The sequence below is a fragment of the Lissotriton helveticus genome, chromosome 9 (assembly GCF_964261635.1).
Source record: "Lissotriton helveticus chromosome 9, aLisHel1.1, whole genome shotgun sequence".
Lineage (NCBI taxonomy): Eukaryota > Metazoa > Chordata > Amphibia > Caudata > Salamandridae > Lissotriton > Lissotriton helveticus.
In genome coordinates this window covers 2,696,750-2,840,928 of record NC_136070.1, presented here as the reverse complement: position 1 = coordinate 2,840,928, position 144,179 = coordinate 2,696,750, and the positions used below count along the sequence as shown (strand labels likewise).

General features: G+C 48.6%; 1 pseudogene across 1 annotated transcript; it reads left to right on the top strand.

The window, feature by feature from the left end:
• The first annotated feature begins 24,879 nt into the window (after window positions 1–24,879).
• On the top strand, window positions 24,880–108,345 carry LOC144780838 (uncharacterized; annotated as a pseudogene). The gene is made up of 2 exons (XR_013600787.1): window positions 24,880–25,014; window positions 104,844–108,345. The product of XR_013600787.1 is annotated as an uncharacterized LOC144780838 (transcript).
• Window positions 108,346–144,179: the final 35,834 nt, after the last annotated feature.

Below are 144,179 nucleotides of genomic sequence, written 5' to 3'. Positions count from 1 at the left end.
CCAAGGACAATTCTGAAAGAGGACCAACAAAATCAAGACAAATAGTAGGCCAAGGTTTGCCAGGATCGTCGATGCGACCCAAACAACTCTGTGGACCAACTTTTAATCTCTTCTCCCTTTCTTTACAAAGAGTACAATTAACCACCCATTCTCTGATCTGATCATGCATAGCAGGCCACCAAAATTCTTGTTTGATGCGTCTAATGGTCATGCCTTGGCGACCCTCGTGGGCAAGCTTGAAAATGTGTAGTCTTTTGGGGGGAACACATCTGTCGCCTCTCATGATAACATCATTCACGCTGAGAGAAAGTTCATCTAACAACTTCCAAGAGGGCCTAAGCGGTGCTGAAACCATACTCTCACGAGGTGAACCTTTCTTCATGAGAATTAAACTTTCTGCAAAACAGAATCTTCAATCATTGCTTGAGACCACTGTACATTCGAAAGAGATCCTAAATTGCATTCACAAACATCAAAAACAAAAGAAACTGCCTCTTCACTTTCCAGCTTTTTAACAATCTCTTCGTCTACTGGTTCCCAATCCAGAGACAAACGTGATAAGCAGTCAGCTCCAACCTTGAATGAACTCAACATCATACAAATATTCCTGTAATCTAGCTGCAAACCTAGCTAGACGTGCTGATCCCTTTCCAGCACCTCCTGCAGACAACATTTTAATTTAGGGTTTGTGATTGGTTCCTAACACAAACCGTGATCCCCACAAATATACTCTGAAGTATTCTACTCCCCAAGCTGCAGCAAGAGCTTCGCGCTCTATCACCGAATAATTTCTTTCTGCTTGGGTGAGTGTTCTTGAGGCGAATGCAATGGTTCTCTCACTACCTCTCTAAAACTGAGAAAGTACCACACCAATGCCAGTAAGACTGGTGTCAACAGTCAGGAACGATTTACATGAGGTATTAAAAGGTGAAAGAATTCCTGCATTACAGATCTGCACCTTAATCTTGGCAAAAGCTTCAGACTGCTCACTAGCCCACACAAATTTGCAACCCTTGCGAAGAAGTTTCCTGAGAGGTACAGCAATATCCGCAAAACCACAGACAAATTTGGAATAGTACTCGACTAGACCCAGAAAATACCTGAGTTGGTCCTTGTCCTGCGGGCAAGAGCATTTTTTCCAAAAGATTTTACTTTGGAGAAATGCCGCCACTTGAAATTGAATACCCCAAATAGTCAACCTGCTCAGTAAGAAAGCTGCATTTATGTTTGTTGACTGTAAGACCCTGTTGTTCCAGCTTCCACAAAACTTGCCTCTAAGTGGCATTATGTTCCTGAATAGTTTTTCCTGAAACCAATACGTCGTCCTGGAAGTACATTACTCCAGATAAACCTTTGAACATATCAGACATCATTCTTTGAAAAACGCTCGCAGTGGAAGCTAGCCCAAAGGGCATGCGAGTAAATTGAAAAAAATACCTTCCGCTGTGATAAATGCTGTGAGAGACTTTGAATCAGGATGGAATCTAATCTGGGGGTAGGACTTCTCAAAACAATTTTAGAAAAATGCCTACCACCGCCCACAGACTGCAACAACTCATTGATATTAGGAAGTGGAAAGGTATCAGTAATGATATCTCTATTCAGGGACCTGAGGTCAATGCAAAAACGAAGTCGACCGTCTGACTTAAGCGTCAAAACTCCTGGAGAAATCCAAGGGGAAACCTCCACTGGTTCAATAACCCCAGACTTCAATAAGTCATCCAGCAAATCTTTAAGGCCCTGTCTGACAGAAAGGGGAACTCTTCTAAGCTTGTGTTGTATTGGTCATGCATTGGACTTGAGGATGATCTCATGCTGTTACCCTTTGACACAACCAAACCTGTCCTCGAACACCTTATGAGCATCTCGAAGAATATCTTCCACTTGTATGTCATCTTCCACTTGATGACAATATGTAAGTCATGTTGGTGCATCCATCCCAGAATTGGGGGACCATCCCTGGCAACATACATCTTGCCATGAGTGGTACATGATTTGAAAGTAATCTGACCAGACATGTACCCCAACACGTCTATGGGTTTCCCCTGATAACCTACTGGGTTGATATCCTTTTCAAATAGAGAAACTTGAAGTAATCAAAGGAAGCTGGAACTGTAGGTTCTTTATGTTACTTTATATGTTGTATTCTCTGCACTTATCGCCAAATGAAGTAATCAAAGGAAGCTGGAACTGTAGGTTCTTTATGTTACTTTATTAAGATATTATGTTATGATGATAACCCCATCAGGAGCAGCTGTCCTGCTGCTCAGCCCTCACTCAACTGACATTCACAGCACACCAACATTCCAATCATCTAACATTCCACACATCATGCATACAAGCTGAGCAGCAGGGAAACACAAGTTACAACAAAACTCCTTTCCATGTGGTTCAAAAAAGAGATTCAGGAATAATCGTGTACATGGAACCCGAATCAACCATTAAAGTGACATCTTTATCACAAACATGAAATACAGCTGTAGGTCTGTTTAACCTAGGAGAATCTTGAGTTGCACCAACCATGGTTGGATCATGCTCCTCTCCCACTACTAGGACCTTTTTAGGAAAAGTGTTATAATCATTACTCTCATTTACTACATTAACTTTGGGTTTAGACCTATCAACAGAATTGGATTGCTTGCACATTCTAGCATAGGGCCCTTTCCGCCCACACTGTCGACGAGTCTGATCAATAGCAAAACATTTTTTAAAGTCAGCAAATGATACTGACTGACTGTGTGTCACATGGCACACAAGCCAGAATCAGGGGTGCAAACAGTGTGTCAAAGTGACACCCTGTCCCCCTTGACAATTCGGTAATTTTAACGAATCGGTATTTACCGATTCGGTAATTGACATTAATTCCTATGGGCCTCAAGTCCCATAGGAATCAATGGCAATTACCGAATCGGTAAATACCGATTCGGTAATTACCGAATAATACCGATTCGGTAAAAAATACCGAATTTTTACCTACATCTGATTTACCGAATCTAGAATACCGAATCGGTAAAATTCGGTATTCTAGAGTCGATAAATCAGATTTACCTACATCGGGCCCCAAGTGGTGAAAGTGCTAAATATAAACACTAATAAATGCTGTAAAATCTGGTATGGCTGTACAAAAATAGTCCACTAGATGTCAACAAAGTTCTATTAATAATGAATGTTGCTACACAAATATCTCTTGCGCTGGCGTAAATGGCACTGAAATGCTGCCGATAACTTTAAACAATTTGCACACACTGTGCCGATAGTTTTCTTAAAGATACAGGTGACTCTCACAGCTGTGTGCTCTGTTCGTTGGGGAAATTGGCTCTACAAAGCAGACGCCATCATCGCACCCCACTTCCGGAATGTCATAAACAACTCCTTCGCATCAGCCACCTTCCCAGAGAGCTGGAAGCACGCAGAGATCAACGCCCTTCTGAAAAAACTCACAGCAGACCCTAAGGACCTCAAGAACTTCCGTCCCATCTCTCTTCTTCCCTTCCCGGCCAAAGTCACAGAGAAGACCGTCAATAAACAGCTGACTGCATTCCTTGAGGCAAACAACTCTCTCGACCCATCCCAGTCTGGATCTAGAGCCAACCACAGCACCGAGACAGCCCTCATCGCAGCCACTGACGACATCAGGACCCTGATGGACAACGGGGAGACAACCGCCCTCATCCTCCTAGACCTCTCAGCCGCCTTTGATACCGTCTGCCACCGCACCCTAACAACCCGCCTCTACAACACTGGGATCCAAGGCAAAAGCGCTGGACTGGATCACCTCGTTCCTCTCCAACAGAACCCAGAGAGTCCGCCTCCCGCCGTTCCGCTCCACGGCCACCAAGATCATCTGCGGCGTACCCCAAGACTCCTCGCTCAGCCCAACCCTCTTCAATATCTACATGAGCCCCCTCGCCGCCATCGCACGCAAACACAACCTCTACATCATCTCCTACGCCGACGACACCCAGCTGATACTCTCCCTCACCAAAGACCCAACCACCACCAAAACCAACCTCCAGGAAGGAATGAAAGACGTAGCGGAATGGATGAAGCTCAGTCGGCTGAAACTGAACTCAGACAAAACAGAGGTCCTCATCCTCGGACAATCCCCATTCGCCTGGGACGACTCCTGGTGGCCCACCGCGCTGGGCACCGCACCGTCACCCATGGACCACGCACGTAAACTGGGATTCATCCTGGACTCCTCGCTCACGATGACCAAACAAGTCAACGCCATCTCATCCTCCTGCTTCAACACCCAACGCATGCTCCGAAAGATCTTCCGGTGGATCCCCACAGAAACCAGAAAGACGGTCATGCAGGCCCTCGTCACCAGCCGACTGGACTACGGGAACGCCCTCTACGCAGGAACCACTGCCAAACTTCAGAAACGACTTCAGCGCATACAGAACGCCTCCGCACGACTCATCCTCGACATCCCTCGCCACAGCCACATATCGGCCCACATGAGAAACCTGCACTGGCTCCCCGTCAGCAAGAGGATCACGTTCAGGCTCCTCACCCATGCACACAAAGCGCTCCACGACATGGGCCCCGAATACCTCAACAACCGCCTCTCGTTCTACTCTCCTACCCGCCAGCTCCGCTCCGCCAGCCTCGCCCTCGCAACTATCCCACGGATCCGCCGAGCCACCACCGGAGGAAGATCGTTCTCCTACCTGGCCGACAAGACATGGAACTCCCTCCCCGCACACCTACGACTAACCCAGGAATATCTCACCTTCAGGAAACACCTCAAGGCCTGGCTATTCGAGCAGTAGCGGGCTGCCCCCCTCTCCCTTCAGCGCCTTGAGACCCTCACGGGTGAGTAGCGCGCTCTATAAATGGACTGATTGATTGATTGATTGATTGAGTATAGATAACTGTAAACTTCTCACCTGACGATGTATGTCATGCAGCAAAAAAAATGACAGGAGGCCGATGATGGACTCTGTGAGAAGCAAACGATATTCCGTAAACAGAAACAGACAAGATGGCGGCCCGTCACGCTACGTTACTTGCGTTGAGGGAGACACGTCTGGACGTGAGGCGTGCGTTCCTGTGATGTAGAGGGTGACGTCAGATGATTAGAGCAAGGCGCGCGCTCTAAACGGCTGCACAGGACAAAATCCAAAAATGGGCAAAAGTACCTTAAAATGTAGCAAGACCACGAAGGAGATACTGTGGGAGTAAGACACCGCTTCCCAAATCCTCACGAAAGTAGAAGCCAAGACGAACGGAAGAGAAGGAATTACGCCAAAATGGTACTAGGTTGTGCTGAAGGGAACCAAAGTAAACCAGGATCGTTGCCAAATATGTTGCGATGGTGAAGTGACCAGGTACACAAAAGTTGGTGGATGAAACAGTCTTTAATACCGTTCAACTCCTCAGCTTCCAGGGAATAAGATAACAGCCCCAGAAGCTTGAACATACACATTCTATCACCAAGGCAATGACCAACCTGGTGATAACAGAACATTGAATACATCATAGTAACGTGGCTGACATTACTACAATATCTCCCTTTCTTACAATAAACAATAAAAGAGATAAAGAAAAGAACAAATTATAATGATGAAAATAAGCATTAGCATAATGTAAATAAGAATATAAAAAAAATAGAATTAACATAAAAACTTTGTTTTTTTAAAAATTACAAATCCATATGCTTGGGTGAATATCTCATGCGACTACTCCTCCTCAACAGTGGAGTAGATAAATCTGCTGATGTCCTGTGACTACTAGGACTTCTTCTCCTCCCATCAGATTCTGAGCCATTGATCATAGGTTTACTAGCATGAAAAACTGTATTTGACTTAAGACCCATTTGAAGTACAACTTTGACAGGAATTCTATAAATTCTGGATACATTCCACCAATTTTTCCCATTGACTCTGATAGCATGACGTGACACAGAATCAACACATACAGGTTGACTAAATTTTGCTAAACCTTTGGGTACATTATGAGGGATCTGTGATCCGCCTGATGGTCTCAGGGTCGGGGGAGAGCCTAGACTGTAAGACAATAACACAGCTCCACCACTTCTTACATCCAATAGGTTATTTATTGGTTGTTTTGAGCAAAGCAAAATTATGAACAATGTAGTCCCGCTGAAACGCGGTGTAACCACGACCAGAGATAATGTCAATGGAACAAGAAACAATAAAGCTTAATGCAACGATACCCGCACCAGCCCTGGTCCACTCGTATGGCTAATAATCCAACCGTCCTCCGCATGAATACCGGTCCTGGTATTCCCCAACGGAGGGCACTGTGCTCAGTAACGGCCGACAATGCCGTGCGAATCGTTGCTGAGGCCGATATGCAGCGCCTGGTAAGGTTCAAGGAGCTCCTAGCGTTAGGGCAACAAACTCAGAAATGCCTGGTCTGGCACTCAACCGAGGTTACCTGATGGTGTCTAAGGGAGCAGCCGCTCGACCTGCAACGCATAACTCCAAGTAAACAGAACGCCTGTAATCACCTCCGTGGTGTGCGTATCTGTTCTTCACAGCACACACACAAGGTTCAAAGATCCCAAAACAGAGGACGCGGCAAACACCTCCGTGGTGTGCGTCTCTGCCCGCTCCTCTCACGGGAATGCCTAGCCAGACACTCAACCGCGAGGAGCCGAACTAGCGGGGGTGTAAGAGAGCAGCCGCTCAATCTTACCTCAGGACTTGCCAAAGAAGCTCTAATCAGGTCCGCTGCAGCTTCTAGGGAGACACAGGTCCGCGGTCTCCAGTTCCAAGTAAGGCCGGCACGGATCTCAATATCCGACGCCTTTCCTCTACTGCGTACGTCTTTTATGGGCGTTTTCAGCCTGCACTTTGGCCCGCGCTAGGCATGCTGGTACCTGTAGTTTGTCCGCCTGCCGATTTCACCGTTCCCGTGATAGCTCGCGCTGTGGGTAGCGGGCATCAGGGGGGAGGGAATTCCTGACAGTACATCCGCCTCCCAATAACCCCCCCCTCACGGGCCTGCACAGGCAGGATGCTTCTTGTTGAAGGATGACACCAGCCGGGGCGCATGCACTCCCGATGCCGGTTCCCACGACCGTTCCTCCGGGCCATACCCCTTCCAGGCCACAAGGTACCACAACCTGCCCCCTCTCCACTTCGAATTCCTTATGCCGGCCACCTCGTACTCCACATCGGCATCCACCGACACCGGCAAGGGTGGCGTACGTTTCCGTGCTGTTGAGGGTTTAAGCAGCGAAACGTGGAAAACAGGATGGATTTGCATGTGTTTGGGCAAACACAGCCTCATGTTCACAGGGCTGACACACTTGGTGATGCGATAAGGGCCTATGTATTTCGGATGAAACACACAGTGCTTGCGAAACCGTAGGTTTCTGGTTGACACCCAAACGTAATCGCCCACCCCATACAATGGTCCTGGTCTCCTTTTCTTGTCAGCCGAGGCTTTGTACGTTGCCTTGGCAGCCTCCAAGCACTTCCGAGAGAGCAGGAGTGTTTCCTTGATGTGAGCAACCCTCCTGGAGGTTTCAGGCATTCTACGGTCCAGGACAGGATGCAACAACGGGAGAAACCTGGGGTGGTGTCCATAATTGCAGTAGAAAGGGGAAGCCTTGGTGGAGCTATGTGTGGCGTTGTTGTAGGCTACTTCCGCTAGCCACAGGAGATCCACCCATTCCTCTTTTCACTGGTCTACAAAACAACACAGATACTGCTTGAGAGACTGGTTCAAGCGTTCCGTCTGGCCGTCCGTCTGATGGTGGTAGCTCGTCGACATGGCCGACGTGACGTGCAGCGCAGAACACCAAGTCCTCCAGAACTGGGCCGTGAACTGGGACCCCCTGTCGGACACGATAAGGCTGGGCAATCCATGCAATCTCACCACGCTTTTCAGTAACAGTAACGCCAGTTGACCAGCGGAGGGCACTTGCTTACATGCTATAAAGTGTCCCATCTTTGTGAGGTAATCGACTACCACCAGGATCGCCGTACATCCTTGGTCCACGGGCAGCCCACCACAAAATCCAAGGATATGTTCTCCCACGGCCGGCAGGGCGTAGGAAGGGGCTGTAGCAACCCTTGCAGGCGGCTATGGTCCGTTTTCATGGCGGCACAGGTTGTGCAGGCAGCGCCCCATCTCCTGACATACGATCTCATGGACGGCCACAAGAAATGCCATCCCAGACAGGCCACCGTCTTTTCAGCCCCGAGATGCCATGCACAAGGCGATACGTGACACCAACTGAAAGCTTGCTTCCGTAGTCGTGGCGATGGCAGCACCTTACGGTGGCCGTTCACCGGTATTCCGTCCTTGACTTGACTTCACCCACTTAAGAGAACTACGCTTGTGTTCTGAAATTGGCAAACAAACAAATATCCATTTATTGACGGCACAATTCTCCTTCGGTATTCAACCATATCTGTCTTTTTATTTATCAAACTACGATAGATATGTTTTAACCAGATTTCGGTTTGACTGTTTTTATCGTCTTGTCTCGTTCCCTGAGCCCTTAGATTGGTCCCGCGAACTAAGCAGATGCCCCTGTGACGATTGTTCTATCCAGTCCACTTTGCACGTAACATTATTCTGTAGCTTGTACGAGACCCCGCGTAAACGCTGGTTGGTCCCACTACTTCGACAATTTGGGCTGAGAAGATGCAGACCTGCTCTTTTGGCATTACAGTTCTTAGATACTCCATATGTTGCCAAATCTATAGCTTGCTTTTTAAAGGCTTGCTTGAAAATTCGTTCTCAATTTGCTGTTTCTGCATCTTAAAATATTCTGTTTATTGTGTGTATAACTTTCATTCTTTCGCCACTTAGGATATAATTGTACAGTTGACTTTTTTAGAAATATTCAATTTATGTTACTGTATATATCAATCTATATTGTCTTTTCAACCGTTGCAAAACTTTTTATAATGAACTTTTATGATTGTAAATTCAATCGAAATAAAGTTTGATTTGACTTGACTTGACTTGCCATTCCTTGTGACACTGAAGCCAGCTTTTCCAGGAAAAGGAGCGTATCCCACTCTGGACACCCCTGAGGAACGCATCCGGCTGTATTACCCCTACTACTGAGTTCGGACGGATGATGGAGTGTACCGGTCCAGGTACCTGCGCCGAAAAAGACGTCTGACGGGAAAGGGCGTCTGCTTTCCTGTTTTCAGTGCCCGGCCTGTAGGTGATGTGGAAGTGAAAACCGGAGAAGAAGAGCATCCACCGCAGTAGCCGCCGTCATGAATTGCAGGTTCTGGTGGTCCGTGAACACAGTAACCACATGCCTGGCTCCCATAAGCAGATGCCTCCACTCCGTGAATGCGTCCTTAATCGCCAACAGCTCCTTCTCCGCTATATGGCAATTCCTTTCCGCGTCGTCCAGTTTACTGGACATGAAGGCCACCGGATGCAGCACGCCCGTGTGCTGATGACGCTGCGACAGGATGGCCCCCAGAGCCACTTCGGAAGCATCCGCCTCCACCACGTACGGTTGTTCCGGATTGGGGTGAGCTAGTACAGGAGCCGTAACGAACGCCCTCTTCAGGGCCACAAACGCATCTTGCGCTTCTGGACTCCACACAAACGCCTACGACTTCCGCAATAGTTGAGTAATCGGGGCCACGAGTCCGGAGAATCCATCGATAAACCGCCGATAAAAATTGGCGAGCCTGATGAAACACTGTACATCCTTTACTCCTTGCGGGGTCGGCCACGCCTCAACGGCCTTGATCTTGCGCTCTGCCATCTCCTGTCCGTTTGGGCTCAGCATCACCCCGAGGAACTCCACGGACGTGACATGGAAGTCACACTTGTTGAGTGTACAGAACAGCATGTTTCATCTGAGCTTCCGTAGCACCGTTGCGACGTGCTGCACATGTTCCTCCTCCGTGTCGGAATAGATGAGGATATCATCTATGTATACTACTACGTATACATCTAATAAGTCACGAAACACCTCATTCAGGAAGAACTGGAAGGCCGCTGGGGATTTGCAGAGTCCAAACGGCATAACCAGGTATTCGAAGAGACCGAATCTGGTCTTGAAGGCCGTTTTCCACTCGTCGCCGCTCCGCATGCGCACGAGGTGGTATGCCCCTTTGAGATCAAGTTTCGTGTAGATCCGGGCCTTCTACACCTGTTCCAGCAGGACACTAATGAGCGGTAAGGGGTACCGGTTTTTGACGGTGATTGCATTCAGAGCCCTGAAGTCCACACAAGCCCTCAATTCCCCGTTGGCTTTAGGGATGAAGAATAGGGGCGAAGCCGCCGGGGATTTGGATGGTCTGATGAACCCAAGACCAAGGAGCTTGTCGAGGTAGGAGCGCAAATGGAGATTCTCAGGTTCTGTTAAGGCGTAGAGTCTGCCACTGGGCACACAAGCTCCCGGAACCAGGTCGATTTGGCAGTCATAGACCCTATGCGGAGGGAGCACCTCGGCTCGTACCTCATCGAAGACATCCGTGTAGCTTTGATACACCCCGGGAAGAGTAACCGCTTCCTCCGCCGCCGTGGCTACCACGTGAGCTACACCCTGGTCGCCGACAACGGAAGCCTGTTTCACACTACAATTCTGGAGACAGTACTGGGACGTCATGTGTAGTCCGTGGGTCATCCAATCGATTGAGGGATTGTGTTTTTGTAGCCATGGCAGACCCAAAATGATTCCGTACTGTGGTGCTCGTATTAAGCTGAAATCGATCACCTCCGTGTGTTGTTCCCCATAATGTATGGGAACACCCCCTGTGTGGTGCCCGACAGGGCCCGTAACCAGTTTTCTTCCGTCCACAGCATACACGTCCTCCGGGAACTCCTTGGGTATCAGGGTAATGCCAAGTCTTTGCGCCTCTTTCTGGTCCATGAAGAGGCCTGTGGCCCCTGAATCGACCATGGCCACCACAGGAATCCATTGTGTCTGGACCCCCACGTGAATGGTAATGAACAGATGCTGTTGTTGCACCTGATCTAGGCGTGACAAGGAAGGGATGCATGTGTGACTCCGAGAGGCCCCTTCATTGGTCTGGGAGTCTATAAGTTTTCTGCCTGAACGTCCACTGCTGCCGTCACAGTCCGGTTGGTCCGGAATCGACTGTTCTTTGGCTTGGCCGGGCATTCACGTACATAATGCCCCTTCTTTCCACAATACAAACAGAGGCCTTGTTTGCGGCGTGATTCTTTCTCTGTTGCGGTTAGGCTGGCTCTGATGGCTCCGATGTCCATTGGTTCTGCTTTGGCTGTGGTGTTGGTCTCGGGGGTTCCCTGTGACACGTAAGAAGGCAGAGGCTTTCCTTTTCTCTTTTGGTCTCCTTTGCGTTCGCTCAATCGGTGATCCAGGTGCAGAACCAAGTTGATGAGTCCCTCGCAAGTCTTGGGCTGCGGGTCGATCTGAGCTACGACGTCCTTGAGTTCGTCGCTCAACCCTTGATGGAAGAGCGCCGTTTGCTTTGAGACTGGCCATTTGGTTTCGGCCACAAGACGTCTGAAAGCGTTCAGATACTGTAAAAGATCGTTGCTGCCCTGACGGAGTTCTAGCATTTCCCTGTCGGCGGTATAGGAATCAGCCCGTCTATCGAACACCTTCAGGAACTCTTCACGGAAAGCTCCCCAATCGCATAGGAGCGGGTCGTCACGGCTTACCAATGGAACAGCCCATTGTGCTGCATTCCCTGCCAGGTACGAAATGAGAAAAGCCACCCTTGCCTGGCTGACGGGGATGCCTTGGGTTTGCACGACAGGTGTAAGGCCACTTGAGTTAGAAAGACCTGCACTGTGTTGGGGTCTCCGCTGTACCTCTCGGGTGTGGCCAAGGGAATGGAGACGGGCATCTCCACCACCACCGCAGGAAAAGGGGTTACAGTTGGTGTTCCTGCATCAAAGTGGTTCCTTTGCATGGTGTCGAGTCTGGTTCTTAAATCCGCCGTTTCCTGTCTGGAGGCTGCGAGTTCGATTTGTACAGCTGCCAAGGCTGTCAGTACATCATCCAAGGTGGCCATAGCGCTTTCCACCCGACCAGGAGAAAGATATAATGTTGAAGGTCGGATATTGTGTGATCTGCCTGATGGTCTCAGGGTCGGGGGAGAGCCTAGACTGTAAGACAATAACACAGCTCCACCACTTCTTACATCCAATAGGTTATTTATTGGTTGTTTTGAACAAAGCAAAGCAACATTATGAACAATGTAGTCCCGCTGAAACGCGGTGTAACCACGACCAGAGATAATGTCAATGGAACAAGAAACAATAAAGCTTAATACAATGACACCCGCACCAGCCCTGGTCCACTCGTATGGCTAATAATCCAACCGTCCTCCGCATGAATACCGGTCCTGGTATTCCCCAACGGAGGGCACTGTGCTCAGTAACGGCCGACAATGCCGTGCGAATCGTTGCTAGGATGACTTATCGGTGAGACCGATATGCAGCGCCTGATAAGGTTCAAGGAGCTCCTAGCGTTAGGGCAACGAACTCAGAAATGCCTGGTCTGGCACTCAACCGAGGTTACCGGATGGTGTCTAAGGGAGCAGCCGCTCGACCTGCAACGCATAACTCCAAGTAAACAGAACGCCTGTAATCACCTCCGTGGTGTGCGTATCTGTTCTTCGCAGCACACACACAAGGTTCAAAGATCCCAACACAGAGGACGCAGCAAAAACCTCCGTGGTGTGCGTCTCTGCCCGCTCCTCTCACGGGAATGCGTAGCCAGACACTCGACCGCGAGGAGCCGAACTAGCGGGGGTGTAAGAGAGCAGCCACTCAATCTTACCTCAGGACTTGCCAAAGAAGCTCTAATCAGGTCTGCAGCAGCTTCTAGGGAGCCACGGGTCCGCGGTCTCCAGTTCCAAGTAAGACCGGCGCGGATCTCAATATCCGACGCCTTTCCTCTACTGCGTACGTCTTTTATGGGCGTTTTCAACCTGCGCTTTGGCCCGCGCTAGGCATGCTGGTACCTGTATTTTGTCCGCCTGCGGATTTCACCGTTCCTGCGATAGCTTGCGCTGTGGGTAGCGGGCATCAGGGGGGAGGGAATTCCTGACAGGATCTTTATTTTTACCCAATCTCCCACATTGATTTTATGGGCCCACTGTTCCTTGTGAGAATTCACTTCAGGATTGCATCCATCCCTTTCTTTGGTATTCGGTTTATCATGTATAGAAAAGTTCACCTCATCATTAGTTTCCATTTCCGAACGTCCCATTGAACTTCTAGAAGACAAACCCCACTGTCTCATCCAAGCTGGGCACATGCTAAACGTAGCAATTCTTCCCCTCAATAACTCAAATGGACTTTTACCAAATTCAGTACCCGGTGTGGTTCGATGGGCCCAAAGCATACTTTGCACAGCTTCTTTGACATCCACATTCCCAGAAACAGCCCATTGTATACAATCAACCAGAATACGATTCATGCGCTCAATAAAACCATTTCCTTGAGGGTGATAAAGTGCCACACAACGATGACTAATGCCAGATTGACTCAGGAAAGTAGACATTTCGTTTGAAAGAAACTGTACTCCGTTGTCCGACACCAATTCTTTGGGAAAACCCTCTCTCGCAAAAAGACTCTCCAGAAACCTGATGACTTCGTGTGTATTGGGATAAACCATGAAACACACTTCCCAACATTTGCTGTAATAATCAGGAACCACCAACGCAAATTTGTATTAACTGGATAGAGCATTAAACGGTCCAATGAAATCTAATGCTAATTTCATCCATGAACCAGAAGGCAAATCAACTTTTACTTTGGGGGGATACAGTTTCGATTACTTTGTCACAAGAACAACAAGTGAAACAATTTTCTACAGTATTCTCAATATGACGATCCATTGAAGGCCACCAATAAATAGATCGAATACGACGTTTGGTGCAGGTTTGTCCAAGATGTCCTTCATGACCAGCCATAATTATACGATCTCTCAGGCTTTCAGGGGGTATAAATTTGTCACCACGTAAAATCATCTCACCACCTTCTGAAGACAACTCATCAGCAACTTTAGAAAACGGTTGTAGATCATTGTTTCAATGTTTTTCCTTAGGCCAACCTTGAATATTGTATTTTTTTCTAACTTCTTTGAGAACAACATCAGAATGTAATGCCTCCTGGCATTTAGGAAGTCCCTGAAAACGTGGTTATTTAAGCAGTCCTACGCTTAAGGTTTGCACTTCGTTCCCCTCACAAATAGCGCCATGAAACCCATGGATGTACGAGCGCTCTATAAATAGTTATTAACATAACATAATGCATCAAACCATTCCTCTTCATTGAAACATCCTCCATTACACACGTCAATACTGGCAATCAAACACTCCTCGTCATCAGCACCTACGCAGTCACTGTGTACAATAGGTAACGGCAATCTGGAAAGTAAATCAGGTCTAATGTTTTTTTCCTCCAGGAATATGTTCAACAGAGAAATTGTATTGAAGAAGCTTAGAACTCAATCTGGCTATTCTAGGAGTATGATCTTTTACTATAATGCCATGGAGAATAGGGGTGAGAGGTTTATGATCAGTCAATAATTTAAAAGTTCTACCCCAGAGAAAACTTTTAAACCTTTCTACTGCCCAACGCGCAAAAAAGGAATTTGGAAAAAGGAGGTACAAATAACAGAGTATTTAACCAATAGGGGACTGTTGATTCTCCTATTTAAGTGGCCTTAGTCCACTATTACTACTGTTCATTTAAAAAAACCATCACTATACATCAAGGAAGTGACTACATATTTCATTTACTGTAATCACCAACCGGTTATTTTTCCGTAAGTTCTTTGTTTTTCTTTATCAAATTTTTCACACTATACACAATTATACATACCTATATACAACAATATAGATACAAAACCACACCACAATTTATACACAAAACAATACACAAAGTTTGTCTTTTTAACCCAACAAATAATGCTGTTTCAGTGTCCTCCTATTCAGTCTAGAAGATACACCTGGAGGTAGTCTGACACAAGTGGTCCTAAGAAAAAATTGTACAGAACCTACAATAAGATTGTGTCAAATGGATACAAATTCCATTTCTACTGCCCAACAACACGCTAGAAGTTCTCTCTCAATGACAGAGTAATTCTTCTCACTGGGACGTAATGATCTCAAAATAAAACCTACAGTATATTCAATTCCAAATTTCATTTGGGTCAACATACCACCGAGACCATCGAGACCAGCACCAACTGAAACAACAGATTCCAAAGAAGGATCAAAAGGAGTCAAAATATTGCAAGAACCAAGTTCACTCTTGATATTTTCAAAATCTGTCTGACATCTCTGATCCCACAGAAAAACAGTTCCTCTTTTCAAAAGTTCACGCAAATGAACAGTTTTGGAAGCAAAATTAGAAATGAATTTGGAATAAAACTCGCACATTCCTAAGAAAGAAGAAAGTTGTTCCTTGGTCTTAGGAGAATGAACCATGGTAATCGCCTCAATAAGACCATCTCTAGGTAGGATTCCTTTCCCTGATATATGGTGTCCTAAGTGTTCAATAGATTCAACACCAAAAACACACTTGCTCACATTAGCAACAATCCCCTTCTCTTGTGGCCTGTTTAAAACTTCAATTACATTTTTATCATGAGAAAGCCTACATTCCCCTGCCACAAGGATGCATCTTCAAAGACCACAGTATTTTGAACTCCCACCAGGACCTTTTCCATCACATGTTGAAAAACGGATGCCGCAGAGGCCAGGCGGTGTGTCCATTTTACTTTGGGCGTTTGTAAAACGGAGGCCCCCTCCAGGGGCACTTATTGTCCTTACCCCTCTGGTCCTTACCCCTCTGGCACGAGCCGTATTATCTCTATTTTGCATTCACAGTATTTGCGAAGGTTTGAACCCGAGCCCAATGCCAGCCTGCGGTGCTGCCCTGAAGGTGGTGTAGCGCCTCGTCTCCTCCTGCTCTAGATGCTGGCACTAGGCTGCCTCCTCCCCGCGCGCTAGACGTTGCCAGGCCTGCTGATGGCAGAGCCAAGGTGGCGCTGACATGATGTCACGGCCATGCTCCTCTTATCTGTGTTTTGAATCCGATTCGTCTGCTTATGAATAAAGCGCTCATTCTGAAAAGACTAAGAAAAGCGTAAATATAGCGCCCATAAATCACTGGCATGCCCTGCACGGCGCTATTATTCTAAGGTTGTCACAAGTAAAGCTCATTGGCTGGTCAGTCTCCGCGAGGGGGCATCGCGGGCAGTTATTCATTGCTGAATACTTTGTTTTCTGAGGCTGTAAATTGAATTTCTGCCGCAGTGTGGGGTGACAGCTTCAAGGAACACCCACCTATCTGATGCCCAGGCGACCCCGCCGGTGCCCGGGCTGCACATGAATCATTCCCCGCGGAGCCTCTGCCGTCTCCTGCCCCGTGCACGGTGCGGCGCTCTGTTTGTGGAGCGGGCAGCGTGACCGGCTGTGAAAGACGGTCTCTTGGACACACTTGAGCGTGCGCCTTGATGGTGCCCTGGGCCCCTTCAGAAGCGCTACACACCCGCGGTGCCTATGCACGCCGCAGCTGCTTTAAAAATCTCAGCAGGCACGCGCCTCTCGGGGGCAGAGAGAACTGGCGGGCAGGAAGAGGTGCCAACCAAAGACATGGGACCCGCCATTTCGTGTAGGTCAGCATCACTGACATTCATAATATGGGTGCCATCCCAGAATGCATCTGTACATGTATGTTAAAATGGTAGCAATGACGTCAGCATTTCTGATTAAGACTCTACTGGGTGCGATAGCTCGGTTAGAGGGCCTTTAACAACCCATGTAGAGGAGGACGCGCGCCCGACAAACGCACTGCTCGATGGTGAACGCGCACACACCATCTGGAATGCATTACACGGCCACCCTGACAGCTCCTAATTGATATTTATGGACGGCCGTGCGCGAAACCGCCGAGAATATGCCAACATGGACGCCTAATGCCCTATGGCATCAAGACTACTAGAAAAACAGCACCGCGACGACCAATCAACATTCAGATAAGAAAAAACTAAGGAATGTGTCTTTCCCGAGGCCCTAAAGACTCTTTTTTTTTTTCTTTTCTCTTACATTAGGATCTCGGAGCTCCGCCCCGAGCCCTAAAAACGGATGCCGCTGAGGCCAGCCCAAACGACATCCTCTTGAATTGAAATGTTCCAACTGGGGAGACAAAAGCAGTTCAATGTTTTGATGACATATCCAGTTCAACTTGATGGTATGCTGAAGATAAATCTATCTTCGAAAACCATTTGGATCCTTGAAATTTAGCAACTATATCATCAATGCGGGGCAATGGGTGTGAATCCACCCATATATCTTTATTAAGACTGCGTAAATCAATGCATACTCTGAGATTTCCATTTTGTTTCCGTGCGACGACCAAAGGACTTAACCAAAGGGAAGATTCAATGGGCTCAATCATACCAGATTCACACATTTTCTCCAATTCTTTAGTTAAATCATCCCTGACACTCAAAGGTACATTTCTTAATTTGTGTTTTACAAGGATAGCTCCATCCTTAACTTTGATGAGATGTTTAAAGGCTTTGATTAATCCAAAAGTGTCACAAAAAACCTTGGGAAATCTCTCAGCCCACTCTGAAACATGTTTGTTGTGTGTTAACTCATCTACAATAGATACAGGTTCCTTTGTCCCAGGTCTAAGAGTCATCCCGAATAATCCTTGGTAATACCACCCTAGGATATTCAGGCCTTTAATTGCTACATACACTTTCCCTGTTATGGATCTTTCTTTGAAAACTAAAGTACTTTCAAAGAACCCCTTCAATTCAATCTTCCTTCCCTCATAGGATACCGGGCTTCTATCAGGAGGTTCAAGATGTCTATCACCCCAAACAGATCCAAACAATTCTTCGGTGATCATCGTCATACGCGCTCCTGAATCTGCAAGTAATTGTAAGGTTTCCCATCAACTATAATGTCAACAATAGGATCCACGCACTCTTCACAATCATTCTTAACAACTAGCATTAGATCACTCATCAAACTTACGACTTCTGTATTTCTCTCCAATCTATCATTGTCTTCCCAGACAACATTGACATTCCTCCTGGAGATACAAACTTAAGCGAAATGACCTTGTTTTCCACAATTTCTACATGAAGCATTCCTAGAAGGACAAATGCGTGAATTAGAGAAATGGTTAGGAAAACCACATTTGGAACACACATTTGTCCTTTGAGGAAATAACCGTTTCTTATCTTGTCTAACAAAAGAAGGTTTTCCTTTACTCTCATTGCTGTTCTTTTAAGATCCAGTATTTTCCTCTATTCCATCTTTTGCTTCATTCACAGCTCCTACAGTAGCTTTATCTGATTTCTAATTCATTCGATGATGTTTGAGATAGCTCTATACTTTTAACAATAGAAATTGTCTCTTCAAGAGAAGGGTTTTTTAAAGTTAAAAGTGTGTGTTGAACTTTTTTATCTCTACAGTGGACTACAATCTGATCCCTAATGAGCTGTCAGGTGAAACCCTCAAACTCACAATCAGAAGCTAAAATGCGCAATGAAGCGACATATGACACAATACTTTCAGCCATTTGTTGTTCTGAGGTGCCGGGTTTTTAAGAACCCGGTGGTGCCAGGGAATAACACCCGAAGACCTCTGAGTTCTCCCTTGTTCCGGACCACAGAAACACGGAGTCTTCTAGTCGCAGTCAGAGATCAAGTTTTATTGGCAGCTACCAAGTAACATGTGTCCTAGAAGCACGACAACGCGGATCGTGTGTTCTCAGGAGACTGTTCGTTTTTACAGAACAAGCCTTCTCCTTATATACAGAAATAATAGCTGCAAGCAAGAATTCTTGAGTTTATGATATGGCTGTACACATATTTCTACAATAATACAAAGAGCGAAGTCATGTAGGCAAGCCCATATTTTGGACGTCCCGTTCGTGATAGATTACCCAGCCAGTCCCGGAACTCCCATCAGATATCGATGAAACCCCAATAAAGAAGGGCACCTCTTAGTCATAAAACTGGCCATAAACAAGGAACGCGGACAGGTGTGTGTGTGTGTAGAAAACATGATCTGTACGCGGTGAATGGTTTGTGGTATGTTATGCATTGATGCTATCGTATTCGGCCACTGGGCGAGGAGCTGCCCAACCAGGTTTGGCTGGAGGCAAGGGAGTCAGTTGGGACAGGTCAGGGGGGAGTCAGGGAGAGGTGGACGTGTCCTTTTAGATCAAGCTCGACCTTACTCAATTGACTTATCATGAGGGCAAGACACAAGATGGATGCCGTTTACAAAATGGAGTCTGAGGGGTCGGAACGGAAACTACGATTTAGGGGTGTTGGCATTCCTCGATCATGACGCAAATATACAGGGATGATGTCATAATCATTACCGGTCCGTTGACACCAAATTCGTCATGGGATGTTGATATTTTGTGGCACGGGCATTGGATCTCGATACTGGGATGACAGTAGGGTCCAGAATTTCAGAACCACAGTTCTCTTGTAAAAAATTTGTGTCTGGCTAGAACTAAACTTTTTTCTACATCAAATTGTTTCTCTAACATTTGAACAGCTTGAAAAAAATCCTTAAGTGGTTCACCCCCTTCAGCTACCTGTGGCAGGGGCAAATGTTCCAAAACAGATTGACCTTCATGGCCTAAATTGTGTTCCAAAATGAATCTCTTTCGCTCAGCACTAAATCCGATACCACGTATGGCTCCTAAATACTTAGTGAAAGCCCTGTACCATACCTTCCACTCAACAGGTGGGTCTCCTGGAAGCTGTAGGAAAGGGGAAGGTGCTTGTACATTCTGCATATTGATGTTTAAAAATAAGTGTACTCTCTTATTAAAAGAAAAATGCTCCTTTCCTAATGTACTAACAAAATTATATATATTTTAAAGTATATATGCAAATATATCTCGTTATAAAACAACTCTTACACAATTTGAGTGCATATTCTTGACTTAAAGCAATGTTAATATGTAGAGAAAATCAGGCACATGCATCAAGGGTTTTTGCATTCGCAAACGGTGCGAATCGCAAAATTCGGCCGTTTGCGAATGCAAATCCCTTTTTTGGGATGCAGTAAGGTTTTTGCTATTTTAGCAATTTAAGAAATCACAATTTATTTGCGATTTCTGAAATTCCGATTGCATTTAAGAAATCGCAATTTTGGAATTTCTTAAATGCAATGCATGATTTTTTAGGTCTCGCCTGTCAATGCGCATGCGCATTGAGCAGAGCGAGACTATGGGGGCTTAAACAAAGCTTACCTACACTGGCGATTCACTGGCGATTTGATGAAGTGCATGTGCACTTTTAACTCAATGCGCAAGCGCAATTAGTTAAAATGCGCGTGCACAGCATCAAATCGTCAGCTTAGTGCCGCCAGCAGCTCTTCCCGCTCCGCCCCCTGCTGCATCAAAGGCTTGGCGCTGTGCCTCAGCCCAGCCATTCTCCTCCCCTAATTACCCCCTGCGGCATCAAAGGCTTTTTCACGGCCGGCCGGCCGTGCTTTCAGTTCACGGCCGGCCGGCCGTGTCTCCTTTTCTTTTTTTTTTTTCATTAATTGAATGTCTTCCAGCAAGCTCTCCTCATCCGTAGCTTTAGGTGTGATGACAGCATTTCCTTATAAGATTACTGCTCTCTTGGGAATATATGAGGGCAGGAAGCCTTCTGAATTCGGCTGATCATTATCAGAGTGTTTTGGTGAAAATACGGGACTTTTCTTATGCGTGCTGCTACAAAAAGAGCTCAGCTCTCCTTAGCTACGGGAAAGCTGTTTGGCTTACTTCTGCTCGCTCAGCCAGCAATTGTGCCATGTGGTGTGTTTTTAGCTTTACTAGCTCATTGGCGTGTACTGGCTTGCCACTTTGCTGGAATAAAGTACCGGCCATAACGCTGAATACGACTTTCTTTTAATTAGTTCACCAGTTTGCTGCCAAGTGAATTTGAGAGTAATAGTGGCAATCATGTTTGAAACTGCATAACGTGAGCGGAATAAGCTTGCAAGCCGCAATCACCCCACATCCACCACATCCACCATCACATCCACCACCACCTCCACATCCACCACCACCGCATCCACCACCACATCCACCCTCACCCTCACTCACCCTCAACCCCTCACCCTCACCCTCACTCACCCTCACCCTCACTCACCCTCACCCTCACTCACCCTCACTCACCCTCACCCTCACTCACCCTCAACCCCTCACCCTCACTCACCCTCAATCCCTTACCCTCACCCACCCTCACCCTAACTCACCCTCAACCCCTCACCCTCACTCACCCTCAACCCCTCACCCTCACCCTCACCCTAACTCACCCTCAACCCCTCACCCTCACTCACCCTCACTCACCCTCACCCTCACTCACCCTCACCCTCACTCACCCTCAACCCCTCACCCTCACTCACCCTCACCCACCCTCACCCCCTCACCCTCACTCACCCTCAACCCCTCACCCTCACTCACCCTCAACCCCTCACCCTCACTCTCACCCTCACTCACCCTCAACCCCTCACCCTCACCCTCACTCACCCTCACCCTCAATCACCCTCAACCCCTCACCCTCACCCTCACTCACCCTCACCCTAACTCACCCTCAACCCCTCACCCTCACTCACCCTCACTCACCCTCACTCACCCTCACTCACCCTCACCCTCACTCACCCTCACTCACCCTCAACCCCTCACTCACCCTCAACCCCTCACCCTCACTCACCCTCACCCACCCTCACCCCCTCACCCTCACTCACCCTCAACCCCTCACCCTCACTCACCCTCAACCCCTCACCCTCACTCTCACCCTCACTCACCCTCAACCCCTCTCCCTCACTCACCCTCAACCCCTCACCCACCCTCAACCCCTCACCCTCACTCACCCTCAACCCCTCACCCTCACTCACCCTCAACCCCTCACCCTCACTCACCCTCACCCTCACTCACCCTCAACCCCTCACCCTCACTCACCCTCACTCACCCTCACTCACCCTCACTCACACTCACCCTCACTCACCCTCACCCTCACTCACCCTCACCCACCCTCACCCTCACTCACCCTCACTCACCCTCACTCACCCTCACCCTCACTCACCCTCAACCCCTCACCCTCGCTCACCCTCAACCCCTCACCCTCAACCCCTCACTCACCCTCACTCTCACTCACCCTCACTCACCCTCAACCCCTCACCCTCACCCTCACCCTCACCCCCTCACCCTCACCCTCACTCACCCTCAACCCCTCACCCTCACCCTCACTCACCCTCAACCCCTCACTCACCCTCAACCCCTCACCCTCACTCACCCTCACCCACCCTCACTCACCCTCAACCCCTCACTCACCCTCAACCCCTCACCCTCACTCACCCTCAACCTCAACCCCTCACTCACCCTCACTCTCACTCACCCTCACTCACCCTCAACCCCTCACCCTCACTCACCCTCACTCACCCTCAACCCCTCACCCTCAATCACCCTCACCCTCACTCACCCTCAACCCTCACCCTCACCCTCACTCACCCTCACTCACCCTCAACCCCTCACTCACACTCACTCACCCTCACTCACCCTCACTCACCCTCACTCACCCTCACCCTCACTCACCCTCACCCACACTCACCCTCACTCACCCTCAACGCCTCGCCCTCACTCACCCTCAACCCCTCACCCTCACCCACCCTCAACCCTTCACCCTCAACCCCTCACTCCCCCTCACTCTCACTCACCCTCAACCCCTCAGCCTCACCCTCACTCACCCTCACTCACCCTCAACCCCTCACCCTCACTCACCCTCACTCACCCTCAACCCCTCACACTCACTCACCCTCATCCTCACTCACCCTCAACCCCTCACCCTCATTCACCCTCAACACCTCACCCTCAACCCCTCACCCTCACTCACCCTCACTCACCCTCAACCCCTCACCCTCAACCCCTCACCATCACTCACCCTCACAACACATATTGTGTTACAATAGGTGTCACATTTGCGAAAGATAAAACTATCTAGAGATGTAGCATAACGACCAGAGCTGCCATATAAGTCACGTAAATACAAAACATGTTGCATTCCAAATGCTATAGGTGTCACATTCGCGAAAGTTATAACTATTGGCATTGTAAATGACAAAGCCATCAATTTAGCAATTTTAACAACGAAAAAATAAATAAATTATGTCATTTACAAGACCAATAACTACAACTTTTCTAATGCGAGACCTATTGCATTCCAACCCCACTCATCCACGCAACGCCACTCACACACGCAACGCCACTCACACACGCAACGCCACTCACACACGCAACGCCACTCACACACGCAACGCCACTCACACACGCAACGCCACTCACACACGCAACACCACTCACACACGCAACGCCACTCACACACGCAACGCCACTCACACACGCCACTCATCCACGCAACGCCACTCATCCACGCAACGCCACTCATCCACGCAACGCCACTCATCCACGCAACGCCACTCATCCATTTGCAAAACGAAAAATGTCAAACTCTTCTATTGCGAGACCTATTGCATTTTCAATGCTTGTTTAAAATTGCGAAATCGAAAATAGGAAGTGGTAAATTACCATGAAGTTAACCTTCATGGTAATTTGCGAAAACTTTCAAAAGTGCACAGAAGTGCATTTTTGAAAGTTTCATTTTACACACACATGCCCTTGGGGCATGTGTGTGTGAAAAATGTACTTAAAGGTACATTTTAGGGCTGATGGCCCCCCCTGCACCCTTGAAATTGCCCCCCACATGCATCAAGCATTTTTGGAGTCGCAAACGGTGCGATTCCTTAAAATCGGCCGTTTGCGATTCCAAAAGTGCTTTTTGGAATGCATGAAGCAATTTTAGAATTTGTAGCATTTTTGCGAGTTCTAAAATTGCAGTTGCTTTTAAGAAGTCGCAGATGTGCGATTTCTTAAAAGCAATGCATCATTAATTTCAAAAGTGCAAAATCGCAATTAGGGTGTCAAATTTACCGAGTGGTTGAACCACTCGGTAAATTGGGAAAAAGTGTTTTAAATGCTGAAAATGTTTTTTTTCAACATTCATGTTTCACACACACATGTCCTTAGGACAAGTGTGTGTGAAACATGATGCGAAAAATACATTTCAGGGGTGCATGGGGGGGTCCTTTGGACCCCCCCCCTGCACCCATGAAATATTCAAAGTGCCACTCGCAATTTGCTACTGCCTTCCCATTGACTCCTATGGGCCTTTTGGCCCATAGGAATCAATGGGAATTGCGAAAATGTACTTAAGAATTTGGTATTTATTTGGGATTCGGTAAAAATTGCGATTTTTACCGAATCACAAATGAATACCGAAAATAATGATGCATAGCATTTTGCACTTTTTAATTTGCGATTCCTTATTTTTCGCAAATTAAGAAGTGCAAAATGTCACAATGATGCATGTGGGGGTGCATTCTCATTTTGCGATTTCTTAATTGCGAATCGTAAAATGAGAATGCCTTCACATTCATTCCTATGGGTCTCTAGGCTCATAGGAATCAATGGAAAGGGATTCCTTAATTGCGATTTGCAAATTGTGAATCGCAATTAAGGAAAATTTGCGATTTCTTGATGCATTGCCGTTTGTGAATCCTTAATTGCGATTCCTTAATTTTCGCAATTAACACCTTAGGAGCGTTGTAAATAGACCTCCCCAGTGCTGCGCTGTCCATTGGAACTAGTGCTGAATGGACGTCCAACGGTCGCACGCAGCACTGGGGAGGTAGTGCCCGTGATGACCGTTGGCAGCACTTAAGGGGTTAAGGATTCGCAAACGGGAAGATTGATGCATGTGGCCAATAGTTCTCTATGCTAAGGACAATTTTACATAAAACCACAAGATGGCGCTGAAGTACTGTGAACCTTAATAGACTTGCACTGGTAAAGAAGGATTCCCCAAATATTGAGAAGGACGCGTCGAGTGAAGAAGAGAAGTTCATCCTTCTGCCTCCAGAACCCGCTGCAGCTGCCAGCTGTGGAGTGACGCCACCCTTGCATTCTAGGCGCGAGCAGAGAGAACACGAAGGGCTGGAAACCCTCAACAAGGTGAGAGACGTGGAAGACTCAACCAGGGGAGTATGAACTAGAACAGATCATACAGACAAGTATGGATCACAAGAAGGACCTGGGCTGCTGATATATACATGTAGTACTGAGGATATCCCATGATCCCTTTCCTCTCCTCCTGCAGTGTCCTCTACGGGGGGGGGGTCTCCACGCCTGGGCATGGACTCCTCATAGCACAGGTCTGCTTTGAACACACAGGATTCCACAAACACCCCCAGGAGGTGCGGCCCCCTCCTACCTGAGCAGGGACCCGTGTGGACATGTCCGGGCTCCCTCTCCTCCTCTGGGGGGGGGGGGGGTAGATGTGGAGCCTGAGGGTGGGGGCGGGTCTGTGAGTGTCTGTAATAGCACACCTTACAGACAGACCGACGCCCCTCCTCTGGACAGACAGAGCCGGGCCCGGCTTCCGCTGCTGCTCACATTCGCCGCTGGTGCTGTCGCTGCCGCTTCTGACCCGGAAGTGACCTCCCTCCTCGGACTCTAGCTCTTGCCTCGGGAGCGCCGCGAGCCCCCGGCACGAGGCGGAAGCGCTTCATTGGAATGAACCGCGGCGGAAGTGACGCAAGAGGTAAAAGTGTCCACGTTCAACCGACGGCCTCGAAACCAGCCCCCCCCCTCTGCGACCCGAGGCGCGGGGGGGGGGGGGGGGCTGTACATCCCTACACCCCAGGGCCCCCCCGGGGAAGAGCTGCCGGCTTTGGATGAGAGGGGGGGGTCGGGTCCCCCCCCCCGCCTCGGCTCATCCTCTCCTCTCTCCACCACATACACGGCCAACGGCATCGCTGGCATCTCATACTCAGGGGTGTTTTCAAAATTGAAAAATACCAGCAGCAGCTCGCTGACATTTCTGTAAATAATATCGGTGACCCCTCCCATTTCCCTTACCTAACGCCCTGTTCTGCTCTAAAAGAAACTTTTTTATGGATGTCATATAAAACAAACACTACATTTCTCTGCAAAATGTATGTAATCGACTCCCACACATCTCCCACATTGGAAATAAATAAAAAAAAACAAACACTATATATAAATCAATGTATTGAATAAATATTCAAGGTCATCAGGGCAAACACTCTCAGCAGGACACACTTGGCTCTTCCAAGGGGCCCATGAAAGGCTGGTGCCCGGGGCCAGCGCTCACTTTGCCCATGATTGAAAACGTCTCTGCAAGGATGGAGGGAGATGGATTTCCAATGTCTCGTTTTCACCAATCTTCTGGTGGCCCTTAGTTTCCCCATTCCTCCATTAATTTCAGCAAGGACCTCCTTCCTTCTCCCCACCCTTCTTAGCACTTAATGCATTTGGAACAAGTAGCTCTTTAAGAAATCCCAAATGCATCCATTTTATTTAGAGAGCTTTGTATAGTGCTGGCAGGACCCGTGGGTATCGAAGCGCTTTACAATATGTACACAGTCAAGAAAAAATAAAAAAACGACTAAAAGAAACTGACACCCGTACATAAGGCAGATAATAAAGTCGAGAGTTACTTGATTGCTGGCTACTAAAAAGAGCTGTATCATCCAGAGGGTTAAAGGTGTCGGGTGAGGAGCAGATACTTTAGTTTTTTCTTAAAGGTCATGAAGGAGGGGTTGGTTCTGAGATCTGCTGGTAGGGAGTTCCAGATTTGGGGGGCATTGCCTGAGAAGGAGCGAGCCAGGGCTTTTTGTTAATGTCTCTTTGGGGTATGAGAAGTAGGTTGTTGGTGCTTTTCAGGTTTCTTACCTGGCCTGCTTTGGTGAGTTTGGCTGCCAGGTAGACTGGTTTAGTGTGAATGACTTTGTGGGCGAAACAGACCGTTTTGAAGTGGCAGCAAGATTCAATTGGGAGCCACTTGAGATCTTTCAGGGAGGCGGAGATGTGATCATGCCTTTTGGCTTGCTGCTGCATTTGGAGTTGATCTCTGGGGGGGCTAGGTGGGATTTTGCTCTGCCTGTGAAGGTAGCATTCTCGTAGTCCAGTCCTGACAGAACCATGGCTTGCATTGCGGTTTTAAGATCTTTAGGAGGGAGGAAGGGTTTGATTTTGTTTAGTAGTTTTAATTTGTAGAAGGCACTCCTTGCGGTAGTCTTAATGTGTGAGCTCATGTTCAGGTTAGGGTCCAGGATGATTCCCAGCGATTTGGTGGAGTCGGCCAGGTATAGGTTGTAATTTTGGGAGTTCATAAGCTTTATCCATTCTTGGACCTGGTGGGTTTTTCCATAATTTGAGAGAAGAATTTCTGTCTTTTCTTGGTTGAGTTCTAAGTGGTTGTGTGATGGCCAGTTTTGGATTTTTGTTAGAATATCATTTAGACGCCGTATGTCTTCTGGGGGAGGACATTTCCAGGTACAGCTGGATGTCGTCTGCATAAAGGTGGAAGGGGATGTTAGATTGCTTGATTATGGTATGAGGGCCCCCATTTAGATATTGAAGAGAGTACATGAGAGGACTGAGCCCTCGGGAACCCCTCTGGTTATAGAAGAGGTATATGAAGTTGCGTTGTTTATTTTTATTTGTTGAGAGCAGATGTGAACCATTTCAGCACCCGGCCGTCCGCTCCAATCCATTGTTTGAGGGTGTTAAGGAGAAGCTTATGGTCCACCGTGTCGAAGGCGGCAGAGAGGTCTAGGAGGATGAGCAGGCAGCAACGGCCGGCATCCATACATTTGTGGTTGTCATATGCTATATTTTGTATAGCTGTTTCTGTGCTACAGCCCTTTTTGAAGAAGCCTGATTGGTGAGAATCCAGGAGGTTGTTAGTGTTGAAGTGCTGGTTGAGTTGGAGTAGGACACATCTCTCGAGAATTTTGGTCAGGTTTGAGATTGGCCTGAAGTTGTTGAGGTTCTCAGGGTCTGATCCCGTTTTCTTTTAGTAGTGGAGTGATTTGACCTCTTGCACACTCACAGCTGGGACACCCTGCTCCCTGGCTATCCTGCATCTGTCTTAACCTCTCTGTTGTGAATTATACTCTGCGTAAGTACCAGAACCACACCAGCCTCAAACATGTTAAAATTGTCAATGCTTTTGGTGCCGTCCCTTCTTGAACCCATTGTGCCTTCTCAAGCTGCCTCAAGTCTCTTTCCTAGTGTTCTGTCAAGACCTGACTTTCAAGGGATTTGAGGTGTTTATCACTAGGGATCTGTAAATCTGAATGATACCTTCACCCCCGTAGGCTCAATCACCAGCTTTGCTTCTAATGGGTTCAATTCTGTCACGTCTGCGAATTCATTCTTGCAAAGGTTTAAGGCACGTCTCACCTCCAAGTATTGTCAGGAGAAATTTTCTTTCAGGGCCTCAAACAGTTTAGTATTTTCCCCTCACAAATGTCACCTAATTTAGAGATACCTATCAGGTTCTGTAGGAAAATGCGTTACTGGTTGAGGAGGGTGGAGCCATACTCAAACGGGAAGCACAATCCTTGTCAAGGTGAAGTGACAAGCAAACCCCAAATTAATAAGTGTTCAACCCTCTGGTAGCTTGGCACAGATCAGTGAGCAGGGCTCGAGAAATCTGAAAAATGGTACTAGTCCTGCAGGTCTAGTACTTTAAAAAAAACTCCTCGACCTAACAGTAACCAACTTGACCTCTGTCTCTGAAAGCAGAGCAAATGTGACAAGATAACAAGATTTAAAGGCATCTTTATTGCTCATTTGCTTTGTGAGCAATAAAAAGGCCTTTAAATCTTGTTATCTTGTCACTTTTGCTCCGATTTCAAAGACGGAGGACAAAAGTTAGTATGTTTTCCTACTCGCCAGAAAGGGGAGTAGGACCTAAAAATAGCTCGACCTCATAAAAATTTACCTCGAAAATGCGAACGGTCGAGTAGATTTGTCGAGCCCTGGTCAGGCTTGACTTAGAGGGAATGGGTAGAGCATTGATGCAGCAATTCAAACAGTAACAAAGTGAAAAGACACAAGGAAATTCCAACATGAGATTAGAACAATAGAGTAAGTTTTAATAAATAAAACAAGACCAAAATAACAATAATTCAGTCAGTAGAACTGGAGTTACGTAATTTTAAAGAGTTCAGCGAATATGGTGCCAAAAAGCACAAAGTGCCAACTGTGGTTATCTTGTCGCGACGGACCAAGTTTAGGCCAACCACGATGGAGCGCAGGCCATCTGCAGGGACTCATTTAGGCCTGCTGAACAGAGTACCTTAAATCTTGGTTGCGGAGCGTTGCAAGGTCACATGTCAAAAATGCGTCACGCAGCAGAGGCGATGCAATGTCCTGGACGGAGATACATCACACAGAATCGGTTCCATGGAGCTGCAAGGCCGTGATGCGTGGTTCTGCGTCGTCTTTGGGGAGGCCGTCGACGAGGGGGCTTGTGATGACAAGTTTTGTGTCGAGGATGCGTCGCGTACTGGCTAGCTCTGAAGAAGCCTCGGGGCTTGCGATGCAAAGTCGATGAGGGGCTTGTGATGTGAAGGCCTGATTTGAGGATGTGTTGAGCTTCAAGGGCGACGTAAAGTCCTTGCACTGGGAAAGTCCTCACAGCAGCTGTGATGTGTAGGTTCTGCTCAGGGTAGCTCCCCGCAGCAAAAGAGATCCACAGATGGGCTGGCAGATCACCTTCAGGCTCACTGTGAAGGTCCAAGACTGGGTTGGCACCACTTTGCAAGGTAGGATTCGCAGTTGCAGAGTCAATGTGCTGGTTACAAGAGACTAGTCCTTGGAGTCACTCTGGGGTGGTGGTCCTGGGTACAGGTCACAGTTCCAGTCTTTCTCCCCCAGGCAAAAGGGCAGCAGGTCAGCACGGCAAGGCAGCTGTCCAGCAGAGTTGCAGTTCTTTCAGCAACACAGCAATCCTTCCTGGCTGAGCCTTCCCCAGGTCTAGAAGTGTACAGAAGAGGTGGTGTCTGAGGTCCACTATTTATACCTGATGTCTTCTTTAAAATGGGAGAAACTTATAGAGGATTACCTTTGAAGTGCTCAGGTTTCCTGCCTCCCCTGGTCCCAGACTAACTACAAGTGGCATTTTCAAAATTGTAATTCAAAAATCTGACTTTACCATCAAAGATAATTTAAATTACAATTCCAAAGACACCAAACAGGAACTGTTTACTTGTTCCCATTTGGAAGATATTCGTATTAAATGAATGTAATAAAATTAACTTCAGTGTTGTCCTGTGAGAGGGGTAGGCCTTGCTATAGTGTAAAACTAATTAAGAGTTTTTTCGCTATCAGGACATATCAAACTTAAAAGTACATGTCCTACTTATTTAAATAACTTGTGCCCTGCCCTGAGGGAGCGAGGTCCAGTGGGTGATCCTGGTGAGTGGATCCCAAAAACTATTTGCACAGCACTTTGGAGGAGCAGAGTGCATCTCCCGCTAGTCAACACGGTCTGGGTGACAACATCACTGCGCCAGATAAAATGAAATGAAATAGCAGCATTTGTAAAGTACACAGCTACCTCCGGAGAGGTGTCCCGGTGCTGGGGGCCGTCGGGAAGATTAAGCAAGCTAATGCCCAGAGTCACATGGTGCTGGGCTAACCTGTCGCCGGAGCCGGGTATTGAACGGTGAACCCTGTGGTCCGGAGTCAGGCACTCTGGCTGCTGCGCCACACCTCGTGCACTTTGGAGGAGGAGAGCAGCTCAGGGGACTGCATCTCCCGCTAGGCAACGCAGCCTTGGTGACAACACCACAGCGCTAGGAGGTGCACTTAAGTCCGCCAAATCTCCCGCAGCGTGGGATGTGCTCGGGCGTGCCCGAGCCAAGGGCAGGCCCATCTGCGACCGGAGGAGGAAGGGCAGGGTCACCCCCATTAGTTGTTCACAAAGGGGCCCGAGAAACATCAAAGAAATAGGCCGTTACTGGTTGGAAGTGAGGGCTCTGAAGAGGTGAACTCCAAAGCAGCTAAGTAAAGCAGTCACCTGGCGAAGTAAACAGCAGATTGCAGGTACATTATTCGATCTTCACTCCCATAAGCCATCCTGCGCCAACCAGTTGGGAACTGAGGCTGCCTGTTCAATATTGAGGTGAAGACCTTGATTAGAACCCTACTATATATCCCTGGTAGCTAAAAAAGTATTGAATAAGACTATTGTACATCTGCATTGGTATTCTAGCTCTGGGGTTGAATAGATAATGTGGTAGTCACACAACCAGATTAGCGTACTTTTTGTGCCTGTGCCCGGCCCTGGTTTAAGATAAACAGATTGACTCTATTTGCTGTCACTAGGACTGACAGGAAGCCTGAACAGGACTAAAGGGACAGACAGTATCTTCATTGTGTTATTCTTTATTTAAACTTAAATAACTGTGATAGATTGTATTGCACATGGTTGTAAAACGATCTCACTGTCCTGTATATATATGTGTGTTTGTACTAAGGGTTACTAAAAACTAAGCATGGGGAAAAGGAAATTACCACCAGATCAAGGAAAGCTGAGCTCCCCGGACCAGACACAGATCTCACTATTGAAGTTTATAACAGGTGTCATGGGTGCAATAGAAAAACAGATTACTAATGTCGAAGAGTCTCTTTTAATATGTGGGGAACGGTACCGGACATCCCCAGCTGTATCACAATGTTTAGGCAGCGGTGTGGTTAGACAGACTGAGAAAGAAGCAAATGGGAACCTTGGCGTACCCCATGCCGAATAGTTATTTTAGTAGTTAGTTTCCCCTGTCTCCGCCACCTGACCTGTGCATAATTACCCTCATACAACCGTACAAGCAGATTAACCAAAATGGCAGGAGCTCCCATCCCTAATAAAACTCTCCATAGCAGGCCCCGGGGCACAATATCGAATGCAGCTCGGAGAGCGACAAAAGCTACATACAAGTTATGTTTATTGAATAATGCGTATTTCCAGGTGTGTAATATAAATCTAAATACCTGGTCTTATATGCTGGTTTTAATATGGAACCCAGCTTGATAGGGTGACAGAATGTTGTTATCCTCTATCCATGTTAACAATGTATCCAAAACTTGCTTAGCAAACATGTTTTGAAAGTTGTCTAGGAGGCTAATCGGTCTGTAGTTCGATGGGACTGAGGCATCTCCTTTCTTCTGTATGTTGAATATTTCTACCCCTCTCTAGATTTCAGTTTTTTTCCCCCATCGGCGACAGCATTGGACAGGAGGTTTATATAAGTGGCCCATACAGGCGGCTCTGACTTGTACAGGTCGCCAGGGATCCGATCAGGCCCTAGGGCTTTGGCTGATTTTAATTTATCTATAGCCTTACGAGTATCAACCAAGCTAAAAAGAGGGCCTCCACTGTTGTCATCACATGCGGTCTCAGCGAGTTGGCAATGGGTTTGGCTGTCTACACCGTCCACAGGAAAGACAACTTCTCCTTTATCGTAGAGCACAGTGAAGTGGTCAACCCCCTTCTCAGGCTGAATAAAATGATCAGGTGTGGCATTTGTTTATTTCAGACACAGCCCATAAAACACACCGTACTATTACAACACATCTTAAAAACAATAAAACACTAGACAATTAAAAATGTAAAAACATGATTGTACAAATAGCCAGGTATAGAACACGGTGAAGTCCATAGTTGTTGATAATGAATGTAAGGGGACTATACCTTGGAAAATGCATTTGACCGAGTGGCAAAAAGGTCAAAGTTAAAATAGAAAATTCATATATTTACACTGGAGAAAGATATATATATATATATATATATATATATATATATATATATATATATATATATATAGTACAAGAACAATACAAATATTTGTCAGACTCTTTCATACAGTAGTGTTGAGAATAACCTATATCCTTAAAGCCCAGTGGATGTACGTCATTACAACGCATGCTTTAACAACGCATGCCTTTACGACGCAACTTTTACAACGCAAGTCGTTACAACGACTTGCGTTGGGGGGCGCTGGATAGTGAATAGTTTAATTTACTATTCCAACTCCAGTCCCCGTGGATAGTAGGGAAGGTGTTGGATAGTAAATTAAAACTATTCCCTATCCTAGAGCGCCCCCCAGCGCAAGTCGCTGTAATGACTTGCGTTGTAATGGTTGCGTCGTAAAGGTACTGCGTTATTAAAGTTGCCTTGTAAACACTGTTCCCCAAGCCCAGGCAATGTACAAATATTGGGAAACCGCAAAAGCTAAAAGTTCTCTTGTGTCGCTTTTGAAAAGTCTCTTGGCTTCCTAATAATGCCTAATGCCCATGCTTTTGCATACTGCAACAACCATTTTTTCCGAGCTGTTCTATAATAAGGGCAAAAAAACCATAAAATGGGATTCTGTTTCCGCTATGTTTGGGCAATTTGGCCAAAAATGTGACTTAGAGGATACATTTGTCCATTTAGTAGTGTTTGATCTTAGCGGCAGAATCCCACATCTGTATTGAACATACACATTTTGTAATTGTTGCGGGTGCATCCTGTTCACATAGGGTTCAAAGCATGGTAGGCTTTTATGATTAAGAAACTGTCCATTGACAGTGCTTGAGTCGTACGCTTCCCACGTTTGATGTGTAACTGCCTCCCAGTAGCACTGTTTGACTCTTACAGTTTCCCCTTTAACTATTGAGTCTGGTGCCGTCCATAAATTACTCATACCAATTCTGTATGTTAGTTCTTGTATATGTTTAAAAGCCAGGGTGTTTTTACTTTGGTGTCGAGGGCTAGTAGGTCTTTCATGCACTCTCTATATGATATCAGTTCTCGAGTGGACCACAATCTAACCCAATACAGCAAAGGTTTTAGGGCGGCTATTAGGTGGATGGGATTAAGGGCCAGATCTAAGCGTATTAGTGTTGCAGGGGTACTTTGTGAAAGTTTAAAAAGTGTTTTTAAAAACCTGTTTTCAGACTTGGATAGCCTATCTACATACCCCCAAATCTCAGCTCCAAATAAAGCTGACGCAACAGCTGTGGCTTTGTACACATCCATAACGGGAGCAATCGGGCCTCCAGAAGTGGAGGTGGCCCTGACCTGCCTCTGTCTGGCACTGACTGGCGCAGACTGGCCCGTCCTTGGCCCGGGCTACGCCCACGCATGCCCGCGCGCGTCCCACGCTGCGGGAGCCCTGGGCCAGTTTTATGCGCTTCTTGGCACGGTGGAAACACGCAGGCGCCTCCAGGTGCGAGGTCCACTGGGGCATGCAGTCACCGGTCTGCGGTGCGGCGTGGTGAACAGGCTCCGGCGCTACGGAAACCCTGGGCCTGTTTTATGCGACTCCGGGCATGGTGGAAACAATAATCAGGTGTAGTACCACCATCCAGACTCCCATGTGCTATGAAATGCCAGAATGAACGATTGTCGTTACACCTGGCTGCAACCAGTAAGCCCTGCCAGCTCTTATCCACCAAGTCATGCTTGGCCTTGGCAAGGGCTGATTTATAACTAGGCTTTCCTGTTTTCAGTTTCTATTTTTGGTAAATTCTGGTGGTGTTTTTTCAGTGCTTTCCAGTGATTTCCATACCTCAAAAAAACAGTGCTTTTCAGTGTTTACTCATTTTCGCGTCATAAAAAACAACTGAAACGGTGTTTTGCCGGTGTTTATGGAACGCTTTGCTTTTATGTTTGCTTTTTCAATTTTTCTTCAGCATATTATATGGTAGTGTAAGTGGTCATGAGCCACTCATGAGGAAAAGCTAAGCAAGGGATGTACACAAGAGTATGAAATACAGGTATATTGAAATACAGGTATATCGCTGTTAGAGTACTCCTTAGAAAAATCTAAGGATGGTACTGCAAAAGTTCAACCTACTCACAAGTAATACTGGTGCAACAGTTTCACAGTACTCACAATAAAACGCTACGCAAGGCATGCAGTTGCAAACAAAACACCTGTGAGTTAGTAGCACCTTCTAAGAAGCATAAGAGCAAGCAATATATGTGTGTAGACCAGTGTTTCATTTGTGAAAGAGAGTGTCAGGGCCTGAAACTCTGCTCAGAAGCCCGCGGCCGGTGCAGTGAAACATGGGCGCAAGGAATACCAAGGCTGGTAGTTTTAATGCTGTTGGACTTTGGCCCTTAGGGCAGGTTCACCCCTAGACTTTTTGCTTGAAATGGTGACCTGGAGATGGTGATTTTTGGGTTCTGCGCACTTTCACTGTGTCCCAATGGAAAGTGCGTGCGCACTCTGAGTGCATGTGCTGAGCTAGGCCTGCCCGCCCATAGGAATGCATGGGGAATGTATGTGTCCCTGGTAGTTCCTGATGCGTGGGGTGTACAGGCTTGAGTCTGGTATGTGTGAACTCGTGAGAGTGAATGCTGTGAGATGGTGTATGCAGCATGTATGTGTCTAGTAGGGAAGCGTCATTTCTAGACATGGCTGTACGTGTGCTGTGAGGGTGCTGGCGTGTGATTGGCTGGAGCTGGCTGGCATGCCAGGCTCCAGGAAGTCTGGATGGGTCTGCCCGGTGGTGAGTGGGAGATCTGCATGAGTAATGTGTGGGAGGAGTGTACCTGTGTCCTGGATGGGCTGGGTTTTCCCCACACAATGCTGGCTCCGCCCCCCTGTGGTGTGTCTAATGACCCAAGCCCTGCCAGTGAATAGAGAGGGTGGTTGAGGTAAACAGAGTACTCAAGAACCAGCTGCGACTGGTTCCGCCCCCACCCTGCACCTTCAGACAAAGGGAAATGGTGTATAAAAATGGGGCTGTGTCCCCACAGATGTTGTTCTTTTCCAGGATCCTGAGGGGGCTGTTGCTGCTGTCGCTGGGCCAGAGGACCGCCACTTGGGGTGTCTCCCTACCTGGAGACCCAGTGTGCTGGCTCTGGGCCCAGCCTTGTCCCCCCTGCCTGCCCAAGGACTGCTGGGACTCTGCCCTGCTTGCTGAGGGCACCTGGGAGCGCTTTATTTTACTTATAGCGCTTAAGAGCGCTTTATTTGAATTGTAGCGCTTGGGAGCGCTGTGATTGCCTTTTGGCGCTTGAGAGCGCTTTGTTTTGCTTCAGCGCTTAAGAGCACTTTATTTTACTTGCAGTGCCCGGGGAGCGCTTTGTCTGCCTAGAGCGCCTGGGAGCGCTTTGTTTTCCTGGCACGGCTGCCCACGCCGTGTTCTGCCGTGTGCCAGCCTCGTACTTTTGCTGAGGAGCACCGTGCCGCCATTCCAGAGCACGACCCGGAGTCAGGGGGCCTGTCCCCAGGACCGCGCTGCCATTGGCGGCCCCAGGGAAGAATAGCCGCGCTGTGATTGGTCCCCGGCGCAGGGATTCCCTTGCATCATTCTTGGGCCGCGCTGGGATTGGCCAAGCCCTGAGGGCTTCCCCGCGCTCACCCAGGAAACCGGCCGGCCCCGCAGAGAGTGAGGGAGGCGTGCGCAGAGCCCCGCGGCCCCGGAGAAGAGCTGCAGACCCGAGGAGCCTCACCGGGGGCAAAGAGGAGTGCTGCGGAGAGAGCCCCGAGGAGCGGGAGCTCTCGTGTAGCCCCCGCCAGCCAAGCCCGGTGAGTGTTGCCAGGTGGGGGGAGAGAGAGCTCCGGACCTTGCCACAGTGTCACCGAGCGCCCCCCCCCCCTGGTCAGCAGGGCCGCTCCAAAGAAGGGGGCATTGTTTGTTTTGAGCCCTGAAGGCTCCACCAGTGGCCGCATTCTTACAGAGAGCCTAGCGAGGCTCAGAGGGGCCAGTGTGTATCAGAGCCACGAGGGCTCCAGGCGGCATTCCTCTGTTTTGTGAGCCTGAAAGGCTCGTGGGGGCATCAGTTGTTTTGAAGAGCCCAGAGAGGCTCTTGAGTCCCACATTGTTGTATTAAGGAGCCCAGAGAGGCTCAGGGGCAGCCCATTTGTTCTTAGAGCCCAGTGAGGCTCTGGAGGGCCACAGTCATTTCTTAGGGCCCGGAGAGAGGCTCCAGGCGCAAAAGTTGTGTTGACGAGCCCAGAGAGGCTCCCCCATTGGCCCACTGTTGTTTTTGAGCCCTGGCAGGCTCAAACATTGTTGCACCAGTTGCCCAGCACTTTGTGGGCAACTGCTCCGTTTAGGCCCCCCTGACATTGGACACGGGCGTCCTAGCCCCAACAAGGCCAGAGGGCCTAGGGACAGTCACAGGTGGTGACTTACGTGAGTTTGGCGCAATTGTACTTTCTATGCACCTCTGAATGTATTGTTTATGCGTCATGTGCCTTTACACCTCTGAATGAATGTTATGCATTGCATCATGTGTTTTCCTCTTACACCCCTACAGGTATTGTAATACATAGGTGGTTGTTTTCTCCCTAGTACAGGTGGTGCTAGTGAGGTCCTGGTTACCAGTGATTACTGGTTGTGTGCTATTTTGTGCTATATCTATGTACTAAGTGCTATTTCTGAAAGTGCTACTTCTGATTCCTGACAGTGGTCCAGGTGGCCCTGTCTTGTAAATATCCCCCTGTAAATTCTGCCCGTGCCTCTGGCACATTGTAAAGTGTGTGTTGTATCTAATGTGTTTTGGGTGTAATACAAAGGCTATTTTTATATAACCTTGTGTGGAGTTTCCTTTGTGGTGGGCCTTTGGTTGTTGTTGCTGGGGTGCGTGCGCAAATACTTAGCCTACATCGCCTCCAAGTTTAGCCTTGCTGCTCGCGCCACGTTACCTAGAGGGTGAGTAGGGGTTATCTTGGCGTGTAACTCCCTTGCCCTGACTTGGGTGTGGTGGTCTCTGACTGACTTTGGCGAAAGCCCTGGCCAGCCAGGGATCCCATTTCCAACAAATGCCACCTCATACCTCTTTAATCCACTACTAGACACTCCCCTCCCCTTTATCTCACTCCTTGAGGTTCCTGAATTTTCATTTTGTGACGGTTTTGCCGTCTTCCACCTTCTATCTGCTTTGTGTAATAGGTACATAAATGATGTGGAAAAATAAGTGTGGGTTCCCCAAGAGTAAGTGTCCCCACTGGCAACCACCAGCTATTTCTCCCTCTGTCTCACTCCCTCTCACTCACTCCCTCTCTCTCCCTCTATCGCACTCTCTCTCTCCCTGACTCCCTCTGTCTCACTCACTCTGACTGTCTCACTCCCTCTCTCGCTCTCTGTCTCCCTCCCTCTCCGTCTCCCTCTCTCTCCTTCCCTCTCCCTCTGTCTCCCTCCTCACTCGGTCTCCCTCCTCACCCTGTCTCCCTCCTCACCCTGTCTCCCTCCTCACCCTGTCTCCCTCCTCACCCTGTCTCCCTCCTCACCCTGTCTCCCTCCTCACCCTGTCTCCCTCCTCACCCTGTCTCCCTCCTCACCCTGTCTCCCTCCTCACCCGGTCTCCCTCCTCACTCGGTCTCCCTCCTCACTCGGTCTCCCTCCTCACTCGGTCTCCCTCCTCACTCGGTCTCCCTCCTCACTCGGTCACCCTCCTCACTCGGTCACCCTCCTCACTCGGTCACCCTCCTCACTCGGTCACCCTCCTCACTCGGTCACCCTCCTCACTCGGTCACCCTCCTCACTCGGTCACCCTCCTCACTCGGTCACCCTCCTCACTCTGTCACCCTCCTCACTCTGTCACCCTCCTCACTCTGTCACCCTCCTCACTCTGTCACCCTCCTCACTCTGTCACCCTCCTCACTCTGTCACCCTCCTCACTCTGTCACCCTCCTCACTCTGTCACCCTCCTCACTCTGTCACCCTCCTCACTCTGTCACCCTCCTCACTCTGTCACCCTCCTCACTCTGTCACCCTCCTCACTCTGTCACCCTCCTCACTCTGTCACCCTCCTCACTCTGTCTGTCACCCTCTGTCTCCCTCCCTGTCTCCTTCCCTCGCTCTCCCTCTGTCTGCCTCCCTTTCCCTCCCTCCCTCTCCCTCCCCTCCCTCCCTGTCTCCCTCCCTCCACCTCCCTACCTCGCTCTCACTCTGTCTGCCTCCCTTTCCCTCCCTCGCTCTCCCTCCCTATCCCTCCCTCCCTCGCTCTCCCTCCCTTTCCCTCCCTCGCTCTCCCTCTGTCTGTTGTTCTATCCATCTCTTTAATACATGTGGACAGACAGAAGGGCAACACCTAGTGAGAACTCCCACTGAAGGTAAACACCTTGCCATGTAGTGAGAACTCAACAAGAAGATGACCACACACTGCCTCAGGAATATTAACAAGCATTTACAATGCAATAGGTCTCGCAGCATTAAAGTTTGAGCTATTGGCATTGTATATTACAATGTGTTGCATTAATTTGTTATCAAACTCTGAATAGTTTTATAAAGATTGATTGCAAACTGTCAAATGTTGCTGAATAGTAAGCAACGTTGTGAATAATATTGTTTGCTAGTCATCCTTGGGTACCAGAGTACTTCACTCGAGGCAGAGGTATTATCTTTAGACTACAGGTGCCGGTGCCGCTTGAGCTAGAAACAGGGCCAGCCACTCTCTACTCAGCACTCTCTACTCACTACTCTGCACTCACTACTCACTACTCTGCACTCTCTACTCACTACTCTGCACTCACTACTCACTACTCTGCACTCACTACTCAGCACTCACTACTCACTACTCTGCACTCACTACTCTACTCACTACTCTACTCACTACTCACTACTCTGCACTCACTACTCTACTCACTACTTACTACTCTGCACTCACTACTCTACTCACTACTCACTACTCTACTCACTACTCTACTCACTACTCTACTCACTACTCTACTCACTGTATACTCACTACTCTGCACTCACTACTCGGCACTCACTACTCACTACTCTGCACTCACTACTCTGCACTCTGCACTCACTACTCTGCACTCACTACTCTGCACTCACTACTCTGCACTCACTACTCTGCACTCTGCACTCACTAAGCCATTGTTCATGCACAGAATCCTGGCAGCACTTCCTTAGGCTGCAACATTTTGTAGCAAAGATTGTTCATGAAGTGCACGAAAATGCCGCGACTCACATTCCTGGCCTTGAGCCTGTCCGTTCTGAGCTTCCCATGGCACATTAGCAAACCTCTCCACAGAGTGCCTTTTGCAGTTCTTTTCAAAAACTTTTCACAATAAAAGTTCATAGGCTACTCATCCTTTTCAAAATAAGTTCTCATGTGGCTTTACATCAGTAGGCCTCTTTCAGAAAGCGTACATTTTTCTGCGCCACTTTTGCTTGCGTCACTGCGCCACTTTCAGCTTGCGTCACTTTTTCAGAATGCATTATTTTTTCTGCAGCCAACTCTATGCTTCTTTCAGTAAACTATTATTTAAACAAACACAAAAGAATAATTAATTCAGGTAAAATAAACCCTTCTGTTACCCACCCTTCCCTGCTAGTATTTAACCCATTAATAAATGACAACTAGCAGAAGCAAACAAATAAAGCAGCACATAAAATATCTACCATTCTTCATATAGTCCAGCTTTATGTTTCTGAAAGAGTAAAAGATGATTAAATGATTCACAGACAGACAATCACAACATAGGATAAACATGTAAGCACATATAATGAAGCACATGCCATGAATGATCAGCCGCATATTAATAGTGACAAAGACAAAAGGACAAACATGACAAACAAAACAATATTAATCATGTGTTACAAAACAGACTTGCAAATGCAACAAGAGCACATGTTATTAGTTCCCGCGTGTTCATGTGTGGTGCAAACTTAATCTAGGTTGGATTAATCAAACAAATCATGCAACAATTCATTAATTGATTAGTTCATGTTATAGGGAATCGAATCCACAAGTCAGAATAAAATATTTTCTGAAGCTCGCTTCATCAGAAGGAAACATGACAAGAAAAAAACAAAGGCTTGAGTAATGTGCATTGCTGGTTACTCATCTGCCCACACGCGGTCTCAAAATTCTCTCCTGTTGATTTTCACAGTAGAAAGAGAAACAGTTCAGGAACTTCCATCGGAGCAGCACTGGGAGACGCCATCCTCAATGCAGAGTACACGGTAGATAGACGTGCACTGCACAGCTTGTTCTCCTCTATGAGGATGAAATGCGCCAGCAATTGCCTACGTGCCCAGCCTTCTACAGAGTACAGATGAAACACCCTCCTCCCCTTTACAAGGAGAGACATAAACACCCTTCCCTGGTCGGTGAGGGGAAACTAGGGGCCCGTGGAGTCGGAAGCGTTCTCACAACAGACACGCTGGTAGAGGAACGGTGAAGATAGTCCTGAACAGGGTAAGATCAGGAATGGATTGTCGAGCACTGAACCCCCCTATGGGTTTCAAGCACTGAACCCCCCCCCTATGGGTGTTCAAGCACTGAACCCCCCCCCTATGGGTGTTCAAGCACTGAGGGTGTTCAAGCACTGAACCCCCCCCCCCTATGGGTGTTCAAGCACTGAACCCCCCCTATGGGTGTTCAAGCACTGAACCCCCCCATGGGTGTTCAAGCACTGAACCCCCCCCTATGGGTGTTCAAGCACTGAACCCCCCCTATGGGTGTTCAAGCACTGAACCCCCCCCCCCCCTATGGGTGTTCAAGCACTGAACCCCCCCTATGGGTGTTCAAGCACTGAACCCCCCTATGGGTTTCAAGCAGTGGCGACCGGCAAGTTTTGGAGGGAGGGGGGCGGACGTGACACACACACATGCTCACATGCACATAACACTCACAACCAGGCGCGCGCACACACACACACAAACACATTCATTCACAACACTCTCAGGGCTGGGCCTGTTCTAATTCCCAGAGATCATGATGTTAACCTCCACTCCACATTACTACTACAGTGCAGGCCCACGAGTGTGAAAAAGCGCCAGGGCATATTCACTACAAATGATGGTGCAAGCACAATGGGCACTCGACTCTCAACAGTGAGCTGCAAGAGGAGAAAAGATTCTCATGACCACTCTTACACCCTCCCCGTCTCTGAAGACTTCTTCAGATGCTTGGTCACACCCAGGCTGTCCCTGAATCACAGTGCCTTAGGCTTAGCCCTCACCGCATCTGGTGGGCGAGCCGAGCCAGAGCGAGCCAAGCCCGAGCCGAGGGCCTGGATTGGCTCCTGCGAGCTAAGCAAAACACATGTTTGGCAAATAAATATAAAAAACTCACCTTGGCTTCCCGCGCTGACTCCCGACTCGAGTCCCAAGACTGCAGACTCCCGCCGTCCTGGATTTTGAATGCCGCCGCTGCGTCTGACGTGGTGTGGGTTCTCGTCACTCAAGGCTGCAGGCAGCCTCCCTCCCCTCCATGGCAGCCGACGCTGATTGGTTTGGCCGGCTGCCCTAACCGCGTCATTTCTCCTAGTCTGCACCCTGCAGAACGGAGAGTGGGAGGTGGCTTGGGGGAGCGGCTTGCCCACTGTTGCTAATAGTGTCTGTTTGGATAGCCTCTCAGGCTGTCCAAACAGTCAGTATTAACAACAGTGGGCAAGCCACTCCCCCAAGACACTCCCCCCTGCCCTGAGGCTTGAGTAACCAGGAGGTTCTGCTGACTGCTTTCTCGCCGTGCGAGAAGGACAGGCAGAAACAAATGGTAGTTATAAATAAATAACTACCATTTGTTTCTGCCTTCTTCTCGCACGGCGAGAAAGCAGGGGGGGGCGGTGCCCAAACGCCCCATGGAAGAACCGCCACTGGTTTCAAGCACTGAACCCCCCCTATAGGTGTTCAAGCACTGAACCCCCCCTATGGGTTTCAAGCACTGAACCCCCCCTATGGGTGTTCAAGCACTGAACCCCCCCTATGGGTGTTCAAGCACTGAACCCCCCCTATGGGTTTTAAGCACTGAACCCCCCCCCCCCTATGGGTGTTCAAGCACTGTACCCCCCCTATGGGTTTCAAGCACTGAACCCCCCCTATGGGTTTCAAGCACTGAACCCCCCCCCCCCCCTATGGGTGTTCAAGCACTGTACCCCCCCCTATGGGTTTCAAGCACTGAACCCCCCCCCCCCCTATGGGTGTTCAAGCACTGTACCCCCCCCCTATGGGTGTTCAAGCACTGAACCCCCCTATGGGTTTCAAGCACTGAACCCCCCCCCCCCCTATGGGTGTTCAAGCACTGTACCCCCCCTATGGGTTTCAAGCACTGAACCCCCCCTATGGGTGTTCAAGCACTGAACCCCCCCTATGGGTTTCAAGCACTGAACCCCCCCCTATGGGTGTTCAAGCACTGTACCCCCCCTAGGGGTTTCAAGCACTAAACCCCCCCCCCCCTATGGGTGTTCAAGCACTGTACCCCCCTATGGGTGTTCAAGCACTGAACCCCCTATGGGTTTCAAGCACTGAACCCCCCCCCCTATGGGTGTTCAAGCACTGTACCCCCCCTATGGGTGTTCAAGCACTGAACCCCCCTATGGGTTTCAAGCACTGAACCCCCCCCCTATGGGTGTTCAAGCACTGTACCCCCCCTATGGGTTTCAAGCACTGAACCCCCCTATGGGTGTTCAAGCACTGAACCTCCCCTATGGGTTTCAAGCACTGAACCCCCCCCCCTATGGGTGTTCAAGCACTGTACCCCTCCTATGGGTTTCAAGCACTGAACCCCCCCCCCCCTATGGGTGTTCAAGCACTGTACCCCCCCTATGGGTGTTCAAGCACTGAACCCCCCCCTATGGGTTTCAAGCACTGAACCCCCCCCTATGGGTGTTCAAGCACTGTACCCCCCCTATGGGTGTTCAAGCACTGAACCCCCCTATGGGTTTCAAGCACTGAACCCCCCCCCCCTATGGGTGTTCAAGCACTGTACCCCCCCCTATGGGTTTCAAGCACTGAACCCCCCCTATGGGTGTTCAAGCACTGAACCCCCCCTATGGGTTTCAAGCACTGAACCCCCCCTATGGGTTTCAAGCACTGAACCCCCCCCCTATGGGTGTTCAAGCACTGAACCCCCCCCTATGGGTTTCAAGCACTGAACCCCCCCTATGGGTTTCAAGCACTGAACCCCCCCTATGGGTTTCAAGCACTGAACCCCCCCTATGGGTTTCAAGCACTGAACCCCCCCTATGGGTTTCAAGCACTGAACCCCCCCTATGGGTTTCAAGCACTGAACTCATGGATGGATATTAAAATTGAGAGGTATGTTTGAGACTGCGTTACATATAAAAATGCGGACAAGTTCTTGGTGACATTGATAACCCCTATGAGCACATTTTTTATAACTAAGTCACTTTGACATTCGGTTGCAATTGATATAATGGATCCGATGGGGGGGGGGCAGAAATTTTCTCAATGGAGGGAAATCCTATGAACTTATTATTAAAACCAAAAGGGCAACAGAATATTTTGACAGACTAGGAATGAAACCCAGAACGTCAATATTATATAACCCAAACAGTGATGGTTTTGTGGAGCGTTTCAACAGAGCAATTGAGAACATTATTCAATGGTCTGATTCTGGGAAAAATAAGTGGAAGTGACCTGTGTAGGCCTAGAGAGTGTACATGTGAAATCACCGCCTCCTCTCCATGTGTCCTGAGGCCTGGGAGAGACCCCAGAACCAGGGGCAGTGTGGGTGGAGGAGTCCAGGGGGCAGTGCTCGGAGGAGGGGGTCCATGGAGGAGTGAAAGAGAGAGGGTGGGTATGAGGATAGTGGGGAGGGCCGGGTCATGGGGGGGGGCTGGGGGTGTGAGCCTGGAGAGAGGGCCCCTGGAGTATGGAACATTACTGGGGCCCGTCCTTCACCCCTCTGCCGAGGGAGCTCTCCCCTCTCATGCCCCCCCCCGGGACCCCCTCCACAGCGGCGACTGAGCCGCGTCCCTGCGTCTCTTCCGGGCCAGAGGCGGCAGAGTCAGCACCAGCAGGGAATACGTCCGAGCCCCGCCTCTTCCTCTGCGTGCCGCCCGCCGCGGAGGTGTTTCCGTATCCGGGTCACCGGCGGCAGAGCCAGCACCAGCAGAGAGCACTGACGGGCGCCCGCCCGCTGCAGAGGGCCCCGTCTGTCTGTCTGTCTGTCTGTCTGTCTGTCCCCCTCACGTCCAGATCTGGAGGGGAGGAGCCTGGAAATGTCTTCTCGCCCCTGCTCAGGTAGGAGAGGACCCGTCCTCCTGCGGTGCTTAGTGGGGGAGGACATTGTTTGTTTACTCCGAAGCTGAGCCGCTTCTGCTGAGTGAATGTGCGCAGCGCAGGTTTTTTACTGACGAGTCCTCGAGCTATGGTTGAGCCAGGAACTGTGCTCGCACGGCCCCGCTCTCTTCTCACTTTGAGGGGGTCATTTATGGCTAAAAGATGAGCCCCCCCCCCCCCCACCACCACCACCCCCTCTCCCTCGCGCCTTGAGACCCTCACGAGTATGAAGCGCGCGTGGCCTGATTGTGCAACTGCACTCTCACACTATGGGAGGGGGGGGGGGGGGTTACTGAAACTCCACACACCTCTGCTTCAATGGGGGATATTTACAAAAAGGGGAAATCAGTGCTCACTGCTCTGCTTTTGACTCATACGAGTGGTATCTGCAGAGGAAATCTGTGACCGTTTATTCCTCCAGAGTAAGGAGGGTTTGCAAAGACTAAGCCTGTTTACAGCACCACAAGGAATCATTTACAGCTTAGAGAAAATCTAGACACTGCACCGCATTTTACTTACATCATGAGGAGTCTTTGTAGCCAAGAGTACATTTGAAGATTCTGCCAATTTTTACACTCCCAGCGTGAGTATAATCTTTACAGAGGAGGCAAGGTACACACACTGCCGGAGGCTTCCCTACACCTGTCTGGGTCAAAATCCATACCTCAAAGGGCAGACCCAGCCAAGGGACAGTGGGGCACCTACCTCAAAGAGCAGACCCAGCCAAGGGACAGTAGAGCGCCTAACTTACTCAAGTGATTGTTATGGAATCTCTGCCTGTCTCAAGACAATGAAGTTTTTGGCTTTTACCCAAACACTTTCAACTTTTCAGGAGTGAGGTTCCGCCAAAGCCTAAATGAGGCTCTCGGTGTAACCTTTCACCAACAGGCAGGTGACTCCTGGTTATAACTAACACTGAACAGTCCAAACAGCATATTAGCCCTATCCCCTTCCACATCAGCAATTCATACAGAGGGAACAAAAAGAAACAGAAGCTCAACACCTTTAAAAGAGAGTTCCTTATTCTTTAACCTAAATAAAACAGAGATTTGGCAACTGACTGATCTGTGTAAATTGGGCGTGGCACCTAAATCTATCACCAAGATTCCTGTCATCATTGATTCCAGATCAAACCTTGACACCAATAGAGCGCGCAAGGTCACCCAGCCAATGATTCCGCCGTTTCCGGCTTCAGGGCCCATATACTTTCAATTCAGGGTAAATACTCAGATACTCAGCGCCGAGACGCCTACGGGCCTTTGCATGCGCTCTATAAATATCAAAAAAATAAAAATAAATAAATAAAATAAATAAATTCACACTATTCATTGACAGGGCGACTTCACGGGCTGCTACCAATTTGTGTGTGTTCCCTACCGTTATTACTCAGTGTACCCGACTTACCATCCACCGACACGGGTACCTATGACCTCAACGGATCAGGGGCCTAGCTGTAAAAGGAAAGGCAGCCAATGCAAATTCAAATGATATTCAATACTGTTGTAAAATGACCACGGACAACTGGAAGTTTCAAAATGTTTATCTAAAGTTCGTTTCATCAAGCATCAAACTTACAAGAATAAGGCAATCAATAACCAAGATAATGAAAAGTACATAACTATAGAGAAATAAAGTCAGGGTAATCATTTAAATGCAAATATGAAATGCAAAGGAAATATGCCATGCATTCAAGGCAAGAACTCTTTAGAAAATTTAAGTAAGGCCGTTCTAGACCATATCAGGAAATGACCAACTGCAATGCAAAATATGATTTCTAAAAGGTAGGGTAACATGGGAACATATCAAGAAATATGCAAATGACTTTTCGTTTCAATAGTTGCGGCAAAAGCATGGAAAAAATCAACATATGCAAAGGTGTGTCTTTATTAAAGCAAAAGACAGAAATATAGAAAGGTGCAAGTTTAAAGAATTTAGAGCAGTATTTACCTAGACTGGTGTGGAAACCAAACCCTGGCCACGGGTCAGTTAAGGACAGGAAACCCTCAAGGAAGGATACCCCTCAAAGGACAGCAGGTGCAGGATGGACACCCAGGACAGGACAGGATACCCTCAGATTAGGAATCAGGACAGGACCTCAGGACAGGACAGCAAACCCTCAGGACAGGACCGCTCAGGACAGGACCACACCCGCAGTTTGGAAGCAACGCCCGCGCTCCACCCTCTCTGCAGCTATCGATCAAGACCCCGATTGGGTCAGCGAACTCCCAGCAAAGTGCTTCGCCAGCACTTTAAGGTTCAGTAGAACCTTAGTCTATGGTCAATTTCGGACAGAGTGCTCCGCAGCGCTCTGTATCTTCAGTCACCTATTGAGTACGATGGGTCAGTGACAGGTCAGCTAAACCAGACAAGTCGGACAAATTCCCTAGGTGAACCCAGGGTAGATATACTGTTTTGGGACAGGGTACCACCCCCCAAATGTTGCAAAGTGTCAGACTCCCCAATTTCGATTGGTCCAAAGGTAGGATTTGGGTAACACACCAATCATAACACACTATTTGGATGCTTCATTTACATATCTGGGTACCGCCTAGCGAGATTGGGGTTCCCATGAGAAACTGCAGAGAAATACAATGACAATTGTACAATGTATCGGAGCAGGGACACATGATTTCGTCCAGCCGAGTTCGCAGGTCAGTTTCTCAGGAGCATCTTGCCTATCACTGCCAACTGGCGGTGTTCCATCAGCCAAGGTTGTCGGTGCCCCAGAAAGTCGCACATGCGTAGAAGGGACCTCCAAGATGGCTTTTAGTGCCGTCAGACCCCCATTCCCCGCGGTACATGAAAAGTAAGCGAAAACAAATTAATACATAGAAATAACATTATGAAAACACATCACAGGGTTTATACTTTCAACTTATCACTAGGAAATATACTTATGCAGTCTAAATGTTAGCTACATATCAACAGACAAGAGCGGTGGCACGAGCAGTACCACATGATTGGCAAAGCTATGTATTACGCATGCGCACAAATTTCCCTCCAACTCTGCAGACACGTCAGGACACGTGAGTGTGTCTGACGCATGCGCAGTAACTAAATACAAGCGGTGGCCATGTTTTAAGGACACGGATTAAATGCATTAGAAATACACATAGGCAAGCTTCATAAACTTTGCTTAAACTTAATATAAACGTTAGTAAGACGTACAATTTATTACCTTGTTACGCACAGACGAGGTTCATGAATACAGCAAGTCGCAAAATATGCGAAGCTTTGCTTCATCAATCCCCTCTTTGATGATATTTACTATCATCAACAAATAAATGGAACCAGATGCCAACTTTCTCTCACACTTTATACAGCTCTATCTCTTCCAGCAATCGCTCCAGCTTTTCTCTTTCAGTTTTGGTAGGGTGAGAATTCTTCACCTTTTTATAGATCTGATTATTCATGTAGTAAGACGTACAATTTATTACCTTGTTACGCACAGACGAGGTTCATGAATACAGCAAGTCGCAAAATATGCGAAGCTTTGCTTCATCACTGTCATCATTGATTCCAGATCAAACCTTGACACCAATGGGAGATTCAGCAGAAAGAGCTTCCTCTGAGCCTGACGTCCACTGTATTAACCTAAAAATAAAGTGTGAAGCCCCAAATGTGCTACCAAAAACCACACCACAAACAGGATTTAATTAAAAAAGTGTATGGATTTGGAAGAAGTCCACACAATGTGGAAACAAGTGGTACTATTTCAATTTCACAGTGTTTGAATGTTTACATTAGTCTGAAATGAGTTCTCCTTTTACTTCCCACCGTGACTTTTATTTTTCAGCAGATTTCTGGGGTTTGCTCATCATCCCTTGTGCCCCTCAGGCCTGGCCTAACCCCGTGTGGTCCTCAACGTGAGCATACCTCAAAAATGTTGTCTGCTTTTTCCCTGCCCATCGCTGGACAGCAGGCTTATGTTCATTTATTTTTAGAATGTTTTATATTGTGCATACTTGACCCTAGTGTATCTGCGACCTGTAACTTACAAGACCGTGATAATTTGTACCAATGTGATCACAAATATTCTGTTACTGGTATTCCTAAATCATTTTATAGGCCTTTGTCAAATCTGCTATTTTGTGTCACCTGTGCTTGTTACCCTTAATCACTGAGAGTTATATGGTATGGCAGATTTTTGAGTAGTATATGGTTTGCGGTAAATGTATCAGTCTGTGTGTAGCATTTATGCTGTCTTTGGGTAAAAAGTTTCCAGGAGGTTCCTAGCAGTTGCCATTTTGGTTGTGGGGCTTCTTGGTTCGCAGGTGCTATTTTTGTTTCTCCTTCTTGTCAAGTTTCTGGTCTGAGATACTGTTTGTTGAGATAGTTGCACGATCAGTGGCTAGTGTTGGTTATATTCTTATTTCTTCATGTGTCTTCTCTTCCTCATCGTCTGCAAGCTGGCCAGACTTCCTGTAGGCCCCAAATTTGAGCTCTTTTTCAGCCTGTCAATCTTTACATTGCTGAGAAGCCATTCAGTGTGTTACCTTTGAAACTCTGCGTATTGTTCATTGTTCACTCTACGTAAAGATTCCTGACTTAAATTCTAAGCGTCTTTTGAATTTAAATCGAAACTAGCGAGCTTCTGAGCTTCTTCTTATCCAAGTCCCAAGTTATCAGAAAGCCTTTCTTTGTCTGTGCTTCTAAGATGTAAAACTTGGTCCCATTGAACTCCAGTTGTACTTCAACCATTTCACCTTTAAAAAAAGCTAAGAAGATACTGCTTCTTTGTTAAACTTTTGGGATTACTGCAACCAAACGCTAGTTTTGATACTGAAGTTACTATATAGTGCGAGGAGACCCTCAGGTGACTGAGCACTTTAGATATTTCATTAGCACTACAATTTCTCCACAGAGTGTGTCCAGCCCAGGCCTGCAGCTGAAGGATGTAGAGGTTGAGGATGATTTCCTTGATTTAGCCGGGGAAAAGCCTAGAGCCAGAGACCCTTCCATTTCTGCTTTTTCACATCTTCTTACTTGGTTTACCTTCTTTGGCACATTCTCCACTGCTGCGTTGTCTTCTTATTTCCATGTCTCATCCTTCCCTCACGTCTAGGTAAGCCTCAAGATTCTACTGAGGTATTGCCTTATTTTCTTGAGCCATGCTCGCAGTGCTGCGTGGTAGACCCCGTACATCTTCTACTGCTATATTTGTTAATTTCCTTAGGTGGTGCCCCAGCAGCTTCTGGGTGAACCTAATACACCTTCTAGCTATGTCTTCTTAATTCCTTGGGTCATGCCTCCACTGGACCAAAGAGCACCCCATACTCTGTGCTGAGGTGACTGCAAATATACAAGAGTAGCACCTTCTCCTGGGTGGACATCGTAGGCCCTTTTATTAAGGTTTCTTTTTTTAGAATACGTTCAGCAGGGCACACAGCATCATTCCGGGGTACCAGTATCACTTTGTCTAGACTCTAGGTATAGCCCTCACAGACCCACTACTGTCTACAAATACTTGATTTTCTTCTGCATACACCAACACAACATTCCTGCTCGACCTACAGGAACTCATTTCTTACCTTGGCACCCGGGCTTAGCCTTTCAAATCATCATGTAACATAATAAGCATTGGCACATAGAACGATGAAGACAAGTTTGCTGTCTTTGATGATCCCAGACTAGATCACATGAGAAAAATATTACACAACAGCTACATTCAGAATCAGCTCGGAAACCTGCACCTGGGAGACCAAAAGTAATATCAGGCCTACTCAAACCTAGCCCACTGTCCAGCCCCTAGCCGTCTCTCATCTACAAAACCTCGCGGAGTATCCAGCACTCCTGTGCACCCCTCATGTGGCCTTTCTCTCTACACATTTCCCCTTTCCTCCAATGACATTGCATCCTAATTTAGCTCTGCCAGCTTCAACTAGCGATAGAGACCCAACCATCTGGCCCAACATCCCCCCTCTCTCTTCCCTCCCTATCAGGCTGTACACTTAACCCTGTCAAATCACTCGTACCTTTTTTTATTCTCTTAGGAAATCTACCCACTTTTTTCACTCAAACCAACTAGATCACTGTTCGTGACACTGTACTTTCCAACTCCCCTCTCTTTTTATTTGTCTCCCATAGTCGCCTCTTAACCTCCCTCACATGATCTTAACGTCCCTCTCTCCACTATAATCTGTCAGTCACTCCTCTTCCTGGGCCTCTGTAAAGCGAGCATGTGCATTTGTGTGTAAAACTAAGACTGTGTGTCTGAAGGAACAGAGGCTGGCTGTCCGCGTGAGAGATAGATTGTGAGAGAAACAGAAAAAGAGCCAGCAAGAATGTGAGAGTGACCGGCAGTCTATTCTTGATGGAGAGAGTGGAAGAAGCGATGTGTCTGTCTGTGTGACAGAAAAACAAAGTTAGAACTGCGTGTGTAAGGGAGGGACTTACTGTGTGGAATAGTTTGTAAAATGTAAAGTGTGTGTGAAACCGGTAGTTTCTTTGAGAGAGAAATAGTGGCTTGGGAGAGCATGTGTGTGTTAAACAGGTGTCTGCTCGTGAAAGTGTCCATATGTCAGAATGGAAGTGTGTGGTGAAGAGAGGTCATGAGAGTGGGTGACAGACAGCTGTGGATTGTCTGTGGAAAAGAGACGGAGAGCGAGTTGCCCAGTAAGTGCTCATTCTACACATGAATAATCTACATAACACGGCCATGTCCTGTGTAGGCGTCCAGATCTCCCCTACGTTCTGTCTGTTTACCTCACCCTCAACCCAGTGTGAGTGTAGCCCTGTCCCACTCCCGCCTCTGAGTGGTCGCCTCGACCCCTCCTCTCCCAGAAGTTCTATGTCGACTTGTCTACACGATTTTACAGCTGTCCAACAAGGAGGTCTCGCTGTTCTGCAAGCCGTCCAGTGTCCTAACATCTGGGGACTAACATCTGCTTCCCTCCTTCGCCCCTCTCGTCCAGCAGCGGCAGGGACTCCACCCTGGCCAAGAAGAGGCCCCAGCGCCTCGCCGCCTGCACGGGCCCCTCAAGTGAAGGAAGGGCACGCTTCTCTGTTGGGTTCGGATGGAGATCCGAGGAGCTCCGGTTCCTCAGCCTGTTATTAGCGTCCATCTCTTCATTAATGCCGCCATCAGTAGCACTAACGCATGCGTCAAGGAACACGGCGACCCCTGCCTGAGAGAGCGTGTTTGAATGGCCGCATTTGCATATGGGCGAGTTCAACATGGTTTGTCTCCAACCACACAAACGGGGGGTGCATGAGTTTTTAATTACAATTGTGTATTTTCTTTTTTTCTACATTTTATTTCGGTATTAATGCAGATACGATACTTAGGAAACAAGCATTTGCAATGCAATAGGTCTCGCATTAATGAAGGTTTGAGCTATTGGCTTTGCAAATAATAATGCAACATCAATAATTCAAACTTCTAGTAATGGGAGACCTGTTGCAAAGCAGATGCTTATTTTAAATGAGTTGCACCCGCGTCCTGTCCAGGCTGCTCAATACACTGTTGCCCCCTTCGAACCACCGACAACAAGCACTGGCAAAGCCATCCGGTTACGCCTTTACAAAATCTATTGGCTCTGTATATATATATATATATAGAGCCGCTGCGCATGATAGCTTATGGTAAAAAAAGCACTATGGCGCAGACAATGGTGCGCGCATCATAGCACTTTTTTTTTTACATTAAGCCATGTTTCACAGAAGTTCAACTGCTATGCAAAAAATTGCCAAACTCAATAGATTTCATATAGGTGAAACCTATTGCCTTTTGCAGATGCAGGTTGTTCATGTTGGCAGGTATGATGGTGTTAGAATGGGGGGTCTCTGGTTGGCACAGGTGAGTACTTGTGACTAGCAGGGACCCTCTCCTCTAGTCAGGGCAAGGGACTTTCTCTTAAAAAATAACCCCTGCTCACCCTCTAGGCAGTGTGGCGCGAGCAGACAAGGCTAAACTTCAGAGCGTTATTGGTTAAGCATTTGTGACCACATACAGTAATTAGATGACACACTACAAATGGACACCAGTCTAGTTTTATCACAAAGTAGTATCTTTTATATAAGGTTTATCACTAGATCCAATGACATCCAAAAATGTACACAATACTATTGGAAATAGTCAGTTCTTCAAAAATGCATGATTTAAACAGGCTGTGCGAGTCGTATTCCTTCAGTGTGACTCGTGCGGTGATAAAATGCTCAACAGAGTCTCCCGCACGCAGCGGACACTTCAGTCCGAGGCGCTGCACACGCGGTGGGAATCGTACACAGTGCCTTGCTTGGGGGGGGGGGGGACGTTTGTTGCGAAAGGTGCGGAGAAGATCCAGACGTCCCACGCGGTGGTGTCCTCCTCTTGTGTTGCGAGCTTTGGCTCTTATGGGCTCGAAGTCACGGTACTTCAAGGGGACGATGCTTTATGAATCCGGGGCACTTAGTTGCGGCGTATGCCCCGAACCTGAGCGCGGTGCGTGACATATCCAGCTGCTCTATGCGCCCCAGCGGATTGTCCACAACGGCAGGGTGCGCATCAATCAGGACGATGCGAAGGGGGGGGGGGAAGCGGAGCCCAAAAGCGAAGTCAGTTCCTTGCGGTGCTAGCTACGGCTCGTAGGGGGCAGAAGTCGCGTTGCTCGGGACAGACAGGTCAGTTTCTTACGTTGCAAGCTACGGCTCGAAGGGCAGAAGTCACGGTGCTCGGGCCAGGCGGGGCTGGTCCTTACGTTGCGAGCTACGGCTCGAAGAGACAGAAGTCGCGTTGCTCGGCCCGGACAGTGGGCTCCGGGCTCTCAGAGTGTGCGGTGAGCTTTCACGAGGCGCACTCAGCTTTCTCCTTCAGCGCTGTTGGGCAGGCGGCACTCTCAGTAGCTTTTCACCAGGTGGGGGGATTCCAATGTTCCTGGGACTCCGTTCAGGGGGCAAGCTCACTGTGAGACGGTGTCCCGGGGGCCCCCTCACGGAAGCCGACCTCCTGACCACGTACCTCTTTCCTTTCCGCCGGGACTGACACCCCGCAAACACTTCCCCGTGTCGGAAACCGGACTAGGAGCAGCAGCCATAACCAACGGAACCCCGCCCTTCTCTCTCCCACAGGAACCAACCAGAGCGACGGATCCGGAGGAAGTACATCCCTCTGACCCCGGAAGTCCCGCCCCCGTGGCAGCGTCAGAACAGGTAAAAACCGAGACCAGGGAGCAGAACGCCGTCGGAGCTTCGTGGCAGGACTCTCGGACTGGAGCTGACGGAAAGTAGCTGGCGTACGTAGAAGACGTTTGGACGGAAGAGTGGTGGAGTCCTCAGGAGGTGGCTGAAGAGCGGCCGTAACTCACTGGAGAGTTACGGCGGACCGCGTGAGTACCTGACTCATTTCCTTTCTCCTGCTCATTAGGAGCTCGCTGCAAAGACCCTGTAAATATTCCCCCTCTTAGTAGGCCTACGTACCCTGCACTGTACCATACTTGTAAAGCACCTGCACAGAGCGAATCCACCCGTCCCCCTCACATCCCGAGTCGACACTCTGCCTGTCTACCGACCCTGTGTTCCTGCCCTGCGAATACCTCTCTTCCTCACGATCTCTTTTCTTCCCCCCCCCCTTCACTTCCCAGGTGACGGTGATCTGTATATTGTATCTTGAAGATCAGGAGAAGACTAACGGTCCCTTATTTCTTTTCTTCTCTTACTGCCCTCCGTGGATCCTCCCCTATACCGGAGCCGTCGTCGGACGTCCTGAAGACCCGGACTCGACCCTCAAGACCCGGAGCGGAGCACCTCCCCCTGGAGCCTTCTTTGTTTTGTTGGGACTTTCTTCCTGCCTGTTTTGCACAATAAAAGAACAGCATAGCCCACTACATACGGCCTCCTTGCCTGCTTTTCCGGCCTGCCGCACACCCACCCCCACATCTGGTGTCAGAAGTGGGATCCGCCGGAAGCATGGAGGCCGTAGTAAAAAAAATGGCGGAATCCCAGGAACAGTTCGGGAAGCTGATGGAGCAGTTCCTGAAGACCGCTGAAGACGATCGAGGACAGCTACACGACGTGCTTAAGGGTCAGGGAGTAGTCCACAAACAAGCAATGGGAAAACTAACAGACGCCCTCGGACACCAAAGGCCGGGGACCTCTTTCCCCTCCGTGGTCCTGCAGAAGTACGTGCCGGGGGAAGACCCGGACTACTTCTTTACAAACTTTGAACGACTAGCCCAAGCCGCCAACTGGCCGCCGGACCGTTGGGGCCACTACTTGGGTCCCCTGTTAACCGTGGACTTGCAGGCCGCTTATCAACAGGCCAATACAGGGCAACACCCCTTATGCGGACATAAAACGGTGCATATTGGAACGCCTTGGTATAGACGATGATACCTATAGGGTGAAACTCAGACAAGCAAAAGAGACCCCAAGAGAATCCCCGGGCTCTCTCTTTCCGGATCAGGGATCTCGCTAACCGATGGCTCCGACCCGAGGCCTCTACAAAGGAAAACATCCTTGAAAAGATCTCGAACAATTTCTGAATTCCTTGTACCCGGCCACTCAGCGCTGGGTGAGACAACACTCCCGCCTCACCTTGGAGACCGCCATTGAGATAGCCAGCGCTTATTCCCGTGCACAAGAGCTCCAGCGGGGCAAGGAGGAACCTCCACACCGGGCCCCGAACCCGGCGGCCACCTGTCCACTCCGGCCCCTACCGCCCCGAAGGCCAGAACCCTCTCCCCTCTTTCCCTCTCCAGTCATGTTCCGACCCCCTAACCCCGGACCCCAGTGTTATGCGTGTGGAGGATTTGGAAACATCACCCGGATGTGCCCACAGAAGGAGGAACCGATGGAGATCGGCCTTGTGAGGAACTTTGTCTGTACCACTCCGGGGACCGCACCACCCCCGTTTCACTGCCCTGTGTCTATCGACGGACAGCGTCTCCTGGCTCTTGCCGACACTGGTTGCCGGCAGAGCGTTCTCAGACCACAAGACCTGGCTCACCCGGTCAATAATCCTACGGGGGTAGTAGCCATACAATGCGTCCATGGTGACACCAAACAGTACCCCACTACCCAGGTGCAAGTCCAACATCCCAAGGACCCCGGAACATACCTCACAGTAGGGCTTGTGCCCGCTCTCCCAGAGCAAGCCATTTTAGGAAGCGACTATCCCGGATTACCAACGCTCCTCCAGGACACCACTGACTCCTTGGCCCAGTGGTGGAAGGACGCTCCTTATCCTCACGAACAGACCTCCCGGGATACGGTACCAAAACAACACAAACCAAAAAGCCAGAAGAGAAAAGAAAAAAAAGGCTACACCAGTGCTTATCCCGCGCAAACGGAAGACCACCCCTGGCAGACCGACAGGGAGTTCAGGGCAGCACAACAAGAGGATCCCCTCCTCCAGGAAGCATGGGGAAGGGCCCTTGAAAACGAAGATCCCTTGCAAGTAGGTCCCTACTTCTACAAGAAAAACGGGTTACTATACCGAAAAGGGGGAGCACAACAGAACGCCCAGTTATTAATCCCCGGTCCTTTCCAAGACAAAGTCCTCTTCCTCGCTCACAGCCACCTGTTGGGGGGTCATTTTGGGGATGAGAAGACCAGTCAGGCAGTCCTAGAGAAGTTCTATTGGCCAGGGGTACACCAGAGAATCAAACACTACTGCAGTGAATGCGCGATCTGCCAGAAAAACAGCCGATACAAACCCCCCGAGTCCCATTACAACCCCTCCCTCTCATTGACATCCCGTTCAGTAGGATAGGGATGGATATCATAGGACCCCTCCTGCCCTCACGCAGTGGGTGTCGCTATGCATTGGTCATAGTCTACTATGCCACTCGCTTTCCGGAGGCTACCCCCTTACGTCAACCCACCGCTCAGACCATAGCCAAGGCCCTCATCTCTGTATTTTCCCGGGTGGGGTTTCCCCGGGAAATCTTAACCGATCAGGGTACCCCTTTTGTTTCGGCTCTCATGAAACAAGTCTGTTCCCAACTAGGGATAAAGCAAATCAGGACGTCCGCCTATCATCCGCAAACGGACGGATTGGTGGAGCGCTAGAACGCCACGTTAAAACAGACATTGAAGAAGCTCTTGGGCCTAGAGGCAAAGCGGTGGGAAGACATGCTGCCGCTGGCCCTATTCGCCATCCGCTGCAAGACACAGAGCAGCACAGGTTATTCCCTGTATGAGCTGCTGTATGGGCGTCCCCCTCGTACCCTGCTGGACATGGCACAGGAGGCCTGGGAAGCAGAGCCGGGCCGCACGCGTCCGCTCCCAGAATACCTGGAAAACCTGAAAAATCACCTGTCGGTGATTCGGGACATAGTCAGACATAACCTAGGGAGTGCCCAGGACAGACAAAAAAGACAGTACGACAAGGGCACACGAGCCCGTGTCTTTGCTGTCGGTGATCTAGTCCTCCTTATGATGCCCTCCTCCGATCAGAAGCTCCTGGGGCAGTGGCAAGGACCCTACGCCATCCGCCTGCAGGTGACCCCGGTTACCTATGAGGTAGAGTTAGACCCCACTCGAGGATCCTCACAGATTTACCACGTGAACCTGCTTAAAAAGTGGGAAGGACCACGTCCGGTCCTGTCCGGAACCGGTAACCCCCTTTCTTTTCCTTTTGACCCCTGTCTTGACCCCGAGTTGAACCCCGTACAAGTCAGGGAACTCCAAAAAACTCTATGTTCGGTGAAAGGGGTCTTTTCCACTTCTCCTGGTCGAACCACTATCACGGATCATGCAATAGAAACAGAGCCAGGAAAAGTCGTACGCCTGAGACCCTACAGAGTTCCAGAGGCCCGCCGGGCTGTTATCCGAAAAGAGGTAGAAGAGATGCAAAAGATGGGGATTATAGAGCCCTCAGTCAGTGACTGGAATTCCCCTATCGTCCTTGTGCCAAAACCGGACGGGTCTGTCCGCTTCTGCATCGACTTTCGGGAGGTCAACAAGGTGTCCAGCTTTGACACCTATCCCTTGCCCAGGGTTGACGAGATGATTGAGAGGATAGGAAAGGCAAAATACATTTCCACCCTGGATCTCTGCAAAGGGTATTGGCAGATACCCCTCAGGGAACAGGACGAAAAGAAAACTGCCTTCTCCACCCCTGAGGGGTTATACCAATTTCTAGTCATGCCCTTTTGGCCTTCATGGTGCCCCCGCCACCTTCCAGCGTGCTATGAACCACGTCTTACGACCCCACTCACAGTACGCTGGAGCCTATTTAGACGACATTGTCATCTATAGTGATAGCTGGGCCCAACACTTGACACATCTTTCCAACGTTGTCTCTTCCCTAGGCTCCTTTGGGTTTGCCATCAACCCCGCCAAAACCACTCTGGCAGCCAAGACCGTAAAATACCTGGGTTACCTTCTGGGAGACGGCCAGATAAGACCCCAAGAAAGTAAAACTATGGCCATCCTCTCCCTTCCCTTCCCACAGACAAAAAAAGACCTTCAAGCCTTTTTAGGGCTTCTAGGTTACTATCGGCGATTTGTACCCAATTTCTCACAAAGAGCAGCCGCCCTCACCGATCTGCTGAAGAAATCGAACCGAGGAGACACTACGAAATCCCACTCCCGAAGCCTGGCAGGCATTCACAGACTTAAAAAACGCCCTGACCTCAAGTCCTGTCTTAGTGCCCCCTGACTATGCACTGCCCTTCATACTGCAAACGGATGCTTCCGATCAAGGATTAGGGGCAGTGCTATCCCAAAAAGATGCCCTAGGGAACGAAAAACCCATTCTCTATGTAAGCCGCAAGTTGTTCCCCAGAGAAAAACACTATGCTGTAGTGGAAAAGGAAGCCCTGGCAATTAAGTGGGCAGTTGAAAACCTACGATACTACCTAGAAGGCAGAGACTTTGTCCTCTACACCGATCACGCCCCCTTGGAGTGGATGGCCCGGAATAAAGGGCAGAACGACCGGGTCCTCCGCTGGTTTCTGTCACCACAGCCCTTCCATTTCCAGACAAAACATCGAAAAGGGACGGACCAGGGCAACACCGACTACCTTTCCCGCTACCCACATTCTCCCTCCAGTACAGGAAAGACAGCTAGGGGAAGGGGATGTGAGACGGTGTCCCGGGGGCCCCCTCACGGAAGCCGACCTCCTGACCACGTACCTCTTTCCTTTCCGCCGGGACTGACACACCGCAAACACTTCCCCGTGTCGGAAACCGGACTAGGAGCAGCAGCCATAACCAACGGAACCCCGCCCTTCTCTCTCCCACAGGAACCAACCAGAGCGACAGATCCGGAGGAAGTACATCCCTCTGACCCCGGAAGTCCCGCCCCCGTGGCAGCGTCAGAACAGGTAAAAAACGAGACCAGGGAGCAGGACGCCGTCGGAGCTTCGTGGCAGGACTCTCGGACTGGAGCTGACGGAAAGGAGCTGGCGTACGAAGAAGACGTTTGGACGGAAGAGTGGTGGAGTCCTCAGGAGGTGGCTGAAGAGCGGCCGTAACTCACTGGAGAGTTACGGCGGACCGCGTGAGTACCTGACTCATTTCCTTTCTCCTGCTCATTAGGAGCTCGCTGCAAAGACCTTGTAAATATTCCCCCTCTTAGTAGGCCTACGTACCCTGCACTGTACCATACTTGTAAAGCACCTGCACAGAGCGAATCCACCCGTCCCCCTCACATCCCGAGTCGACACTCTGCCTGTCTACCGACCCTGTGTTCCTGCCCTGCGAATACCTCTCTTCCTCACGATCTCTTTTCTCCTCCCCCCCCCCTTCACTTCCCGGGTGACGGTGATCTGTATATTGTATCTTGAAGATCAGGAGAAGACTAACGGTCCCTTATTTATTTTCTTCTCTTACTGCCCTCCGTGGATCCTCCCCTATACCGGAGCCGTCGTCGGACGTCCTGAAGACCCGGACTCGACCCTCAAGACCCGGAGCGGAGCACCTCCCCCTGGAGCCTACTTTGTTTTGTTGGGACTTTCTTCCTGCCTGTTTTGCACAATAAAAGAACAGCATAGCCCACTACATATGGCCTCCTTGCCTGCTTTTCCGGCCTGCCGCACACCCACCCCCACATCCACACACAAGCCCTTGGAGATCTTTTAAAAAGGCACAAGTAGATAAAAGTTCCTTCAATCTTTTCCTCTCCTCTCGCAGCAAGGCACCCACCACAGGCCAGTCTCCCAGGTCAGAGACAGTACTCCTCCTTGTAGCTTTTCCAGGTCCTTCTCGTCAGGCAGAGGTTCTTCTTGGTTCAAACATGATCTGATTTGTTAGGAGCAGGGCTCCTATCTTTATACTGAAAATCCTTTGTTCTCTCAGGCCAGGGGGCCTGTGCCTTGTTCAGTCTAGTTCCTGTGCACTTTGTTGACATGCTGCAGGCTTCTTCTTTCAGGGTGCAGGGCAGAAACATCAGACGCTTCGCAGGAGGTGGAGCCAGCATTGTGGTGGCAGAGCACAGCCCTATTCAGAGTCAAGGGGCACTCCTCCCAACCATCCTGGTGTAATCTTCCTATTCACCACCTGGCTGCCCAGCCTGTCTCCTGGAATTTCCCAGCCCTGTCACTCACAGAAACCAGACAGCAGAGCAGCGGCGGGATGAAATGGTTAGGCAAGCAAATACCAGCTTTCTAAAAGTGATATTTGCAAGCACAGAACATTAAAATAAACTTTGCTAAACAATGTATTTTATTATTCTGAGTTCAGGCATACCAAACTCGACTTTCTACCATGTTCCCTGTGCCTGCGAGGATTATAGAGTGTAATAATTCCAGCAGCCCATTCTGGCCTATGAGAACAGGTAGCCTTACAATAGTGAAAAACGAAAATGGCTGTAATTCACTATTAGGACATGCCACACACATCAGGGCTTGTCCTACCTTATGCTTACAATGCACTCTGCCCTTGGGCCTACCATGGGGGTGACTAATCAGACCCTCCTGGATTTCGCGATTTTGCAATTTCGCGATTTGCCGCGAAATCGGCACTTTTGTCAAAATGCCGTGATTTTTACAAAAGTGACCGCAAAATCGGCACTTTTGTAGAAATCGCAGCATTTTTACAAAAGCTAATGCATGCCGCTATATCCTGGGGGGTTGTTGGTTATTTATTTAAAATATGCACATGATATGAGCGTGATTGTTGGAAAATCTGAAGTTTGACCCCTCCCCCATCTTACTGACGCCCCTGAGCCCAGGCCATGACCCAAAGTGCTTACATTAGAGACGGAGTTTCAAAGCCGGCCGCAGGGGCTGTGACTGTGACAGACACCACAGGGGGCGCCATTGTTGCAAGTGAACACCCAAGTAAAGACACTTTCAGATCACGGTTTTTATTTATTTCCCAAACGTCATTTTTCCCCCTCGCGCTGTTGTAAATGTGGTAAACACACTTTTCGTAATTGTTTGGAAAGAGTAGAGGCAGGTTGTAGAATGCGAGAGGTTGCACAAGCGTGGGCTTCGTGAGCGGGTGTCTGCTGTGTTAAGCTAAGAGTAAGCCCACAAAGGCTTGTGTGCTCACAGGATGAGTCAATGCCCCCCAGCAGCCCCCACCCCCACCCCCTCCAGAAATGGGCCTCTTCTCCTCCCGGGGACGAAGTGTGCGAAGGAAACCCCCAGCCCAGTTTTATCTCCCAGGGTGGAAGGTGGGATGAGCGGTTGTAATGTCAGGACTCAGCAAAACCATCTCAGGCTTACAGTCTAGTCCCTTGTCGGCAGAGTAAACTCCACAGGTTATTTCATACAGCAATTGTTTGAAATCAAGGATGCCCAACACGAGCCCAGGAGGGCAGGATCCATATCAGATTATTGGCAAGATCGTCACACAAGATGGATTCACATACTTCAAATCAAAACGGAATTTATTTAACAGGTTAGTCGATAGCCTGCCACAGATTTTTTTTTTTTGTAATGCAGATGTATATACATGCCTTTTAAGGCTTTGAGCACAAACAGCTTTTCCATAGAGCAGTCACAGGTCTCCCATGCAGGGGAGGTGCATACAAATGAATGCCCACATTACACACATTACAAAAAATTCCCTGTCAACGATGATTTTCACACCTAAATGACAGCAGAATAAGTATTTCAAATACTTTCCCTTTTTTTCCTTCACCTCCGTGGCACTAGGTCAAGACGTGGCAAAGTAATAGCGTTGAGGCATTGATTTTACTGAAATGGAAAACTAAAGGATCGCGGGCAAAAATTGTGCCCGAGGTTTGCACTGAATGTAGATTCGACGGGCCTTATTTATGAAGGCCTTGTGCCGCCGGTGCGTCACTTTTTCCCATTTTAAAAGTGGCGCGGCGCAAGGCCTTCATAAATAAGGCCCTACGAGTTTTGACTTCTACAGACAGCACAACGATTTCTACATCTTAAAAGGACATTCAAGACATCAAACCGGTCGTTTAGCTATACAGTCCTCTTGGCCAGCATTTAAATAATTTTAACTATGTAAAAGGTGCTATAAATGCTTTACTGAAAATACATAGAGGTGCTTTTAGAATTCATGTCTCCTCTTGTTTACGTACTGCTCTGTTCAACTATGTTGAAACTGGTTACTGGTACTAAAACTACACTGTGGCTGTCAACAGGTCATCCACTGCATTCAAGAGGCTAAACACACATGAACATTTTGTCATCTGCTCGGAGTCTTCACTTAGGACCTCTGGCAGCGACCTCTTGGTTCTTCTCTCTCTTGCCATACATATCGCGCTGACACCGCGCTATAAAGCGCCGCCTTGCCCCACGCAACGCGGGACGCCTGTAACGCTGTTTTGCTGCCCTGGGTTGCTGACGGGCAGTCTTTTGCTTTTCGAGGGAAACAAAGTGTCCACATTGTAAATTAACCAAATATATATAGCTTCATGTTGTTTAATAACAAAAAACCCGAACATATCTGTGTTTGTTGTAGGAAAAATGGCCAAATAAAATGCCGCAAAATTTCCATTTCTGTGCCGCTAAATTTCCATTTTTGTGCCGCTAAATTTGCCAATCCATGCCGCTATATCCTGGGGGGTCTGACTAATATGAAGTTAAGGAAAGGTTTAGGGGCTGGCAAGTGTGTGCACTTGCCCAGCCAGAGTGACAGTACCAGACTGCACGCAGGTTCTGCAATGCTAGACCTTAGACACATTTTACAGGGCTGCTTCTGTGGGTGGCACAATCAGTCCTGCGGGCCCACTAGCAGCATTTGGATTTACAATCCCCGGCACTCCGGGTGCACTTTACTGGGGTCTGACAGTAAACCAAATAAGGCAATCATGGAAACCAATCACATATACACTTTATACAGGAAGCACTTGCACTGTGGCACTGGCACAGTGCTCTGAGCAGCTAACACCAGCAAAACATATGAGGCACAGCAGCAAAAAGTGGAAGGGAGACTCACGCCAAGGTACCAGGTCTAACAGATGGCCTCAGGGAACTTGTTCTCCCTGTTCAGCAAGAAGTCACTATACGGGAGGAAGGGCTTTAAGTGGAATGAAAAAAGTTGTGGGGGCTCCCAGAGGGGCGTGGTCGATGTAATGAGGACGTGGCTTAAAACCCCAAACTGAAAATCCATGATCGGCATAGTGTGTCGCTCCACTGGTATTTTGCTGCTTCGTTATTCCACCCATATACAACAAGTAACATTACTTCTACTACAAGACAGGACTATTGGCTTTGTCAATGGTTATTAGTTGCATAAGATAAATATGCAACAGTGATGGCTTCTATGTACATAATTTTGAAAATGCAAGCATCATACTGCCCCATCAGGTTTGCATTATTCGTCACTGGCCATGCGCCAAGATAACCATACTGACAGATATTGTCCCATCAGGTTTGTCCATTCAGCAAATGCCAACAGCCCAAGAGTTGGGCCCGCAGCATGCGTAGGATACCACGATAATCCCAGAGAGCAGCATTGGCGGCTCCCATTAAAGCTAATTCCAGTCTAATGATTAACCGCGTTGAGCCGTTGAGCACACATAACAATATATCATACTTTACATATGGTATTTTTACAACGTGCTTTTGTGGCAAGCAGTAATCTAGCATTTTATATTTGAGAACAACTTGGTTCACATCAAAAAACACCAGCGCAAAGAAAACTAGTGTGCTATGTAGTGACATTGTGCAAAAGAGGAGTTAGGTCCTTAGTGGGGCTGAGGGAGGGCTGGACCGTTATACAACATGCAAACTAAAGGATGCCCCCTTCTCACACTACTTCCAATATTACTTATTCTATAGCCAAATACACACATTCATTGAATCCGGTTTGGTATGTTTATTTATACCTTCTATTCATTTTGTTTTTTTGAAAAAAAATTTTTGGGGGGGCAGAGGAGAATACACATATCAGGAGTTATTTACATTCATAATCAATTAACACAATACATATAAATCTGACATTACCATATACAAAACATATATTTACAATTGACGCAAAAAACTCAAAAACATCCAACTGAACAACACTTAATTATTTTGGAATTTACACAAATCAATAAATCAATTATTTAATTCCAAGTCCTAAACAGAAACTGATTTCATAACAAGAGCTACAATGTCCATTTCATTCAATCAACATGGGCATAGAATGCGATGCTTGGCTCTTGGTAGATATGCCGACGCGTTTCAAGTTCGGGTCTAAAGTCCCCAAACCATCATCAGGGCTCTGTTAATTATCTGTTGAAGATGCAAAAAAAACAAAGTTTTAATGACCCTTCAATTTCTTCAGTCCTCTACTATATCGTTTGGACAAGTTGTCTGTTTACCTGTAATGTTCTGAGGGTGAATGCTGGTGGCTGCTGTTACTTCCTGCACTCCTATCTTCAATTATGGGGGAGTGTCTAGGGATCAATAACATATTTTCCTTATTTATATTCTGTGCAAATCAATTGATAGAACATCTTTTGCCATTCTATCTGATCAATATTAAGAATTAAAAAGGTTCATACCTCCGTCCGCGCAGACTGGCGCTGCCGGAGGAGTGGACGAATTTTCTGTCTCAGCTAGTCTTTTTCTTCCTAATTATAAAAGCGCATTTATGTTATAACTACATTCTAGTTTATGTTTAGTGTACTGCGTCGGTATATACTTGCTAAGCAACCCCTACCTTAAATATCTTCCGCTATCGCGCTGCAGCCAGACTGTTTTCTCTATTTTCGCCAAACCGGTCCTTTACACCTGGTTAGAACAAACGACAATTAAGTCTACTATTTTCTTCCTATGAGATGTTTACAAACGCCAGTGCGTTGTATATGCCCCCATGTCGAGGTCAGCTGTGCCTACCTTTCTCTTCTTCTGTCAACGGTAACAGCGGTCAAGCCCTTTGCTTCAAGCTCCCCGCCAGGACTCGGTAAAAGACCAACTAATCTGGGAACAAAAAAACCAAAGGTACGCGGTGAGTTATAAACCGCGTTCCCTGCTTAATGCGCCTGCAACAAAGGCTAATGCTTTCTCGTTAGCAACATACCTGATTATTTCTGTTTGGCTCTGCTTGGTGGGACCAGTGTAGCTTGCTTCCTCGCTAGGCGTTACTGACTATGAACGCCATTTTGAATTCATCAAAACAAACCTAATCACGCGTGGTGCATTGTGGGAATCGTAGTTATAGAGTGACCAAACTGCATGGTGATAATATTCTCGCTCATTTCAATGTTTCTTCAGGTCGGAGAAGTTCTTTTCCGACATATTACTTGGAGCTAGAACATCTACGATATAGCCTTACAACAGTAAATTAAAAAAAAAAAACTTTTAAAGCGTACATCGTTCCACACAATGCATCATCCGCGCATCAGTTGTATGATGGTTGAAATAAATAATCCTGAATTACCAGCGATAGTTCCAATGTCAGGACATTTTGTTATGGTAGAGCTCACTATGTAGTTGGGTTGATTTTCTCCACAACGCCATTCTATGTACAACATAATTCCATATTTTCTCCACAACGCCATTCTATGTACAACATAATTCCATAAACCAAAGCATCTACGATGGAGCAGTATGACACCAAGTCTCAGATCCTTGACAGCTCTGACATGCTATTCAAGCCTGTCAGTATACAGTTGAATTTTAGAATCAAATATGCTTCCTTTTCAAGGAGCATCTTTTCAATATCGGCAGAGTGCTGCACATTATTCATAGTGTGAAGTACTGACCATTTAAAGTCATTCTCGTTGTGGGACATTTCCACAAAGTGCTCGACCATAGGGGCAGTGAGTACCTTCTTTTTAATTCTGGACCTATGCTGACCTATGCGGAGGTTGACCTGTTGGTTTGTCTTGCCGATGTAGATCCTACTACAAGGGCAAATGACTACGTAGATTACGTTCCTTGTTTTGCAATTAGAAAAACCCAGGTGCTTCCATTTCACTCCCTGGTGTTGGAATTCAATTCCTTCAATGGTATTTGCACATGCGACGCAATTGCCGCATTTATGATGTCCCTCAATCGGTTTCAAATCCCACAGGGCGAGGAGGTCGTGCTTAGGTTGGGGCTTGGGGAGATCTGCTCTCACAATTTGTTGTCCCACACTCCGATTCTTTTTGTACGCGAAAATAGGGCGTGGAAAAGGACACTCTAAATTTTCCAAGAGGTGCCAATTTTTTTAGCACTGTTTGTCTCAATTTGTGCGTGTCTGGCCCGAAGGTAGTCACGCACACCAATCGATCCAACTCTCTCTTTTCCTGAATCTGCAATAATGATTCACGTGGAGTGAATCGGGCTCTTTTATATGAGTGCTTTAATAGTTTCCTTGGATACCCTCGGTGGAGCATTTCGTTACAAAATGACTGGGCATGATGGTCATAATCCCCTATATCGGAGCAATTTCTCCGAATGCGTAGCATCTGGCCATATGGTAGGTTTGCCTTCAGGCTCCTCGGGTGATAGCTATTGTGGTGCAAGATTGTGTTCTTGTCCGTTGACTTTTTGTACAACGTTGTTTTTAGTACACCATCCGCACAGGACAATTCTACGTCCAGAAATGTCATTTTGATGGTACTTGTCTCGATAGAGAACTGGATGTCCCTATGCCTGGAATTAATCCACTCGTGAAACGCCAATAGTTCGGTGTGGCTCCCCTGCCACAGGAGCCACACGTCATCTATATAGCGCCACCATTGTATGATGTTTGCAATATATGGATTATTATTTTCCACAAACATGGTCTCATATTGTGCCATATAGAGCACTGCCATTTCTGGGGCATAAGGACACCCCATGGCAGTGCCCTTCACTTGCATATAGAACCGGTCGTTAAACACAAAATAGTTTTTTTTCAATGCTATTGCTGCAAGTTGTAATATGAATGAAGTTGGCAGTCTGTGCGGCCTGTCCCTTTTATCTAGATACAATTCAATGACCTCAAGCACCTCTTCTTGAGGAATTTGCGTGTAAAGGGACGTAACGTCCATAGTGGCCATTATTTGGTTAGATGGATCAAATTGAGTACCTTCAACCTTGGATAAAAAATCCATAGTATCCCTTAGATGTGATTTCACTTCTTTCAGAAAGGGCTTCAAGAAAAAGTCCACGTACTTAGATATGGGCTCCAAACAGGAGTCGCATCCCGACACAATCGGGCGACCTGGTGGTTCGGCTAGGTTTTTGTGAATTTTTGGTAAAAGGTAGAGAACTGGTGTCCGGGGGCATTTTTTATTTAAAAAATCGAACTCTTTACTCCCCAAAAACCCGTCCTCTTTGCCTTGAACCAACACTTGATTAATTAGTCCCTGAATCTCACTCGTTGGGTCCCCATTGAGTGCTCGGTATCATGTGGTATCGCTTACTTGTTTTATCCCCTCAGCGACATATTTGTCGCGAGGCCAAATCACAACTGCACCTCCTTTGTCAGCCTGTTTCACGACCAAGGAGGAATCTTCCTTGAGACTTTGTATCGCCTGTAACTGTCCCTTGCTCATATTAGAGGGGACATATTTTTTAGTTCTCTCCATCTTGTTGATGGAAGATAACAGGATTTGCTCAAAGGCCTGTATTTGTTTCGGGATATTCTTATATGGGACAAATTTCGATTTGTTCCCTAGCCCTGTCACCTCAGTGTTCACAGGTGCCGGTTGGTTAAAAAAGAAAGATTTTAGTCTCAATTTCCTACAAAAGTATAATATTTCAATTTTCAACTTCGTGAAATCAGTGTATTTGCATGGGACAAATTTCAAACCCAAGTTTAATAGGGATTCTTCGTTGTCTGTGAGAACCCGGTCGGATAGGTTAACGACCACGTTTGGTTTCTCTATGTTCTGTAGAACCGTTTGCGTGTTCGCATTTCCCACGGGACTTTTTGCCGGTTTCTTCCCTGTTGGCCCCTCTCTAAAAAAGCCACCTGTTTACGTGAGTGGTTTCCTCTTGAGTCAGGATCTGATGATTCCGATGATGAAGTTTCGGAGAAAGTAGTAAAACGATTTTGTGATCTACCTTGATAATCGTACAGGGCTCTGCGCGACTCTGCCTGGGTGTAATAATCCTCTTTTAAAAAAGGATACACTTGTTCAATTTTGAAGGACTTAATGTCCCTCTCGTATTTTAGGCTTTTGTTGTTAATTGTTATGTCTTTAAAGACCTGTATATTTTTTTCGATCTTGTCAAGAAGAGTCTTGGCGTCAGTGACTGCTGAATCGTTAGCTATGGCCTTAGTTAGTTCGTCTATTTCTTCCAACTCCTTCGCACATAGCCTTTGTGCCGTCTCGATGGTATGGACCATGAGGTCCCGGCTACACTTCGTATTGATAAAACTGAATCCCTTTTTGTATTCAGCGTCCTCCACAAAGATGACAGGTGTATTCTTCACCTGAAGCCCCCAGGGAATAGTTCCACCCTTCAAATGTCCTTTTCCACGTCCTATTTTCGCGTACAAAAAGAATCGGAGTGTGGGACAACAAATTGTGAGAGCAGATCTCCCCAAGCCCCAACCTAAGCACGACCTCCTCGCCCTGTGGGATTTGAAACCGATTGAGGGACATCATAAATGCGGCAATTGCGTCGCATGTGCAAATACCATTGAAGGAATTGAATTCCAACACCAGGGAGTGAAATGGAAGCACCTGGGTTTTTCTAATTGCAAAACAAGGAACGTAATCTACGTAGTCATTTGCCCTTGTAGTAGGATCTACATCGGCAAGACAAACCAACAGGTCAACCTCCGCATAGGTCAGCATAGGTCCAGAATTAAAAAGAAGGTACTCACTGCCCCTATGGTCGAGCACTTTGTGGAAATGTCCCACAATGAGAACGACTTTAAATGGTCAGTACTTCACACTATGAATAATGTGCAGCGCTCTGCCGATATTGAAAAGATGCTCCTTGAAAAGGAAGCATATTTGATTCTAAAATTCAACTGTATACTGACGGGCTTGAATAGCATGTCAGAGCTGTCAAGGATCTGAGACTTGGTGTCATACTGCTCCATCGTAGATGCTTTGGTTTATGGAATTATGTTGTACATAGAATGGCGTTGTGGAGAAAATATGGAATTATGTTGTACATAGAATGGCGTTGTGGAGAAAATCAACCCAACTACATGGTGAGCTCTACCATAACAAAATGTCCTGATATTGGAACTATCGCTGGTAATTCAGGATTATTTATTTCAACCATCATACAACTGATGCGCGGATGATGCATTGTGTGGAACGATGTACGCTTTAAAAGTTTTTTTTTTTTAATTTACTGTTGTAAGGCTATATCGTAGATGTTCTAGCTCCAAGTAATATGTCGGAAAAGAACTTCTCCGACCTGAAGAAACATTGAAATGAGCGAGAATATTATCACCATGCAGTTTGGTCACTCTATAACTACGATTCCCACAATGCACCACGCGTGATTAGGTTTGTTTTGATGAATTCAAAATGGCGTTCATAGTCAGTAACGCCTAGCGAGGAAGCAAGCTACACTGGTCCCACCAAGCAGAGCCAAACAGAAATAATCAGGTATGTTGCTAACGAGAAAGCATTAGCCTTTGTTGCAGGCGCATTAAGCAGGGAACGCGGTTTATAACTCACCGCGCACCTTTGTTTTTTTTTGTTCCCAGATCAGTTGGTCTTTTACCGAGTCCCGGCGGGGAGCTTGAAGCAAAGGGCTCGACCGCTGTTACCGTTGACAGAAGAAGAGAAAGGTAGGCACAGCTGACCTCGACATGGGGGCATATACAACGCACTGGCGTTTGTAAACATCTCATAGGAAGAAAATAGTAGACTTAATTGTCGTTTTTTCTAACCAGGTGTAAAGGACCGGTTTGGCGAAAATAGAGAAAACAGTCTGGCTGCAGCGCGATAGCGGAAGATCTTTAAGGTAGGGGTTGCTTAGCAAGTATATACCGACGCAGTACACTAAACATAAACTAGAATGTAGTTATAACAAATGCGCTTTTATAATTAGGAAGAAAAAGACTAGCTGAGACAGAAAATTCTTCCACTCCTCCGGCAGCGCCAGCCCGCGCGGACGGAGGTATGAACCTTTTTAATTCTTAATATTGATCAGATAGAATAGTGGAAGAGGTGTGGCGCCGCGGCCAGGGCGACTGACGCTGGAATCTGGGGACCACGGTTCGATCCCCGGCTCCGGCGGCAGGTCAGCCCAGCACCATGTGACTCTGGGCAATAGCTCGCTTAATCTTCCCGACGGCCCCCCAGCGCCTAGAGACCCTTACGGGTGATTGTGCGCTTTACAAATGTGGACTTTACTAGAATGGCAAAAGATGTTCTATCAGTTGATTTGCACAGAATATAAATAAGGAAAATATGTTATTGATCCCTAGACACTCCCCCATAATTGAAATAAGGAGTGCAGGAAGTAACAGCAGCCACCAGCATTCACCCTCAGAACATTACAGGTAAACAGACAACTTGTCCAAACGATATAGTAGAGGACTGAAGCAATTGAAGGGTCATTAAAACTTTGTTTTTCTGCATCCTCAACAGATAATTAACAGAGCCCTGATGATGGTTTGGGGACTTTAGACCCGAACTTGAAACGCGTCGGCATATCTACCAAGAGCCAAGCATCGCATTCTATGCCCATGTTGATTGAATGAAATGGACATTGTAGCTCTTGTTATGAAATCAGTTTCTGTTTAGGACTTGGAATTAAATAATTGATTTATTGATTTGTGTAAATTCCAAAATAATTAAGTGTTGTTCAGTTGGATGTTTTTGAGTTTTTTGCGTCAATTGTAAATATATGTTTTGTATATGGTAATGTCAGATTTATATGTATTGTGTTAATTGAATATGAATGTAAATAACTCCTGATATGTGTATTCTCCTCTGTCCCCCCTTTTTTTTTTCTTCAAAAAAATAAAATGAATAGAAGGTATAAATAAACATACCAAACCGGATTCAATGAATGTGTGTATTCGGCTATAGAATAAGTAATATTGGAAGTAGTGTGAGAACGGGGCATCCTTTAGTTTGCATGATGTAGTGACATTGTGACAAAAAAATAGCACCAAAAGTGCTTTGTCTTTGAGGCCAGACTTTAAAAGCAATGTTGTTCTGAGTCCATAGCAAATCTGGATGTTTATATGCATTCCAATGCTTGTCAGACTGAAAAAGTGTTGCCAAAGCTTGAGAGGGGTGCTGCTAAGGGTGAGAGGGCGCTCCGAGGGGTGAGAGAACTGTAGCTGGTGTGAGAGCGGCGCTGCGAGGGTGTGAGGGGCGTTGCAGCGGTGTGATGGGTGCTGCTAGAGTCTGATGGGTAGTGCGACTGGCGCTGCGAGGGTGTGATGGGCGCTGCGAGGGTGTGATGGGCGCTGCGAGGGTGTGATGGGCGCTGCGAGGGTGTGATGGGCGCTGCGAGGATGTGATGGGCGCTGCGAGGGTGTGATGGGCGCTGCGAGGGTGTGATGGGCGCTGCGAGGGTGTGATGGGCTCTGCGAGGATGTGATGGGCGCTGCGAGGGTGTGATGGGCGCTGCGAGGGTGTGATGGGCGCTGCGAGGGTGTGATGGGCGCTGCGAGGGTGTGATGGGCGCTGCGAGGGTGTGATGGGCACTGCGAGGGTGTGATGGGCTCTGCGAGGGTGTGAGGGGTGCTGCGGGGGTGAGAGTGGCGCTACTAAGGGTGAGAGGAGCTCTGCTAGAGGTGAGAAACTCCAGGTGGTGTGAAAGCTGCACTGCTCGAGCGAGAGAGGGCCTGGTGGGGGTAACAGATGTGCTGAAGAGGGAGCGAAAGGGCACTGTAGTAGACAAGTGCTTCGGGGGTGAGAAAGGAACTAAGGGGTTCGGGGACGGGGGCTGCAGGGGGCAAGGGATGCCCTGCAAGGGGGGAGAGAGGACATTGCTGGTGTGAGAAGGGCACTGACGTGTGCCTGGGATCTGTGCACGAGATGTGATTGCTGCAGACTTCATAGAGGGCATTGAAGAGGCTGGGGGCACTACCAGAGTGAGGCATGCCATGGCAGCGGCTAACAACAACAAAAGGATGGAGCAGATCGTGTGATAAGTGTGTAAACGGGCGCTTCTCGGGTGTGAGATAGGATGCCCCACGGAGGGAGGCCGGGCAGCGCGCGACTGGTTGAAGGTGTAACTTGGGGAGTGATCAGAGGTGCGCGTCTGGTAGTGAGCCAACACAGTGAGATCTTGAAAGGAGTGAGTTTGTATGGGGGTAAGTCCCTGTCTACCGGGACTGTGTGTGCACGCGTGTGGCTGAGGTATGAATAGGGCGCACACTGAAAGAAGTCACTGTGGGAGAGTGGATGTGTGCATGGGTGATAGTGAGTGTATGGAATTACCTGTGAAGGTTGCATCCGTGCAAGTGGTGAGGAAACAAGGAGAGGGTGAACCAGGGTGTGTAATGACTGTCTACTGGCTGCCTGTGTTCAGCGATGGGGGGCTGCACGGTGAAGGTGTGTGCAGTGTGATTATGAGGGGACAATGAGTGCAGGTAGTGTGTGAGAACAACTGTTTGCCAGCAGTGCACGATACGTCACCGGTGCCCTGAAAATGCGGTGGCGGTACATATAGCGTTGTGACACCCCCTCATGGACAGTGCATGCAAGGCACGTGTCTTCAGGGAAATGTGTGCACCGGGAACCATTGTGCAGACGTTATATTATATATCAGAGAGGGAGTGTGTCAGTGAGATTGTGCATAGAAAGTCACTGCAACAAAGTGTGTGCAGGGGGAGTGCGTGTATAGCAGGGCACCAGCTAGGAAGTCACCACAGCCGATTAGGAAGTCACTGCAAAACAAGCTCTCGGCATTGCGTGGCGGTGGGGGTTGGGGGGGGCGGGGGCTCTTGTCTTCAGAGAAATGTGTCCACCGGGAACCATTGTGCAGACGTTATATTATATATCAGAGAGGGAGTGTGTCAGTGAGATTGTGCCTAGGGAGTCTCCTTGCAGAAAGTCACTGCAACAAAGTGTGTGGAAGGGGAGTGCTTGTATGGGGCACCATCTAGGAAGTCATCACAGCCGAATAGTAAGTCACTGCAAAACAAGCCCTCAGCATTGCGTGGCGGGGGGGAGGGGGGAGGATTCCTTTGAAGTCTGATGGGGGGGTGGGAGCGGATTCCTTTGAAGTCTGATGCCGAGGCTCAGACAAATGGTGTGTGATGTGGCTGGCGATGTTTCTCGAGGCAAATAACATCTTACGGCAATCCCAAACTGGGTTTCGCCCGGGTCATGGCACTGATACCGCCCTTCTGGCCGTTATCGAGGAGGCAAGGCGCATTTTGGATTCAGGAGGGTCAGTGGCAGTGATCCTCCTGGATCTTAGTGCAGCCTTCGACACAGTCAACCATCGTGTCCTCCTCCAACGGCTGGCGGCAGCAGGGCTCACCGGGATGGCGCTCAGGTGGATAGAGTCCTTCCTTGCCGGGCGCACGTTCCAGGTATGGGACAGCAATCACCACTCGTCCACCCTCCCCCTCACGAGCGGGGTCCCCCAGGGATCATCTCTAAGCCCTACGCTTTTTAATGCTTATATGGCCCCCCTTGAAGACGTGGTGACACCCTTCGGCATCAAAATTGTGAGTTACGCGGATGACACACAGCTGGTCGTCTCCCTATCCCAACTAGACGACCACCCAGACAATTTGGCAAATTGCCTTACAAAAACCTATGGCTGGATGTGTGAATCTTCACTCAAATTAAACGGGTCGAAGACCGAAGTGATGCTCATGGGAAAGCAATGGGTGACCATCCCCCCATCAGCCTGGCCAGACGTGTTCGGGGAAATTCCCACCCCGAAAAAAGAAATTAAGACCCTAGGAGTCTGGCTAGAACCCGAGCTATCAATGAAAACACAAGCGGCCAAAACTGCAGGAACCTGTTTTGGGCTTATGCGCACCACCCGCAAGATTCTTCCCCTACTCCCGCCCACCTCCAGAAAACTCCTAGTCCAAGGGCTAATACTGTCACGGCTGGACTACAGTAAGATGGTTTACCTGGGTGCCCCTGAGGCCACCTTGGCTAAAATACAACGAACACAGAACGCTGCAGCCCGACTACTCATGAACCTTCCCTCCAGAGTGTCAGCTAAACCTGCCATCAAAGCCCTGCACTGGCTCCCGGTGCGTCAAAGGGTGGAATTCAAAGCCATATGCACGGCCTACAAACTGATTAATGGAGCTGGCCCTCCGATTCTCAGCGACCTGGTAACTCCTTATATAGCTCCCAGATCCCTGCGGTCCGAGAATGAACATCTAGCCAACATCCCCAAATTCAAAAAGACACGCACTGGAGGCCGACGCTTCTCTGTGAAAGCTTCCACCGGATGGAACTCACTCCCCCGTACCCTCAGACTGGAACCCAGCTATCTTATTTTTAGAAAAAAATTGAAAACTCTTCTATTTCCGAAATAACGTCCCCCCCTTTTCTTCTTTTCTTCTTTTTTTCTCCTCCATCTCATCTGGATATCAAAATCATTACAGCGCGGGGATGCCTTCGGGTCACCAGGCGCTCTACAAGTCGTTAAAATAAATAAATAAATAAATGTGCATGCGCCTGGCTCACATGCACTGTACGTAATTCGCAGTTTGGGTACACTTTTGAAAGCCTTACTATAATCGCGCCAAACAAGCATTGCTAAAGCAATGCCGTAGGCTCAACCTAAAAATCAAGCCAGATTGAGAAATAGATGGGTGAGTGAGTGCATATCGATGAACATAAAGCGACACAGACAGCTGAGAAAAATAAAGATAGCTGAGGTCTGGGGGGGGGGGGGGACATGCACTACTTTCTCTCCTAAAAGTGTGAATGACTGGAGTGATGGGGTGGGGGCGGCACACCTGCGTGGTTACCTCTGCTGCACTCTCTGCCCCCTCCACCATCGGCCCAACCCCTCTTGTAGCGGCCGCTGCTCACTTCCCACAGACAAGGTGCTAAATTCCTGAGGGGCAGCTAATCCCGAGGAAACCAGCTCTGCTGGGGTGGGTGGGGGTCACGAGGTATGAGCGTCTAAACTGATATGGACTGGGAGGCTGGTGCGAGCTTTAGCCGCAGCTGTCTCTGCCCATTTCTCTCCTGATCCAGTCCAGGGCAGGTGAAAGATAGATGTTTTCATTCTCTGGAGTTCTCGTTCAATCCCTCAGAAACTTCTTGTTTTTACTTGATCTGCACATTGCCCATTACTCTGTTATTACTGCCTTATGGAGTTAGGAGATTGCAGTGGACGCAGATAAAAACGTCATCTGGACATTTGCATTTCCCGACCCCTAATGGGGAGTGACACATGTGTCCCTGAAGGGACGACATTGATGAGTGATGCAAAGACTGAGCCCTAAAACCCAGGTGGCACGTGTCCGCGCAGTTTTTCTGAAACCTTTGTACTTTGCCACACACTCAACCACCCACACACAACCACACCCACCACCAAACCCAACCAACCAACCACACACACAACCACCCACACACACAACCACACACGCAACCAAACAAACACAACCATCCACACGACCATCCACACAACCACCCACACAACCACCCACACAACCACCCACACACAACCACCCACACACAACCACCCACACACAACCACCCACACACAACCACAACCACACACAAACACACACAACCACACACACAACTATACACACACCCAACCACACACACAATCACACACATACAACCACACACACAATCACACACATACAACCACACACACCACCAGCCGTCAGTGCACGCTTTCACTGGGCACAAACACCACTAGCCATCAGTGCATGCTTTCACCGGGCACAAACACCACCAGCCGCCAGTGCACGCTACCACCAGGCACATACCACCAGACATCAGTGCACGCTTTCACCAGGCACACACACCACCAACCATCAGTGCACAATTTCTACTAGCACACACACCACCAGCCATCAGTGCACACATCAATTGTTAACGCATCCACAATTAACTATTGTAGCAATCGCAGTATGGTGCACTTTACTTTTACTACGAAGTTGGGAACACCATCTTGTCCCCTCCAAACGCACAGCAGTATGCGATCCTTTGGCGTTAATTTATATTATCCATTTTCAAACGTGTAATCCATTTTAACCAAAGTCTCCACTTTAAACTATCATTTTCTTCATTTCTTAATCACGAATCCACAACCGGAATGTTATGCCTTTTTTCCAAGCTTCTAATATTTAAGCAGTGCCCATCCGGACCTCATGCAAAATACGAATGATGCAGGGTTCATCACAAACAGCTTTATTAGTCAAAATCCCAATGCATTTCGGGCGTACGAGCGCCCTTCGTCAGGGGTCACTAAAACAATAATAAAAGCCAAAATGACAAATTTGCTTGCTTTCACAAAGAACTCGCATAATAAATTGAGTTAATCCACACATTCACGCCTAGAGGTAAAACATTGTAAAGTGCACATTATTCTTTGTTTGTTTTTCCGGCATGCAAAAAATATTTTTAGCGTTATATTAATCTCACACAGTTCTTTTATGCCAATCTCTTTATCCAAGTATATAAATAACCTCCTTCCCATTACCCTTCCGCAGCATTCCCCATTCTTCGCCCGATCTTCAAAACCCATTCCAAAAACAAACTTGATTCTTCCCGTACTTTACTTTTAAACATATTCATCTAAAGCACAGCATGCCACCATTGCTACCAAAATAAATACCAATTTTTTTGGCCTACAATTTATAGACTTTTGTTGCCATTGGTGTTGCAATATTTAGCAATGCCAATAGCTCAAACGTAATTAATGTGAGACCTATTGTATTGCAAATGCTTGTTTGTAACTTCTAATACCATAACCACAAAAAATAAGGTGCAAAAACTGGAGACGCGCTGACTTATATAGAGAACAAAGTAACAAAGTGCATAGGGCTTTGTGCAGAAATGTTATCACATGGTCATTTTGGAAGTTTAGAGAACCAACTGCCCTTTTGTGCAAAAAGTCACAAGAAAGTGCACAGTGCCAAAGTGAAGGCGAGTGAAATAAAGCCTATTCTCAAATGAAGAAATTCAAGTTGGGTGTAATTCCATTCCTATATTAGTAATTAAAGCCCCATACTGTACAAGTGTATCATGGATTCTGTCTGAGCTTTTCGTAATGTTGAACCTAAAATCAAAAGCAAATCTTCATAATAAATTTTTTGAATTAGCAGTAGGAGAGTCTGGGGAACTAAAATACTTTGTCACTCCTTTACCGGTAAAAGTTTGTTTCAGATAATCAAGCCATGGAATCCTAGCCGTATTCTCAAGAGCGTCACAATCCTTCAGAATGAGCCTTGAGAAAGATGTTACAGGTGAATTCCAAATCTTGAGCCAGAGTAGTAAAGGGACACTTTTTGTTCAGAATTTATGTATCCCCAAACTCCCGCCCCATAAGTGCCCACTGGAATGCTTTTGCATTTATATAAAACTGTAGCATTTCCTTTATTGGTTTGTGACCTAGTTTTGTGACAAACCTAAAGGTTGCCTCATTTGCCCTTGCAAGCGATTGATAACTCTGATTTATTAGATGTCTCCATCTCTTATCAGAATCAAGAAGTAATGCCTAGATAAATACATGGACTTATGGTGGCAAATTTTCTCCTAACTGTTGGGATCTAGCACGGGCTGCGCCCAGTCCTCTCTCTATGCACATATTGTAAGGTACACCCCTCCCCCTTTTGCTCATGTGATCGTTTTTAAGGCAGTGGAACCGGGCAAACAGTGCTTGGTTTTAATTCCGGTCACGTTGTCATTTGGGATCGTGTACCTGTGATTGTTTGGCTGAGTTCGTGCCTTTTCACCCATGGACGGATTTGGTGAGAGTTAGAGCGAGGCTTCGTTCTGACCTTAAAAGACTTCTTTGGGATTCTGGATTGGGAAATTGCAAGTGACTCTTAAACTTGCTCAAAGAACTGGGAAGTTGAATTCTGGTGCGCGGCTGCGCACGAACATTGCATTTGATTCGGTGCATTTAGTTCCGGGTGTTGAATAACCCTCGGCGTCCTTGTGTGTGACTTTTGGGTTCAGTAACGAACCGGCTGTTCGCTAACGTTTTTTTTCTTTTTGTTACCTTTGTGGCCACGGGATTTTCGGGAAGTGGGGTTTGCGGGGATATTGTTTTGCACAGGAAGAAAAGAAAACGGGGTTTTTTCGGTCCACGGACTTTTTCCCCTAACGTACAAATCCCCGCGAGGAAAACTAACCCGGAGGGGTGATTAGTCTTGAAGGCTTCCGCACTGCTACCGAGGAATGGGATCTCCTATGCTGCCCGGCTGACGCACTACTTGGGTAAGAAGGAGGGAAGAGGTTGTGGTTTAATGCTGGTATTTGTATGTGCATAGAGAGATAGACTTAAGAAGTGATTTTCATAAGTGCTCTATTTGCTTATATTTCCTCTGCAGGTTGTGAGGTTCATTGTATGCTCTGGAAGCTTAGGAGAGCTGTCGGGAGATTTCCTGGGGTTACAAGCCTTCTTCACCCCCCCCACCCCCGGGGTTGTTCTTTTTACCCTTCCCTCTCTCCTGGCCCAGGCTGTAGAGTGCATTGGTATTTACAACGTGGCCTGCAGTCTGTGCGGGGGTAGAGAGAGAGGGGATTATCATCGCTCCTGCAGCGTGGTTCCTAGTGGGAGACAGCTTGACAAAAAACCAAGCCCACGAATAGTTGCGCTGCCCGAGCGAGGATGGATGTGGAAGGGAATGAGAATAATGGGCAGGAAGAGAGGGTTCCCACTATGCAGGAGTTAATGGGGGCCATCACTGCTTTACAAACACAATTGCAGGATGTGAAACATGAGAATCAGGGATTGCGTAGGGAGTTGGATGTGGCTAGGTCCCGTGAACAGGGGAGTTGGGGTGTAGGAAAATCTGTGATACAACCGGCCACTTTTCAGTATGACAGGGGAGCCAGTACTAGCACCGCTCCCTTGACAGTGAATGTTACCACCCCTACTCCTGTCCCTTTAGCGGTCCCTGAACGCTTTTCGGGTGATTCGAACAAATTCGCTGTTTTTATGAATCAGTGTCATCTCCACTTCTTATGCAGACCCGCAGCTTTCCCTAATGATTCCGCCAAGGTGGCGTTTGTGATCTCTTATTTAGCTGGGACAGCCGCTACTTGGGCTGTGCCTTTGGTGGAGAATGATGATCCCGTTTTGAACAATTATGATGCATTCAAAGAAATGATGCATGCCTTGTTTGCCAAACATGCGTTTATGCAGGCCAGTGACGCCGAACTATTGAAATTACGGCAAGGTAAACAAGATCTACTTACTTATGTGTCCACCTTCAATAGATTAGTTTCTGAAACCCATTGGCCTGCTGATAAACGTACCTCCATTTTCTATCAGGGGTTATGCGAGGAACTAAAGGATGTGGTTTCCCAGGTGGTCAATCCTCCTTCTGATTGTACTGAGTTCATTGATTTGGTAGTGAAGTTGAATCACCGGTTAATGGAAAGGAAGGGGGAAAGAACTAGACCCTTTCTGTCACGCCCTCTGTCTTTTCGGAGTGATTCACGGGGAATTGGGGGGGGACCTAAAACAGATCCCTGAACCGATGGAGATAGGTGGGGTTAGAGGGCCGCTGACCTCGGTAGAAAAGGAAAGGCGTAGATCTAACAACCTGTGTTTATATTGTGGCCATGCGGGACATTATGCAAGGGATTGTCCAGTGAAGCCTTCTAAGGAACCATCACGTAAGGCGGTGGCTTGTGTGCACAGGGACGCCCTGCATGTGGATTCTATGGTTCCTTGTACTCCGTATCAAATACCCGGCATAGTGAAGAGGGTCCCCAGACATTTTACTATCACCGTCTGTTTGGTGATTTCAAACAACCATAGGGCTCCTGTGTCGGCTCTATTGGACTCCGGTGCTACGGGGAACTTTATGGACATCAAGTTGGCTGAGAGAATTGGGGTTCCATGGATTTACAAGGAACAACCAGAACCTGTAAGGGCCATCGACGGTACTGAATTGTCATCCGGTACAATCACACGTCAGACCGAACCTCTATGTATGATAGGAGATAATGGTCATTCAGAGGAGATAGGTTTTGATTTGATTGATGCCCCTTCTTTTGGTGTAGTTTTGGGTGTACCATGGTTGCAAACTCATAACCCCAAGATAGATTGGATAAGGAGAACAGTGACCCTTGACTCTGTTCATTGTTTGCAGAATTGTTACAAGGTCGCTACGGATTGGATAACCCCCTTGACGTGTGCGGCGAGTTCAGGCGGAACGGGGGAAGCATTGGGAGTCCCTGATTCTTATTCGGCCTATAGCGATGTGTTTGATAAAGGGAAGGCTAGGGAACTTCCTCCGCACCGCTCTTTTGATTGCCGGATAGATCTGATGCCTGGGGCTACGTTGCCTTGTAGTCGTGTTTATGCCTTGTCGGGCCCTGAGGAACAGCATGTGAAGGAATACTTAGAGGAGATGCAGGGGATGGGGTTCATTCGTCCCTCTTCCTCGCCAGTGTCATCGGCTATCTTCTTTATTCCGAAGAAGGAAGGTGGACTTCGGGCGTGTGTAGACTATAGAGCGCTCAACAAGGGTACGATTAAGAACAAGTACCCTCTTCCCTTGATACCTGTGTTGCTCGATCAACTGAAGCATGCGACGGTTTTTACCAAATTAGATCTCAGGGGTGCCTACCATCTCATTCGTGTCCGTGAAGGCGATGAATGGAAAACTGCCTTCCGGACCAAATTCGGCCTTTATGAGTATTGCGTTATGCCCTTTGGGCTCTGTAACGCTCCGGCTGCTTTTCAGTTTTTTATCAATGAGGTGTTGAGGGAATATTTGGATTTGAGCGTCATAGTCTACATCGACGATATCCTTGTGTTTTCCACCACTGTTGAGGAACATGTAGTCCATGTAGGGCAGGTCTTGCAGCGCTTGAAGGAACATCAGTTATACGTCCGGCTGGAAAAGTGTAGCTTTCACACGCCTAAGGTGGAGTTTTTGGGATTTGTGATTTCCGAACAGGGGATCATGATGGATCCCAAGAAAATAGAAGCTATCACTTCTTGGCCATCGCCGACTTGTGTGAGAGATATTCAAGTCCTACTTGGATTCGCCAATTTCTATCGGCGGTTTATTTCGCACTTCTCTGAGATCATAGCCCCCATGACAGTGTTGTTAAGGAAAGGGGTGCCATTTGTGTGGTCCGATCATGCTCAATCATCTTTGAATCTGTTAATCGAAAGGTTCACAACGGCACCTGTTTTGGTCCATCCTGACCCTACATTGCCTTTTTTTGTGGAAGCTGATGCTTCTTTGTGCGCTGTGGGGGGGGGTGTTGTCTCAGAGAGACGTGGAGAACGGATATATGCATCCGATTGCTTTTTTTTCTAAGACCTTGCTGCCCGCTGAGAGGAATTATACCGTAGCGGAGCGGGAATTGCTGGCAATTAAATTGTCTTTTGAGGAGTGGCGCCATCATTTGTGGGGTGCTCGGCATCCGATAACCATCTTCACTGACCATAAGAACTTGGAGTTCTTTCGGTCAGCGCGCGCCTTGACCCCTCGTCAGATGAGGTGGGTCTCATTCTTCAATGAGTATGATTTTATCATTACTTATAGGCCCGCGGTGCAGCAGTTAAAATCGGATGCATTGTCCCGTATCCATGTGAAACACACTGACCTGTCAGGCGAGAAAGTGAGGTGTTCCTTCATAGCTCCTGAGAGAATAGTGGGTAGCATTTCCATTGATGACTTTAATGAATTGGTTCGGGTAGAATTGGCAAAGATTGATCTTACATCTTGGATGGCACAACCTTTGATATCCTTAAGAGCTGGGTTGCTGTATCATGAGGACAAATTGTTTATTCCCCCTGATCTCCGAGATATGGTATTGGAATGGTGTCATTCTTCTTCTCTGGCTGGGCATCCTGGTTCCACCAAGACCATGGAATTCTGTTTGCGGTGGTTCTGGTGGGAGTCAGTTGCAAGAGACGTGCAGTCGTACGTAAAGGCCTGTCCTGTGTGTGCAGTGAATAAGCCAACACATGCTAAGCCTTCAGGATTGTTGCATCCTCTCCCGGTTCCTAGGGCTCCCTGGCAAACAATAAGTATGGATTTTGTGACGGACTTACCTCTGGAGTCTGGTTTTACAGCCATATTAGTTGTGGTCGATTCCTTCACTAAGATGGCACATTTCATACCCTTGGCTAAGTTGCCTACTGCGGGGGAATTGGCCACGATCTTTTTGTCTTCAGTGGTACGCCTGCATGGATTGCCTCTGGCCATTGTTTCCGATAGGGGGGCTCAATTCATCTCACATTTCTGGAAGGAATTGTGTGCTGCATTAAAGATGAATCTATGTCTGTCCTCCGCTTATCATCCTCAGTCGGATGGTCAGACGGAGCACACCAATCAGACCATGGAGCAGTATTTGAGGTGTTTGGGTACATCATTAGCCTGTAGTTGGGTTATGGCTCTCCCGCTGGCTGAATTTGCCTATAACAACAGTGTGCATTCAGCAGTAGGAATGACCCCTTTCTTTTGTTCCATGGGGTTTCACCCTCGAGCGATCCCCATTCAGCCTTCAGGCCAGGTACCGGCTGTAACTGCCTTAGGTCTCTCTTTGGTTCAGATTTGGAACACGGCGTTGGAACATCTAGAGAAGGCAAAGGTCGACATGAAGAGGCAGGAAGACAAACATAGGGCCCCTGCTCCTTCCTATCGGGTGGGGGATAAGGTGTGGCTTTCCACCAAGAACTTGCGGCTAGGGGGGTCGCGTAAATTACAGCCAAGGTTTGTGGGCCCTTTTCCTGTACTTAAGGTAGTCAATCCTGTGGCTATGAAGTTGGGGTTACCTGATGAGTATGGGATCCATCCTGTCTTTCACACCTCCCTTTTGAAACCCTATGTCGATACCACTCAGGTTTTGCCCCCTCCTCCCCCTGTGATGATAGGAGAGGAAGAGGAGTTTGAGGTTAGTGCTATCTTGGACTCCAGGAGAAGGAATGGGAAACTTATGTATCTGATAGACTGGAAGGGATATCCCCCTGAGGATCGTACCTGGGAGGCAGCTAGTGGGGTACATGCCCCTAGATTGGTGAGACTTTTTCATGTACGTCACCCTTCAAAGCCCCGTCCTGTAGGGAGGCCTTTGCGGGGAGGTACTGTTGGGATCTAGCACGGGCTGCGCCCAGTCCTCTCTCTATGCACATATTGTAAGGTACACCCCTCCCCCTTTTGCTCATGTGATCGTTTTTAAGGCAGTGGAACCGGGCAAACAGTGCTTGGTTTTAATTCCGGTCACGTTGTCATTTGGGATCGTGTACCTGTGATTGTTTGGCTGAGTTCGTGCCTTTTCACCCATGGACGGATTTGGTGAGAGTTAGAGCGAGGCTTCGTTCTGACCATAAAAGACTTCTTTGGGATTCTGGATTGGGAAATTGCAAGTGACTCTTAAACTTGCTCAAAGAACTGGGAAGTTGAATTCTGGTGCGCGGCTGCGCACGAACATTGCATTTGATTCGGTGCATTTAGTTCCGGGTGTTGAATAACCCTCGGCGTCCTTGTGTGTGACTTTTGGGTTCAGTAACGAACCGGCTGTTCGCTAACGTTTTTTTCTTTTTGTTACCTTTGTGGCCACGGGATTTTCGGGAAGTGGGGTTTGCGGGGATATTGTTTTGCACAGGAAGAAAAGAAAACGGGGTTTTTTCGGTCCACGGACTTTTTCCCCTAACGTACAAATCCCCGCGAGGAAAACTAACCCGGAGGGGTGATTAGTCTTGAAGGCTTCCGCACTGCTACCGAGGAATGGGATCTCCTATGCTGCCCGGCTGACGCACTACTTGGGTAAGAAGGAGGGAAGAGGTTGTGGTTTAATGCTGGTATTTGTATGTGCATAGAGAGATAGACTTAAGAAGTGATTTTCATAAGTGCTCTATTTGCTTATATTTCCTCTGCAGGTTGTGAGGTTCATTGTATGCTCTGGAAGCTTAGGAGAGCTGTCGGGAGATTTCCTGGGGTTACAAGCCTTCTTCACCCCCCCCACCCCCGGGGTTGTTCTTTTTACCCTTCCCTCTCTCCTGGCCCAGGCTGTAGAGTGCATTGGTATTTACAACGTGGCCTGCAGTCTGTGCGGGGGTAGAGAGAGAGGGGATTATCATCGCTCCTGCAGCGTGGTTCCTAGTGGGAGACAGCTTGACACTAACTATAATGTCTACCTGTGATTTTGTATTTTTTGGGCAGTACAAAATACTTAGAAAAGTTAAATTTTAAATCAAGTGCCATCATAAAATCATTAAAAGCATCTAAAATAGTCTGCAAGACATTTGCGGTTCTCGCTAGGAGAACCGCACCACCTGCATCTAAAAGAAAAGTTACTGGGCCCTTCCCAGCCTGTGGCAAATCTTTTCCTCTATTCAGTAGATGTTTTTCTAAATCACTTCTATAAAGTAAAAACGGGTATGGAGCCTAAATACAGCCTCGCCGTACACCTCTACTAGAGCGCATGGGGGATGAACAGTGCCCCGCTGGCCCATAGTGTACTTTTACTGTTGTACATTTATGCAAATCTCTCGGTAAGTCGACTAGTCAATCAATCAATCAATCATGACATTTGTAGAGCGCACTACTCACCCGTAGGGTCTCAAGGCGCTGGGTGGGGGGGGGGTGCCGTTACTGCTCGAACAGCCAGGTCTTGAGCTTCTTCCTGAAGGAGAGGTGGTCTTGGGTCAGGCGTAGGTCGGTCGGGAGTGAGTTCCAGGTCTTGGTGGCCAGGTAGGAGAAGGATCTTCCTCCTGTTGTCGTTCTTCGGATGCGGGGGACGGCGGCGAGGGCGTGGCTGGTTGATCTGAGGAGGCGCTTAGGAGTGTAGAAGTTGATCCGGTTGTTGAGGTAGCTCAGGCCTTGGTCGTGTAGGGCTTTGTGTGCGTGGGTGAGGAGACGGAAGGTGATTCTCTTGTTGACCGGGAGCCAATGCAGATCTCTCAGGTGTCCGGAGATGTGGCTGCGTCGGGGGATGTCGAGGATGAGCCTGGCCGAGGCGTTCTGAATCCGCTGAAGTCTCTTCTGGAGCTTGGCAGTGGTTCCGGCGTAGAGGGCGTTGCCGTAGTCCAGTCGGCTGGTGACGAGGGCCTGGGTGACCGTCTTCCTTGTGTCGGTGGGGATCCACCGGAAGATCTTGCGTAGCATGCGCAGGATGTTGAAGCAAGACGAGGAGACGGCGTTTACTTGTCTGGTCATGGAGAGGGAGGAGTCCAGGATGAAGCCCAGGTTACGTGCGTGGTCCGTTGGTTTGGGTGCGGTGCCCAGGGCGGAGGGCCACCAGGAGTCGTCCCAGGCGGAGGGCGAGGCGCCCAGGATGAGGACCTCCGTCTTGTCCGAGTTCAGTTTCAGGCGGCTGGTCGTCATCCATTCGGCTACCTCTCTCATCCCTTCGTGCAGGTTGGCTCTGGCGGTGGCGGGGTTGTTGGTCAGGGAGAGGATCAGCTGGGTGTCGTCGGCGTAGGAGATTATGTTGAGGTTGTGATGGCGTACGATGGCCGCAAGGGGGCTCATGTAGACGTTGAAGAGGGTGGGGCTCAGTGAGGATCCTTGAGGGACGCCGCAGATGACTTCGGTGGCCTCTGACTTGTACGGTGGTAGGCGGACTCTCTGTGTTCTTCCGTCGAGGAAGGAGATGATCCATTCTAGTGCCTTGTCCTGGATTCCGATGTTGCCAAGGCGCTGTGCTAGTGTGCGGTGGCAGACAGTGTCGAACGCCGCGGAGAGGTCTAGGAGGATGAGGGCCGCTGTTTCTCCGTTGTCCATCAGAGTTCGTATGTCATCGGTGGCAGCGATGAGGGCGGTCTCGGTGCTGTGGTTTGCCCGGAAGCCCGACTGTGAGGGGTCGAGGGATCCGTTCGTCTCGAGGAAGGCTGCCAGCTGTTTGTTGACGGTCTTCTCGATGACTTTGGCCGGGAACGGGAGGAGCGAGATGGGGCGGTAGTTCTTGAGGTCGGTGGGGTCTGCTGTGGGTTTCTTGAGAAGAGCGCTGAGTTCGGCGTGCTTCCAGCTCTCAGGGAAGGTGGCGGTGTCGAAGGAAGTGTTGATGATGTCCCGCAGGTGGGGTGCGATGACAGCGTCGGCCTTGTTGAAGACGTGGTGAGGGCAGGGGTCAGTTGGAGATCCGGAGTGGATGGAGTTCATTGTGCGGATGGTGTCTTCTGTGTTGATTGGAGTCCAGGTGCGGAGGGTGGTGGTGGGTGGCGTTGTTGCGGTTGTGGCTTGCGTTGGTTGGTTGCTGAAGCTGTTGTGTATGTCCGCGATCTTGTTGTGGAAGTAGGAGGCGAGGGAGTTGCAGAGGTCTTGCGACGGGGTGATGTCATTGCTTCCGGCGCTGGGGTTGGAGAGCTCTTTTACGATGTTGAAGAGTTCCTTGCAGTTGTGTGCGTTGTTGTCCAGCCGATCCTTGTATGTATTTTTCTTGGTGGCGCGGATCAGTTGGTGGTGTTTCCGGGTGGCGAGCTTGAGGGTGGTCATGTTGTCCGTGGTAGGCTCCCTTCTCCAGGCTTTCTCGAGGGCTCGGCAGTTCTTCTTGGAGCTCTTTAGTTCGTCGGTGAACCATGGTGTTTTTCTGCTGCAGGGTCTGCTGGGTGGGGTTCTCAGTGGGGCGAGTTCGTCCGCGCAGTTGCTGATCCACTTCGTGAGGTTGTCGGCGGCCAGGCTGGGGCTCGCTGAGCTGGCGGGAGGGTGCTGGCTCAGGGAAGAGGCGAGCTGGTCGGCTGTGATCTTGCTCCAGCTTCTGCGGGCAACCTGTTGTTGGTGGTGGTGGCTCGCCGATCTGTTGAAGGTGAAGTGGACGCAGCTGTGGTCCGTCCAGTGGAGTCCTGTTGCGTGGCTGAAGGTGACGTCGTTGCTGGATGAGAAGACGGCGTCGAGCGTGTGTCCGGCGAGGTGGGTGGGGGTGGACACCAGTTGCTTGAGTCCGAGGTTGGCGAGGTTGTCGATCAGGCTGGTGGTGTTGCGGTCGTTGTTGTTCTCCAGGTGGAAGTTGAGGTCCCCCAGGAGGATGTAGTCGGCGGAGGGGAGGGCATGCGGGCTGACGAAGTCGGCGATGTCCTCGCTGAATCGTGTGCGTGGCCCCGGGGGTCGGTAGATCAGGGTGCCTCTGAGGGTGGTCTTCGGGTTGGTGTGGATCTGGAAGTGCAGGTGTTCGGCGGTGGTTAGGGTGTCGTCGGTGTTGGTCGTGATGCGGATGGTGTCTCTGTGGATGATCGCGATGCCTCCTCCCGTCTGGTTGGCGGTGCGGTCCCTCCGGATGATCTTGTAGCCCTCCGGGATGGCGATGGCGATGTCTGGGGCTGAGGAGGCGTTCATCCAGGTCTCGGTGAGGAAGGCAACGTCCGGGGCGGTGGTGTCGAGGAGGTTCCAGAGTTCTACAGCGTGTCTGTGGACGGAGCGGGTGTTGAGCAGGATGCACTTGAGGTGGTTGCTGCTGGTGTTTGGTTTGGCGGGTGCAGGGAAGGTCCGGATGCAGGTGAACTTGCAGGCGCGGCAGCCGAAGGGTCCGTGGGTGTGCTTCGGGGCGGCGCGGTGACATCCTGGGATGCGGCCGGTGTTGAGTGCGATGAGGTCGGCGGCGGTGTAGGTTCGTTGGGTCGGCTTCCGTCGGTGGGGGCCAGGGGTCCTGGCCCTGGGCGCGGTCCTGGCGCGGACGGGCGCAGACGGGCTTACCTTTGGCGCGCCTTCGGCGCACAATCGGCGCGCCCGCTGCGCGTCAACGCTGCGCGTTCGCACGGTCGCCATATAAGGCGAAGTGCGCGGGTGGGCGGAGCAGCTGGGAGGCGGGAGCGGGGAGGGAACAGAAGGGAAAAGGGGCGGGGTCGGCGGTAGTGGCGGGAAGCGGGGGCGGCGAGGGAGGCGGGAAACAGAGCGCTAACACGGGAAGAAGATTAGGGAATATGGACAAGCACACAGGAATGTCAAAACAAGCTAAACACGGGGAAGAAGCCTAAGAGATGAATACAAGCACAAGTGATCGACAAAACAAGCTAAACACGGGGAAGAAGCCTAAGAGATGAATACAAGCACAAGTGATCGACAAAACAAGCTAAACACGGGGAAAAAAGCCTAAGAGATGAATACAAGCACAAGTGATCGACAAAACAAGCTAAATACGGGAGAGAGATACGAAAATAAAAACCGGCACAAGCGATTGGCAAAGGAAGGCAAACTGACGGCAGCAGGGTCAGTCGGCAGCGAGGCAGCTAGGCACAGCGAGGGGGCATACGCAGCAGCTGGTGGCCGTGCGGCGCGGGGGTGTCCCACAAGTGGGTCACACTCACCTGTGTCGCACGGTCGCCATATAAGGCCAAGTGCGCGGGTGGGCGGAGCAGCTGGGAGGCGGGAGCGGGGAGGGAACAGAAGGGAAAAGGGGCGGGGTCGGCGGTAGTGGCGGGAAGCGGGGGCGGCGAGGGAGGCGGGAAACAGAGCGCTAACACGGGAAGAAGATTAGGGAATATGGACAAGCACACAGGAATGTCAAAACAAGCTAAACACGGGGAAGAAGCCTAAGAGATGAATACAAGCACAAGTGATCGACAAAACAAGCTAAACACGGGGAAGAAGCCTAAGAGATGAATACAAGCACAAGTGATCGACAAAACAAGCTAAACACGGGGAAAAAAGCCTAAGAGATGAATACAAGCACAAGTGATCGACAAAACAAGCTAAACACGGGAGAGAGATACGAAAATAAAAACCGGCACAAGCGATTGGCAAAGGAAGGCAAACTGACGGCAGCAGGGTCAGTCGGCAGCGAGGCAGCTAGGCACAGCGAGGGGGCACACGCAGCAGCTGGTGGCCGTGCGGCGCGGGGGTGTCCCACAAGTGCACAAGACTAGTGCAACTTCAGCTCCATCCTCTCCAGCATGGACCACAGCTTTGGTCAACTGACCGTGTCAAAGGCACAGGAGAGGTCCATAAAGGTCGTGTGCACTGAGCCTCTCCTGGCTCTGACCTATTTTCCCATCACCAATGATAAGTTTAGACTGTTCCCCTGTGCCCAGGGCAAAAGCCATACAGTACATCAATTGAAATATTTTGTTCTGCCCAGTCCTCGAGTCTGGATAAGAGGACGTGGCCCAGAGTTTACATGCTTGAACCGATCAATGAGAGTGGTCGATGACAACCTGGCAGGTTCATGTCATCCTTTCTTAAAATTGAGATTACTATTGCCTCGCACAAGGAGCCAGGCTGTTCCTCCCTAAGCGATGCTTAAATTACATTCGTGAGTAATGGGGTCTAGAAGCTCACGTTCTGTTTAAAAACATCCACCGGACACCATCAGGCCCAGGCCTCGCCCGTGACACTCTTGTTAAGGGCATTTATGACTTCAGCAATTTCAATGGAATCACTTAGATGTTGGCCTTTTCCTTAGTAAATTATGGATTTGATATTCTTTTCAACTTAGAGTTCAGCTACTTTTTCTGGGGCAAAAATCTTTTTTCACGTGCGCTACCCAAGAAAACCCTAATGTGGCCTTCAACCTTCGCATTAGTGTCTTCTGAGGAAAGAGGGCAGTTTACAACTTCCCAGAACTTTTTACAATCCCTAGAGTTGGCTGCCAAATCTAGATTGGTCCAGGCAGATCTTCTGATTTCTGGTTTCCTGTGCACTAGAGCTGCACGAGAGCTGCCTTATATACCTGTCTGGCTTCTCTTATAGCCGCAGTGTCTCGGGAAGCGCTATAAGAGCCGCTTTGAGTTGCCTACGTGAATATGAACAAACTGTCTATGTAAAGGAGGGATTCTCGTTGCTATACACTTCTCTGACACAAATTTGTAAATCTCTCTATAACTATCCGTGATAGACACTCGGTTTGCTTCTAACATAAGATCTCATGATCTCCTCTCCATTTTTTGTTGTTATATCTTCAAAGAATTTTTACTTGTTCAATTTAATTCCCAGGACACTGTTTTTGGACTAATCCATATCCAGCCCTTCTGAACATTGAGCTTCCTCTATAGTGTTAAAATTTATAACAGGTAATAATGGATTGTGATCACTTGTACAGTTTACTATGACTAACATCCACAATCAGGGGAGACGAAGCAAAGGATAATAAAATAAAAGCTAAGGTACTACCCTGGCTAAGGCCAGTAAAAGTGGGGATATATGAATAGACACCTGACAAAAAACACTGGCAAATATCAGATTATTCTTCATAACCAGGCTGTTTATTGCATCACCATATAAGGAATGTTTAAAATGCAAAATGTCCTCTCCACGACCGTCTGCGAGGCTGCAGATGGGTTGGCCACTGAAGCAGCATATTGTAATATTAAATACCCTCTGCCCATACAATAAAAGTGTCATCCTCGCTTTTGTCATCGATGCCTGATATCACTTCATTCAACCAACCTATAATGTCAGTGGTCCGTTGATCAAAGTTACTATAATAAAAATGGATGTGTTATATCTGAAAAAAAAACAAGTCTGGGATATACGAATAATCTGATAACCGGCTGAATTACATATCAAATGAACCAGTGTGCTGCTTTGTACCTCAGCTCCTGCGTGATCTCCAGTGGGGGAACGTACTCCAGGACTATAACATATGTGGTACACTCCGGTTGGAATTGCAAACTGTGTTTTAGTTTCTAACAGGCTCTATGAGGGATGCACCTCTTCTTGTAATCCCGCTTTTTTGATGCAGATTTGTTTCTAGTGTCCAGAGGTGGTTTGCGGGTCTTTTCGTTATTGGTGACAGAGCTCAACTTCATGCTGCCTCTATGTGATCAACTGATTGTGGTGGATTGCTTCAAAGGCTTATGACTGCAGGTACAAAAGACATATAAACATTGTGCTTGTCTTCAATCAATCAATCAATCAATTAATTTGTAAAGCGCACTACATACCCGCAAGGGTTTCAAGGCGCTGAAGGGAGGGGAGGAAGCGGGTGCTGCTGCTACTGGTCGAACAGCCAGGTCTTGAGTTGGCTCCTGAAGGCTAGAAGGTCTTCGGTTTGTCGTAGGATTAGGGGAAGGGTGTTCCAGCCCTTGGCGGCGTGGTGGGAGAAGGATTTGCCTCCGGCTGTAGTTTTACGGATGCGTGGAACGGTAGCCAGGGAGAGGTCTGCGGAGCGGAGTTTCCTGTTGGGTACGCAGAAGGAGAGTCGGCTGTTGATATAGGCTTTGCCGGTCTTGTGGAGTGCCTTGTGTGTGTGGATCAGGAGCTTGAAGGACAGGTAGCCAGTGCAGGTTCCTAGGGTGGGAGGGTGATGTGGTCGCGACGTGGGACGTCGAGGATCAGTCTGTTGATGAGCTTGGTCGGGGCTCCGGCGTAGAGGGCGTTTCCGTAGTCGAGTCTGCTGCTGACTAGGGCCTGGGTGACTGTTTTCCTTGTGTCTGTCGGGAACCATCTGTAGATCTTGCGGAGCATACAGAGGGTGTTGAAACAGGTGGAGGAGACAGCGTTGACTTGTTTCATCATGGTGAGTTTTGAGTCGAGGATGACTACCAGGTTGCATGCGTGGGTGAGGGGGGTGTCCCCAGTGATGCGGGCCACCAGGAGTCGTCCCATGCTGCGAGGTTGGGCCCGAGGATGAGGATCTCCGTCTTGTCTATGTTCAGTTTGAGGCGGCTATGCTCCATCCATTCGGCGATGGCCTTCATTCCCTGGTGGAGGTTGGATTTGGCGGTGAGGGGGTCCTTGGTGAGGGAGAGGATCAGTTGCTTGTCGTCGGCATAGGAGATTATGTTGAGGTTGTGGTGTTGGGCGATGCGTGCGAGGGGCGCCATGTAGACGCTAAACAGCGTCAGCTGAGGGAGGATCCCAGCGGGACCCCGCAGATGATCTCGTAGGCTTCAGATCGGAATGGGGGGAGGCGGACTCTCTGGGTTCTGCCGGAGAGGAAGGAGGAGGTCCAGTCCAGGGCCTTGTCTCGGATCCCTGCGTCGTGGAGTCGTGTGCGTAGTGTACGGTGGCAGACGGTGTCGAAGGCCGCGGAGAGGTCCAGAAGGATGAGGGCCTCTGTCTAGCCGTTGTCTAACGGGATCCTGATGTCGTCTGTGGCGGCGATGAGGGCGGTCTCAGGGCTGTGGTTGCTGCGGAAACCTGACTGGGAGGGGTCCAGGATGTTGTTGTCTTCGAGGTAGCGGGTGAGCTGGATGTTATCTATCTGCTCGCTGACCTAAGCTGGGAACGGAAGCAGGGAGATGGGCCGGACGTTTTTACGTTTGCTCGGGTCTGTCTTGGGTTTCTTCAGTAGGGCGTTGATCTCGGCATGTTTCCAGCTCTCAGGAAAGGTCGCGGTCTCGGTCTCTTAACCCCTTGTGTGCTCATGACGAGACCAGGCCGTCATGAGTCACAGTTGAGCTGTGCCCATGACGGCTTGGTCTTGTCATAACGGCGCGCTCCGCCCACGCGTGGTTGATTCCCCGATTGTGCAGTAGAATTAGAGTGGGTGGGGTCGTGACGAGACCAGGCCGTCATGAGCACAGCTCAACTGTGACTCTTGACGGCCTGGTCTCGTCACAAGCACCGCGGCGCTGCGCTCACCCCCCTTCCACACCCTGGGGTAATTAGTCACGCTGGGAAGGGGCTAACATGGACATTTTATCATTTAAATCTGCCATCTAATCTGAGATAACTTGTGGAACCTTTCAACATATCTTAATTTTTTGGTGGAAGGTCTGACATTGTTTGGGTAATCTAGATTGTATTTAGTTCAAGTACAATAAATAAACATTACTTTGTGCAGCCTTGGCAGAGGTTTGTTGCTGGGATTTTTACCCTGTTTAACAGTTCGTGTAGCTGCCAATTTTCTCTTTAATGGGGGTGAGTTTACTGTTTTTGGTGCAGGAACAATTACATCCAAAATAGGGTCCGCAGAGACGCACAGGTTCTGACCGGCACCTCGATGCTGCTTCCATTTACCTTTGGAGTTTCCTTTGCACCTTCAATAAGAATGCTTGCTCCCTTCTTCCTCCAAATTCGTACTTACTCAGATACCAGCTCAAGGAGCGATACTTCAGTGGTGATATCGGGGTCATCTGTCTATGGACTGCAGCAATTCTCTCTTCTACTAGCCCAGTCTTCACATTTGATGTTCTGATAGCTGGTGTGAGATAATTAGTTATCACTGAGTTAGTCACCTCTGAGTCTTTACTGCCCTTAGTGGGATCCATGTTCCTGTGGCCCATAATATATCCAAGTGTATCACAGAGCGGCACAGCCTGCGTTTGAGAGAGTAACGGCAAGGCCCAGGGGTATCAAAGAACGACATTCATATACCAGGGCTGAGAGGGTGGATCCCAACCCTTCCTTGTCTGAACACGCACATGCACAGACATGCCTGCTCTTAGACCGGGTTCGACTTGCGTGCCTCCGGGCCCGCGGGGGCCCATGGTGCCTTAAATGCGCACGGTATGCTGCGATGTTGGTGCCTCCTGGCGGGAAGAGATTACCTTCAGGGATTCTGGGGGTTGTAGTACTGCCCCGGTTTGTTTGCACTTTACTTAATTTACATAAAATCTTTCCTCCAGGTGTGTCCATGAAGCACCATTTTTTTACATCAGTTGTTTCTGTTTCATACAAAATGCCAGGTGGAATGTTTTGCCAGTGCAACAATAACAAAGAAGAAAAATGCCTATGACAATGAGCATTAGAATAAGCTCAAACCATTTGCGGGACACAACGTTTTTTGTTCTAAATGAGATACGTGGTTGTTTTCATTTAGACTCGTGGTAACAATTTCCCTAAGTATAGATACGTTTTTTTGTAACTTCAAGTATTTACTGCCCCAAATGCCATGAGCATTTTATTTTTCTGGTGATGTTTTCCTTTGACTACAAGTATTTAGCGTTTAAGCATATTAATTTTCAAGAAATGCCCTTCAGCATAGTCTTTGAGACGATCCAATCTCTTTTGGGTGCCTATAGGAGTCGGATTGTATATAACGATATCACCGCATATTGACAGGGCGTCTGGCCGATCATATATGCAGAGGGAAAATAATTGAGGGCCCAGTAAGCATCCCGGCTTTAATCCATTATTCATTGGGATTTTTGTAGGAGATGCCCTGATCTTCCCCTCGAGAGAGAACATGACCCCAAGTGAAAGTGCGGAGATCAACTGTTATCCCCAAGGATTCCCAAGTGCTAAAAGCATCTTCCAAGGGGTGGGACTGTCTCTGTGGTAAACAACGGTGGAAAGATCTATGAATGCTACTGCAGTGTTCTCCGTAGTGGAGCTGTTATCCCTAAATCCGGTTAAATCAATCAGCAAAATCTCCTTCTCTGACCCATATAAATGTTCAAAAATACTTTTAGTAATAATCTTCCTACTTGCGGCATCTAGGAGAGCTATGTGTCTATAGTTTGGAGTTACAGACCTATCCCCCTTCTTAGGTCTCGGCTAGACAGCGCATGCGCTGTCTTGAAGAGGCATGTTGTGTTTAATATGTGGGCTTCAGTCCACCCACAGGCTTCCCATGTGTGTGCTCCATCGTCTGTCTCAGATACTTTGTCACCATTTGTTCCTGGCATGCATGGTGATGCATCATCTTGTGTTTAGCCCCAACCCAAGAGCATGGACTAAGTACTTGTAAACATCCACTTCTCCCATTTTTATGACCATTGTGGGACCTACTTTGTTCTTTGTTTTTCAGCACTGTGCACTGTACACAGAGCTCTTGCTTTTACCAACTCAGTCAACTTCCACTCACCCCCCAATACCTTTCCAACTGTACAGCACACTTTACTGCTCGCTTGACTTGCTTGTATTAGATTAGATTAAAGTATTTATAGAGCCACTGTTTTAGCATGCGTCTCAAAGTTTAGATCTTTATCTAATAGGATGCCCACGTTTTTTACCATGTTTTTAGGGTCCGGGGGGGTTACCAAGTGTCGGAGGCCACCAGTCATTTGTACACTGATGAGAATCCTTGCCCACCAAGAGGATTTCTGACTTGGAGGAGTTCAATTTCAAACAATTAGTCATCCATTCCGCGATAGCAGAAATATCCTCCTTAAATTTGTGTTTGTCTTGGGTGGGGTTGTTGGAGAGAGTGAACACCAGCTGGGTGTCATCGGCATATAACACCAGGGACATTCCCCTAGCTTTGGCCAATCTGGCCAGAGGGCTCACATAAACATTAAAAAGCGTGGGGCTTAGAGCGGAGCCCTGAGGGACCCCACATCGAAGTGTGTGGGTCTGGGAGGCAAAAGGGGTAGCTGTCACTTGGAACGTTCATTCCGAAAGGAAAGAGGCAAACCAAGCAAGTGCCGTATTTCCTATTCCAATTTCCTCCAAACGTTGGAGTAGTATTTCATGGGACACTGTGTCAAATGCCGCGCTTAGATCAAGCAGCACCAGGACAGATGTGCTGCCTGCAACCAGCGCGGATTTGAGGTGTTCAGCCACCGTTAACAGGGCCGACTCGGTGCTATACCGGGAGCGGAAGCCATTCTGTGAGCTGTCGAGGATGTCATTAGTGTCTAAAAATTGCGTAAGTGCAGAGTTCACATAAGCTTCCAGAATTTTCAACATAAACGGGAGCAATGAAATAGGACGGTGGTTTTCTGCTTTGGAATCGTCAAGTGTGGGTGTTTTAAGCAGGGGTATTACTTGGGCGTGCTTCCATGTTTTTGGCACTGTTGCAGTGGAGAGGGAGAGATTAAGTAATTCTAGGCATGTAGGCAGAAGATCCGATTGGATTTTCCTAAAAACTTCAATGTACAATCTAGCTCACCACTGGAATGTTGCTTCCGTGAAATCCTGTTCGCTTTACCGTTCCAACTGTATGGCGCGCTTTGCTGCTCCCTTGACTTGCTCGCCCTCCTTGATGCCAGCTGCACGCGAAGGGACCATGACAACACTGCGCCTTTGCAACACGAGTCAGAGTTCAATGCACGCTCTTTAAGTCTAATTTATGACCAGGGTACGATTGCATCAACAATTTAAATTTCCACCAAGGATTAAAAATCTACACATTTCGTTGTGAAGAAAATAGAAACCTTCTCAGGGGTCTCACTGACACACCTCCAACAAAGAAGAGAATGGCACCGAAGCTGTAATATCAAAAAACATATTTTAATAACCTCAGATGAGGTAGACTACGTCACACAGTACCCTCAGCAAACTGTATGAGGCAGTCTAAGGAGTACAGAGAACAGGGGCCTTATATATGTTTAGGTTACATTAGTCAGCATAAAACCATGGGGAGGTCCTGGTACATACCAGCATGCAAAATGACTAATATGGGTATACAAGATCTTCTTGCTCAACAAAGTGGGAGGAGAGTTATTTCTCCTTACATCAGCAAAAATAGCCTGACAGTTATAACATAAGAGCAGGTGCATTTTACTGGCTAGGCCCCTCTGAGCATGTGCAAGGCTCTGGAAGAGGGAAACAGCACATGGCGAGCACATGGCTAACTAAAATGGCTGCCAAGCACAAAATGGCTTTCAGCTCATGCTAACAGATCCCTTTAACAGTTGATGTGATTTGTGTATGTGTGTGCAGTGGAAATGCTTGTCTCCTAGTTTGTTAAAAGCTTTCCTCTTTACTGTTCCCCTATGCTTCCTTTTATAAGCAGTGGGGGAGGATGTGGCATAACTGCTTGATCTGACGATTTTGAAGCTGTGGAACTGGGTTCGAGTCTAGGCGGCAGGCCCAACATATTGCTCATCCGGGCAAATCCTGGCACTCTTTATATCTGCAATGTTTGCTGCTTGCCACAGCCCGTATTTATTTTCACCTGACGGGTGCAGTGAGAAAGCTTACCTTACCTTCTAATATGTCAACCGCTTTCCTCTTTTCTGTTACTCTGTGCTTCCTTTATAACCACCGGGAGAGGTTGTGGCGCAACTACTTGAGCGACCGCCTTTGAAGCTGGGAAACCTGGTTCGAGTCTCAGCGTCGGCTCAACATCCTGTGATTCTGGCTTAATTGCTTTCTCTGTTCCTTAAAATGAATGAATGCAACTGGTGCTCATGTACGGCGCTCTGATACCTTTGGATAGAGTTTGCGCGGTATAAAACTGAAAGAAACTAAAAGGTGGTTTCCTGCAGAATATTCTGGAATGCATTTTAAATAGGCATGATCTTTTTATTTGTTGTAACAATTTTGCAAATAAAACATTAATGGGCACCAAGTTAATCCACATGCTCACACCTGCAGTCATTCTACACTTCTACAGGCTTCATGGTTTTTTATTTTACTTTCAGCCATGCTGAACAGCAGATGTGCTGCTATTCAACATGGCTAATGGGCATTAACATCTAGCCAATAGCTCTCAGATTGCTGAGACCTATTGACTTTGCCAATGCTTTTTATGTGATGGGACTACTATGCTCCCCCTACAGCAGTGGTCTTAAGGCGTTTTAATGCTGAGCCCTACCCCCCCAGTGAAAAAATAAAATTCATTGTGCCCCCCTCTTCACAATAAGTCTATTAAGTTGGTAATGTTTAAATATGTCTCGACTTATTTAAACAAAAAACGTATTTAAACATTGCAGGTAAATTCTGTTACCATTTAAAAAAAGCAACCAAATAATGACTGCCAAGCATACTATTCTGGTGAGGCAGGCCTTACTAACGTGTAAAAGTATTCACAGTGTGACTATTCGAAACAGGGGTCAGGTTTTTGAAGAATATTTGGAGCCCTTTCTTTGTTGACACATACTCCTAGCTAGGTTATAAATGACAAAAGATGTTTGGGAGGGCCCATTGCAGAGCGATTACTGCTGCTCATTCATTTGCCGCTTAAAACAAAGCACTCTTATCAGCATAATACTTCTTTTGGTCAGAGCCTGACGCCCACCCTGGGATTGGTGGAGGCCCCTCTAGGGGGGCCCACCCCCCTAGTTTGAAGACCCCTGCCCTACAGGATGACGGAATCACACCATGTTGATAACAGAACTTAAAGATAGGAGCAAAAAAGGGGGGCGTGGCTTGGTCGGCTGCAAGATGGCCGCACTCTTTAAGAATCCTGCAGACATCGCTATATTTCCCGCACCACACTGCCGAATCCTGCACCGGGGAAGCACCGCACACCTACCTGTGTCACTTTGGTGCTTCTACGTGCCCCCCGGCCGAGATCTTCTCCTCGTGGCCGGCGCTGGGTGTCCGCCCGCATCTCCGCCGGAGCTGCTCCTACCCGTGAGGCTATTGTGCGGCGGAGCTGATGCTGGAGATCAGACGCTGCACTTCGTGGTGAGTTGCGCCGCTGCTGAGTGGTTGGCCGGTGGGGCTGGGGGCCGCTCGCTGTGCGGCCTGGTCTGGTGGTGCTGCAGCCTGGTCGCGGCCTACTGGTCTCTCCCGGCCTCGCATGGGTGCGGCGCCGCCTGTGCTGGGCTGTGGGAGCGGGGTACCCCCCTTGCTTCCCCCGCCAGTGCTCCCCCCCGGTGGGTGCGGGCTGCCGCGCCCTGCCTGGCCCTGCTGAGCGGCGCTGTCGGGACCGTTTGCCGACGCAGTCACGCCGCCCTGGGCGACCTTTCAACTGTGCCTCGCTGAGGCTCATCAGCTGCACTCGGACCCCTGCTCAGAGGCCTGTTCCCGGGGGTGCGGCGTAGAGTCCATTTCGGCCCCCCCTCCTGCAACACTTCTCGGCCCCCGCCTGCCAGGGACTCACCTGCCCAGGGATGGGCTTTGTTGCCTGAGTGGCGCCTCGGCGCTCTGCTGCTGCACCGTGTCTTCACCTACTCCGGGCGGGGGCCCCCTGGGGACTGGTTTCCTCACGAGCGGCCTTTGGACAGCGACCGGGGCTGGCGAGTTGCCGCTGGGGGCCCCTCTTCACCCGCAACTGCCCAGGCCCTCCAGAGTGCCTGACTCTTTGCAACGTGGCCCGCTGGTGTGCCCCTTGGCCCTCCACTCCGCAATTGCCCGGGGCCGTCCGGGGGCCGCCCTCTGCTTCCAGCTGGGGCGCGACGCCATCCACGATTAGCCACCTACAACCCTGCTGCCCCCGGGGACTGTGTGCTGCTCTTTCTGCCCTGCGGAGAGTCCGGGTGTGTGGTGTCCACGCTGCCCCGGTAACCACTGTATGCTGTTCCTCCCTTGGGAGCCTGGTGCAGCGCCATGGTCCAGCCTCATCCCATCTCTGCTCCTGTTGGTGGCGGCTGGACACAGGACCTTTTTGCAGCCCCCTTCACCCAACCCTAGCTACTAGCTGGGTCCCGCGCTGTGCTGGGGCAGCTGCGCCTGTAGGCCTGCTGGTGCTGCCTCCCCCCGGCTTCCTATATCGTGCTCCCTGTTGAACTCCACACCACTGGCCGCCGACTGCTTGTAAAACATCCCACATCGCCGGCCTGCTCTCTTTCCTGGGTGTTCGGGTGCCCACCTGAACCGCACATCGATAGGGGCAAATCAGATCCAAAGCAGCCCATTGCCTTCGAACTTCGGAGATCCTCACGTCAGGACGGCGCAGGCTTTGACGGAGCCGACTCCGCTGGGATGATGGACCCACCCCGAGCCGAGAGGATGACCTCAAGGCTATCATGCTTGAGGTCAAGTCAACCGTCACTGGCATTGCATCCCAGCTTGATCAACTATCCGCCCGTCTTGACTCCGTGAAGGCCCGGGTAGACTCCCACGATAACATACTTCTCCATGTGGAGTGCAGGGTGTCCGACGCCGAAGACGCTGCCACCCAAGCCAGGCAGACGTTACTCCAGATGCATAAGAACTTGGCCGTAATTCGGGAGAAGAATGAAGATTTGGAGGCCCGTTCCCGCCGAAGCAACCTTCGCATCACGGGCCTTCCTGAGTCCACCGACATCTCCAAATTGGAAGACTTTGTCGAGCAACTCATCAAGGAAATCTTTGGGGATGTACTTTCTTCATTCTTCATCGTGGAGCGCGCCCATCGCTCCCTGGGCCCGCGTCCTGGTCCTGGTCTGCCTCCCTGCCCCATAGTGGCGAAGATCCTGAGCTTCCGAGATCGCAATGCCATTCTGCGGGCGGCACGCGATAAGGGCACCATCACGTGCCAGGGCAACACCCTCTCCTTCTATCCGGACTACACCCTGACTGTTCAGGCCGCTAGGAGAGAGTTTTTGCCGGCTAAGCGCATCCTCCAGAAGCATGACGTTTCTTACTCTTTGGCCTTTCCGGCGAAGCTGAGGGTCCGACAGGGCTCCAAGACACTTGTTTTTCCCGATCCGTGAGAGGCCCTCGCTTTTGCTAAGAGATTGGACAGGGAGTCCAGATCCTCCCCTCCTAAGTCTCCACACGAAGCTTCCGACAATGACTAATTGTGCGGACAACGGTTGTTCTTGTTTTCACAAGTGACCTGTTCTCGATGTCGCTGTTCTTCTGCAGCTTGGCCACCCTGCTCCTCTGCAGGGGTGTCCGCCGAGTTCTGCCATGCCCTCACCGGGATGCTTCCCATAGTTCACTTTGTGTTGCCCTCTCCCAGTTGTGGATCCCCTGGGTGGTGTGTGTGGTATTCTCAGCCTGATTGGGGGGTTGGTGTGGGTGCGGGGTGGTCGTTTTTTTTCTGTCTGGGTTACTGGGGTAGGTTGAGGGTGGAAGGTGGTCTGATTTTTGGGTCCCTGCTTGTTTGTTCTTTGACACTGCATTGTGCCCCCTACACAGCACCGTCGCAGGTCTACCTAACTCTGCAACCTGCTCTGCTTGGTCTTCTGCGCAGCACACCATCCTCCACTATATTTGGCTTGCTCTTGCTCGACACATCTCACAGCCGCACATGCTGCTTCCTTGGTCTCTCCCTCCCTTTATAGGCCTTGCCCCACGCACCCTCCCTGCACTGCCCAGAAGGCTGCTGCCCACAAACCGCTGCTGTTTTTACTTCCCTGTGGTACTCTCCTCACTTGCTCCGCCTTAAATCCATTTGAACCGATAATGCACTCTACGACGTTTGGCACCATCTTCGTCCTTACGACCGTGAGGGCACTTCCGTGACGGGGGCGAGAGGCTGCTGGTCATGGATCGACCTCTGGCTGACCTCGCCGGATGTACTTTCTTGGCTCTCTGATGCTGAGCATATGGCCCTACCTTCTCCGATCATGCGCCGGTCCAGATTCGTCTTAGGCTTCCTCTCTCCCCAGCATCGGGCCTTTACGTGGCGTCTCCCTCCCAACGCCCTCCGGGATACTGTGTTCTGCTCGGACATTCACACAGCGATCACTAATTATTTTGAGCTTAATGCAGGCTCCGTCGATTCAGCTTGTACCCTATGGGAAGGCTTCAAGGTTGTCATCCGAGGTGAGTGTATTTCTCTTCAGGTAGGCTTACTTTGCGCTATCCGCTCCACACTGGCAAGGCTTGAGGGCAAAATTAGAGATCTGGATGCCGCCCAAGCAGCGAGTCCCGACCCGGAAATGTTTGCTCTCCTTCGTCAAAAGCACACAGAATTCTCAGATAAAGCCGGCCGTGAATTGTCCTTTCTTGGCAGAGAGGGTCTGGTGTGCCACTTCAGTGAGGGAGACCGCCCGGGACGCACCCTTGCTAATCTTTTACCCCCACCACGCGCAGCCTCCTATATAACCGCCCTCTGTGATGGTGGCCTGGATAGGACAACCTCCCCAGAGGACATCAAATCCCGCTTTATCGATTTCTACTCGCAACTTTACTCAGCCGGCACTCCTCCGCCATGAGAGGTGTTTGATTAGTACTACGAGTCCATCGCCTTAGTCTGGCTCGAAGATTATCACCGTAAGTTTTTGCATGAGCCCTTTTCTAGGGAAGAAATACTGGCAGCCATCAGCAGCCTTCCTGGCGACAAGGCCCCGGGTCCAGATGGCCTGCCCGCCTTGTTTTACGAAACATTTGCTGATATCCTTGAGCCGCATCTGGCGGCCATGTACAACGAGGCTTTCGACACCGGTCTTTTTCCACCGTCGCTGCGCGAGGCCCTGATCACCCTGCTCCTTAAGCCTGAAAAGCTGGCTGACCGTCAGGACTCCTACCGCCCCCTGTCCCTTATTAATATTGATAATAAAATCTTTACAAAATTGATAGCCTCTTGTCTCTTCCTCTTAATGCCCACCATCGCCCTTCCCGATCAATCCGGCTTTATACCCGGGAGGGCTACCTCCCATAATCTGCGTAACATCTTTTCCGTTTGACATCAAATCAACCCCACCCTGCCGGCAGTGACTGCCCTTCTTAATGCCACAAAGGCCTTCGATACCCTGGAGTGGCCCTTCCTTTTCTATATCCTACCGCATATGAGTTTCAGTGGCATCTTCCTGCGCAAGATCAGACTTCTTTATACCAATCCATCTGCACGCCTCTGGATTAACGGCCAGGTTTCTGATCCCATCTGCATCGCCCGCGGCACCCGGCTGGGGTGTCCATTATCGCCCATGCTTTTTGTCATCGCTGTGGAGCCTCTGGCCGCTTGGTTACGTCAGCGCCATACGCACAGGGGCATCGGTTTCACGTCTTGTTCCCTTCTTGTCTCCATGTATGCGGATGTCACTCTATATGTCCGCCATCCTCAGGACAACCTCAGCCCTTTAGTCCGGAAAATAATACGATTTGGTGGGCTCTCGGGCATTCATGTGAACTGGAGCAAGTCCGTCTTGTTTCCTCTGACCGATGCCACTGTCCCCTTCTCACCTGACTTTCCGTTTGAGTGGGCATCCGGTCCCACGCTCTATCTGGGCATCTGGCTTAGCAGGGATCTGGATGAGCTGTGGAGGGCTAACTTTGGGTGGGCGGTGGACTGGTTAGAATCCAGGATTCCCTCATGGAGCCCCTGCCACTGTCCATGGCTGGCAGGATCGCCATTGCCAAAATGGTGGTTCTTCCCAAATTCCTTTACCTTTTCACGAATATACCTATCCCCCTTAACGCTCACTTCTTCCGATAATTGCGTTCTCTGATCATCTTGCTTTTTTGGGCGGGTAACCAACCCAGGGTGGTGTACGATATCCTTACTCTACCTAGGTCTGCCGGTGGGATGGGCGCGCCTGATTTCCGTATCTCTGCCCTATGTGCCCAGGTGAGTTTTTTACATTTTTGGATCCACCCCACCCCCTACCAGCCTCACGTCGCGGTGGAGACCGACTTGGCTTCCCCCTGGCCTCTGTTAACCGCACTGTTCGCGCCCGTGGTATGCCCCCGGGAGGAGGTTAACACGGTTGAGATGCTGCGTTGGGCTTGGTCTTGCCTGCACCAGCACTAAGGTCTTTCCCTTCTATCTGCTAACTCCATGCCAATTATTAATCACCCTGACTTTCCCGCGCTTCAGTCGTCCATCATGTCCCGTCATGCGGTGCGCTTGGGCCTCAGGACAGTGGCAGATCTGTACCCAGAGAACTCATTGTATTCTCTCCCTGACCCCCCAGGGCTGCAAAATACACTGCTATTTTATTAGCTGCGAGCCACTTGCCGGAAACTGCACCCTACCTTCCCCCGGCCCGCCTACCCTTCCAGCTTTGGACTTCATATACTCCTCTTCCTCGCCGCACAAGTTAGTTACTAAGCTTTCCGCTTTCTCTCTCGCGTCTTCTCACATATCCTCCGATTGGGCGCAGGAGGCGTGGACTGGGGATCTGGGCTTGGACATATCGGAGGCAGACTGGCTTTATTGTTGTAACCAAACCAAAAAGCTGTCCCCGAACTATCGGCTCCGCCTAATCCACTTCAAGTACTTGCACAGGCTGTACCGCACCCACGTGCAGCTCCATCAGCTTGGGCTGGTCCCAGGGGATAACTGTCTACGATGTGCTGCCCCTGCTGCGCCCACTTGGTGTGGCTCTGTCCTAAGGTATCCAAGTTCTGACTGGCGGTGTGCTCTACCATCTGACATTACTAGCTTTGTTGTACAACCCGATCGCCCCCTGTGCCTTTTGGGATTTGTCAAGTTCTGCCCTGATGCCTCCCGGTGCCTCATCTCGATGCTATTGGTGCTAGCCAGGCGTAGGGTGGCCTTGTGTTGGGGGCGTCGTCCTGCTCCCAAGGTTGAGAGTTGGATTGAGGACGCCTCTCGGTGCCAGACTCTATCTGAGTTCTGCGACTTAATGCCTGCCAGATCTCGCCCTGTTGACATCTGGGCCCCATTGGTTTCCTACCGTCTCTCCCGTTCCCACCCCAGCGGCGCTTCCTCTCCCGCGCTCCCCGCTGGCCCTGGGTCCGCGGCAGTCGCCGGTGCTGGTCAGTGACTGCTCCTCACCCCTTTCCTCTTCACTTGGGCCTCTGTTGCTTCAGATTCCCTACTATGTATGCTTTTTTCATGTGTGCTCCCCACCCCTTGGGGGCTAAGACTCTGATTCTGTTTAGCTGTGTCTTTATATGCTGGATTTACCATGATGCTGTGACTGTTTCCTCATTGTAATCAACGGCATTTCTTGTGATGCATCCTGTCGTTACGTGCGTTGGTGCTTTATGCTGTGCTTTATGTTGTACTGTGCCTTTATTCTTTAAATAAAGGTTTTTTGAAAAATGTGTTGCTCTGTCTTTCTCTCGCCATCTGTTATTCTTTCTCCTCTCCCTCCAGCTCGGTTTTCCATCCAATGTTCTCATCTCTCTCACCATCAGTCTCTTCTTGCTTTCTTCAGCCCTCAATCTGAATCTTTCCTCAACCGTTTCCTCTCTTTTCCTTCCTTCCTCTTTCTTTCTGTTTCCCCCATTGCCACCATCTCTCTACTCACTTGTTTTCTATGCTCTAAGTTATGAAGTGTTCATAATTTGTGTTCTAGATAAGTTATTAGCTGTTTATAGACAATCTTCTGCATAAAGCCTATGCTTTTAATGATTTCAGATCTCTTTACTTCCAACAGATCCATGAATTCATAAATTGATGACGAATATTGAAGAAAATATTATACTAAAGGAAAACTATCAGATCTTAGGAAGAAGAATTAGAAATTGTACTCTTGGCTATTCAAAATGTAAGAATGCAGTAAAAGACTGAAACACTCCCTTGTGAACAGACACATCCTGCAAGAAGCTGACCGTAAAATCCACTGAAGGAGTATGCGCAAAACCATATTATGAAACAATGAGGCCTGTTTGAAAAGAAATCATTGGAACAGCAATGTTACATAAAATGCAGCAGAAAAATGTGCACAACAGTGCTCTTGTTCTGATATCAGTATAATGTGGCTACAACAAGACTCAACCATGCTGTTCTGTTAGCGTAATTACCAGACCTTGTCAGCCACGCCTTACAAACCAGAAACAAATCCACACACTTGGAATCCATGAAGTGTGACCATACAGGGTAAGGTGAAAATAAAGAGGGGTCCCTGCTGTTTTTCAAGGCACATCATTTTCTGGAATGGGCTGACCCTACAACAAGACTTGTTCTTTGTTTACTTTTTTAAATAATGTGATCCGTTATAAAGACTGCATGCCTCCAGCACAGATGCCATGCACTTCAGCAGTGCGTCAATGTCGGTATCCTTTCAACTGTTTAGTTAAATTGGAATGCACATTTCTGAAATACTGCACTCATGCAGATAATTTGACTGTCTTCATGTTTTATCTACTATGATGGCCCATAAGCAAATACATTCATTGGATGCTTGCGAAAAAGTTGTAATTCAACAAGCTCATACCTCAACTGAGGAACTATTCACATGCAATGAATTTGTGAAGAACGATACATTTTCATCACACCAAGAACCCCATCAGGAAACACACACAGAGGGAACACCATACAGGTGCAAAGAAAGTGGGAATAGCTTCAGCCAATCTTCAGCCCTATTGATCCACCAGAGAACACACATAGGAGAAGAAATGTTCTCCTCCAACGGATGTGGGAAGAGCTTTAGTGAACCGTCAAAAATAAGTGCCCATCAGCAAATACACACAGAAGAAAAACAAATCACACGCAGTGAATGTGGGTTGAGCTTCAGCCAATCATTACCCCTAAGATGTCATTTTGAAACGCACATGGGGGGAAATGCGTACACCTGCAGTGAATGTGGGATGCACTTTCAATGCGCATCCTACCTAAGGGATCATCTGCAAACACACACAGGAGAAAAATCATACGGTTACAGTGAAAGTGGGAAGAACGTTTATGAGGCATCAGACCTAAAGCTCCATCAGCAAACACACAGTGGACAAAAACTGTACACCCAAAGTGTGTGCTGGAAGCCCTTTAATGACTCATCAAAGCCAGAGTGTCATCTAAAAACACACAGCGGAGGGAATGCATACATATGCAACGAATGTGGGAAAAGCTTTAAATATTTATCAATGCTAGAGCGCCATCTACGAACTCACACAGGAGAAAAACCATATGCGTGCAGTGAATGTGGGAAGAGCTTTAATGAGTCCTCAAACCTAAGGGTCCATCAGCGAACACACACAGGGGAAAAACCATTTAGGTGTAGTGAATGTGGGAAACATTTTAATCAATTATCACACCTAAAAACCCATCTACGAATACACACAGGAGAAAGGACGCACATGTGCAGTGAATGCGGGATGAGCTTTAGTCAGTCATCAACACTAAAGTGCCATCTGCAAATTCACACAGGAGAAAAATCACACACGTGCAGTGAATGTGGGAAAAGCTTTACTCAGTCAACAAATCTAATGGTACATCTGAGAATACACACAGGAGAAAAGCCATACAGCTGCGATGAATGCGGGAAGAACTTTTCACAGTTGTCAGCACTAAAGATACATCAGAAAATGCATACAGGAGAAAAACCGTACAGGTGCATTCTATGTGGGAAGAGTTTTAATCAGTCATTTTACCTAAAGGTCCATCAGCGAACGCACACGGGAGAAAAAGCATATGAGTGCAGTGAATGTGGGAAAAGGTTTAATCGATCATCAAATCTAAGGTCTCATCAGCGAACACACACAGGAGAAAAGTCACACATGTGTAGTGAATGTGGAAAGAGTTTCCGTCAGTCATCAACACTAAGACGCCATCTGCAAATCCACACGGGAGAAAAAGCACATGTCTGCAATGAATGTGGGAAGAGTTTTATTCAGTCTTCACACTTAAGGAACCATCAGCGTATACACACTGGCGAAAAGCCATATATGTGCAGTGAATGCGGGAAGAAATTTAGAAACTCATCATACTTACAAGTCCATCAGAGAAGACACACTGGGGAAAAACCCTATCCATGTCGTGAATGTGGAAAGTGCTTTAATGACTCATCACATCTTTGGCGCCATCAGCAAACACACAAAGGAAAAAAACATACAGGTGCAGTAAATATGGGAAGCTATACAATAAGTCATCAAATCTAAGAACCTATCAGCGAACACACAGGTGATTCACTGTAAGTGTGCAGTAAATGTGGATTAAGAATGGAGTTTGAGTCCGTCATTACTATGCATCTGCACATCCACACTGCAGAAAAGACGGTCCCACCACACATAAAAGGTGCCCAAATCTGGCCCAGGGATTGCTTGGGGTGGTGGCAACAGATGCAGTTCTGTACAAATGATAATACTTGGTGTGGTATTTATAGATTGTGAATGTTTCTGTCCCTAAGACAGCAAGCAGAAATTGAAGTTCATAGACACAAAAAGCCATAAGGTTGGACCATATTACCTAAATCGAGGAATATTAAAAATGGTTAAGAACATCATCCTAGAAAGCCTTGGCGTATCAATAAGCATTATTATTCATGTGTTCTAAAAGAAATCCCAACAGGAAGACACTGACCGCAGTGAAATTCCATAAGGTGGAGCGAATGTGGGTAGTGGTTTAAAACTCTAGTCAGGAACACATCATCAAACACAGATGCGGTATAAACATGGAGGAAAGAGATAAATAATAGAACTGTAGATTAGTAGCTCCTCCATTTTCAAGCGTTGGCTGAATACCTTCACCCAGAATAAAACAAAAATGCAACCCATCCCACCTGTGCAAAGGGGTTGTTTATGGTGATAGAAATAGTGTAAAAACTACAATTCCCCACTGTTGTGATGCCAGATCATGGTAAGTCTGTTCATGTTTTAGTAGGGGGAACAATCGGGAACTTGTCTCAAACAGGAAAAAGAAGAGGGCATGATATTCTTTCCCGGACCTTCAAATATAAGAACAATCTAATGTTCAGATATTACTAAGCCACGTACCCCAAATGACTGGAACATTGAGTCATAGAAATAGTTAATAAAAAGCTAGAAAACTGGAACTTGTACAAAAAAAAACCAGTTTGTTTGAAAATATCCAACCTGGATTTCCAGATACAGCAAATAAAATAAATGTCAGCGTGTAGGCAGTTGCAGTCTAGAATTAGTAAAACATAAATTAGAAAAGGAAGTTGAAAAGTAAAGAAAGAACACTGCACAGAAGTAGAAAAAGTCCCTAACTGCGTCAAGCCTAATACTGACGTCCCATGGTGCACCATATCTGGGGAAACAACAGTGATATCATTAAGAGTCAAAGATTAAATGTGTTGAAGCATTTCTACAAAGCAAATTCAGATTTGTCAGCGAGAAACTATAATTTTACTGAATGCTCAAACTGAAAAACACCAGGCCTGGTTGATGCTACAGTGTCAGGCACAACAAATACCTGTGTGTGAGCACATCACCAACGCCTCAAATAATGACTTTTGTCACCTTAAACCAACACCAACCATTACCAGGGCTAAACATTCCTAATATCTTTACACTTGCTCTGGAGTTTTACAAAGTGAAGCGCATTGCAGATAGTCTTTCATTAGATGAAGGAAAGGAAGAAGGTGAATGAGCAAGATGAGGAAAGCTACTTTTCAGAAAGCTGGACCAACAGAAAAAAGACAACTGGAGAATGTATGAGAGTACTGGAAAATGCAAGTAACTTTTGGAGAATCTCTATATCATCCAGGATCTGATATGCACACTCACACACTGCTTTACTGTATAAAGAAATAACATAGCTAAAGGCCAATAAATGTTTTTTCATACAATGTTGTAGATTTTCTCACAATGGGTTTCTGGATGCTAACGCCTCTTGGCATGAGTGAAGGAAGAGGCCCGATTAGGGTCACCCGGGTCACTCATGACCACCTCTCAGCCTCACATACCAAATGAAGAGTCGGTCAGACATTAGAGAATACAAACCAATATATGTTTATTCAGTTACAATCAGAGTGGAGCCCAGTGCGCCCAGTCGCTTAGGAGTGCTGCAGAGGGACTGACTTCGGTAAGCATAAAGATAAATTATGTACATTTCAGGACCAATGAAGGCACGCCCACAATGGAATTTTCTAAGCAGATGCAGCAAAACAGTGGAATACAAAAAAAATTATGTTTCGATTCTGAGGCCGGGCACACACTATCTACTATCCAAGGTCGTCCTGCCAGTGCCCGCCACTAGACAAAAAAGAAGGCCTGTATGTAAAGAGAAAGGTATGTGCTAATAAGAACAGTGTATTCAATAGTGAAACAAAACCTAACCTTGGAGAAACAAAACCTAACAGAGGCCTTTTCTCAGAAATAGCAGAGTATAAGTTTCAATTACGACCCAAAATGGTGCTGGCGTAGAAAATAAATGGCGTCGCAAAAGCTAACATACATAAAACAATGTGCGAACATGAATTTTCTATTCTAACAGACTGAGAAAAAAATTGATAACGGCAGCGTAGCTCATCTCATCCGTTTGATACTAAATACAATTTGGTATGAGACCGAGTTTTTGATTTTGATTCAGCCAGAATTACTGAAATAAATCAGTTACAGTAACATAACACATTCAAGATATAAACAAAATAACAGGTTGTTGTCAGGAAACAAAAGAGACAAATTCCCAATTATGGCCATGCTAATACATATTTATTTATTTTATTTATTTTGAAAGTTTTATATAGCGCGGACAAGATCTTTGCAGATAGAGCGCTTTACAAAGAGGGGTACATGAGGGAGCATAGTCAGTCAGATAAATCAGTAGGTCAAACAGTACAAATAGGTGGCTGCAAAGCCAATCATGTGAGTAATAAGACAAATTAATACAAATAAGCAAAGGGGTCAAACATGTAGTGCAGATCGGTGCAGAGTATGAACAGCGTTCGAGATAATAGTTCAAGTGTATTTAGCCATGAGGATAGCTTTTACTTCATTTTTAAAGAGTGTAGTGGAAGAGATGAGCCTGGTTTCGGGCGGGAGTGAGTTCCAGATCCTAGGCGCCATTCCTGAGAAGGAGCGCTTATATGTTTTTTCTTCCGGAATCTTTGAGGTTTCAGCAGAAGATTGTTTGTGCCTCTAGTGTTTCTAGCTCCGCCAGAGATTGTCAGTTTCTGAGCGAGGTAGCCGGGTGAGTTTAGGTGTATCGCCTTGTGTGTCATGCAGGCGATTTTCAGATGTATTCTGGCTTCAAAAGGCAGCCAGTTCAGGGATTTCAGGTCAGGGGTAATATGGCAGTGCTTTTTTGACCCAGTGATGAGTCTCGCTGCAGCGTTTAGAGAAGCTCTTAGGGGTGCGGTTGTAGTTAGGGGGAGTCCGCAGAGGGCGATGCTGCCGTATTCAATTCGAGGGATGACTAGTGCTTGTACTGCGGTTTGGAAGTCTTTGGCTGGGAGGAAGGGTTTAAGTTTCCTCAGAGTATTGATCTGGAAGTTCGCTCCCTTTGTTGCCTTGCTGATATGTTGCTGCATGTTGAGATTGGTGTCGAGTGTTATGCCTAAAGATTTTGCTGAGTCCACGACGGTGGGTTGGACATTGAGTGCGGTTAGGTGTTTAGGCCAAATCTGAGTGGTGGAGATCTTCGCTGGAGGTGAGATCAGAAGGAACTCTGTTTTCAGGGCATTGAGTTTAAGATGGTTATCGGCAAGCCAGGATTGGGTGCATCTGATCGTTGAGTTCAGTAGCAAGATGTCTTTGGGGGACTGCAGTTTGAGATAAAGTTGGGTTTCATCGGCGTACATGTGAAAGTGTACATTGGATGCTTGTAGCAGGGTAGTGAGAGGTTCCATGACTAGGTTGAACAGAGTTGGGGATAGAGAGGATCCTTGGGGGATGCCTAGCGTTACAGGTATTGGCGAGGACATCAGGTTGTTGCTCTTGAATTTCTGCGACCTGTTGTGAAGAAAGGAAGTGAACCACTTGAGAACAGTTCCAGATAAACCCATTCTTGTGTTTAGTAGTTTTAGTAAATTCTCATGTTTAACGGTGTCGAATGCTGAAGAGAGATCAAGAAGGATGAGGAGGCAGGTGTCGTTTTGGTCTAGCATTTGAAGTGCGTCGTCAATTATGTGAGTCATAGCAGTTTCTGTACTGTGTCCTGCTCGGAAGCCTGACTGGTGAGGGTTGAGGAGATCAAATTGTTCAATGTGTTTAGTCAATTGTAGTTGTGCGCATTTTTCCAGCAGTTTGGCGAGGGTGGGAATATTGGTAATGGGACGGTAATTGTTGAGATCAGAGGGGTCGGCTGTAGGTTTCTTTAGTAGAGGTGTGACCTGACCAACTTTGAGGGAGTCAGGTATGCTTCCTTGTTGGAGAGAGCTGTTGATAATTTTAGTCCAGAGCGGGAGAAGCAAAGGGGTAAAGTCTTTTACTGCGGTAGCAGGAAGGGGGTCCGTGAGGTGATTGGATGGTTTCAGGGTGCTGATCAGTTTGCCAATTTCTTCTTCCGAGTATGTGCCAAAGGTTGACCATGTAGCATTGTTTTTTGGTTCAGTGGGTGCTAGGCACTGGGGTTTGGAGTAGAGGCTTGCGTCAATGAGGAGATCGCTCTTTATGTTGTCAGTTTTTTGGATAAAGAAAGCAGCGAAGTCTTCACAGGAGTGTGCCTCAGGCACAGTGTTGAGTGGTTGGGGTTGATCCTTGGATTGTGATCTGATTAGCTCAAACAATTTTCTCGGGCGGTTATGTACATATGTTAATCCTCACTGATGTATGCGCGAGACCAGTATAGATGGCGAATGAGCCGCTGGTGGATTAAAGATAGATAAGTTAGAGGTACACTTATGAAAGAAACAACACAATATTGTGAAATAAATAGAGGAAAACTGGACTCTCCTATAACATTATGGGCAGCCTATAAGGTGGTAATTTGGAGAGAGCGGCCATCAGTTCTATTTCACATCACAAAAAAGAAAAACAACACTTCCTTAATAAACTAGAGGGAGATGCCCTCCTGGCAGAACAGCAGTACAGAGTTAACGTGACAGAAGACAACTTAAGTAAATTTAAGCAAACAAAACTTCACCATGAACAAATTAGACAGAATATGGCCGATAAGACATGATTAGCAGCCCAAAGTAGACTACGTGCAAGGAGACAAAACATGCAAGCTAACGCACAGGCTTGCATGCAGGGAAGTGGTGCCTAGACATATACACCAAATCGGAGACAAGGAAGGAAATTACCAGAACCAGTCCGAATGAATATCAACTATATTTGCACAACATTAAAGGCATTATACCAGCAAACCACTCTGAATCCACTAGACCAGCTCCAAGACTTCCTGTCGGCTATCTCCTTGTCTATATTTTTAGACCTAGATATTGTAGGAAAGTAGGATCTTTCTAATATAAGTACCCCCACTTTTTGCCTGGTGTCCGTGTGTTTGACTGTAGTTGACTGGAATCCTGCAAACCAGGACCCCAGTGGAAGTGCTCTTGCCTCTAAATTTGATGGTAAGTACTTAGGACACCTGAGAATTGGCATACTGGGGAACCTAGTATATGGTACTGAGGTACCCAGGGCATAGGCACCCTAGGGGTCTACCAATGGCTGCAGCATGTATTGTGCCACCCATGTGAGTCCATGCATAGCTGCCATGCAGAGCTGCCATCGCCGTCTGCGTGAAATGGTGCCTGCACCTTTCGCTTTAGATATAAGATCTCCCTTATATCCCAGTCACTGCACTTTACACCTATAAGTCACCCTTAAGGTAAGCCCTTCAGTCCAAAGGCAGGGTGTGCTTGGTTATAAGTGTGAGGGTACTCCTGCATGAGCAGAGGTACCCCTACAAACACCAGACTCCGTTCTCTGGCCTTTGTAAGTGCGGGACAGACACCTTCCATGTCGAGATGCCGAACTACATAATTGATGCTCCGAAACGATTGATGTCAAACATGTTGGAATCAAACTGCACCGATTCCAGTGTTCGTTGCATGATACCTTTTACTGGGGGGCTCCTTAGAGGACCCACTAATACCTACCTGTGTAGCCTTACAGGGTCTTCCTGCCCACCCGTGCTGCTGCTGGCCTCAGACACTGTTCTGCCCCCCCGCTGATGAGCCTATCTCGGGCTGGGGAAGCCGAACAAAGGATTTCCTGCGAAGGAGGTGTGAACACCTCTCCTTTAGAATTAGGTCAGTGGGGGAGCTTTCGAGCACCACCAGACATCTGGTGCCCTCCCGGCATTAACCAGTTTGGCTCAGTTCAGGAGCCCTTGTCTCCTGCTGTGCCACCAAACTACACAAAGGATAGGGACATGCCCACCCCCGTCCAGTTTCTCCCTAGGGTGGTGCCTAGAGCTCCTCCAGGTGGCCACTTGATTCTGCCATGTTGAATCTTGGCCCCTTGGAGTATCTGACAGGTTAGGCAAGCTGAGCAGCTTCTCTGACCTCCCCTGATAGGTAAGTCACTGCAGAAGACGCCCATCCCTTTTTTAGGGTTGCTTAAGGGCTTCCCTGAGGGTGGGTCCTTAGATTCGTCCTGGACTTCGTCAAGACCTGTCTGAAGTATCTTCTGCTATTGGACACTGGAACTGCTGTTGGATCGAGCCAAGATTTCTACTGCAACTTCATCTCCACGCTCTTCCAAGATTCTGCAACTCAGTGGCCTTGCATCCTCAGAGTTAGCAAGTACTATGCATGCATCCAAGCAAGAAGGAATCTCCCTTGGAGTGAAGGAGTCACTTCCCTGCATCCACAGGCACCTCTATGTTGACTGACGGTTTTCTGATCCTGTTTTCACACGGACATCTCTCTGCAACACAGGTGGTGGCTTGTTGACTCCCCAGAGGCCTTTTTTTTTTGTCCTCATCAATGCCACCAGATAATGTCAACTCTAGATAGGCTCTCTCCAGGCCACAGACAGACCAGCTGTTCCCGCCCTGGGGTCTATGGATAGCCGGTGGAGGTCACCCAGAGGTAGGTTGTTTATTAAGCCAACTCCCATTCACGATACTTGCCACTTTGGGAGAATAGGACCACTAACCTCTGGCATAATCATTGGACTCATTGGATGTTATCGCTCAGTCCATGCATTCAGGGCACATCAGATCTCATTGGTGCTTTCTCCACCACACAACATATCTAAACGACTGACCGCCATGATGTTTCTAAGGCAGTCTACAAATCTGGGGGGGTTAACAGACTTCCACTCCCTACAAATTTCTCTCCTAGCAATAACAATTACATAGAAGATAAACTGAAAAGTACAATTTCGAATATTATAATCTTGGGGGAGACCAAAAATAATCAATCTAGGGCTGGGAACAATTGGGGATGATACCACTTCTTCTAAGAATTCACACACCTCACTCCAGTAGCTCTTAATGGCTGGGCAGTCAACAAACATATGTCTGTAATCCGCAGCTGGAGACTTACATCTTGGACAAAAATATACTTCTGCTGACAACTTAGATAGTTTTGCTGGAGTCCAATAGACCCTATACAGTGTGAATAGGTGGTTTCGTCTGAGATTGGAAGGTTTTATAATTTTTGGGGAGAGTGTAAAAGAGTCTGTCCAAACCTTCAGTACCTCCCCGGCATTAGGTTCTGAAAGGTTATTCCATAGCTTAACGGTTTCAGCTCCTAGATTGTCTTTAGCCCCCACAAATATATTGTACCAATGCGCAACCTCGCCTTTCCATCCCCTGTCCCTATTAATTGATTCCAATAGGGGTATTTCCTTATCATAAGCCCAACACTGCCTCCCCCACCAGGAGGACAATTGATAACATTTAAACCTAGTAATAGAACCCTCCGTTAGGTTCGAAAGAGATTCCCAACTTAATAATGCCGAATTATTACACAGGTCCCCCCAGTTTGTAATACCTGCTACTCTCAATGGTAGGGCCAGTCGGTCTAATAGGCATTCTGGTGTACCTGGGGAGTCCCAAATTGGGGCTAGGGAATGGTAATAGGGTATATCAAGCATTCTACGTAATGATTGCCAGATGTTGAGTGCTGTTTTTAGGAGCTTCAGTCGAACCTTTTTAAAAAACTTATAATCCCCGAATTTGTAAAGAAAAAACTCTAAACCGTGTGGCAGATCTGAAAGCATAGCCTGAAAGAGTCTACCTTGAGATGAAGAATCTAGTTTATTTGCTAAAAGTCTAAAATTCTTAAACTGAAAAGCATAACAATAAAGAAGTAAATCAGGGAGAGCCAGCCCGCCTAGTTTCAATCCCCTTTTCAATTTCCTCCAGGCGATCCTTGGAGATTTAGTTGCCCAGATAAAGGATCCAATCCTTCCTTGGAGGTTCGCAATGTCCGTTTTATTGAAGTTAAGAGGGATGGAGTTAAATAGGAAGGTAATTTTTGGCAAGATAATCATTTTGACCAGATTGACTCTACCATAGATGTTAAGCGGTAGGGTATTCCATCTGGTCAATAGTTTCCTCACTTCCTTTACTACCGTCTCCCAACTTACTTTCGTAACGTTATCCAAGTTGTGGGTAACATGAATTCCTAGGTATCTGATCTTTTGTTTAGCTTCTGGTATCTGAACTATATTGTTCCAGCTCATAATGTCTGTTTTATCTTTATTTATTCTATATCCAGACACGGTACCAAAATCCTCCGCTAAATCAAACAACCTAGGAATAGCCTCAACCGGATTAGACGTGTATAGGAGGAGATCGTCAGCATATAATGCTGTCTTAAGTGTCAAATCCCCTATTTTAAAAGGTAGAATTACTGGATCTGCTCTTAAGGAACAGACAAAGGGCTCATGTAGATGTCAAAGAGGAGGGGGGACAGGGGACAACCCTGCCTCATTCCCCTTGAGATGTTAAACCAGTCTGTAAGGCAACCGTTGACCAAGATTTTGGCCCGGGGATTCCTATATAATGTTGCAATGCCCTCGATAAATACATCCGGAAACCCAAACTTCGCCATAGTTTTCCATAGAAATAACCAGTTCACTTGATCAAAGGCTTTTGCTGCATCGATCGCAACGATGGCAAGTGGCAGCCCCCTGTCTATTGCTATATCTATCGCTCCTAAGACTTGGAACGTAAGTTCGTTGAGTTGACGGCCAGGTATAAACCCCCTCTGATCCGAATTGATTATAGATTTAATTATTTTTGCCAACCTAGATGCGAGTATACCGGAGTATATTTTCAGGTCAGAGTTGAGTAGGGAAATAGGTCTATATGACTATTTTTTTGGGATCTTTGTTGGGCTTTGCTATCAAGGTGATTGTAGCCTCTGACCAAGAAGGTGGTGCTTGGTCTCCTCGCAGGAAGATTTTATTAAACAGAGTAAGTAGGGGTGTTAAAACTTCCTCCACATTATCTTTATACACCTCAGTTGGCAGTCCGTCCGGACCAGAGGCCTTATTGCTAGACATCTTTTTTATCTGGGCCCGTATTTCCCCTTCAGTAATCTCTGTACCTAGGAAAGCTATATCACTTTCACTCAGCTGGGGTAACTCTCTCTGATCCCACCACTTTTCAAGCTCCTCTGGTCCACAGTTATTTTCTTCGTGATAAAGCTCCTCCATAAATCTTCTAGCCTCTATCCTGATTTCTACATCCTCTGTTAGGGGCATCCCAGAATCTTTCTGGATTAACACGCTGATGTTATTCCTACTCCTCTCGGTCCTAGCCTTCCATGCCAAGAGTGAACCACACTTTTCTCCATATTCAAAATTGTGAAGCTTACTTACTTCCCACTTATCCTTGTTAACCTTGTCAGCTCGTGCCTTAAAGCCTGTCTGTAGCTGCAGAAGCTCTTTTTCAAGTATCGGAATCCTATCTCTTTCTTCCAAAACAGCTAACTGCAACTGTAATTCCTTCTTTTTAATTAAATCATGGACCTTGGTATTCTCTTCTTTCTCAAGTTTTCTTTTTAATACCATATGTGAACCTAAGATAGGATTTCAGAGTGTCCCAGACTATTTGTTCTGGGGCAGTCCCGACGTTAAATAAAATAAACTCTAAGAGACTAGCTCTGATTTTGGTTTTAATCTCATCATCAAGAAGAATAGTTCTGTCCAGGGTCCACCTGAACTCCGAGGGGCTAACCTTAAAGTTGATGTTTAACTCAACAACAAAGTGATCAGACAATCCTGTAGGAATGTGTGAGACTGAAGTAATGTCAGGCAAAAAGGCTCGATCTAAAAGAAAGATCTATTCTGGAGTACTGTTTATACTTCTTACTATAGACGGAGTACTCCCTGAGATTGCCATGTTTTACTCTCCAAGCATCTATTAAGGAAAAATCCTTCATGATATTCCTTAGGGCTAAGAGGGATTTATTTGGGGGATTATATTTAGCGTTTGAAGTACGGTCCAACTGTGTGTCTAATAAAAGATTAAAGTCACCTCCCAAAATGACTGGAGCTGGGTGCAGGATAATATGTTCTAACTTTTTTTCACAACAACTTTTTATTTTTATTTGAGGTAAAGCAGAGCAAAAAGGCGTGGTTCTCCACAATCAGGAGAGCGCCACCAAACATTGCAGCATAGTGTACACACATCATAAGAGAACCAAGGAAAAGAAGAAGAAGTCAAAGTAAGGATCCCTCTCCCCTACCTCTGTCCCCCCCAACACCCAACACCCCCATCACCCACCCCTTATCCCACCCTAACCCCATGCACGTGCAGTAGACACTCAGTAACATTGGTCGTAAGGCATGACACAGCAAGGAGGCACCAGGCACCATTATCTACAACTCTTCCTCTTGCACCTCCGGGGGATCAAGAAGCAGCCCCCTGTACTCCGCCCATCTCTTCCAGATCTTAAAATGCTTATTGGGACAGCCCCTCGCCTCAAACACAGGTCGTTCCAATCCCATATAAAAATCTAAGCCGGCCTTCCATGCACACAGGGGGGGGGCCCGGACACTCTTCCACGCCCTGGCTAGGTCCCGCTTAGCCACTATTAAGCCCAGCAGCAATAAATATGTTCTAACTTTTGAAGAAAACTTGAGTTGTCCTCATTAGGACCGTAGTAGACAGCACACTGAAAAGTGAAGCTTCCTATAGAGAGGACTGCCACCAGCCATCGACCCGATCGATCCGTTTCCCAGTTCTGAACCCTAATCCCCCTATTTGCACGCACTACTAAAGCTTCTCCTCTAGTAGATCCCCTCTGTTTAGAGCATAGAACTTCCTGTACCCAGCTAAGTTTTCCAAATATTTGACCACAAATCTCCGCCTCAAGATGAGTCTCTTGCAAAAGGTATATATGCGCCTCGGTGTTTTTTAGAAACTTGCATATTCTTTGTTGTTTCCTCAGGCTTCTTATACCATTCAAATTCCAAGACAGGAATTTGTTACTGGAGACTGTACTAGGAGCCATCACAGACTATAACCAGACCTGCAGCTAATGGAGACTTCTGTTTAAACTCTGTCTTACAAAATAGCAACTTATAGCATATGAGGAAATTTTTATATGATTTTTCCCCTCTCCCCTGAACCCCCCCTAACCCTCCCCCCGAGGAACCCTCCCCTTTTTCCGGGCGTGATCACGCCTTAAGGAGCCCTACACCCTTGAAACACCATCGATATCTAAAAACAGTTTTCCCATTTACTCGGTGCTACATCGGACCCTTTTCTATGTGGTTTTTTCTTTTTTTCCCCCTTTTTATATTACATATAATCAATTTTTATTTTTATTTTTTTATTTAGGAGAAAAGTTAGTCCCGTTCTATTGTAAAATTTGCCAAATTTGCGATCAAAGGCACTGCCAGGGTGTCCATCTCTGTGCCACAGCAGCGGGGACGAGTGTCTAGAGCGTTCAATCGCGTGGCTCCTGAGATGTTGGCTCAGGCCGCCCTGGATCATCCCTGTCTCCTTTCAGGCGATCTGGAGAGAGATCTGGAGTCCCTGCAAGTATGGCTTTCCGATAGGCTTAATGATCTAGCCCCGGTGCTGCCCCCCCGCTCGACATCGAAACGGGTCTCGGCCCCTTGCTTTACCGCTGCACTGTGGGCTATGCGGCAGCATTGTAAGGTAGCCGAAAGGGCCTGGCGTGCACACTACGATAGTGTGGACAGGCTGACCTACAAGGCGGCGGTTAAGGCCTATCACCGGGACATTCGCCTTGGGAAAAAAGCCTACCTTGCAGGGAGGATAGAAGCGGCCTCCAACTCCTGCAAGGAGATTTTCACTATAGTGAGAGAATTCACCTCCCCTCAGTCCATTACATCTGAAGAGATGCCCTCAGAATCCTGGGCCGCGGATCTCGCTTGTTTTTTTACAAGCAAGATCAAACTTATACAGGACTCCTTTCCATCTGGAGCACCTGTAGGGCCGTTTAAACCTGAGGTTGACATGGTCCCTTTGGCCTCGCATGGCGCTATGTTGGCTGTGTTTCCATCTTTATCAGCCCCTGCCTCCTTAGTGCTTATGGGCAATCTTAAATCTGGGTCGCCATTGGACCCTTGCCCGGCCAAATTTTTGGGAAAGATCGCGGAAGTGATCAATCCATTGGCGAACCCTCTTCTGAATCTCTCGTTGAGCCAGGGAGTGGTTCCGCCGGCCTGGAAGCAGGCAATGGTCATCCCGCTGCTTAAAAAGCCTGGTCTCGATCCGAAGGCCCCAGTCAACTACAGGCCTATTTCTTTGCTGCCGGCTCTCGCAAAGATTTTGGAGAAGCACGTTCAGACGGTGCTCTCCAACTTTTTGGAGACCCACGAGATCCTGCATGCCTCCCAGTCTGGCTTCCGTTCAAATCTCAGTACCGAGACCGCGCTCCTTGAGGTTTCTGAAACCATTAAAGGGGTGTTGGATACTGGGGGCAAAGTCATGCTGGTGTTGTTGGACTTGTCGGCGGCTTTTGACACCGTCCCTCATGATCGCCTTCTCGCAAGACTCTATGAGATTGGCCTTCGAGGGACGGTGCTCAGCTGGTTTTCTTCCTTTCTAGCTGGCCGCCGGCAAACGGTCTGGGCCTCTCCAGACACCGCCGTGATGCCGCCTTTGGGAGTCGGGGTCCCTCAGGGCTCCATATTGAGCCCGACCCTCTTTAACATCTTCATGACCCCTCTGGCGGCGTTGGCGGAGTCGTTTGGGGCCCGGATCGTATCCTATGCCGACGACACCCAGCTCCTCTTCTCCTGCAAGAGAGGTGGAGACTTTGATGGGGAGAGTATCCGGGATTGCCTTGGGGCTGTTTTTAAATGGTTCCAACTGAACAGCCTCAAGTGCAATTCCGCTAAGTCCGAGGTACTCTTCATTGGGTGCGACACGGAGCCAATCTGGCAGGCCTGGTGGCCCATCGATATGTTCCCCCCGTCTTGTTCTTCCCTAATGGCTAAGAACTTGGGGGTTAAGATAGACAAGGGGCTAACGATGAAAGCCCAGATCCTCGGGGTGACTGGCACATGTTTTGGCCTACTAAAGATGTTGGAGGTTTTTACCTCTGCTGTCTGAGGAACACAGGAAGCTGACCGTGCAGGCTCTGATCGGCTCTAGGTTAGATTATTCGAACGTTCTTTACCTGGGCCTTCCAGAGTACTTGCTGCAGCGGCTGCAAGTCGCGCAGAATGCGGCGGCCAGGGCCATCTTTGGTCTTAATAGACATGCCAGCGTTTCGGGTCTATTGCTGACGCTGCACTGGCTACCCATCCGCAAACGGATTGCCTTTAAGGCAATGACTCTGGCCTATAAGGCTCTCCATGCGGTGGGAGCAAAGTATCTCCAAAAGAGACTTTCCTTCTACCATCCGGCTCGCTCGTTGAGGTCTGAATCTTTATTCCTGGCGGCTGTTCCGCGAGTGAAGAGAGCGCGCCTGGGTGGCCGATCCTTCGGTTTGCTGGCACCACAGATGTGGAATTCTCTTCCGCTCTCACTCCGGGGAGCCACTAGTCTCCTTGCTTTTAGGAGAGGTCTTAAAACCTGGTTGTTCATCCAGTAGGCCTCTGTTTTCCTTTTTTTAACTGTTTTTCTTGTTTTTTCATTTTACTGTGTTATGTTATGGTGATGTAGTTCTCCTTACCTAAAACGCCGGGACACTCTTTTTGAGTAGCCGTTGCGCTATACAAAAGAAAAAATAACATAACATAACATTGTACAGACACTAATGATAAGTATGATTTACCTCTTAAGTGTACTTTACGGATTCAAACCATAACAAACCACCAACACCCCAGGCAGATAAAGTGAATATATGGCCTACGTGTGGATCTTGACTTACATTTGATTTTCAATATGTCTTTCCATATTAGGTGAAATTATATAAAGCTACAAAAGACTATAAAGATTTGATCCATTCTCATATACCCTAATACTAAAAGACTGATTGGACATGAAAATTACTATTTTCTCATTTTTAGGAGTAATTCATCTACTTCCTCTGGGTGATTGCAATTGAACATCTTATTGTTCCACATTATCTTAAGTAAGGCAGGGAACTTCATTTGGACCTGAGCACCCAATGCTCGAAGCTCTGGCATCCTGGAACCCAACTCCCACTGCCTGTGGGCTGCCTTCCCCCCTATATCAGATCTGATTTGGTAGGGGTTTGCACGATAATGGAGGGAGGAGCATGCGACACCTATTCAGGATTAGCTCCTTAACACTATATGTTTGGAAGTAGACCAAGATTTTTCTTGGGGCCTTACGATCTGGGTGCAATCTAAAAGGATCTCTGTGGACTCGCTGGATCTCAGCCTCTAGATCGATATCTAGCCGGTCCTTTAGTATGTACTCTCGCAATAGTCTGCAGACAAATCCCTTGATATCTTCAACCTCTGCACCTTCTGGTATCTTAAGGATTCTTAGATTGTTCCGCCGACTCGCAATTTCCAATCTCTCCAAGTCCATAGTAAGGGTTCGATTTTGTGCCTTGATAGCGTCAATGTCCTTGGAATTCCCTGATGATGCTTCTGCCAATGTGTTAACTTTACTCTCCAACATACATGTTCGATTTGCTAGCCCCTCCAGCTTGGCCTCCAAGGCATCAAATCTATCGTGCAACCCTTTCTGGTTGCTCTCTGAGATTTCGAATTTCCCGAGCAGGTCTCCTCTCAATGTCTGGAATAGAAGACCCAATCTGTCGCCTGCAATCTCTGCCTCAACTGGTTCAACCGGCAAGCTACCAGTCTGCCGAACAAAGACTTGTTTATCGGAGGTTGGAAGAGAAAAGGTTTGAGACTGGAAGGCAGTGCTGACTGTCTTGGGACGAGGGGGGATATTATGAAACTCTGCCCCCAACTAAACCTGAGCTAAGGATAGCGCAGGAGTTAAGCTCTCCATGGCTGTGTCAGTAGTCAAAATATGAGATCTCTGAGAATCTAATGGTAGTGGTGGTGGTAGTGAGAGACTGGAACTGGGACCAGGGGTAGGGCTATATACTGTATTGGTATGTATTGAAGCCTCTAACCCCTCCCCATTAGGGAGCTCGAGCGCTGCGTACCTATTACTCAAAGGTACCGATGGAAAAGAGAGCATGTTACCTGGGGAGGGGGTAGCCTCCACTTCTACTACCACTTCTACTTCAGCTAGTACCCCTCCTCCTCTTCCCGTGTCACCTAAACTGATGGCTTCTACTTCTGGCACTCCTAGTTTGGCCCCTGCGCTTTATTTTACTTTTATATCCTTAGCTTTTACTGCCTCCTCCATTATCTTGAAATAACTTTTAAGCGAAGGGGTGCCTTTGTATGCCTGGGACTGCTTTACAGCCTTTGTGACCACCCCTTTCCTTGTATCACCCTTCCTCTTCTGTTTATAGGGGGATCGAGGTACTGGGCTTCCTTTTTCAGCTAGCTCAATAGGGTTCCAGACCGCCTGCCTAGACCTGAGCTGATATATATTCCTCGTCAGACCCTCAGTACTTTTAGAGACACAACGAGACCCCTCCTTACTGGGTGTCACCACCTCTCTTACTTTTTCTCTTGTGGTGATTTCCTCAGAGATAGCGCTGATAGCGCAGATAGCGCTGGAGGGGCACTGATCTGACTCAGTTAGCACTGCCCTCGAGACTGCTGCCTCCATACAGTCCCTCCCCATCAAGACCTCCTTACCGCCAGCCTTCACCGGTCCTCTGGTGCGGAGAATGAGAGCACCCCTGGAGCGGCGCCAAAGACTTCTCCGGCTGTCTCCTTGTCTCTGCCAGCCTGCCTCGGGCTCTGAAAGTCCTGCAGCAGCCTTCCTCGATCGGTGAAGCGGCTCTTCCACCTCCCACTTCCTGGTAGGACGGCTGAACGACTCGGGCATTCCGCGGAGGTCCTAGTACTCGTCAACCACCGGAACAGAAGAAACACCAAGATGCGGTTAACACAAACTACAGCAAGCCAAACCACAGGAGCGTCCTCGTATCCTCACCGTAAATTTCTCATCAGCTGGCTGGGTCAGTTTTCACGCGGAAAACACCGCTATATTAAGTTGTGGCGTTCTTCAGGGTGCTGAGCTCTGCAGCAGCCGTCAGCCTGCCGCCGCCATGTTCCTCCGGACATCTGTCTGCAACACAGGTGGTGGCTTGTTGACTCCCCAGAGGCCTGACCAGTCTTCCCTGCAACTTGGGTGATTGTAATCCCTCTCCAGCTGACCTCAACCACCTCCCTGTGCCCCGCGTCTGACGTTGCCAAGGTTTGTTGACTCTTTTCACAGATGATCTTCTAGCTCCAAGAAGCACCCGCCTCCAGCATTGCACAACTCCAAGAACAACGTCTTGCCTGCACCCTCCGCACCATGAGTCTATCTTCTGTGGGCTGTTGAGGTTTCTCTGTGACTCCGTGTGCCTGCTGCCGGAGGGTCCTCGAGGGGGCTCCAGCATTTCCTGCTGGCTCTCCTGTGTGCTGAAGGCTGGCCCTGACTTACTCTTGGTGGGTCAGTCTCACAGACCTTGCTGGTCTGCAACCAAGCTTCTTTTCCATTGCCCTGACTGTTGTGGTTGCCAAGGCTTGTTGGTGGCCCCGCTGGGCCACTGACCTCCCTCTGTTCTTCATCCATCATGGGACAGCTCATGGACAGCTGCTGTGCTCCTGCATCATCGTACACAGCTGCTTCATCAAGCCCTTCATGTTACAGCAAGTACCTCTGACAAGGGGTGGCATTTTGTTCCTGTGTCTCCTGGACACCTCCGGGTGGTTTGGACTCTGCCCCTTCTGCTTTCAGATACTTCTCGTCCAGAATCCACATTTTGGTTACACCATGCTGGTCTACGAGTCGCTGCAGTAGCCTGACTGCCAAGATCCTTCATCGGCTTCAACTGGCAATTTCGATACCACTTCACCTCTATTCACCTGGGCTCTCTGGTGTAGGTATCCTGTTCCATGGGTATCCACTGGTGGGGTGGCTCTCTATCCTTTTTCTGATCCAATTGCTGTCTTCAGGGTCCTTTGGAAAGGTTTCTAAAAAAAGAAAATACCAACCACGACTTCCCCTGTATTGTCATATGGACATTAGACCCAGAGTAACCACTCTGCACCCAGGCGCCTTCGGGTGCCTAGCTACTCACCTTTGGTGGTTTCTTGCTTCCCGAGGGCTTCTCCATCCTTGAGTATTAGCCTTGTTTTGGTACTTACCTCTTATGCCACTTTCTTAGTATATGATGTGCCCCCCTTCCCCATAGGGACCCATGTGTTTTTCTACGCTTTTTACCTGTTATTTCATGTATTTATGCTGTGTATTTGATATCCCCAGGTAGGAGATATACCAAGTTAGTTCCTAGTGTTCTTAATAAATACTACAGGATTTTTTGGTACATGCCTGTGTGGTTCTTTCTTGTGTGTAAGCTTTGCTGACTGACTGTGGTAAATGTACCTGCTTTACACCCTCCTGAATAAGCCTTCGCTGCTTTCCACAGCTACCCCTTGAGAGCTTTGGTTATCAGGGACCTGAGCACTATCACTAAAGGTTGCTTGGACTCTGTGCACAGCGCCTCACCATAAGTGGACACTATACACTGAGCCACCTTCCTACAGATATGGCACAACTAGATGAAGCCATTATTTTGGGAGAAATCTGTTAATCAGATGCGGAATGGTAACACCCAGTGGAATTATTCAAATGCCAAGCCACCCACTATCGTATCCACTTCTAGATGTATTCGAGCGGGCTAGAGTCCTAGAGAGCTTCCTTTCGGAACTTCGAGAGGTATATATTGTGAATATAATCAAACCAGGTCAGCCACCAGAAAATCTGAGTTAATATCGTCCAATCTGGTGGGCGGAGCTTGCCAGCGCCGATGGCAGACGCTTGAATCCGGAGCTCCGCGCCACCGCCTCAATTATCCTTCATTTATCCTCTCTAAACGGGTCCTACGGACCAAAACTCACACCATAAGCCCGCTAAACACCTCCGGTCACGGCTGTGTGCGAAATTCTGCCCGACTGCCCTGCTTGGAGCTGCTGACGTGCGCCTAGACCACGCTTGTGCCGGGACTCGGAGCCGCGGGCTCGAGTTAATCGCACGCTGGCTGGCGTGACGCGACGTGCGGCTCCGCGGCTGGACTTGGGCCCGGAGCACACCGGACTTCTGCTGACACCGGGAGAACCCACCCTGCAGATCGGCGACGAGTGAAGGAGAGTTGCTGGGCTACCATACTAGCCACTGGTCCTGCCGTGAGGGTGAGACGCGGGTGCCTGACGAAAGCTGGCGCGTGGAGGAGCGGGGGCTCTCTGGGACATTCTAACTCGGCTGCCACCCTCATTGCGCCTTGGACTCTTCCCGGGGACTGCATTAACCGGTACTGGCCTTTCCCCCCCTAGCTGACGGGGGGACGGATTGAAGCGCCCCAAAATGTCGTCCCCGGTGTTGCTGCCCACAGCGCCCTCGAGGACTCTGGGGCTCTTGAGGCCTACCTGTGCTGTGTTGGGGGGACGATAGCCGGCAGAGGCGGAATATCCAGGAACACTTTCACGGAGGGAGTGGGGCCCCTCACTCTTGCCCAGGATCGAGTTGTCCTGAAGGGAAAGTCTGCTGCTCCACGCTATAAGAGTGGACACGAGCCCATGCTTTGGCGCTGACGCCCCGGGGGTACTGCCCTTCCTGCTGCACCAGGCGGACCCGCCATGACCTACTGGTTCAGGACATAGCGACATTTTTCTGGTGGGCGTCATGCGCACAGTTACCTACCTCGCTGCGACCCGGTGCCTCACTACAACATGGGAAAAGGGGATAAGACTCAAAGTAAACTCCCCTTCGAGAACCGTCGCGTCAGATCCTCGGAAACTCCTGAGACGAACATCCCGCTCACACCCAGAGGGGCAGAGGGCACGATCTACACTGACATTAAAGAGTTGCTTCTAACTATGGAGAAGGGCCTACAAGACAGCATGGCGTCTATAGGTACTAAAATCGATTCCCTCACCTACCGGATCGCATGGCGGAGCGGGTGGATAAGCATGCGGAAAGACTGGATATGTCTGAGCGGCGCCTGATGGAGGTAGAGGAGGCTCAAACGGAACTGGATAAGGACCGTAAGCAGATCGGCAAGCTTTTGCAAGTGATCCAAGACAAATCGGAGGATTTAGGAGCCCGTTCGAGATGCTCTAACATATGGATCACTGGAATAGCAGAGACCACACACACTGGAAAAATGGAACTCTTCGTTGAAAAACTCCTCACTGCTTGGGGATGACATCTCGCCTATGTTCATTGTGGAGAGAGCACATCGCACGCTTGGTCCTCGCCCCCGCCTGGGGTTCCCCCCCAAGAGCCATCATGTGGGAGAGGTGTGACGCCACGGCCAGGGCGACTGACACTGGAATCTGGGAATCAGGGTTCGATCCCCGGCTCCGGCGGCAGGTTAGCCCAGCACCATGTGACTCTGGGCAATAGCTTGCTTAATCTTCCCGACGGCCCCCAGCGCCTAGAGACCCTTACGGGTGATTGTGCGCTTTACAAATGTGGATTATTATTATTATCATCATCGCAAAAATATTGAATTATAGGATAGAGACACGGCCCTCCGGATTGCTCGAGAAAAGAAGACTCTGCATTATGAGGGCTCCGAGATCTCCATTTATCTGGACTTTACTGCAAAAGTCCAAGAAGAGCGCAAGCATTTTGCTCCTTTTAAGAAACAACTGCGTGATCTTGGCCTGGATTATGCCATGCTGTACCCGGCAAAATTAAGAATCAACAAACAGGGCCATTCCCACTTCTTCACGGATCCGAAGGAACTCCAAAAGGCTTTGAAGACTTGGACTAAGGAACATCGAGGGAGCCCTAGTGGCCGGAACGGTGGAGAAGACAACAGCTGCCTGGAAGAACAAGAATGAGACTGTTGGCTGCAGTGTTGGTTGGGACAGGTGACGAGACTCTGCACTTGGTACACGGTCCAGGATTGAGCCAGCCACTCGACGCCGATGGGAACATCTCTTCTGCTCCTACCCGAGGGCTGTGCAGGGGCGTCCGGTGTTTCTGCAAGAGAACAGACTGCCTGATACATGGGTGAGACCATTCCAGATGATATAGCCCTTTGCTACTTGTACATTGACATGTGGGACATTATGCACAAGTGAGACTCTCCTTGCTGGGTAGACAGGAGGTGTATCTTAGCGCGCACCTTGGATTCTATAGACTACAGCCGCATTTGGTTTGGGGCTTTGACGGGGCTACTCTGATCCCCGTTGAGATTACAAGGTTCGGCGGTGGTACACAAGTCGGGGCTTTTTTGGAGTTACTGACTTCTTTCTGGCAACCTCCGCCCTAGCGCGGTGTGCTTCTGCGGCTCCCTTGGGAGCCCTTTGGTGTTATCAGGGAAGTTAATTGGGGTGGGGCGCTGACATGATAGGCCGAGTTGGGGTTGGTCTACTGTGGGAGGGGGTTGGAGCGGTTCTGGGATGGGTGTGTTCATTTAGAAAATGGAAGATGTATCTATTACATTCACACACGAGGCCTACACAGTGCACGCAGGCGACACACATGGTGGTGACACTTACTGTAGGAACTGGGGTCACCAGGTCCCCGGGGGTAGCCTGGCACGAGCAGGTAGGCAAACGAAAGCTTATGTGTTAAGTGACTACACAGCACGCACTCCCTGAGACAATAAAAGGCACGCAATGACTGACGCCACTCCAGTGTGTTTGATTAAAAATCAAATAACTTTTATGTAAGATTAAGGTTCAGGAGTGGAGAATCACAATAACGCTTAGTCATTAAAACATTTCATTGGAGGGGAGAAAAGGGAGCAGTTCAATAATCAGTATAGCATGTCGAAATAAACATTTCCGAGAAGGATTAGCATTTCATTAGTTAACGGTAACACTTCATAAAAGAATGTGCATTTCAACCAGCTCATCAAGCAAGGACGAGCATAACCTGAATCAAGTGTCCACAGGTCTTCAGGTGAGTAACCTGTTCAGTAGGTACAGCACTTTAACCTCTCACTCAACAAGGGTGAAAGGTACCTAAAACTCTTTAGCAGGAATAAACATTTCCTAAACAGCGTAGGTAATCAATTCATAGACAACATCTCAATACCAGAGAACCAGCATCTCATTAGATAAGGATAAGGATACTTATGCTAGATCAGCAGGAATACGCAGTGCCTTAAAGGATAAAACATTTCATTAAATGTCGAACATTTCATTAGCCCGCAGTAAGCAGTACCTTGGATGACTGTAGACCTGGAGTCAACAACTTCCTTTGCAGGCCTAAACACTTTAGGGAGAATCAGGCAACCTCTCCTTAGTTACAGCCCAACCATTTCCTAATCAGGAGTAAATAGGCCATTAGAAAGTAAAACATGACCTCAATCAGAGGGAACACCCCCTAAGGTAAACATGACAATTTCATCAATGCAGCACCTCTTAATAATCATTTGCCTGCAGGAGTAAAGGGTGTGATTCTTTAATCACCACCGCATATCGCCATAACCCTGTCAGGAAAGAAAATAGCGTTTCTCTACACAACAGTAAACATTCCCGTAGATAACTGTAGGCTTCCTTTAGCATCTCATTAACCTGGAATTAACCATGCCCAAGGTGAGAAGGAGCATAGATACACTAGGCATTAATATCTTCATTCCAGCATTGCATTAAAAGGTTAACCATTTCATTGTACATAGGAAACCCATTACAGGAAACACCGGTAGAGCATTTCCTTAAACATATAAACTTGGCTCCTGTATATAAACCGTTTCCTGGGAACACCCTTCTTTTAGACGATACTCAACAATAACCATTCCCCTAGTCAGGGGTTATCTCCTCTAATAAGGTCAGGCCCCTACAACACTCTCTCAGGGCTCTGGCCCAGTTCGTCTTCAGGCTGGGGCTAATTGGGGGCCAACAGGCCCAGTCACCAGTCCTCAATGGGGCTATTCCCCAGTTCAGGGAGCCTTGTGAGGGCCAACGGGGCCCAATTCCAACTTTCCCCCGGGGAGGGGCGAACTCTGGCCTTCTCCGGCCTCCCGCCCACCTCCCCGGGGATTACCTCACTCTCTTTGGCCGCTCGGGGCCTTTGCGTAGAACTGCGGGCAGATCGGGGGCTCACTCTCTTCCTGGAGCCCCTCTCGCCAGCAGTACGGGCTTCCTGGCGGCACCTGGAGTCAGCAGGGGTCGTGTGGGGCCTCCGGCACGTCTGGCTTAGGCAGGAGAGCCCCGGAGCTGACAGGAAGCCGATCCCGGGCCCTCCGATACCTCCTGTGGGCCGGGGACCAATCAGCGAGCTTCTTGGTGGGGGCGCGCCGCGTGTACAGCAGGGCTAAACGGGGCCCCGCAGCGCTATTAACGCTGGACGGAGGGGGCTCACACTCCTCCAGGCCCCCTCCGCGACGTTTCCCAGGCCCGGCCGGGGCTTCTCCCGGTACTGGGCCAATCAAGAGCAAGGACGCCCACAGCCGCCAATAGCAGCGCAGCCTGCGGGGAACAGTGCTGGGAACCAATCCGGATTCAGCTTGTGAGGGGCCCGGCCACAGCGGCCAATCACTGCGCAGCGGGGGCGTGGCTTGACGCGCCCCCGTCACGTGAGGCGAGGAGATCGCAGCCTCAGGCCTAGCACGGCCTGACAGGAATTCACGGCGGTGATGGGGCCGTCCTCGGGCCCTGCGCGGCCCTCCTCAGATTCCGGTGGCCCTCTCCACACAGCGGCGGCAATCACGACCCTCAGCCATGTAGCGGCGGCTCTCTCCTGGCCCGAGGGCCGCCGGGGGACAACTCTCAGCTCTCCCAACGCGTAGCAGGTGAGCGCTCGAAGGGGCAACACAGCGCTCTTCAAAGGGGCCAAGCGCCAGGGGTTTCACAGAGCTGGGCCCAGTCAGCAGGGCGCGAACGGCAGCGCTTCTCTGGGGGCGATTACCACAGCGCTTTATCGACATTCTCCAGCGCTATTCAAGGGGCAATGACAGCAGTAGCATCTCAGGAGTATAGCGCTTCAGGAACACCACAGCGCTTGGGTGAAACACGATGTGGGGACACACCCAGCAGTTCAGGGGGGCTAGCGCTACGCAGAGATAGCGCTTAGCAGACACTTCAGTGAGGGCACTTTCCTCAGGTAGGGCCACACAAAAGTGGCAGAATAGCGCAGGGACCCAGGTGAAGGCAGGGGGGGCGCAGGTGCAGCACAGTCCAGTACCTGGTTGATCCCCAGCAGTCCTGTGGTAACTTGAAGGTCTTCTGTTTCTTGGCGCTTGATGGTTTTTGCGCCCTTGTAAATATCAGTCCCTTGTTACTTGAAGGGGGGTTGAGTTGGGGACTGCAGGCAGGCTTCCTCTGCAGGTCACTGTAGATGGACTCTGGGGTTCCCTACCACTGGGCCAGATCAGGGGGCTAGTCTAGGACACCTCACCCAGCTTAAGAGGCAGCACCTAAATCCTGTCACTCCCAGTAGCATAGGTTCCTCACTAGGCCCTCCCGCCTAAAACTCCTGTGTGGGTTCCCAAGGTCAGTGATGCCCCAACTGACTGGAAAGTTTCCCTCCCTTTCCTTTTATAGGCCCAGGTCAGATGACCACCCTCTAAGGTGGCACAACTAAGCTCCGCCCTTATTCTAGAAGGTGCCAGGAGCTTCCCTACTCTAACTGTGGGCAGGCAAGGCAGGCTGGAATGGCACCATTGTTGGGAGTCCCTGCCAGCTCCTGGCAACTAGAATGCGCCTTAACAAGACCACACTGCAGTAGCAGGGGTCAGTGGCAGCCATGTTGAAGGTAGAGGACCTGTACCTAACATTGATTTTAATACATAAGGCATTACAACCTCGCAGGGCCTATACAATTTCATTATAAAGGGGGGACATCCTAAATTAGGGGAAGCAAAAAGTGAAAAATTTCAGTGAAAAGGGCCAAGTCCAACACTTACCATTTACACGAATGGCAGGAATGATGGATAAAACGGGCCACACTCCCCGTCCCAGGCTTAAGATCCTCACGTGGAACGTACATGGCCATAATGATCATAGGAAGGTTAGGAAGGTACTTAGCTACCTACCACGCCAACATATTGACTTAGCTTTGATTCAGGAGACCCATCTCCCCACTAACAGCAAGATGTTGAAATGTAGAGGCCTGGAAGGGAATATAGCTGCGGCAGGCTTTACTACACATGCCAGGGGTGTGATGACTTGGGTGAATCCGAAATCCACACTGACACAGCACACACTGGAAGCCGATCTTGAGGGTAGATATGTTATTTCCAAGTGCACAGGTCTTGGCCGGAGTTTGGTGGTCATTAACACTTATGGTCCCAATTTTGATTCTCCTGACTTCTATAGGGCCTTGGTGGCCAGGGCACGACAATATGATCCGAATTCCCTTCTATGGGGGGCGGGGGGGGGGGGACATGAACCTCACTCTTAACCCCGCCCTTGATAGGTCTGCTGGTCCTAACCGGGGGCCGTCCGCGGCTGCACTCGAGCTGCAGAGGTCTATGACATGCCTGGGCCTTGAGGATGCATGGCGGTCTTGCTACCCACAATAGGGAGGTTATACACATTATTCTGCCTACCATGACATTCACACCAGGATAGACTACTGGCTGGTCCCCTCTTCCAAAATGAGCATGATTAGCAGTTGTAGGGTGATCCCTAGGACGTTGTCCGATCACTCACCAGTTCTTCTGGAGCTACTGACTCCGAGTAGATCCATCCCTCCTTTCACTTGGCGGTTTCCACCATACTCCCTATTAGCTCCAGTGTTTAGGAGTGAATTGGCAGAAGCCATTGACGTATTTTTTGACACTAACTTGGGCTCGGTTGACAGTTTTCAGGTAGTTTGGGAATCCTTCAAAGTGTATATACGAGGGGTGGCCATGTCTAAGCACTCTGGGATACTTAAATCCATTAGATCGAGACTGGCGGATCTAGAGAGGCGATTGGGGGCCCTGGAGCAGAGTCAGAGCAGGCAGGCAGACGAGGCAGGAGCTGCTGAAATTAAGAAGCTACTGGCCGAGTACCATGAAGAAGCAGATAGAAAAATTAAGCACATGGGGAAGTACGCCACGGCTATAGTGTATGGTGAGAGTAACAGACCTGGTGCGCTACTAGCTAGGATCATCGGGGGAGCGTGAAAACGGCATCCCATTGCTGAAATAAAGTCACCTAATGGTGATATCCTTACTGATCCCCTGGACATAGCTGATGCATTTAAGACTTACTACTCAGAACTGTACACATCCCAGGGTGGGGACCTCGAAGATGATATAGATGATTACCTTAACCATATTGCCATTCCCGTGATCTCAAATACCGATAGGGAATTCCTCATGCAACCGATAGAAAAAGATGAAATCTCGGAGGCTCTGGCGGCCATGCAGTCAGGTAGTGCCCCTGGCGCGGATGGCTTCACTGCGGCCTTTTATAAGGCATTCAAGGACCAGCTTATCCCACATTTGTCGACGCTATTTGATGATATTTGTGTGGAGGGAAGCATGCCGGAATCGATGAGGGAGGCGTTACTAGTGACCATCTTGAAGCCGGGCAAGCCTGGAGACGACTGTAGTTCCTATAGACCTCTCTCCTTGCTCAATGTGGACACAAAATTATTTGCCACGGTTCTGGCTACTCGTCTGGCCCTTTTGGCACCTGAATTAGTTGCCCCTGAACAGGCGGGATTCATCCCAAGTAGGAATTTGACATACAATATTCGGACAGTCTTAGGCACGATGCAACATGTTAAACAGGATAGGAAGGCGCTGGCGGTATTCCTAGACATGGAGAAAGCCTTTGACTCAGTTGAGTGGACGTTCATGAGAAAGGCTCTCCTGCGAATGGGACTGGGGCAGCCTTTCATCCAAATGATAGGAGCGCTGTACTCCCGGCCCCGAGCCAGGCTTAGGCTGAACGACTTGGTCACGGACTCTTTCCCAATTACGAGGGCAACTAGGCAGGGATGCCCACTCTCGCCTCTGCTGTATGCTCTTGTAGCTGAGCCCCTTGCTTGCGCCTTGAGAGAATATCACGACCCCAGGGGCATAAACTTCCCAAACTATAAGATAACAGTATCCATGTATGCAGACGATACGTTGCATTACGTCCGTGACCCTGACAGCAACTTGTCTGCAGTCCTTAGAGAGGTGGTTCGTTTTGGCGCACTGTCTGGACTGAAGGTCAATTGGTCCAAATCACAGGCGTTCCCCCCTGACCCCAATCACACAGCACGCTCTTATGGAATACCCACTCTTGTGGACGACTGACACAATTCGATATCTAGGGGTGCACCTGCACACAGACCCAGAGATCCTGTTTAGGGCAAATTATGGAACGGCGTTTAGCAGGCTGGAAGATGATGTGGAGGCCTGGTGCAGGCTACCACTCTCCCTTCTGGGACGGATTGCCATTATGAAAATGGTGGTACTCCCCAGATTCCTGTACCTATTCACATCCATCCCGATGGTGCTTCCGAAGGTATTTTTTCAGAGGCTGCAACAACTATTAACGAAGCTTGCCTGGGCAGGCGGACAGCCTCGAGCCAAATGGTCGCTCCTCACTCTGGTTCTCTCCATGGAGGGCCTTGGCGCACCTGACCTCAAATTGTATTACAGGGTGGCGCAGGCCGCTCACCTACACACTTGGGTCCACGGGAATCGAGATATTCCACACGTGAAGATGGACCCTGTTTGCCAGACCCCTCACACTCCCTCACACAGTGTTTGAACCGACAGATCGCAGGACTGGAATTCTAGATTCCATCACCTCCACGAATCACGCGTGGTCCAGTCTGTTGCAGATACAAAATGGCGCGCTGCTGTACTCCCCTATGATGCCCATTGACTGGGTCAGATGGTTACCTCCTCTTCGGGGAAAAAGGAGTGGTGGCTGCAATACAGAAGCTGAACATTAAGATTGCAGGAGAGCTATTTATTGATGGAGTTGTCAAAACTTGGGAACAGGCAACAATTGGCCTGGACTCTCCTTCACCGCTATTGAAATTCCAGTTTTATAGAGTCCGCCACGCACTCTTTGAGCTTCTGGGAGGAGACATGGCGGAGCCGCCTGAGGTGCGAGAACTCACCTATATACTCAAGACCACTTCTCCCCAGAAACTAGTGTCTCACTTATACGCCCTGTCCCAAGCACACATAGAAAACACATACACTAAAGCACGGCTGGCATGGCAGTCTGATCTACAAATGCCATTGGATGATGACATGTGGAAATACTGCTGCACCAGTACTAGGACGCTTTCTCTGAATGGTCGACATCGGCTGATACATTTCAAATTCTTAAATAGAATATACTATACACCGGATAGACTCCGCAGATATGGCCTACGAGCTACGGCGGACTGCGAGAGATGTCGCGCGCCTGATGCGGGATTCTTGCCCTTGGCGTGGCAATGCCCTCCCTGGCATATGGGACTTCAGGGATAAGATCTTTGCCAAAATCACCGCAGCTGTAGAAACTACCATAGAACCGGACCCTATGATGGCTCTGTTGGGGTACACTAAGCAACTGCCTACTTCTGTACGTAGAATAGTGGGCATGGGGTTATTAATAACACGCAAGGTAGTAGCATGCTGTTGGATGAGGGGCCCTGCTCCGACTCCCAAAAGATGGATGCATGAGATGGTGTATTGCTGTACGCAATATGAGAACTATTGTGAGCTCCTCCCCCCTGCAAGTAGACCCAAGAACTTCTGGGGTCTTTAGCAAGCTTATCTTGCGACCAAGGGGGATGGGACTGCGGACACTGCAACGCAGGATGGCTGAGTCTGGCAGATGTGTGGGAGCTGTGCCTGAGGCACCTAATGCATTTCTGACCTGGAGGGCTAGCCCCTTGAAACTCTGATTGACTGCTGTTGAGTGTCAATGGAATTGTGTGTGCTAACGATGTGTGATCTGTGCGCCGCCTGCCCTGCTTACTGGGTTGTTGGCTAAATGGCTGTGTGTTCTTTACAATGTAGTAGGTCGCTCGATGGAACATACAACTATGTCTTCACACCTTGCGGGGTGGGAGGTTTTTTTTTGGGGTACTTGTCTTTTGGGTCACTGTTTGTAGCCCTTCTAAAATCTTCAAAATAAAATAAAATAAAAAAAATAATATCGTCCAATCTGTTTAATCAACATAGAAAGAAACATTCTGGCGAAAGAAATGGCGTGGAGATTGGCTGCAATTATGACTAATTTGGTTCAGCCCAAGCAACGCAGCTTCATGCCACATAGAGCGACTAGCCATAACACCAGAGGAGCCTTTAACGTATTGGCAATCAGCAGTTGGTTTAAAGGACCTGCTGCTTTGCTCTAAGTAGATCTAGAAATGGCTTTTGACAGCATATCTTGTGAATATCTTTTTGAATTACTGAACATTGTATGTCTCTGCCCTCGTTTCATTCATAGCTCATACTTGATCACTTTACACAGGACTAAGAACCAGAGTAAGGGTAGCAAGCTCACTTTCAGACTTGATTGAGTAGGAGAAGGGGCGTGCCAGTGATGCCCCCTTTCCAATGTACTGTTTGCTATTGCAACAGAACCACTGACCTGCAGAATTTGTCAGTCTAATCAGGTGCTTGGCTTTAGATGGTCGGAGAACCGACAAGATCCTATATGGGGCACGATCTTCTAATAAACGTGTTTAACCTAAGAAACATCTGGCCCAGCAGTGATACAAATATTAGACTATTTAGTCACTACTCCGGCGTCAGGGCTAATTTACTAAAATGATTCTACACCCACTATCCTATGAGGAGGACTGTGAGACTTGGGTACAGGAGAGAGGGATTTGATTTGACAGCCTTAGCATTACATATTTAGGGATTCACCCACGGGAAGAGAGGAGGCAGCACATTCTGAAAACCTAATCCCCCTACTTGATGGGATGCATAAAGACACACAGATCTGGATGTCGCTGTCAAAGATGAGAATCGGCCAATTAAAAGTAATCATTGCGCCCAAGATCTTGTATAGCCTGCAAAATGATCCCTTTGCTCTACCTCAAGTCTATCTTCAGACCCTGAAATCGGTGTTGAGAAACGTTTTAAGGATTGAGGGCCATCTTCGGATCTCCATCGTGAAATGCTGCCAACCAACATATGATGGGGCTTAGCGATGATGGATTCAGGGTCGTATTATTGGTCCACCCACTTGATGTTAGTGAACGATTGGATACATTCTGCAACTGTGGGATCCACTTTGGACCCTGCATATTCTGTGGAGTGTTGGCCCTGGGGGAGAAAACCGGAACCACTTTCTGTATGGGGGCAACTACCCCTGGGAATACCTCCAGCAACACGAGTAGTCTGTGAAGCTCGAATAGCCACAAACAAGCATACTAGTGGAAAGGTTAGCACACAGAGAAGTGTGGCTCACTGGTTAGAGGCGGCAGACCCTGAAGCAGAGGTCAGCTTCGGGACCAGGGTTCAATTCCCGACGCGGCAGGGTCTTGAGCCCAAATATCCACAGACTCGATAATTCTCGTTTCGGTGCCTACTCGAGTCACAGGTTCACGCTCTGGGCATTAGCTTGCTTAATCTCCACTACGCCCCCCCCCCCCCCGCGGCGGGATGCCTGGTTTTCACCTTGGGGATGCCCAGTACGGGTATCTCACAGGGAAAAAACCAGGACGGGTTCCCAAGGCAAGCACCGAGATGCCTACGGGTAATCGAGCGCTATATAAGAACGCTTAATAATAATAATAATAACAGAGTAGGCCTACTGTGGATGGATACTTTTCTTTCACAAGTGTTAGCACTTGAGAGCTCTGGGTGCTCGGACCGACTCTGTATTTCTAATCTATGATATGCAACCAGGTCAAATGATGGCATTCCAAGAAATTGTGGATCATGGCTTGTTGAAAACCCAGTTCTACAGGTAGTTCCAATTTACGTCATAAATATACAATATTGAAGAGGTACCAGAGTTTGGTTAGATGGAGATGAAACTGGTGATGTTTCCTTTTCCCTTGACAGAGAAAGCATCTCATATATACAAAACCCCAGTGATTAATTCACCTGGGAATTTTAATAAATTGAGGGAGGCATGGGAATCGGATATACAACCTTTAATAAACAAGGAATGGACATTTGCACTCGTGGCCCTGCGTGAAGCATCACTCATACAATTTAAATATCTTAATAGGATACAATTGACTCCAGAGAGACTCTAGCCATTTTTGGAGGAGTCCATAGCCAGAATGCTTATGTTGTCAGTCCGCATTAGTGAGCTTCACACATGCTGTCTGGACTTGTTCGACTTTGATCAAAGATTTTTTGTACACTCCAGTCTGTTCTAGGGCAACCAGTGGACCGAAGTCCAAAATTGACCCTACTTAACAAATCGGAAGACAAGGTCTTTACAAATGTTGAGAACATATTTTAGAAATCTTGTTTAACATTGTGGAAAAGAGACCTCCCCCAGAAATGAAGCCAAACATCCTCAAATGCACCGATATGGAAGCCTGACATTGATAGCTGCTATATCCTCGAGATCCCAATATACAAGGCCATGGGTTGTATCCAAAAGCGTAAAAAATATCAACAGGAGGAGAATTACGCAGATAGGATAAATAATGGACCAATGACTAATTATACATCCACTTAAGTGTCTTTAGGGATGGGTCACTCGCCGTGTATACAGCATTCAGCCTTTAGAGGCAAATACAATTCCGACAGAATTTACTGCTCCATCAAATGAGGATACGATAAACATTCTGAAAAATGCTACTTCAGGTTTCCCATACGACCTCTGCCCATCTAATATACTTAAATTGGTAGCAGAAGTCTCCGCGCCCAAACTAAGACCTATTTTTCAAGCCATGTGCAAAACGGGCATTTTTCCAAGTATTTGGAAGACAGTGGTATTGATCCCCTTACTAGAAAAAGCCTCACTGGACCAAAACGATCATACAAACTATCATCCAATCTCCCGTCTTCCTTTACCAGCCACAATAGTTGAAACATTTCAGAATGATCAGCTGATAACATTCTTTGAGTCAAACAAATTGCTGGATACAACTCAATTCAGGTTTCGAAAAGGACCATAGCACTGAGACAGCCTTGATCAAGGCAAACGAAAAGATCAGGCGGATCTGTACCACTACAGTGTCTAAGTCCATTCTTAGACACTGTAAGTGTAGTAAAGCTGTAAAGAGGATATAGTCTGGGAGTTGGTAATTCCGAGCTCCACAGCTCCATAATGGCTTTACTAAAAACTGGGAAGTTTGGTAGCACACTTCTCAGCACATTAAACCCACACTGATGTCACTGTGGCATTTAATGTAAAATGCACTCCGAGGGCAACTTAGAGATGCTCACTGAAAATCAACCAGCCCTGGTGTCACTGCTAAATGGCTGCCCACCATTTGCCACCACCAGACAGGTTTCTGGACCCCCTGGGTAGAGAGCCCCCACTCTCTGGGGTCAGAAACAAAGCACATCCTTGGCCGAGGGCTCATACCCCCTCTCCCAGTATGGTCTGGATCCACGAAAGGGGAAGCTTCAAAGGTCTACCACCTTTGGAAGCTGTCCCTACCTTTTGTTGCCCCCAGCAACTGGCTCCCACCGGTTCTGGCCCTCACTTTGGGCGGGTGAATCAACAGGAAAACCAAGATAGAAAGAGAGGTGTGCCCCCCCCCCCCCTTGCCAAACCCACCACTCAGGTGGGGGAGGCGAGGTGAAGCACACATCTCATTCCCCTCCATCGCCAATTAGGGAGAGCCTCATGCCCGCTCCCACTGGAGGGTGGCATAATAGGGGTGAACCCACTCCAAGGAAGGGATTCATTGGTCTTGATCTGCACACTTCTTTAAAGCCCCTAAATTTAGTATTATGGGTCAACACTGAACCTTGCTTCCTCAGATTCGAGGAAGAAAGAAGCCAGACTGAAGAGCTGTGTTCACCCAGGAAGAAGAAGAGGACACCAACTGCTTTGGCCCCACTTTTACCGGCCTGTCCCGTAAATGACCTGCCTACACCAAGAACCTGGTGAGTCCAGCAACTCCCAGAGCCTGGAGGACCTTCCCTGCAACAATCTTACAGACTCCTGTGAGCACCGGATTTGCTCAAGCAAAGACTCTCCAGAGAATCCGGATTTCAACAACTCCACGATTCTGCAACACTCGACACACGACTGCCACAGCCCGAGTTAAAGTGGCACAACACCACAAGGAGGTCTCCCCTGTGATCCTGACCTGGGATCTGGTGATCCCTAAACTCCCTCAAGCCTCAAGACGATGCTTGCAGCCTCAACCTGAAGGGTCCCCCTGACCGCGACCAGAACTGGTAAGAAAACCCTAACCCAGAAGACACCCCTACACCCGACGCCCCACAGCCTTGGGTGGTCCAACCAACGGTGTCCAACCATCCCCCAAGATCCCAACTTACCTCTCCAGCTGGTGGTCGCCTTCAAGAAGTGTCCCTGCCTTAGTTTTGAGCAACATTGCAAAACCAAATGTCTCCATTGAGAAACACTGGGTCCCACCCCCTTCTTTGCACCCAGCACCCGGCCGCCCCAGTGGCGCTGGAGGTGCAGCTCCTGTGCTGGTCATTGGCCCCTGCAGTGCTCACCTCAGGAGTTTGGCTCCTACACCCGAGCGGCCTGTCATCAGCAGACCCTAACTGAAGGCCCCCTTAGCCCCATTGGCTAACATTGGCCCCCTGCACTCTGCACCTAGCCGCCTCAGTGCCGCTGGTGTTGCAACTCGAGTGCCCATCTAGAACTTGGGGAACCTTGATCCTAATCCCCAAAACTCACCCACGTAAGTCATGTACTTAACTGAGAAACCGTTAACACTTTTCCCTGTAGGAACCTATTTTAAAGAGATTTTGGGCCTAAACAATTTCTGTTTTGAACTTTTATTGTATAAGAAAAAGAGAACCCAATTGCAAAGTATAAAACATCATACTTACCTTGTGTTGAGCGATCCTAAAGTAGGGTATCTAGGCACACCACCCCCAGTACTCAAAGTTGATCTAACAGTAATGAAAAGTAATTACTGTGTAATTTCAACTGTTTCCAAAGCATATACAAACCTGTAACAACCGCAATTTCAAGCACAACTGCGTTTCCTTGAACGGCCTTTCATTTGAAAGTATATTTTGCTTACCTGTGCCAAGTCCTGCTTGATTCTAAAATAAAACAGAAGTATACCTTTGTTATACTAACCTAATTGGTCTGGATTCGGTCTCTGAGTGTGTACCATCAGCCTTGATTGAGTGAATACAATAAATGCTTAACACACACTCTGGATAAGCTTAACTGCTTGCTGACACGACCACAAAGAGAGCTGTTAGTACTTACTTAATCTAGCTTCTGCGATACCTCTGGGGACTCCCTGGACAGTGTGCACACTATACTTTACTTTGGGACAGTATATACAGAGCCAGCTTCCTACTTACTGCAAAAAATTGTTTGAAGCTGAGTTGTTTGCAAACGTGATGTTTTGTTTAATGAATAAATTGGCAAACAACAATAATGAAATTTATATTATAAAATGTGAAATCATTAAAAAGGAACACACCTAACTCTGCGTAAAGAGAAAGGGAAACACAAGACGCTACTTTACATCCCAATTTCACATCAATGGATGCAATTTGCCCAAACAGCTCCAAATTCGGTGTAATAAGCGATCATTCTAATTTGGACAGTGATGTACATTGTGCTGCAGTGGTCTATATTTCTGAAAATTATGGCTTTACTCTAGATACATTTAGGGTAGAGTTCTTCAAACTGTGGGGCGCGACACCAACCCAGGGGCGGGCACACACTCGACCCTAACATCTGCTTTTGTTGTCCTCCACTGTTCCCCGCATCGCAATCTTTACCCATATGCCTGTGTGGTTCTCCTTTCATTTGGTCATTAAGGACGTTATAGACTGGTAAAAGAAGCTGCTTTACATTCCTTCAAGAGTTAGCCTGAAGGCTGCTCTCCATAGCTACCACTAGGATAGCTTTCTATAAAGGTTGCCTTTATCCTAATCAATACGGCTACAAGATCACCTGCAAGGACCGCACAAATGGAACAGGAGGAGGAATCGCCATTGTCTACAGAAACACCCTGAGAATCTCGAGTAGCACCGACGACACGCTTATCTCCGCCAAATTCCTGCACTTCCAGATCCACACTGACTCCAACACCACCCTCAGAGGAACCCTCATCTACAGACCACCCTGCCCCGACCTCAGTTCAGCGACTCCATTGCAAACTTAGTCAGCACGCACGCCCTTGCATCCACGGACTACATCCTCCTTGGAGACCTGAACTTCCAGCTCGAGAACACCAACGACAGCAATTACACCACCCTGCTCGACAACCTCGGGCTCTAACAGCTTGTCACAATTCTCACCCACTCCACCGGACACACGCTCGACCCCATCTTCACCACCAGCAACCACATCACCTTCAGCCACACCACTGAACTCCACTGGACCGACCACCTCTGTGTCCACTTCACCTTCGAGAAGCCTACCACGCACCAGTGAACACAATGGGCCCCCTATCGCAGCTGGAGCAAAGTCACAGAAAAACAGCTTGTTTTTTTAAAAGGTTTTATATAGCGCTGGCTAAACCCAGAGGTATCAGAGCGCTTTACATGAGTATCAGACCATAGTTGCAGGTTACATCGTTCTAAAGGTTACACAGTTGTTAGAGCATGGTAACAGTTACATGTGAGGTCGAGATAGACAATCAATAAGGACATATGTAAGGGAAGAAGCAGCCAATGGGAGAGAGTCAGGGGTGGGGGGTAGGAGCAGGGGCAGTAGATAGAGTGAAGGATGGAAAGAGGAGGGGAGGGTGAGACAGCATGGAAAGAGGGGGAGGGTGACGGGGACACAAACCGGTAGACGAGTCAAAGCTGCGTCCAAGGTCCAGTAAGTTGTGATCCCTGGGGAAGTGGTATCATTTCCCTATCTCTGTTGCGAGAGGTTCCCTTTACGCAGTGGACTCTCTGAGGGGTCTCTGAGACTCCAAGGCCTACAAACTGGATCCTTTCCCAAAAAGGGGAGAGGGAGTTCTTTGGCAAGGGGTGCCATGCAGAGATAAAGGGAACTATCCAAGACCTCCGCTAAGTGAAGAATCCCTTAACACTGTGGACTGTCTGAGGCGTATCTGAGATTCCAGGACAGGAATGCTAGGATCCTTCCCCCAACAAGGGGAGAGGAAGCGCTTTGGCAAGGGGCTCATTCAAGGAGGCCAATTAAGGCCTATTTCCGTTATGTGTGAGATCCCTAGCACAGTGGACTCTCAGAGGGAACTCTGAGACAACAATGCTGGAACCCTCCCCAACAAGGGGAGAGGGAGTGCTTTGGCAAGGGGCACAATCATGATGGCCGATAATGGACAGTTGGCAGGGGGGGGGGTGCTATACTTAAGGTTCAACATAAATAACTTAATTACATCAGTTACATGATTACATCAAATACTAGGAGAACATTTCAAGAGAATAGAAGATGAAGTAAAAGGATCTAAGAAGGGTAAGAGGGTATAGATAAATATATGTGACACACTGAAGAACAAGAAGGGGAGAGAAATAGAGCGGATAGGGACAAAGAGGGATTGAGATGGGAGAGGAAGACGGGGTAGACGTTATGAAGAGACAAAGGGAAAGTCTGATCAATGGTCGACTGGGTAGGTGACGGTCGAGGAGGGAATCACAGCCAGTCTCCCCTTTAGCTCACAGGGTAGCTCCATCGGGCATCAGTGAGATAGCTAGGTCTCTAGGTTAAATCAGGTCCGGGTTACATTGGTTGTTCATCACATTTAACTAGCATATAAAACAGGATTAATGGTGCGACGGAGAGTAATGGTAAAAGGGGAACCAGGAGTGAGATATGGCGGGAGGGCGAAGGAAATTGACTGTTCAATGTCCAGGGGGGTAGGTCACCACCCTTGCCCGAAACCCACCAACAGACACTACCAACACTGACTCCGCCGCCCTCAATGTCAGGCAATGCATCGACGACTGCACCAACACCCTCACCCCAATCAAGAAACCCTTGAATAGACACACCCACTGAAAAGCCATCTGGTTCACCGCCGACCTCCAGGCATCCAAGCAGGCCTGCCGTAGGCTCGAGATGAAGTGGCACCACGAACAGACAACTGGCAGCAACACAGCTTACAAGTGACCCATCCGCAGACACCACCAACTCATCCAAACTGCCAACAACGCACACACCAGGAAATAACTCTTTAACATCATGAAGGAACTCTCCAACCCCAGCTCCAACTCCAACAAAATCCTGCCATCCCAAGACCTCTGCGACTCCCTAGCCACCTTCTTCCACCGCAAGATCGCTGACCTCCACAACAGCTTCAGCAACCAGGCCCCCCCGACAGACACCTCAGACGTCAGACTCACTGCCTCAGCCACATCGACCACCTGCTTTCCTGGACCCACGTCAATGACGAACACACCATCAAAATCATGAAAACCATCCACTCCCGCTCACCTTCTGACCCCTACCCGCATCACATCTTCAACAAAGCAAGCTCCACCATCGCACCCCACCTCCGCAAGATCATCAACAGCTCCTTTGAGACAGTCACCTTCCCGGAGAGCTGGAAGCACACCGAGATGAATGCCCTACTCAAGAAACCCAAGGCAAACCCCAAGAACTTCCGGCCCATCCCCCTCCTCCCATTCCCAGCAAAAGTAATTGAGAAGATTGTCAACAAGCAACGGACCTCCTTTTTCGAAAATAACATTCTGGACCCGTCCCAATCTGGATTCCACAACAACCACAGCACCGAAACAGCCCTCATCGCCGCC